Genomic DNA, 121,896 nt, shown 5'->3' on the forward strand with positions numbered 1-121,896 from the left:
TGTGCCAACAACATGTCGCGTTTTATCTGCCTGGCGCTCTGCTCGTTGTTGTGAGCGTTGCTCCTCTGCCCCCCACTGATGCTGGGGGGCGACTGCCTCCAACAGGCCAGAAGCGCCTTCACGAGCCTCCTCCACAGAGGTCGATCTTGACACCGCTGGTACCGGTCATTGTCGAGTCCACTCAGCTTCACATCATCGTTTACCACCGGAGTCCATCTCTTCTCGAGGCCATGCCATGCCTGTTTAGCCCTCTCTATCTGGCCAAACAGAATCAGCATGGACATATGCTGGCTGGGCATACGGGCTACATAACATACTCAAGCAGGTGCTTAGCTTTGGTGGGGCTGATGAGTAGGCGTCATCTCTTAGTAGCACATCTCCATGTTCAGCAACAGCCTCTCCAACTACTGTTCAGGGTGAGAATCATTTGCCAGATCATCAGCATACATAACGTGGTTAACCAATAGGGAGCCATCCCCTTGACCGCACACAGGCATCAATCAGCATCCCAATGTATCTGTACATGGAAAGCTTGTCGAACTACGTGATTGAAAAATGTGTTAAATAATGTAAGAGCCAGAGGACAACACACAGACACATTTATATGTATGCTATCTCACTCAAAAACCTAAAAAAAGCCTCTAATATAGACGTAGAGAATCGTTCCAAATGAATCAACTTCTTAGATAAAATCTTGACGTAACTGCAGGAATTCATATTCTTTGGGTCTTTCGGTAAAGCCACGTAGATAGATAAAATAATCAAAATAAGAACAATATCACGACGTTTCGATCGCAACACAAGCAATCGTCTTCAGGTGAAAAAAGAGAGATCAGTCGAATATTATTTTATCCATATTGGATTTTTAATATGTATTGATCATGAATTTAAAAATAATCCATTGTGCGTTATAATTACTGTATTTGGTTTTATGAACAAATATTTGGTTACTCAGGTACTGGAAGTTTCTAGACGATGTTTGAGGACTTCCAGAGTTTATTATTTCTACCCTTGTTTAACTAGGAACGCCTCACTGAGTCGTATTTATATATTTTTGTACAGAGTGTACTGCTAAGTTTTTGTAATCGAGATCAATATTTTGACGTGTGATCCCAAATTGAGTTTTGTGATGGAGATTATTCATCATAGGGATGTTTTCTGGCCACTGCCAGTTCGAGTGCATGTGGTTTGTTTCACGCTACGAGAGAAACCCAGAGGACCCAGAGCAAACTCATTTAAGAAGCGGGAGAGACCATACAAACTTCACACTTAAAAAGTGCCAGAGTCAGGATTTGAACCCACGTCCTTCTTACTGGTTGTAACTGCAGATTGGCCATGGGTTCGTAGTGCAGAAGTTGAAGTTAAAGAAGCCCTTGCAAGTAGTTCACCGGATAACCTATTGAGTCTAATGTGACATGGCACAGTCACGTCTGTTTTGATTATGATCGGATGCTTCGCTAGCTGTCCCTAAGTCCTGGGATACTCTAATTGAGTTTTTTTTTCTTTAATCATCTGAGTCAGACATCTCAGCATACACATCACATTGATGCAGCCTCTATTAATTATCGTTCATAAAACATTTCACTCAACTAAAACAAATTGAGTGAGGATGGGTGCTACAGTGGCTAAAGCGCATTGCACTATGAGCCTGAGTGAGATTCCCGGACACGGAAAGTGACATTTTAATGGGTCCTGGGATGACCAATCGCGTTCACCAACTCGTATTCCCACCAGTGTGGTGATCAGAATCAGAATATATATTTATAACTGAAGGAATCCGATGAGCTATAAAGCAATTTTCTTCTCATAGATGTCCCGTTAGGGGCACGGGGTAATACAGTAACGTTGCATCAACAAACAGTTCGAAACCACAATAGGAGTGCAAAATATAGGAAATGTAAACAAAGAATTTAAAAGTAAGGCCATTAACCCCAGTACAGACACAGTGTAGGCAAGCCTTCATCCAGCGGTGGATTGAAGGACTGTAAATCTAATTGACAACCCCAAATATGCAATGCGCTCCACTTCTACAGTTGCCTTCAAGTGTTTTGTATATATTCCCCCCCAATTAATACATTATAATAGTTTCTAAAGTTAAAATAGTCCTTGGACATGGAATGTCTAGTTTATATTTTTTGAAGGTTTAAAATAGACAGAAATATGCATTTAACCTTTTATAAGAGTGGTGACATTGGAATGTTTTGTTGATTAAATTCCCCCGTCCTGCCCAATGACAATGAGGCATTACAACAATAAATGTCCACGTAATTAAAAAGAAAATAAAGGCCCCACGAACATCCCAAAAGTAGACCACTATGAATTGGTAGAGGTAAAGGTGCAGCCCTGCATTTGCTTGCTCATTCCACTGCTGGTGGAAGGGCCTCCACTAGCTACCTGCCAAATCAACTAACTGTGGTGGACACGTTTATGCTGCTCGGTGGGCAAAAGTGGTGGGATTTAGAACAATTGTTTCACAGCCAAGCCTAGAGGTCGAATCGAACCAGTGACCTTGGATTTGCAAGTCCATCGTGGTAACCATCACACCCCAATATCACCCTTCTACGGTATACAGTGTTTGCATAATTGCCTACATTTGAAAATTACGGACTAAAGTGTAAAATCTTAATAAAGTGTCCCATACAGGTATCATTCATTATTAAACAGTTTGAATTACGTGTTTGAGAACGTTGGCAGTATATTCCTTCTATACTCTTTGGTTCTTTCGGTAAAGTCACGGAGGTATAAAATAAATAAATCACTATTTTATTAGCTATAAAATAAATCACTATTTTATTTTATTTTATACCTACGTGACTTTACCGAAAGAACCAAAGAGTATGGATTCCTGCAATCACGAAAGCTTCAAATCAAGATTATTCCTTCTATAGTTGAGGTTTTTTTTTTTTTTACGAAAGAGTTTGAGTGCTCTTCAACAGCGGAAGACCAAAGCATTTGAAACAACGACATCAGAGACGTTGGTGAATACTTGGGAGCCACTCACATCTCCATATGATGTGAAAAAGGCGACCAAATTTCTGAGGATCAACTCCATCTGCTCTTGCCATCAGCCTTGCCCGCTTACTCATAGCCACACCCACCCCAACTCACAGGCAGGGCTTCCTCCTACTGGGCCCGCTGTCCGCGTACCCCCACCCACTTCCCAGGTAACCCTACCCATTGCATAGGTAGCCCCGCCCACTGCAGAGGTAGCCCCGCCCATTGCATAGGTAGCCCCGCCCACTACTCATGTAGCCCCGCCCATTGCAGAGGTAGCCCCGCCCACTACTCATGTAGCCCCGCCCATTGCATAGGTAGCCCCGCCCACTGCAGAGGTAGCCCCGCCCACTACTCATGTAGCCCCGCCCATTGCAGAGGTAACCCCACCCATTGCGTAGGTAGCCCCGCCCACTGCAGAGGTAGCCCCGCCCACTACTCATGTAGCCCCGCCCACTACTCGTGTAGCCCCGCCCATTGCAGAGGTAGCCCCGCCCACTACTCCAAAGTTATTTACAGCGACATTGGAATGCATTAAACAAAAATTGGTTTGGAGAAATAATGGCACGAATATTGACTGTGAAAGGAAACGGAGCGACGCGAAAGCTGGTGTGCAGGTAACCGGGTGGGTTGTCGCATCGCAAGGTCCATGAGGGATGGCGATGATATGGGGAGGCCTTCATCCAGCAGTAGATTGACCATGGATGATGGTGGTGGTGGTGATGATGATGTAAATCTGTTCTCCTTATTTGCCTCTTCCATCTCTTTGCCACAAGGCAAGACGGATGTTAACGGCATACATATGAGAAGACAAGACTCACCTTTAACACTGCAGACATAGCCATGCGTAGTAAATATTTTGACCCAATTACTATATCGTTATTCTCCAATTTTAAATAGGTTAATTAAATTTCCATGCAAACCTGGCCAGCAGTGCTGTTGCTAATAGAGTGGAAAATAGGGGGCTTAGTTGTGGATTTATCTTGTCCCTCTAGATAATGGTTTGCGGTTTCAAATGTAATTGGAATTTATACTTCATTTTTACAGGAGTCGCTACTCTTCACATGTTTGTTTATGAATTAGGATTAAATGCATTCATGTAATAATCTTCATGTATTTACAGAAACAAATATTTTACCCGCAGTAGAATTCCTTTCGCGAATAATGCATGAAGCCACATGTCAAATAGACGTTGTCGAGACGGCTCATGGTAAATGGATATGGACAACATACCGTATGTGCCGGTGTGCCCGCGCCTTATTCCCAGCATGCCGTTGGATTGTAACAACAACACGCGCTCAGTGGCCTACTGATTTAGAATTCCTTATATTATTTATTATTCTACACACATGACGCTAGCGTAGCAGAAAATGTTTCAATTTAAAATGGGAGATGTTTTATATATATCAGATGTAAACAATTGTATGACAAAAAAATAATGACTGTGCTGTTAGTAACAAATACAATACACACGTACGATACATGGAGAGTGGAAACGTAGTATGTATCCTGTTTTAGTACTTTATGTGCTAACTTTTACTTAATATGTAAAGGTGCAGTTATCCAATGACTTTACTCTAGTTGCTCGCTCCACAGCTGTCAGTAGGACCTCAACGAGAGGGAGCTCTACATAGAGGGTATTTGGCCTACTACTCCATGCCGCTCAGACATCTGGTAAAAAATAAATAGCGCGCACACTTTACTCCCAGCGCACAGGCAACCTGCCAATAGACTGTGGTGGAACCCATTTACACTGCGGGGCGGGTGCGTGGATGTGTGGGCGAGATTGAATAGACTTGCACCGCTGGCGACGCGGCCCGACACCAACTTTGCGAACACACGGTGACTGCTGCTCCTGAGAGAAACCAAGGGCCACAGACCTGGACACGGCGCGTATGGTTCTTTATCGCTGGTTCTGATTGGCTACGTTATTCTCCCCCCTTCTCCCAATCTACGTACCCCCCTTAAATTTCCTCCGATTCGCGCACCTTCGATTTGCACGGTTGGCTACGTACGGTGCGACAGAAGTTATCCCTAGCGGGGAAGTCCAGCGAGCCCGGATGCCAACGATAGATCCATAATTTAGAAATCTACTTTATAATTATTGGTTCTTGAATGACAGTACAATTCTTTATATATCTATTTTAAAAATGCCATCATTATTTCAACTGCCTCGCAGCGCTATCAAACTCGCCACATCTGAATTGCAAGTTCGGTGTGCTCAGCGTTCTACCACTGCAATAGCCCGTCCTGTATTTCACAGTTCGCGTTATTGAATTGCAATATTAAATGTCACGAGAGATAATAACCCACACAACACGTGAACTTGCCACATACTGTAAATCCGAGTTAATGGGAAAATAATAGACTCTGTTCAGACAAAAAAAAACATTTACAATTTAATATTTTGGGATATGACAGGATGGTACTGGAGTATAAATGTAGTGTGGATTCACCAAACACATTCCTACGGAGGGAGTTGGTAGGAACGTTGGGTTAATCGGTCAATGGCCAGGGTCAACGGCGGCGTAGTGTATTCCGCAAATATAGCCGACTGTGAGGGCGGGCACAAGCAGGACGTGAGTAGGTTAAACGTTGAGTTTTTTAAGGGCACCCCGGGGGGACCAGCCCCTCCCCACCCAGCCCCACCCCTCCCACCCCCCACCCAGCCCCACCCCTCCCACCCCCCATCCAGCCCCTCCCCACCCTCCCCACCCAGCCCCTCCTCACCCTCCCCACCTAGCCCCTCCCCACCCTCCCCTCTCCATCCAGCCCCACCCCTCCCATTTTTGGATGCACGATGGAAGGACGGACACAACAATCCCCTGTGGGCTGGTGTCACCAGGAGGTTCCTAACAGTATGACCATGTCTGAACTAAAACATGGGTGTTCAGATTTTCCACGGCGCCCAAGAGGTACTGAATCTGCAACACTAACAATAGTTTATGCTTTCAGGGGTAAGCTTCAATTAACTTAATTAGTTCATTTAAAATTGTATTACTTACCCATAACTGTGCAGATGGATTAATTAAAGGAGATTAATCTGCATACGTCTCATGAATAATGCAAAGGAGATACGTGGCTTATTTGGAAACAAACATGAGGATAAATAATTGTAATTACGTCAATTTAAGTGTTGTCGGTCAAGGGGAAAGACCTGGCCACATGCTTGAGTAGAATATGTGGGTGACATTAACAGTACATTCTCATATGGGATGTATCTATCATCCTTTAGAACATTATAGGGGTCTTTTCCCCTTAAGTTAATTGACGCTTTATACTGTGCATTGATGCATTAATTTGTTTGCCATCCTTGTCAGTTTGAGACTGTTTTGCATATTCAACAGTTATTATAATATTCCGTGCTATTGATAGAAAAAAAGTATAAAAACAGTAACTTTACATTTTAAATCATCGTTTTAATAATATTTATTTTTAAATCGTATCTCAATTTACGTTTCACAACTCCTTTGCCAATCCACTGCTCGATGAAGGTCTGCACCCTATGCGATGTCATCCGTGGAAGGTTGTTAGACGAAACTGGGGGCGGCAGGTTTGGCTCCATCTGACATTCATTCATCACTGATATTATCCGTGGATGGGAATGAACTCTGATCGCCAGGTTCCAAGCTCAATTCAGCTACGCTCTCAACGATCTCCCTAATAAGAGCAATAATGAAATTCTGTAGTCTTAAATGTGTTACATTAGCACACTAAATCTACAAGTACCGTGAGTAAAATACGCAGCAGGGACGATTGAAATACATGAAAACTACGTGATATTTCTTTATTTTTCCCATCCAGCAAAGGCAGTGTGGTAGTTAATTGAAAGCACTGATGCTAATCAAATTAAGAGCACAATAGCTATCAGATGGTAACCTTAACCTCTGGCTAAAGAAGGCAGTTACACCTCTAACCTATGGAAATTACATCCATGGAGCCAGTGGCCTATGCGATGCCGTAGCGTGGTTACTACCGCAGTTCCATTAAAACGTCTGCTATTATACATTACCTTCAGTTCAGTTCGGTTCAGTGTCAAAAGCTCAGCTTTTGCTCCTTTTCCTCCTGATGACGATCGCTTGTGTTGCGTCCGAAACGTAGTTTTTTAAAATTATTTTTGAACCTATCTACGTGACTTTACCGAAAGACCCAAAGAGTATGAATTCGTGCAGTCACGAAAGCTTCAAGTCAAGGTTTGAACCACAACACTCGTTTGAAACTGAGGTCATTGTCCTGCCAGGTGACATTATTTATTGCTGTCATTTCAGACGTTTCCCTCCCGCCACTTGTTTGGCCTGCCCTCTCGATGTGTGTGCGTGCCAAGGCACACCGGCAGGTTTCAAGACAATGCACCACAGCGCCTCGCTGCAATGTGTCACTGACGGCATTATTATTCATTAACGACGAGCAGAAAATGCGCCGTCGATTAATAGAGACGGCCCCAGGGTTACGGGGCAATGCCGTTTGTAGATTAAAAAAAAAAACCTTTGAAACTGCGCCGTTCTCAATCACGCGTTGATCGATTTAAAATGTGACCTTCATAATGAACGTGCGCATGTGCAAGTTCTGCTGGTACATCATGTTTGCAAACGAAACACGCAGGTGTGCAAAAAAGCACTTAGGGGCCGTCCATAAATGACGTCACGCGATTTTGGACGATTTTTGACCCCCCCCCCCCCTGTCGTCACACGGCGTCACAAAAAGTCAGACCCCCCCCCCTCAAATATGACGTCACAAAGCTCTGCCTCCCCCCCCCCCAAAAATAAAACATGCTTAAAATCGCTTTAAACTATTGTCATTGTAGCGCGTATTTAATGTGGCGCTGCACTCTGATGTTGTAGGAGAAAACATTTATTAAAAAGTCTATTTAATTAAGTAGAACGTGTTGTCTATATTTATTTAAAGTTGCGCATTTTGATGTGACGTCACATTTCTCACCCCCCCCCCCCCCTCGTCACACATCGTCACAAATGTCTGACCCCCCACCCCCCCTAGGTGCGTGACGTCATTTATGGACGGCCCCTTAGCCTTTGTGCTTTTTGTAACAACAACAAAACTCAATCTGCATATCCTGAAAAAGTGCATTGTGGAGTTTTTCGTCTTCGACCACCATCAACAGATATTCTGTGCAAATGCGACGGACTGAAAGGCAGAGTGGGGATACAGAGACAGACAACCGTAGACCGGTTCTCTCCTTCTTAGTAATCATCAGCACGGTGCAGTCCACAATGCTCACTGCTCTAAAGGCCACCTCTCGGAGTGCCCACTGAGACGCTATGGGGCGCATCAGCTTAGATCAGGGGTCGGCAACCTACGGCTCCGGAGCCGCATGCGGCTCTTTACGGGCTGCTTCTTGACGATGAGTACGTATGTACTTCAGATGCATTGCGGCCCTTGAAATACTGAATTTTGTACCGAATTGGAAAGAAATGGCTCTTCTTGTTATTTTGGTTGCCGACCCCTGGCTTAGATGATGTGCCAATGAAAATAGCATCTCCAAACGACGACACAAAGCCAGCAACATGATAGAAAGATAGTGCACGTCGCAAAATCAGAAGTTTCAACAAACACGCATAAGAGTCATACTGTTAGTTCTTTCGGTAAAGTCACGTAGGTAAAAATGAAATTAAAATTAATAAAAATAAAACAATAAGATCACGACGTTTCGGAGGCAACACAAGTCTCCGTCATCAGATTTGCTGCATCAAGTGTACACTTGATGCAGCAAATCTGGCTGTGACGGTCCCACCTGATGACGGAGACTTGTGTTGCCTCCGAAACGTCGTGATTTTATTGTTTTATTTTTATTAGTTTTAATTTCAATTTTTACCTACGTGACTTTACCGAAATAACTAAGAGTATGAATCCTTGCAGTCACGAAAGCTTCAAATATAGCACGCATAAGAGTGTTGTATAAAAAGCCCTCTATGCATTGCGCCAAAACTTATCGGCATCTCCCGAGCAAACTGTTTTTCATTCGCTCGTTTCTCAATCCGCTTGTCCTGTGAGGTCGAAATACACAAGCGCAGCAGTGAGACAGAGAGCAGAGGTCGCAACCAGGTACCCGATACCCGTACTCTACCCGATACCCGGGTAACCGTACCCGGCCGGGTACGGGTACCCGTTTGCGACCCTGGTGCGGCCGGGTACGGGTACGGGTAGGCCGTGAGTCACTGGTGAGTCACCGTCACTCATTTCCAAACGTCTTGTCTCTTCTCACAATTCAAGTTCCTAGAATCAACCCACCCGCGCCTGCAACGTGGCTTCATCCCAGAGGTCGCAATCAGGTACCCGATACCCGTACCCTACCCGTACCCGACCGGGTACGAGTAGGGTACGGGTACGGCCGGGTACGGGTACCCGTTTGCGACCCTGGTACGGCCAGGTACGGGTACGGGTAAGGACTCAAAACACGTTTGCGACCTCTGACAGAGAGACACAACGGGGTCCCACGTGCAGCTGTACAGACACACGGTAATCTGCGCGTGTCTGCTTCGCAAGCAAATGTCTCCTCTGGACGCAACGATGAGTTGTCGCTCAGTCCTTAGAAGGCGACTCTTGCCCGAGACGGGCATTTACACGGAGAAGCAGGAACACCGCTGCATGCAACAGAGTAAATAGGTCTCTTGGAGAAAAGCAATTTGCTGTAAAGAGTGTCTTGGGCCCTCGCAGTGTATTAATGCAATATTAAGTCATAAATCAGCTGCCTGGTTGCGGCATCCATCTATGGTGCTCCATGAGCTGGCTTAAAATATGCAGCTTCTTCTTCTACTGCCACCCGGCACTTTCCCTCTTAGGCCACCCGCACCACCAAACGCTCACAACAGAAAAAAAATATCAGTTAAACGGGGCTGCCCAAATTCCCAAGGCCTGCATGTTTCTCAGCCCGGCGGGTCCCTCTGCATACTGATGAGGCATCATAAAACCACCCAGCTCGCCTGCCTTTGCGTTGCCAGAGCTCCTGTAAAGAGCGTGCCGGCCGTATGCTGTATTTACACTGAGCCTGCCTGGAAGGTTCCACAAACTAAAAATACAACAACAAAACCCCCCGTTTCATTATTGTCGCTGTTTGCGAGGGTGATTGTGTGCGTGATATGTGTTGTCCACAAGCGACTATAATTGTGGCGTGGCGCGAGCGCATTGATTGTCCCTGATGTGATAGCTCCATCCCATGCTGCGACGCGTGTGCGTCTTATTATTTCGTTATTTAGAAAAGAAATAGACGGTCACGTGGAAACCTACAGAAGAATAACACCCCCACTCTACTTCATAAACCGATGCAATTAAAATTTCATGCAGACATTTTCAAAGAGATCCGTGCATTGCTTCAAGACCAGTTAGTGCATCACGTCACTCCGTGATTGTGAGTCGCATTGCTGCTGCTGCTGCTGTGTATCACGTGGGTCTGATGCTGTTACTTTGCACCATGCTGGGCATGGTGACATATATACAGAATTTCAGACAAGGGCTGGTTTAAAGGTGATTATCAAGTCCAGGCAGCTCCCCTCTTTTACACTCGGTGGAGTTGCAAATTAATTGATATGCCACGCGGATCACTTCCTGAAGTTCAGACATTAAGAGGTGCACGGGAAAATCTGGGCAGGCACCTTTATAAAATAAGATTGATTTCTCATGTGAAAGGGTAAGTCACGGAACATGGTTAGACATTTTTTTTAAGTGTGAGATGAAATGGTAAAGAGAGGATTCATTTTGAGTGTATGGCTCGAGAATTTTCCATCGCTCAAATATTATTATGAATACCAGGATGAGTGACTTCAACTTCATGGAGGAGATTGGCCAACGGATGTAAGTACTGTACATCCTATGTTTTGCCCCATGTTGGTTACGATTTACGTGGTAAAATGTGAAAAACGTTTACAAATGGACTAAGTGCTTCTAAAAATGTAACAAGGCGGTGGCAATTTGAGGGGCGTTGAGGAAAAAAAACCGATTCGGTTTTGGTTTCCGAAGGAAAGTGTCAAGAGCAAAACAATTCGAGCTGACGTGGAATACATTTTTTATTTCACATGTAAAAATCTGGGCGTTTGGTAATGGTGAATAAATGGAGATGCAATTTTATCCATCGCAAATGCTATAGCGATGACATGTACTGCCGCATATAATGAAGCCACGTCCAAATTGAATTCTGTAAAAAAAAAAATGTGTTTAGAAAAAGTGAGCACTCTGCAATTACTTTGTCAAATCTTGTTTAGAGTCTTCAATCAACTCATCATTGCTTCTTTTTAGCACCGGGTAATAACCTACAGAGTTGTGGGACCCAATCATATGGCTATTTTGGACGTCATTATGCCAATTATTGCCAGAATGCCTCCCGTTTCACTGGCCAACAGTGAGAATCATCGTGAGGTATGATGAACAGACAGTCACCATGACTGATGTGACTTCGGGAGGCAGTCATCCAGCAGTGGATTGACAAAATAGTGCACATTATTGGTATGAATTGCATTATACCGAAAGGGACAAGAAGCCTTAGTCTGTCAGAGATGTGACGAGCGATTTTAGGCATTGCTGTTATTCTGGAATGCTGTCTTGGCCACCTTGAACATTGACTTTGATCCGCCGCTGCCACTGATCAGTGTGTGCAAGTGTGGGGCGCAATGGTGACACACTGTGGTAACACTTTGATAATAAAAAAAATCCCCATTATTATTCTGCAAGTCAACAAGAGAAAAATAAATTAAGTGTTTATTACTGAATGAAGAAATTGTAGATGTGAGTTGAAGCACAGTAGAGGCCGATTACTGTGAGATGAACGTTGGGTTTCAAATATAAATAAAATGCAAGCGCTGGGTAGACATGCTTTACATTGTTATGTTTTTCGTGTTGTTGGTGTTTTTTTATTTGATTAAAATAGAAAATGAAAATGATAATAATGTAGATTCAGAGGCAGAGACGGTACCGTGGGTAACATGAAAACACAGATAATGCAGAGTTTAGGACAGATAGTCTGGTAGACATAGTTATTGGAATGATACAATTACATTTGGAAAAGTATTACAGCAATTGAATGTCAGTGAAGGAGAAGACAGTTCAGATTTAATTTGTTTTTGAAGTGTGTGATATATTTCTAGCTTATACCCACACTGCAGGCTACCACATTTGTAATGACGAAGAAATTGACATTCCATTCGAAACGGGTGAGTTTTAATTTAAATTAATGAGCAAATCATGCCAATTAAAACACCCATAGTGTGCCTTTAGAAATAATGAACGCTTTCCTCCTGCTTGCAATTATGTCATGTGCCCTAAAACAGAGGAATTCCGTTGGTAATGATCTATTTGTCAAGTGAGACTGACAATCGGCGTGTGAACAAGTCCGTCACAAGTGGCATGGTGCCCTTAGGTCACAAACTCATGGAAACACTGACAATACCGCAGCGCTGCTGGCTTAAATGTGCTGTATTGCCAAGCCAGGTATGGCCAGACTTATTAAAGGAGCGTATCAGAAAGTACGGTTGGAATAAACATCCCACGCTATTTGCAAGCAAAATAACCTGAACATATAGTAATGCAGTGTAGTCTAAAAAAAGACGGTGTGTGTGACATTCCCGATGATGTGCTGGGCTTTTGCATCAGATGTCATGTAAGATTTAATACCAGATTTGTAATGCTTCTACAAACCCAGCCAGGGAGCCACCTCGATCATGGAGCCTCCAATATTATATCCTGTCGATCCCGTTTTATTCAGCCTATAATTTAACACAGCCACCAGAACAACACTGTAAATAAGATGTTGCATCTGGAAAAATGGATGCGTGGAAGGTACGTTGAAATAAAATGTAGAACACGAAAGCAATATTATACATACTCTAGTGCAGGAACGTTTCTTTTGCGGATACGCAACATATTCGCAATAAATACAGCAATGTCAAAATATGCATGACTACTTGAAAAAACATCGCCGTGTGTTTTTTTTGCACAACGTATTAAATGGTTTTGTTTGAACACGCATCACAGTGTTATAAATACAGAATGCAAATTCGTTTGTAGAACAGGTTGGTAATATTTTCAGAATGTCTGTGTGCCCCAGGGATTTCCAAGACACAATCTACTTGCAGAATCAATAGTGTATCTTAATGTATAAACATCAACCTACCGCAAAATACAGCCAGGCTGTGATTTTATAGAGGAGTATTTGCTGTATTTCCCACTGCACCGTTCCCTACATCTAAAATAATTGCGTTCAGTAAAAGAGTATCACGACGTGCAAAAATCTAAATATTGCATGGAATACATTGTCAAAACTGTTATATAAACTTCAAATGGCTTTGCCCTTCTCTCACTAATATTAGCAATTCACATGCCTCCCCCTCAAGCTAGTCCGGCTGTGTTTTTTTTTGGTGGAATTGCACATTCTAACCAAAGTATTCAAACATGTTTGAGACGAGGTAAAACGTAAATTACCATTTACAAAAACAGTTCCTGCACTGAAAAAACAATGTATCCACACTACCACTGAATAATAATAAGTGTTCAGGAGATGGAGCGAGAATGTACAAACATATTTATTTCGAATAAATGTAAATTGAAATGCAAAAATAAGAGCATTGCTTCTGCTCCGTTTAAGCCATTAAAGCGTACACAAGCACCATGTTTTCTTAAACAGCTCAATTTTAAATAATAAAACAGCATATAATTAAATGCAACTGCACGATATGGCAAATGTGAAAGTTTGTACAATTGTTTCTTGTTTTTAGTGAGTTAACATGAAAATAGGAAAATTACAAATTTCACTTGCATAAAAGCGGAAACGAACAGACAATGTTGCACAACACATTATTTGTAAAATGACCCTGGTGATGTAATATTAAACAATTAGGTCCATAGTTAAGATTTTACAAATTTTCGAGAAAATCCAATTAGATGAGGCCAGAGGGAATGCCAGAGAGGGCACTTTAAGTGCGAGCTGATTTGAGGCTTTCGTGACTGCAGGAATCCATACTCAGTTGGTTCGTTCGCTAAAGTTGCCTGACGACGACCGCTTGTGTTGCGATCGAAACTTCGTGATTCGTTTCATTTTATTTCTAACTGCGTGACTTTACCGAAAGAACCAAAGAGTAAGTGCACGCTGCTTATTCAGAGGCTGGAGAATGAACTCTGAAAGGTCAACAGTTATGCTTGCTGGCACCTGACTTTGCAGCAGACATTGGTCTTAACTACATAAAAAAAAGTTACTTATACACGAACATTATTATTGTCTAGGAACTACCCATGAATATTTTTAGGATGAACGTTCCATACTACTTTTACTTGAACATATCTTTTTTTTTTATAAACATGTTCACACTGTCATTGTCTGCATTACGACATTGCCAGACTCGTGCTATTTCACTGAGTATTATTGTAGGGAGTTCAACTGAGTCGCAGACGTATTCTTGGAGGCAACACATTTATTTAACACCAACACACGGGGTAAATGGCCCTTAACAGAATAACAACCTATGGTGGTGACCACCAGGCTAACTACACTAATTACAATGTAACTGGTGTAGTTAACCGGGTGGTGACCACCAGGCTAACTACACTAGTTACAACGTAACTGGTGTAGTTAACCGGGTGGTGACCACCAGGCTAACTACACTAGTTACAACGTAACTGCTACTTCGGACCGGAACCACAGCTCAGGTCCAGGCCCACGTGTTGGAGACTCGGAGAACATAGATGAAGGTTTCTTCAGGATGAACAACAACGCAGGCCCCTCTAGGGGACCCGGCTAATATTCTCTGCGGCTTGGCTGGATCTGCCCTTGGCCACGCCCATCTTCCAGAATCCTCGAGCAGGATCTGGACCCCAACCACGTGACCACCCCTAGCCCCCACTTGGGGCCCCTTTGTAGACTTAACCGATCACGTGTCCTCTCGGGTCAACCAGAGTGCCATGGTCTTTAGTAACCTCGTTCCTACGGCCGGCACTCCCACACCGTGTCCTGTAGGGCTGGCACTGCACGCCAAGCGCGGTGCCACCCAGAGCTGACCGAGCCCCTCTAGGGCTGCACCCACACCACGTGGTGTCCGCGATGTCGCGACACCGCACGCCGTGCCCCTGTAGGGCCGGCACTGCTCAGTGACATCCCACGATGTCACTTCATTATTATGATGCTTCTTTACCAAGAAAAGCGTCAATGAGTCTCAAGACTCTTTTTTAGGAGGGTCTTGCCACGTTGTCATCATAGTGGGCGATGTTGCCATTTGTAACTTTTCAGCTTTTGTGATGATTGGCTAATATCAGTTACATTGTTTTTTGTTGCTATGGCAGGACATCTGAGAGCCTGGAGGAAGCCCATGCAGAAGAGGGCGAGAAAACGTCCAGACTCCAGACAGAAAGGCCGTCAAGTTGGGAACCAAACTTCGATTCTTTTTGTTGTGAGGCACAATTGCCACTGATGTTGTCACCTTGCGGCCCTCGTGGGAAAATCTTCCAGATGATCTGTAACGCAGGTGCCAGACTCCTCGGCCACACCTGTAAATGAGACCGCTTTACTCCAAACACTCGAATCCCTGCCACTGGCTACTCGTGTAATCCTGGACCACTCAAGATCCTCCGTGGAATTACTATTTGTCTACCTCTCTCCTCTCATCTCACTCTCGTCTCACTCTCTTACCCTACACGCACTCTCTCACTCCTGCAACCAAGGCATCCTATCAAAGACCCCCCCCCCCCCCGTCCGTTAGAACGAGTTTCGTTCGTAAGTCGGGGAACTTCCTGGATCCTAATTAAGTAGAGCGATTGACAATCACAGCAGCAGGCTCATGTTCCCCTTCATTGGCCATACCAAAAAAAACGAATCAAGCCGCATGCACGAGTATCTCTCTCTCTGCTCTATTAAGTTAAAGCGCGATGTTGTAATCGCTTCACAGCAGGTGATAGGGGGCCTGGCCCTGAAGCAGGAAAAACTTGCTCAATAACTCACACGTGTTTATCCGGGACTAATGCATGGGCCATGTTGAGCTCCGTCGATGTGCAAGCCGCCTTTGTAACATTGCACTTGTACGAATGTAAAACGTTAAATAATATGCAGTTAAGAATACAGTTTTAAAAATTTGCAAGTATTGCTGTGTTTTTTTTTTATCTCCTTTTGCACTGGTCGGGCGTAGAGCTCCAATGGCCACCCAATATCCGGCTGCCACTGTTTGCGAATCAAAATAAGCAAAGTGGCTGTTTGTCTGCTATTAAACACTGCGCATTATGCAGCAAACTGTTTACTTAAAAAAAACCACACACATAAAATAAGGAGGATGTGGTAAAAAAATATAGCCGTGCAAAAAAATTGATGTATATTGATACATATGTACCGCCCAAGTCGACTGACATGCAATTGCTATTTGAGTTTGGTGTTGTTGTCCTTCCCCTGGCACCTCCAATTAGCGCGGTTGGCTACGTAACGTGCGAAATAAGTTCAACACACATACATACATACAAAATATGCTTTGGAAGTAGATATACAAAATTTGACACGTTGGCTTTCGCGACCAATAATATTGATCGTAAAGTTGTTTTGGGGTTAGATCGCGTAAGTATAGATGTGTCGCCAACCCGCCACCACAGCCAATTAGTAAGGTGTGCGATGTCAACAAAACGTGCCAATTAGGCCGAATTGTTTGGCAAAATCGCCCGATGATGCTGGATGTAATTACCAGCGAAACGTCACAGTATTCAAATGGTAAATGTTGTGAGTTTACTCTCCAACACACCAGCGGGCTGAATTAGTAACTCAATGGCACGTTTGGCTTCCGTGATAAACCTTACTAATTGGCTATGTCGGGTGGTGGCTGGTTACCAACACATTTATAGTCACGTGATCTAACCCAACCACCCACCCCTTTTTATGAAGATATTTAAAAAATGCCAAAACCGTATAATTCACCAAAAAAAAAATATCCCAATTGAACACGATTGCCTCCAAACGAACGCTGCGAGGGTTTTGCAGAGCAGAACGAGCTGCAGTTTAAAGAGGACCACCACGTTTTGCGTGCCAGCAGGTGCGGTCAAGCGACAGAATAAACGTCCGTGCATTCACATCGTGAGTGACAAGAGCGAGATTTCCAAAGTAAACTGATCTTTAAACGACGGCAAAACCCTGCACGGCTGAAGTGGTGATATTGAAATGTCAAACAGTGTGTGGTTTACAATAATCCATTCACAGTACTACCGCACTGAACCAGGCTACAGTCTACATTATACACTGCCAGTACGCTCACCGAGGTTAAGAACTAGACTACAGTCCACATTATAGACTGCCAGTACACTCACCCAGCTTAATAACCAGGCTACAGTCTACATTATAGACTGCCAGTATGCTCACCGAGGTTAATAACCAGGCTACAGTCTACATTATAGACTGTCAGTACACTCACCCAGTTTAATAACCATTGCTACAGTCTACATTATAGACTACCAGTACACTCACTAGCCTTAATAACCAGGCTACAGTCTACATTAGTGTTTTTTTGTTATTTTTTTTGTTATTTTTATTCACTTTATTTTTTGTCACTATTTTTCTAACTACGTGACTTTACCGAAAGAACCAAATAATAGTACTACCGTACCCGATTCTGCCATTGAAACACGCTTAGTGTAGAGTGTCTGTCAAGTGTTAAATCATAATTATTATTCTCAATTATTTAAGCACATCTGCGAATGTGTCACATTTTTGCCCGGTGCAACGGTTGTGCGTCGTTGTGGCACCGTTTGCCAATTCACACGTCACAGCCGTTTCAACACTCCCTCGACAATTGCTCTTTCACACATAATGCGATCCTTAACATCGCCATTAACCCAGAATTTATTGTAAATCAATTGCTAACCCTCCCTCCCCCCTTCGGACTAAAAACAAAAAGTAACCCTGCTTCTAACGAAACAGACCCAGAAGTGAAAATCTACACAATAAAATGGGAAATGTCTCCTAAAATACAAGCGGTCGATTGCAATTACAGTCCAATCTTTCCTTTCCCGCAGCCTCATTTGTTTTCATTATAGCGCCACCTGGCGAGGCACCTCTCTTGACAATACGACACCACGTGTAATAATATTAATATAATTTCAGTTTTAAAGAGGGCAGTGCATGCTAATTGCATCTCGCAACGTCGTACAATGACGCTGTGCTCATAATCACATTAACGGCCAAATCCTACTCGTCGAAAAATAGAAAGTCAGTTAGACCCTCGGGAAATAAAAACGAATACGCCAATAAATGGCATACAAACAAAAAGGCATTAAGCAACAACAACAAAAACGTCATCACACGAGAGGTATAGAACATTACGTATGGAATTATCTGGGATAAAAAGCTCTATCCTTGAAAACATATCTGCATAATGATGAAGCTTAAGGTAAAGTAATAGGATAAGTGTGTGTCTTGAGAGTTGACAAGGGCAGTGTCTGCGTTACAGACTGTGCACTTTGATGAAATGGGCAAACTCATCACCATGACTATGGCTTAAGGCTGACACTTGTCCAGATTTTGCCTCACCATATTTCGGGGTTTCACCTGGACAGTCTGGAAATTGGCATCCACGTAGCGGGTGGCATGATATCGATTTTGTACCGAGATCTGGTGCCAGTTTTGTATTGAACTTTATTACCGGAGAGGATACTGCACAGTTTTGATAGACCTACACTGATTGATCAATGTGTCTTGGTTTTCTCTACAGTGGGATAGGTGGCAACTCTACTCGAGCCAAGGCCACAACTTTGCGAATAAATATTAGTTGCCACCTAGTAACCATTACCGTATTGATGTGTTTTTTTTGTATCGGTACAGTAATGGAGTAAGGTCAAACAAACCCCACAAACTAGCATTGCACGAGAAGTCATCATCCAACAGTGGCTTGGCAATGGGTTGCAATTAAATGTATTTTACAGAATATGTCGATTTATTCCTTAACCAAATATCAAGAATTTAAGTCAATTTACTGCATAAACATGAAATTGTGCTCGGATGTTTTCTCAGCAAAAAAAAAAATCCAACTCTCTTGAGAAGCATCACAGTACAGGACAACTTATAAATGCTAAGCATCAAACAGTATTCAAAAGGCAAATCGGAAGGCTGGTTTGATCCAGCTGAGCCCACTGGGGGTGCGAGACTCCAGTCACAATAAAACTTGCACGGGGCCAGCAATCGATACCTTTTCAGATTACAAGTGTGGCGTAGATACCGATCGCTCTGCAACAGGAAGCGCTGCCTTTGCGCATCGCGCCCATCAAATACAAAGCAAGGAGCAATTCCAAATTGTGGAAAATTCACAAGCGGGGCACAAGCATGTGTTTTTGTTAAAATACCCTAATTGAGTTTGTGCAATTATAGTGATGAACTGCATGGCAGGGGTTTCTTTTTGCATTATTTACAGGTACATATTCGCATTTCCGACTTGCTGGGGACTGAGGTATACGTGGATATGTGAGAAGGTTTGATATGTGAACATCCGTAGAAGATTGCAATTTGTCCATGTGCAGTCTTGCACTTGGTGTGGGTGGTTAACGTGGTGAGGTTGCATACGCGACGTTGAGTGGTACATAATAAAGCACCATTTAGTGACAGATGTACGTAACTGGAATTATTATCCCAAATATGTTGCTCTGGCAAATAATAGTCATGCAAAGAAGCAAGATGTTGTTGGATACAAATAATTTTTCAGTTTCTTTAGACGATCTAAGTGCAACTATCATATAATTTATCTTATCCACCTTTCTATTACCCATACTGACAAATTAATCTGCAGAAAATCCCATTATCCATGCGACTAGTTTTACATTATCTGAAAAAAACCGAGATCAAATACGCCCGCTGAGGAACCCTTCTGTGAGCAGTCGGGTGAGCTGGAAATTTCAGATCTGATTATAATGTACCTTTGAGTTTTTTTCCCACGCTTATTTGTGGGTAAGGAGTTGTGTGGAAGCGGTCTCCCTGGGAGTGCCACATTTATCCCATTATCTGTAACTTTGAGCGGATAGAGGGGAGTAACCCGGAGGTAGGGGGGACATTTTGTACTGTTATTTTTATTTATCCACACTTCTTGACACGGATATAAATAATGAGATGCATGGATATATGCGAAAAAAATTGGATCTGCCCCTAGTGTTGCCTCCATTAGTTGCAGGATAAAAGGGATTTCCATTGCTGGCATAGAAGATGGTTCCTATCAATCTTATCACATTTCACAGGGCTCAGTGGCTGGGGCATTTTGCTCTCAGAATGGTGCCAATGTAGATCTATTTTATAACCCTCCATAAAGCATGCTATTAGTGATTTTTACAAGAGAAATACAGATTCTTATTCTGAGTGAACGAGCCTGCTGAAATGTAGGATATCATTAAGATCAGGTGGAACATGGGCAAAGCGACGTGAAGGGTTTTTTTTTCTATCCCGAGTCTACTAAAGCTCATTATTTAATGTAAGTTCTGCCGGGATTAAATATAATAATTTGTAAATAATGTGGTTATTTTAATGCTGAGAATACATTAGGAATTAAGAAATACGGTATATCACCGTTATACAAAATAGCTATTTTAATGTCACACACGGGTTGCCATCGATGACAACGTTTTCCAAAAGCGAGCCGCGATCCGATCTTTAGATCTAAACCTTCACGTTGGTGGCAAGCGCCACTCCACCCACCCTCCCTTAACGGATGTGGCCACGTGTAATGAAGGTAAACTTGATTTTTCGTACGCTTCACAGACGCAGTGTGACCATGATTTTTCCACGAGGTAGGGGCAGCCAATGATATTCTTGCATACTCTTAGGTTTTTTCGGTAAAGTCACGTAGGTAAAAAAAAGAATAATAATAAAAAATAATAATAAATGAAAATAACTAAATTAAATCACGACGTTTCGGAAGCACCACAAGCCTCCGTCATCAGGTGTAACTGCTCCAGTAAAATTCTTGCACCTGAAAAAAAAATGTGGCTCAAATGTGCGCCTTTACATCTGATCAAGTTAAGTGCTGTGGTTATGATAGGCTGTATCCATGAGCATTATTTTAATTCGACAGAAAATGACACTAACTAGACCCCATGAGAATAATTCTGACATTACCTCGCATTCTCTGGTGCACTATGGAAATTAAACTCGGCTGGACCTCCCGCACGGCACAGAACCGCGTGGGTACGTGTCGCTGGCAGCACAGGTCACGCCTTCAAACCCGAGGCTGTGCTTGGCACACTGCGCTACGAACCCACAAACTTGAGTTCGACTCCAGGTGACTCACATAGGGAGAGGTTCAAGGTCACCCCCCCCCCCCTCTTTGCAAATCCTCACTGACCAGCGTGGTCAAATATGGTCAAGCAACCCCATTGACTGCCGTGGCATGGGAAAGTCTTCATCCAGCAGCGGAGTGATAATGCGCTGCCAGTTAAGGACTGCAGTGTAGAGTAATGACGACATTTTGCCAACACTAGCCTGAAGATACAAACGCTGTGGTGGGTGTTTGATGAATCTGCTTCCACGCTGCAAAATGCGTGCAATGGTTAGAGTTTCAGGTTCGTTTTGAATTTGCGCTGACATCGTACGAATATTACATTCTTAATTGCCTACGGCCATATTGTATTTTAAAGAATGCAGTGGTCATATTGTATCTGATATACATATGGTGCGCTTGAAAGCTGAGGTTTTTTTTTCTTCTCATATAAACACAAAGTGTACACTGTAGTGTATGCTATAATAAAAGGTAAAAGCGCGGCCCTGCAATTGCTTGCTCTCTCCGCTGTTGGCAGGAGGGCCTCCACTAGAGGGAGCTCAAGAAAGCCCCTCCAGAGATGAATTAACCGTACACTCCCACACCGGTCTCGGGAGATGTCGGGAGAGGTGGGAGCCCCCAATACTTTACCGCACCACACGCTCGCTGCCCATCGACTGACCCGTGGTTCAAGTTCAAGTTCATTTATTAGCTATAGCCCTGTGAGCCATTCGGCTCTTGAATCGGGTGCAACCGCAAAAAACAAACAAACAAAAAAATCTTAAAGTGAATATGTGACTAAGTGCAAACAGAAAATCCAAGAAAAGACGGCAAAATATTGCAGAAAAAAACACCGTACACCAACGCTGTGTGCAAAAATCCCAGTGGTGCAACCAATCACGTTGCCGGGTGAACAGAGACGTGGGAGGAGTCTAAGGCACGTGCACGATTGCGTCAGGTGCCGTGCCGGGAGGTCGAAACGGTGACCTCTGTGAGGACATTAAACACGGCGCCGCCACATGTACCACGATACTGTAGTTAATATAATTTCCCTTCAGCAGAGATGTGTGCATGCTGGCATTGCAGCATGCGGATATTAAATTTGTTATAAGGTAGTTATCGCGGAAATTATGGAGCGATTATAAAATTCAAGCAAGAAAAGTGACGAAATATAACGAGGATTTTGCACCTCGGCAGCTTTTATCTTTCCAATAAATATATCGATATGATATAATTTGCATTCATTGTGACACGGAATGCTGCATGCAAGGTGACTTAAAATTCCTTCTTGAAGCGTCAGTCACGCTTGAAAAATCACCCTTGAGAAGTTTGAAAAGCCTCAAGATTCTCTCCACATTGTCTCAATGCAAACTTTAATCCTATGATTTCCTCTCTAACGCCATGACAAACCCAGCTGGGCTATTTGAAATCCCAAAAATTAATCCGTAAAAACAAAGTTTTTCACTATAAATCCTTTATATGCGTGGCATCGGTTTTATTTTATTATTAATTTCAGTTTTTCTTGAGTAAGAGTTTAATTTTTATCACATTGGTATTTTAAATTAAATATGAAAAAAAAATTTTCCTAAAAAGTGAAACATTTTGGAAAAAATTTTCACGAAAATAAATTGTCACGCACAACGAGTCTGTGTGCAAAATGGCAGCTCGATTGGATCACGGGAAGTGGGTTAAAAAACGACCGAAAGATTTGCACGGTCGTAAGCGCGCAAGCAAGCAAGCGCACAAGTGAACTTAATATAAAGGATTTAAAAATGCCATGCATGGCTTATCACTGCAAGCTCCCTCCTTCTGTGGTGGAGCACCAACAAAAATAAACACTCGCCCACATCCCACATATCCTGAGGGTATCGGACACAGGCTACCACGGGCAGAGTTCATAAGACCCTGGGGTGGCTTCTCTCCCTTTGTGTATTCATTAAGAAGAAGCCTCGTGTAGGGTTGTGACATCACTTGAATAGCAAATATCCTAATTCCTATTCGTGCATCATACAGATATAGGCTTGAGTGTACTGGAAAGTCTTCACGTCAACTTTTACGAACACTGCTGCTGCTGCTGCTCCGCCTGCTGTTGTCGCTGATTGACAAGAGAGTGACAACAAGAAAAACATTTATTGCAATTTACAAATGACAGTCTTTAAATACAGCTTCGTTATTTGTTTAAAAACTAGCTATAAACTGCGATTTAAAGCTTTCGTGACTGCACGGATTCACATTCTTGGCTCTATCGGTAAAGTCACGTAGAAATGAACATTTTTTTAAGAACGCCACTTTTTTCAAAATTTCTTGCTGTGGCTTTTACACCTGCTGATGATTGCTTGTATTGCAATCGAAACGTCGTGATAATTTTATTGTTTTATTTTTATTATTTTCCTTCTACGTGACTTTACCGAAAGAACCAAGAATATAACTAGAAACAATTTTTTTAATTTTACCAGGTTAGGCCCAAGGGAGCAATATAGCTCTTTTTCAGAAGTGACCTGGCCACAAATGATAGCTCAACGAAGTGACGTATGATGTAGAAATGTGTAGCAGCCAAATACAGTACTCTAAACGCGTGATGTTGATTCTAAATATTAAGGGAAAAACCGCAGGACTTGGAGAAAAATTCACGCAACCAAAGGGAAAACATGCAAACTCCAAATATACAGCAGGCGTCAGGGTCGGGATCGAACCCACAACCTCCTGTATACCAGGCGAGGTCATCAACATCTCTGGTAATTATTGGAGGTGACAATATGCTGCTTCCCCAGGTGTTTTTTCTCTCTCTCTGATGGGTGACGGTGGCATGGCAACAGAGTTGTGGACGGTCAAGACGGCGACAGCGGGTATAGCCGTCAACGGCTACGCACAGCGGTCATCCAAGACACGTGGCGTCTAATGACCGGGATAAGTTGAGCGGCTGCGCGGGTGTGTGACTAAAAAACGGGGATCGAAAATTGTCGCCTCTTGGCCCCTTACTGTGCATCACCCTCAAGGCAGCGAACGCAGCAGCGTTGGGGGCGGAGGTGGGTGGGGCGCTACCCCCGTGGTGCTTTTCACTCACGAAGTATTTCTGTCACGGCCGTGGGTCTGTCGCACGGTGTGTCAAGATCGTGTAGGGAAGGGGGCAAGCGCAGCCTCCGGCTGAGTGGCTGCGAGAGTTCACGGCCACCGCTGTCACTAAACGCATTGCAGCCTCCCCCACAAGAAACAAAGTAGCGAGAGGCGGCCCTTCTACAAGCCGGCCCTTATGCAAAAAAAACTAAAAATACAACATGGAATGTACATCAAACATCCTCGTGAATGAATTACAGACATCCGTAGCTTTGCTCATGGCGGTCGTACAATAGTTGTGTTTCATGCATGCGGCGTTCTTGTTGTTGTTGTATTCGACATATGCAATGAGTCATCTTAATAAATTAAAATTTTACACGGGACATCTCAATTAGCTGTGGTGTTATGGTCACCGCGCGTTTGACTTGCAAACGCCGTTTTGATCTCCCGGCGCGGCACAATTATTAACTCCTCCCCCACCTCCCCCCCCCCCTGTCTCTGTCTACCCAACAACACACAGTGGGTCTCAACCACATCGAGTCGGCAGGTCGCGTCTGGTGGGGTAAAGTGTAGGCACACTCCAGCCGCTTCCAAGACGTGCTGACCAGCGTGGAAGAGTAGGCCAAAATACCCCGAGAGAAGGGCTCTCGAGGGCTCCCTCTTGTGAAGGCCCTGGTACCAGCAGTGGCACGAGCAAATCATTGCCGGGAGGCACCTATACCTGAATAAACATCCGACAATACTGTATAATGCACTGCACTTTAAACAAGGTATTCGTGCTAGGATAAGCGGTAATAAAGTTTCCTGACACAATGATCATGATGATGGCGGTGGCTTCCTCGGAGGGAATATCCAGAAGTGGAACTATAATACTGATTTTATATAATGGTGACATTGATCTTCTGAAAAGTGGAATTTGGATGAGTGCTCTGATTCTATTCGAAAATACTAACGCCTGTAGCCAACGTTGGTCTTCACTTATTTTACTTCCAAAAGCATAAAAAGACACTACGAATCAGCAACAAAGACAATACACGCACGCGGGTCCGTATTCCAAAAGACAGCGTCCACAAAACTGGTTGCATCTGATATCAATGGTGCTGTTGTAAAGGCATGAGCAGAATAATTCATGATGCGCTCGTATCGCCGAACTATAAACCGTTTCGAGCTGCGCGTTATTCCGTTTTATATATCACAGTGCAGTTCCATATATTTAGCAGTTAGAGTTGTGGGCACGCTGAGGTCACAGTTCATAAATGTGCTGAAGCATTCACACGCGTGTGTGTGTCTGTGTGTCTGCAACACAATGACACAGATCCCCCATATAGCCCACATAACTGTTGGGGGAAGTGCTATTATGGTGCAACTACCAAAGGAAACAATGACACGTGGCGAGGGCTATGTGGCCAACACCTTTGTCTCCGAATGGGCGATGTTTACACATCGCACCGGGGACTCATTTGAGCCGCTGGCACGGGCTCTCTTATCAATAACCACTGGTGTCATAGCTGGGGCTGAGAATAGAACGCAGCTCCCCAAGACCATTGCACACTCTGCTCGTTGTGCCACTGCCCTTCCTTACGATGCCATGCACATCGCGTGAAATCCCGTGTGTTGAGACAACAGGCCGCTGTGGAAAATAGAATCAGTAATGCAAATGTTGAGATTGTAATCAAATATGGGCACTTATATATGACTAGCCTTTTGCCCGTCCAAGGACGGGAGTATTGCAGTAAATCTGCAACTTTCAAGCGAAAAGCAGACCATGAAGTGATATTCATAGCATCAATGCGTGTGCAGTTTGTAAGGGCGCGGTGATGCAGACTTATTTCATTTTAAGGCTATAATCCCTTGTTCATCGTGACGTCCTTTTTACTTTGATGTCTCAACAGCGTGACGGAGATCGCGTGACGTGAGGGTTCTGCCTTTGTAGTGAGGGTTGTGAGTTGACGCCGAGGAGGGGGGAGGAGGCGCCTCGCCCCCCCCCATGTGGAGTGACGTCACCTTATAATGAATATTAATGAGGGGGGCTGTTCGATGTGGAGTGACGTCACCTGCTCATGATTATTAATGAGGGGGAGGGGGGGTTGGAGGACATAACCTGTTCATGATTACTCTTTGGGTCTTTCGGTAAAGTCACGTAGATAGAAAAATAATTGTAAAAAATCACGACGTTTCGATCGCAACACAAGCAATCATCTTCAGGTGAAAAAATACAGCAGGCGGACTGCTGAGGCAGGAATAAATATTATTGTTAAATATTATTTAAAATGACAGCATTTAAAAAATATTGCAATCACTTTCAGTATCGCATAGAATGCAATGCACTAACTACAACGCCAAAGACAAAGATCCCCGTATAGTCTTAACAGATTGTTAGGGACAAGTACTGTTAGCGAGCACCTATGAAGGCCACCACAGCACACGAGGGGGTGGGTGGCTAGCCACCACGCCCGACCGCCTTTGTCTCCCCAGTGGTGATGTTTACACATCGCACCAGGTACAGTACTTATTTGCGGCTGAGTCAACCGAGGGGAGGCCCAAGACCGGTTCAGATAATCGCCACTGGTGTTGGCCGTGAGCGTGAATCGTAGCGCAGCGTAGCGCTCTCCGCTGCACTACCGCCCCCCACTAACTACGATGCCACACACACGTACACACACTCCGCATGCGAGTACATTCAATGTGCACGTAGCGCCTGATTTGGCGCTCACTTGGGACACTGCTAAGTGTGCCGCTGTTGGCTTTCTTCCCAACACACGCACTACACTCGAGACAAACCATGGCCTAATTTGTTGACAAGTCGTATAAAGCAGCCAACAGACGAGATGCCATGCCAATGGTTGCACCCGTTATGTATATCGTCCAATTGTCCAATTCGTCATTTCGGCGACCCAGGCCACTCTTGCAAACGAGACTGTCCTGGCCTCTTGAATTGTCACGTGGTTTAACAACATTAATTTAAACTTAACCAGAGCACTGGATCTACTGACCCCTGCTCATCATCACGCATCGACGATCATCGGTCATCGTCAGTCCACTGCTGCATGCGAGTCCTCACCATGCCACCACCATATCTCACGGCCCTGCGATGTGAAACTCAACCGCACTGACTTCATCGCTCCATCTGCTGGGCAGGCATTCTGTTGAATGAGTTCTATCCCTTGGCTGCCACTCGACCTTCGGGCAATCATTCCATCGAGTGACATCTCCTGCCCAAGCCCACTCGCTTTCCTTAACATCGTTCATAATGCCAACAAGCTTGGCCTCTCTATATGCTGCGAGGAAGGGCCTTTCCCAGAAATGTGACCTATTATGAACATTTTCTATTTAAAGCAATGTTATTGACAAATGTGTTGAGTTTTTTGTTTGTTATTTATACTTTGTGCCGCCACTGCCAACGCAGTATCACCAAAAGCGATATTGGCTGCTGTAAGTTCTCTAATCCAAGCGTTCCCCTTGCTGTCTCTCAATATAATTGCAATAATGCATCTCTCCATGCTTATTTGTGTACTTTTCAGTGTTTAATGGCCATGTTTCTGAACCACATGTCATAGCAGGTAGTCCGCAGTGATTGAACAAACTCTATGGTCAACTGCAATTTGACCGAACTCGTGAAATTACGAAAAGTGTATCACTTTTGTAAATGAATAGTTATTGAATTACAATATTACATAGCTCTCGTAGTGATGAAGGATAAATATAGTGAACAGTAAATTACAGTAACTATTATACAGTTGATTTCTAAATGTAGGTATAATGATAAGTATGTTGCAAATATAGAGGGAGTCTACCTGCAGAGATGATGCGATTGCAATCAGACCGCGTGTCGGAGCTCGACAGATTACTCCATTTCAAGACTTCGGATGCCTTTTATCCAACGGCGAACAGATCACGGCTATCACGGCTGATGATGACAGCATCGTCAGTTTGTTGTTGTTGATATCCTTTGTTAATGCACTGCGGAATAAAAGGCCATCCCTGCCATGCCTGTCGTGGAGATTGTTTGACCATCGTTCACCAGACTCGTCAGTGTGGGTTGGTGATGATGGGGGTGGGGGGGGGGGCCGGGCCAGGTTCAGATATCGCTTGCAGTGGAGGCCACGGAATATATTGGTGGGGACATGGGAAGCTTAACGAGAACGGGGGGGGGGAGGAGGGGGAGAAGAGGAGAAGGCAGTGGGAGAAAGATCGCGAGGTGAGTATATGCGGATTATAATCTTGACTTTTCTCATCTCGTCAAGGAGCATAAACAATCAGGCGAATCATCCTCTCAGCAGCGGCTTTTGGCTGGCCCTCGAACAAAGGCGGTCACCGCATCGCGCACTTTCAGATGCGCTTCTGCGGCCGTCTGGAACGCTCTTCCCTCCGATATTAGGAAGCCACTGTGAGCCATGCACTTTTACATAATCTAGATTGAAAACTCATTACTTTAGAACAGGTTTTTGTGTTTAGTTTTATTGTCCTTCCCCCGCACCTCCCATGAGCACCGGTTGGCTACGTACGGTGCGAAAGAAGTTCAACGTACACATATTTAGCGCGCAGGAATGTATTGTTCATGTTTGTTTTTGCCAATTTCTATTTTCATGAAGGGGGCCCAGCCCGCTCGTCCTGAATGATAAGTCGCCACTGATGACTTGTCACTGGTGTTTTCCCTGGGCAGGAATCAAACTCTCAGCTCCCGTATTCATAGTGCAGTGTGCGCGAACCACTAGTCCAATGCTCTCCCCTCTGTATGGTGCTGTTCCAACAAACTTCAGGGATGGCTTTTCCATTGCTGGCAGTGGCTCCTTGGGGCCTAGACTGACACAAATAATATTCAACATTTTTGTAATTCCAGCCATATTAGAATAAAGACTGCCGCACAGCATGCTTCGGTGATCTTTTGCATCACAAAATACAGAGACATTAATGTCGAGAGCCAGTTGGGAACCTCATTTCTAAAAACAAACCTATTTTCAGTAATGATTCAACTTGAAATGGTGCAGTAGTTTGTTGTATGGTCTTACAACAAGAAATATGTTATAAAGTGAAACTTTGTAAAAAAAAAAAAATATGCAGGAAGCTCCACAAATGGTTTATGTTAGAGAGGGGAAAAAAAGCGTGGTCATGAATTTAAAGCGCCAGATTTAGCATTCCTCCGCCCCCCCCCCCCCCCCCATTTTCAGGCTCCGCTATTGACCTAAATGAAGCTAAACTGGCATTTAAATTGATTTAAAAAATACTACCTTTGACATGACGAATTTTATCCGGACGTAACGGCGGTGACGAGGAAATTGGATGAGAAAAGTTTTGCAATCTCCATTGCCACGGTGCGCCATGACTCCCCGCACGGAGCTCTCTGGTTCTGCCTCTCTCTCTCAGGACGAGGCCACGGCCACTGCAATCTACGGGGTGGCGCTCTGAGTTGCCAAGCCACCTCCGAGGAACTTTCTATCGCCGGGATGAAATCTAAATGAAAATATTTCAGCACTAAGCTCGGGGCCATTTCAAAGTTTCAAGCCATTTATAAAATCACGCGAACTTGGCCACGTCGCAAATGCAACGTTCAATTTACTTTAGCCCAGATTATATAGCCGATAAATAAGGCTTCTCTTTTTTGTGAAATAGGAAAAGTGCTAACTGATTCCATATCAAAATGTCAGAATCTTGTTGAGCAAAAGGGCTTTAGAACGAATATTTTATTGGCAGAACAGCTATCTAAACTAGCTATTTCAGTGTTTTAATGACAAATGTAAAGTTTAAAATAAAACAACATAGTTTACAAAATGTGAAAAACTAATTAGCATAGAAAGCACACCTATCATGAGCACTAATTGTATTAAATATTGTCATTAATTTGTTGTGACTCACTTTCAACATATTATACTACACGCTAAATCAAATCCATAAATCAGCATAAACTAAAACTACAAACATATTCTCTTTTTCAGAAGCAATCTGGCCACAAATGATAGCTCAACAAAGTGTCTTATTCATATGGAAATTTATATCAGCCAACTGTTCTAAACGCACGTTGATTCTAAATGCGGAGGGAAAAACCGGAGGACCCGGAGAAAAATCAACACGACCACGGGAGAAGATGCAAACTTGCACACATAGAGCAGGTGTCAGGGTCGGGATCAAACCCACGAACTCCTGTATGCTAGGCGAGGGAAATAACATCTCATCACCGTGGCGAGATGGTGAGAAAACCCACGTAAAGAAAATAGTGCAGGCCAGAAAGCCATACGTTTCAAACGGCACACATAAACGTGCACACACAGCACTCCGCTTTTGTGCTGTGTACAACAACCATCAACAGCTCCTCAAGAACTGCATTGTGGCTCTTGTGTCTTAGGTCACCATCAAATACGTTTGAGGAAATGTGACTGACAGACAGTGGTAGGACAGAAATAATACTATAGACAGGTTTTATCCATAACATAACCATGTTATGGTCACCAGTGCTCATTGATGCAAAGTCTGCAGCCGCCTTGGTGATAACTGTGAGTGTGATGCTCTTAATATTACTTCGCGTCATCTGCTTCACAATGGAAGCTACTGTGTAGATCTGTTGATATAATTGGCGAGAGGAGGTCGTTGTGTGTCAGTATCTGGTTCCAAATTCGCCACGTTCGAAATTTACCTGAAAATTACTCAAATTCGGACTACACACTCACAGCAGCAATCATCGGCCCTACAAATGCGGCTATCCTCATGTCTAGAGTTCTCACCTGGCTAACCAAACTAAACTTGAAACATATCTGATGGTGGCCCAGAAACAAAATGATCATCAACAAAAATCTAAGCGTTATTTTTTTCTGCCCATGTCTGTACGTTGTTTGATTCACACTTAACGTCTCAAATTGTGGTCTCAATAACCTGAGAGTACATTTTGAATGGAGGGCAATCTCTTTTTTAAGGATTCACGTACAATAATGTGTGTTGAGCGAGTGACAAACCCGAGCCAAACGTTCTTGTTGTAAAATTATGGTGAAAGGTGAAAGTGCAGCCCTGAAACTGTGCGGCCATCTGGAGAAGAAAACCAGCATTCTGGAACTGACCAAAACTCGGCTCGCACGACACTTGCAATCACGCATAACGATCACTTCAAATATCCTCGGAGCAGTTCCGTTAATAGTAATGCTCCCCCCCCCCCTTGCCCCTCCCCCCTTTCTTACCTATATCACCTCTTGCCACGGCAGCGCTCTCTCCCACTCCACTTCAGCAATCTTTTTCTTGCTGTGGTTTTCCAACCTGATGATGATTGCTCGTGTTGCAATCGAAACGTCGTGATTTATTTTATTTTATTTCTAACTACGTGACTTTACCGAAAGAACCAGAGAGTAACTGTAATGCTGTATTAACATTTGCTTGGAATGTATACTGGAAAGTAGAACAATCTACAGAACCAACCATTGGCAGGGAATGTATGAAGGACAGTTATTCTGAGAAATAGGAAATACGAATAATAACAATCATCATGTTTCCTTCTACAATCATGCCTGCTTATTGTTTTGTACAAAATTACCATTTGTCACCCAGCTGAATGGCGAATGCTTCAGGTAATGGCTTCTGTAAATGCATTGCTTGAAGGGCTATTACTCCTTGTAAGTCGGGCACAGTAGTGTACACAAGTGATCCCGAGATTTGAAGGCGACGGTCGGTGGAGCATATTCATTTGTGACACTGACACAACCGTTTAGCTGCAACGTGACAGTACACCATGTGGGTTCGTAAACGCATCTGTGCAGACCTGAAAGCATTGTTTGTTTTAACAGGTACTCCGGGCTCCTTTGACGTGCATAGCCGTACTCGTAAATCAACAAACACCTTAAGGCAGAACTCTTTTGAAAACAAAAACATTATTGAGATTCAGTGCTGGTTTTCTGGACAGTTACCAATAAATACGTCACCTGGGGAGATCAGTGCCTCGGACACCGGAGTCACCCGGTGAACCTCGGGGTAACACTGGATCCTATAGTCAGCTACTAAAAGCACAACTTTAAATACCAAAGCCAAGGTCAACACACAAAATAACAGTCTGCGAAAGCTCGCAAATTCAAAGTGGGGAGCACCATCCTTTCACTCTACGCACCACCGCCTTGGCACTGTGCTTCTCCATGGCTGAATGTGCATGCTCTACCTGGGCACGCTCAACCCACAGTCAACGTGTCAACACCGCCCTAAATGACGCGTGCAGAATCGTAACAGGGTGCCTGAGAGCCACCCCTGTTCCCTGCCTATTTGGCACTCTCTGGCATAGCGCCCCCTACCATCAGCAGGAGTGTAGCAGGAGACCACGGCCGGCAAGTCCGAGAGTGCCACGTCCGTCACGTGGCCATCAGCAAGCACCACCGTCGTATCTCACCGAGAAACAGCTTCTTGTGTTCCATTGTGCCACTAACCACATCGCCGGGATCTGTTAGAACATCCCTCTGGCAAACATAATGGGGAAAATGAAGTTACAAAACTGCTGAATGGAGCCTGCAAGGAATCATCCCCATTGAAGAGGTCACATGGTGGAGCCTCAACAGACTGAGAGTGGGTTTCGGCAAATGCAACTCTATAATTAAATCACGGGGCTTCTGCTAAACTGAACAATGTGCTTGTCAGGAGAAGCACACCATGGATAATCACCTGAGATGCCCTGCAGCACCTCAATGCACTCCCCAGGATTTGGCAATTCCAACTCCAGAAGCGGTGGTCCGTGCAGAATATTGGGAAAAGATGATATAGGTTTGACAGGAGACTCAACGGAAGATAAGAAGACCTCCTCCATACCAGGTGAGGGAGATAACATCTCGCCACCGTAGCGACCCTTAGACAACACAAGTTTGTCACAGTTCGTCACAAAGGATACCCCACAATTCTCAAAGTTATATGCAACCTGGCAGGTAGCCACCAACGTAAGCTGTGAGAGCGTTTGAATGAAATCACAGGATACATCTGATACTGTTTAGCCATTCCCTTTAAAATTTTGAACACATTATTTGGTGATGCTGTTGCGTTGGCAATGGTGCAAAAGCACAAATAATAATATTTTTTTTTTGTTAAATAGCGTCGTTCATGCACAATTGCCTCTCATATGTTGCCCCTTGCAAAACACCTGGCACACCCACACTAAGGCCAACTCCACTAAAGGCCTTAGTAGAACAGTGCGTTCCATCGAGTGGGGAAGATGCACCCACCCGCTGTCCAACATTGCATTGTGGGCCGCATGAGCAGCTTCATAGTGGACCAAGTGCCCAGTGCAGGGAGTGAGGTTCGCAGTGAGGGCGGAGAGATAGGCCGGAGGCAAGTTTGTTAAAAATGTTGTATACCATCAGTGCAACAAAACTTTCGTCAATAACACTGTGGCCTTAAAATGAAGAAAAAAAACGCATAATCGGCAATGTTTATGGCAATGGCCGTTTCTCATAGAAGAACAATTTCCCTGAAACGATTTGACTGACTGTAGCAGGAATCCAGCTCATACATGCTTCGGGCTATTAAAAAAAGCGTAATAAATATTGAAGGAGTTTTGTTTATTTCATCGACGTTATAAATGTGGCCAGCCACGCATCGATAAAAATACGCGGACGGATTTTGATTTCAGTAGCTTCCAGCTCAGGATGGAAGCTTTGTAAAAGTCTTCAATGTGGTGGACAGTGGGTTATATGCTGAAGACAAGCGACACATGCAACCAGCGGTAGCAGTGTTTCACCTTTATGCATCTCCCCTCTGTATTTACACAAAAGAGCTCTCTAATTTAATCTCACTTCTTTGCTGGCCTCCCTAATTAAATTGTGGAAATGTATGACGACGCCACCAGAGGTTACCTTATTCATCACTTTGCCATTTCATACAAATGTGAAAAATAATGCACTTTGGTTTTGTATGTTACTTGGTGGCCAATGAACATACGTGAAAGTCATAGATCATCCTAAAGCTGCTAACCACAAATGTCCAATTGAATTTTCATTCATTCAATGTATTTGTTGAGTAAAAACTCGCCCCTCACTGAAAAGGGAATTTTTATACTTTACAGAATAAATGACACGAAGGCAACGCTACCTATAGAATCAAGGCAGATAAACAAATAGAGAAATAACGGGAATTACGCAAGAAAATCTAAAGAGTAAAAAAATTGTCTTGCAGAGTTTCCTGAACTGTTTGGTGCTCGGAGCCAATCTGAGGGCCGTTGTAAGAGAGTTCCACACTCGCGAAGGCGCCTACCTCCTACCGCCCAGTGCAGAATGACAAATTCTAGGTCAAGCTAGCAGGGCCTGGCCTACGGAGCACAATGCATTGATCTACCAGACGTTTGGGGCGGAGATGGGGGATGCGACGGGACTGTAAGTACTGAGGACCAAGGCCGTTGTGAGCCTTCTAAATGTTGTCTACATATGTCTTAGATCGTAACTGGGGCAGCAGGGTGACTTGGCAGTATAATACTTATGCCTGATGGCAAGAAGGCGCTGATTGAGATGCCAGACTTGGATGCTTTTCAGTGTAGGGTTTGTATGTTCTCTCATAGTTCTGCACGGATTCCCTCCGTCTTTTCCTGGTGTATCCCCCTTCCTCCCCCAACCCACCCACCCACCCCCATAGATGAAATCGACATACAATGTCAATCTCAAATTATCACAATAAAAAAAAATACCAGACAAATTACTTCCATAGCAATCAACGCCCTCTACTGGCAGACGAATTCTCACGGACAACTGCCACTGGGCACGCTCTGGGCTCCACCTCGCTGCAAGCATCGCCCCCTACTGGCTTATTGACGTCCCTCACCCAGCCAGGTGTTGGGTCACCTTTTGCCACACAGGGACAGCTTCCAAGAGGGGATATGCTCTCTGAGACGTTCCTTTACGGAACAGAGTGCAATATAAATGCACGTGCATTCATTCTAAAGCAAAATTTTGTTTTTCAGTTTCAGTTTAATTTATTAGGTATAACCCTGTGAGCCATTCGGCTCTTGAATCGGGTGCAACCGCAACAAACAAAAAACATAAACACATGAACAAGAAAACATCTTAAAGTGACTATGTGACTATGTGCAAACAGAAACTCCAAGAAAAGACAGCAAAATATTGCAGAAAAGGCACCGTACACCAACTCTGTGTGCAAAAATCCCAGTGGGATGCAAGTTAAACAACAACAACGACAAGACAACTTAGATTAAGACCACCAGTCTAACTCCGTACTACAACAAACAAACAAAAAATAATAGCTGTTTTGTCGAAATGTGTCTTATGTTGTACTACACAATATACATAACAATATGAATGTTCAGCCCTATGGCAATCTACTGCTGGATGAAGGCCTCACCACACCATATTGTTCACGAAGGTTTTTGACCATACTTCACCACGCTGGTCATTGCGGGTTGCTGATTGCGGGGGCCCAGGACCAGTTCAGATTTGGCTTGCCACCACTGTTAGCCATGGCTCGGAATCTAACTCCGCTCGCCAGGTTTAGAGTGCAGGATGCCGCATTACTTCTGTGTACACGTGAAGTGTAATATATGAGCACAGCAGAGTGCAATGGGGGGGTGGGGGGGTGTAATGAATATTCAAATATATAATGGACACGTGCTGGAATATTTTTGATAAGGGTCTAATTTGTAAGTATTCGGCATAAAGGCTACAGGAGCCCACTTGAAATCATCACAATCACCCGGGGAAAACATAGAGTGTCTATTACAATGTCATTTTAAAAAATACATAAATGCTATACGTACAGTGTATATTTGTATTGCGAATGGTTAAAAGGTCATATATTTAGTTTTTTTGTAATCCCTTTCTTTAAAATATTAAACAGTCATGGCATTTAAAAGAACAAAATAATAACGAAGAAACTATTTAAGGGGAGAATAAATGTTGTTGCATTTATCGCAAGTGAAAATTCCCTAGAAAATCAATAAAAACAGAAACATAACTTTTATGCATGCAGCGCACTACATGGCATCATAGTTACAGACAACATCATCATTTGCGACCATTGCATTGCACGGTGTGTTCATGTTATGTTGCAAGACTACTTAAAATATCTCTTTAACGCAGTAGTGTTTCCATCGTCATTATCTCTGTTGTATAAAATGTGATATAGTACTAAGGCAGGGCAGAAGATTTGAATGCTGCTTTGTCCGTGACGTCTCATTGCCAGTTCATTAGCTTGTTATAGTAAAGGACTTAAGTCACTGAAAATCCAATTGTTGTGACTCGGACGCTCTCAAGCGACATTACGTATGGATTACTTCTAACAGACCGCAGTGCATATTGCAGTACACAACTCAAAGTCAAAGAATGTGCGTTCGCATATTACAATGTTGCTATTCACTGAGATCGTTTAATTTCAATAATGGATCTAAAATTCCTCAAATATGTTCCATAAAATATCAGCGTTACGTAAATATGATTGCCGGCCACGAGGGTTCAAATGTGTGGTGCCTTGATTGGCAGTCACAGTTCCTCAAAGGACAATTTCCTGCCATGCAATGGTTGGAGAACGATCGGCACCCACTGAGCTGAAAGGTAAAAGTTAAATAGAAGTTCACCCTCTTCAATGGAGTGTATGCCCCCACATCCCATCACTGATGCACATGCTGTTTCGTTCAAAAAATGACTGCTGTGCATGCATTCAATTACCTGCAGGGCAATCGACATTTGCCAGGGGATTAGACTATCACTAGTCCCCACTAAAAGCCAGCAGAAGAGGCTAAGTTGGACGAAGCATACCATTCAGAGATCGCTAAGGAAAGAATGGTGAGTAAAGCCTCACCAATTAATGGTGCAGCATCCCCAATACATGATGGATGGCCATTTTTTAAAATATAAAACGTTATTTTTTTAAGCAAATGTATTTTGATTGTGCTGTTGGTGTCATGCGATAAGATGGAGTAGCTCTGCAGAAATCTCAGAGAGCATTGCGACGCCGTAGGTAGCAACGCTCTCCCACCTACGCTGCATATGAGAAAGCGGTTTGTAACATCACAGTCCAACCAATATGTGTATGTATGGATGTTGAACTGCTTTCCCACCGTACGTAGCCAACCGTGCTAATCAGAGTTGCGGGGGAAAGACAACAAACTAAAGAAAATAGACTATTTAATTCTCAGTGGTGGACTTGAGCCTGATTAAATACAGAAACACATTTCATGCGAGGGGTATTTTGCACAATCATTGGTGGCTGGACTGAAGCCATCAACTTCCTCCACTTGACAGCCCAGTTATTCACAGGCGGCTGCCTGGATTAGAACCCAGGTCTCAGCAGTCCCAGGTCAGTGTTGTTAACCTCTGAGCTTACCGGCCACCTCCCGTCAAATTTACCTTTTTAATAAATTGTGGGCTGGATTAAACGTCAACTTAAACGTGCCATAACGTCCCAAGACATCTTCTTGGTTCTTTCGGTAAAGTCACGTAGAAGGGAAGTAATAAAATAAAACAAATAAAACATTATTTTATTATTTCCCTTCTACGTGACTTTACCGAAAGAACCAAGAAAATGAATCCCTGCAGTCACGAACGCTTTAAATCGAAAGTCCCAAGACATGTAAACCCTCGGAGAACGTCGAACGAGGCCCCGCTTGTTCAAAGGCATGACATGTGACATGTTGGCAAGCCAGTCTATTTCGGGACCCCCTTCAGCAAGTTTGTTAATTAAATGTATTCGGTTACTAAAAATGTGCCCCATATACACATTATCGTTCCGTACCACCAACACTAACAAGTACACGACTAGACATCTCTCTTAGTCACTACCGACAAAGGGAAGAAAGTTGGCATGACCAATGAATCTATTCCTGCACATACGGTAGTTGTATGTGTTTCATAAACCGCCATGATCTACTAGAACGTGAGTCAAATTCATTTTGCTTATTTACCAGAAGTGTAACAATGTAGTGCACAATGTCGATTCCGAATCTCGCAGCGCATACATAGTTAATCATTCCTATTTTTGTGAGCTCATATGTAGGCTACGACAGCAGTGTACATGTGGTGTATATATGACAGCGGTATAGAAGTGTCAATGGGTAAACACCTAATTTAGTGGGTCGGCAGCTCTCGTATGGTGGGGTAAAGTGTGGGTGCTCCAACCTCTTCCAACACGTCTTGCCAGCATGGAGTAGTAGGCCAAGGTACCCTCTATGAGGGGCTCTCCAGAGCTCCCTCGAGTGGAAATCCTTCTGCTAGCAGTGGCACCAGCAAGCAATTGCAGGGCTGCACCTTTATCTTACATTGTATGTAACTGGTTCACGTGAATTCTTCAGCCACTCGTGGGTATTATATTGATCACAGTGTAAGAATAATACTAATATCATGGATTATTGAATTGGATCGCGACCCTGAATCACAATTCATTTAATCACGAGGCGCGTAATTATGACGCAGACAGGCGTATAACAATGCCTCACGTCATGTATTATGACAAGCGTGCAAACACAGAACAATGCAATGGCATTCTCCCTTTGTATAAATGATTTATTTTTATTTTATTTAATTGGCATAATTTACAAAAGGAAATGACACAGAAAATGAAATAGACTGCGTCAACAATGCGTGAAGAATTGGAAGCATCCTCAAAAGGTATTCAAATGAGCCCGGGTCGTTCATTGTCTAAAAAAAAACCCCAGATATCTAAAAAGTGAAAGTCAATATTAATAGCCGATGCACCTATCAATAAAATCCTGGGAAGAAACACGTTCAGCATGGTGTTTCAATGACTTATTGAGCATCAGAGGATTGAGTCAAATGAAAATTGACAATAATTTTTTTTGTGGGTAGAGCCATAATTTAAAAAATGTGTGCTTTCTATTTTCGCTGATCGAAGAATTTGAAACAAGGGGGGGGGGTCCAATGAGCGCGTATTTATGAACAAAAATCAATGATGTTTGACAAGAGCGAGGCGTGCATTTGTGCGAGCAGGAGATTGTATCTGAAGCGAATTAAACACTTATACGACATGATTGCATGATCAATCCGCGGTGGAACGAGCAACTTGCAATCGGAAGCTTGCAAGTTCAACTCTTGGTTGGGGATTAACTCAGCCTATCATCTCTCTGGGGTTGGTAAAATGAGTACAATTTTGTGGGGAAGTCAATAATGGTTGTATGTATTCTTGGTTCTTTCGGTAAAGTCACGTAGAAGAGAAATAATAAAAGAATAAAAATAAAACATATTATTATATTATTTTATTATGTTTTATTTTTATTATTTTATTATTTCCCTTCTACGTGACTTTACCGAAAGAACCAAGAAGATGAATCCCTGCAGTCACGAAAGCTTTAAATCGAAATTGTTTTAGAACTTCCAAAAACAAAGGTCATGCAAGGTGAGCTCCATGGCTTAGGAAACGATCTTTCAACAAGCCAGAAGAAGTATGCTTTCCATGTTCTCATTAAGAAATATGAAGTGAAAAGATATTTAATTGGTTGTGGAATATGACACGCATACCTCTTTTGCTTGAGCAGTTGTTAAAAGGATTCCTACCAATTTGTCTCTGAAAAAATGTGGCCCCATGTACAACCTGCCAATTTGTGTCAAGTTGACATTGCTTAATGCAATTCACCTTTCTAATGATCCGCTAATTTAAAAATGAATCGAGACATTATTTCAAGTATATTTTTTACAAATGAATAACCGTTCACATGTTCCTATGACACCTTAGTTTTATTAAGATAAAAGCAGCGCAACAGAAAGCATGTTCCACGCAAAACAACAGTGAAGCGGTGGCACACCAGAGTAGCTTCTGGAGTTACGAACCCAGCAATCTGATTCTATCCTCTTGGTTCTTTTGGTAAAGTCACGTCGAAGGGAAGTAATAAATAATAAAAATAAAACATAATAAAATAATATAATATTTTATCATGTTTTATTTTTATTATTGTATTACCAAGAAGATGAATCCCTGCAGTCACGAAAACGTTAAATCGAAATTTAATCTGATTCTAGATTTGAAGCTTTCGTGACTGCAAGGATTCATATTCTTGGGTTTTTTCGGTAAAGTCACGTAGGTAAAAAATAAAAATTAATAAAAGTAAAATAAAATAAAAATCACGACGTTTCGGAAGCAACACAAGCTTCCATCTTCAGGTGGAACCGTCACAGCACGCTCGCTGTATCAAGTAATCTGAGTTTAGAGCTGCCAGACAAGGTGAACATGATTCCCAAGCGATATCTGGACCTGCGCTTAACGGTGTGGTGAGGTGGCGTCAAATAACCCTCACGATCAACACGGCCTGGTAAGGTCTTTAATCTGGCAGTGGTCTGATAAAAGTCCGGTTATTTATTTTGTATTATTATTAACATAGCAGATAAATAAATGCTGGACACCAAAATACCAACGGGCATTCTCCATCATACTCGACCGTGAATCTTCAGTAGGTAGACATTCAATGTGGCTACTCCTCACTTGTCCTGAACCAAGGGTTTAATAAGCACCAAGATCCACCACCATACCTCGGCTGCTGTTTTCTGGGCCAGGATAACGCAACTTCTGCAGACTGTGAATAGTGAGCCTGCAGATTAGTGAGCTTGCAGAACACCCAGTAGGTCGCTTCAGTGAGACACAGCCAGAAGCTGATCTCAACATTGTCTACGGACGGGGGCTATCCGATAAATCGTGGCCTACAATTATAATAAAACACTTTCAATGTATTTTTCCTACAACATCAATAAAGTGATATCATCCATATCCCAATCCCCCCCCCAATCCTCTCTCTTCTCCCCACCCCATCATGGATACATCACTGGGGAAAGTCACTGGTGGCATGATGTTTACAAGAAGAATACGCAAAGCTTAAGGCCCCAAATAGCTCAGGTTCCTTGTATTCTAGGCAAACAATAGGCCTGCACCAAATAACATCGAGTATTCACGTCTTCTTTCACTACACAACCCATCTTCTCCGTGTCTCATCTCACTATATCTCTGTGCTGTCTGCATCACTCATCTCGCATCTGCTCATCTCTGTCTGTCGTCTGCATCTCGTGCATCCCACGACATCTCTATACTTTCGACACCTTTCATCTCTACATCTCCATCTCTAATTCACATCTCACTTCAACTACGTCTCTGTGGTCTACATCGCTCCCGTAATATCTATAAATTTAGATTGAAAACTCATTTCTTTAGAACTATTTTGTGTGTTTAGTGTTGTTGTCCTCCCCCCACACCCTCCATTAGCACGGTTGGCTACGTATGGTACGAAAGAAGTTCAACATACACATTGCCCATAGACTAACACTACCCATAGACTCAACACTACACCTCCAATTAGCACGTCTGGCTACGTATGGCACGAAAGAAGTTCAACATACATGCATATTGGCCACGCACTTTCTGTTTTTGGTCATCTCACCGGGAGTTTCCAAACTGAAAAGGGGCCAAGGGCCCACAAATTATGATTTTTGCTTAGAGTCTCTCCAGTGGCTCAGCACCGCCACTGGGCACACGATGGGGTTCGTGTAACGTGGATGCTGACTCGAATGGGGCAGGGTCCAGGGTCAATGCAGCGGTGCCCTCCATCTCTCCGTGAGTTGCGTGTCCACTCCACCGCTGGGCAAACATTCACCCGCAAATTGACGCTCCGGGTAGCCCTCTTCACCTCGGCGTCGAGGATGAACGCAGCCTTTGAGTGTTTGCCTGCGTGCAACGTGCGCGTATTTTTGTTGCTTGTATCCAACGCAAGTTTTCGACAAAGGGCAGGCGTGGGTCCCCTGTTTATCTGGTGCAGGGACGTGGGCACGCGAATGAAGAAAACTTGCTCGCAAGGTCACAGGTGCGAATAGGAATATCTCAGGCGAAGGAGGTGGAATTAAGATGCTAGAACCGGTGAAGGGCAGAAGGGGTGAAGGGAGACCGAGGGTGAGATGAAAGGATGCAGTGGAATTAGAAAGAAGGGCAGTGCATGTGAAAACATCTGAAGAGGGCATATCAATGATGTGGTGCACACACACTTTGTTAATTATGCATGCTGGCATACTTTAATAGAGTTCGTAATTTCCCTACTGATACTATGTCTTGTTTAAATATCACAAACGGACGCGTGGTTCATCTAGTATATTACATTTTTTGACAAGACAGAAAGTTGAATTGAAAAATGTCAAAGTAGCTTTATGTCTGCGTAATTTGTTAAGAAAATTCTCTCGCATGTAAATTTCAGGATGCCTTCTTTTCACCTGCTGTCGGAACTTTGCTGAATTGAGAGTTGAGCCTCCCAAGCATCAGGGCCCAGGGCTGCAGACCCCTAGACAACATCAAACATTGCTCCGCGGTTGGGCAGGGCAGCGGAGAGCAAGGATCACTTACAGACAGCAGGGTCCCGCTCATGTCGTTGTTAAGAGGTCAGGAGTCCGACCTAGAGTTCAAAGGCGGCAGCAGCAAGCACAAAACGTGCATCGCAACCCAAACCGGTTGTTCTTTTTTTCACAATTCGGTTTGGAACATCTTGAACCCAACATGTTTCGAAGGTGGTGGAACTTTGCCACGCTGGCTTTGCCGGGTCGTGCGTCTGGTCACCCCTTAACGCGAACTGCGATCACCCCGTCTCACCGTCTCACCTCCTACGACGGTTCAGATCGGAATCGGAATATTACAGTGGAGGAATACGATTAGCTATGAAGCTCGTTTTACACTTCCCGGGACACCCTCCCACACCACTAGAGCTACAACACTTCGCCTGCGATATCCCATACATTACATACAGTGAGGGAAAAAAGTATGTGATCCCCTGCTGATTTTGTACGTTTGCCCACTGACAAAGAAATTATCAGTCTATAATTTTAATGGTAGGTTTATTTGAACAGTGAGAGACAAATAACAACAAAAAACTCCAGAAAAACGCATGTCAAAAATGTTATACATTGATTTGTATTTTAATGAGGGAAATAAGTATTTGACCCCTCTGCAAAACATGACTTAGTACTTAGTGGCAAAACCCTTGTTGGCAATCACAGAGGTCAGACGTTTTTTGTAGTTGGCCACCAGGTTTGCACACATCTCAGGAGAGATTTTGTCCCACTCCTATTTGCAGATCTTCTCCAAGTCATTAAGGTTTCGAGGCTTACGTTTGGCAACTCGAACCTTCAGCTCCCTCCACAGATTTTCTATGGGATTAAGGTCTGGAGACTGGCTAGGCCACTCGAGGACCTTAATGTGTTTTTTTCTTGAGCCACTCCTTTGTTGCCTTGGCCGTGTGTTTTGGCTCATTGTCATGCAGTTCCCCAAACCACGCCGTTCATCAGCGGCGAGTCACACCGATCAACACTCCTGAATGCAACTTTCTTCCGACATGCACATCTGACAAGGGCCCAAGATTATCTTAAAATATTTAACCGTTGCAATTAAATAATAGGTTAATTTACCATAAGAGGTTATTGGGTTACATCCCGACAGAGCAAATTAGTAAGGGTTGTCACATTAACAAAACATGTCAATTAGTTCCGAGTTCAGCACACCAGCGTGTTGGAGAGTAAACCCACAACATTTATAATTGAACGACACATTTATAGTTATTCAATCGAACCCAAAAACCTCTATGATGGATAATATTGGTCGTGATAGCCTACTGTACGTGTTAGATTGGTTAATTTACAATACCAATTTTTTAAAATACTAAATAGCCAGAAGTAAAGGAAGATAGCTACAAAATATAAAAATCTTCCTTTCCTGGTCTTGGCAGTAAAAAAAAAATGTTATACATTTTAATTAATCTGATACTTTGTGTACAGGTTCACTGAAGCACCAACTAGATTACTAAACCTACCCAATACCGCGTGTTGTCCGGCATGACCAATGACATTTCAATCCTGAAGAAGGTCTCGGCACGTGGAGCTAAATTTCAGACATCATGCCGGAGAACTCGCAGTGCTCTACAATGACGACGAAACAATAACACCACCACCACCACTCTCACCACTCGCCTGGTCGTGTCACACAACATCTCTGTCCAGGTGCGGTAACCTCGTTCTTGTGCTGATGGGTATGTTGGTGGTTGTCTTTGGCAAGAGAACGCGCAAGCTCCCTTGAAGTTTTGCGGGATGTCTCTGCGTATATTTTGTGGCAGAACTTTCACCAGAACAGGAAGCCCAGGGGATTGGTGTCGGTTTTTGGTGTTTTCATGATGATGAGCATCGCTGTTTGATTGTTCATTCTCGTGGTGAATCCACCCTGTCACGTGTTTTCATCGTCGTCACCTTAAACTAAAATTAAAAACGAAGCCATTTTCTATTTTACCAGGCAAGGCCCCACTGAGCTATGTAGCTCTTTTTCAGAAGCGACCTGGCCACAGATGATAGCCCAATGAAGTGGCTCATCATGTGGAAATATATAGCAGCCAGAATACTCTAAACGCGTGACGTTGCTTCTAAATGGGGAGACAAAGACCGGAGGACCAAAATAAAAATCCACACGACCACGTGGAGAGAAAGAGAGAGACACGCAAACTCCAAACACACAACAGGTGTCAGGATCGGGATCGAATCCACGACCTCCTGTATGCCAGGCGAGGTAGTTAACATCTCTCCACCGCAGTGCCGTCGACGCAACTAATACCGTCGTTCTGGCAAAATGGACGCTGTTAACTTGAATCCAGATACGATGAGTGGAGCGAAATTCCAAAAAAGGACCCTTTCAAGGGCCAAAAACTAATCGGATGAGGTGTTCGAGTGGACCAGCTAAACATCGAAGGACTCGCAAGGCCTAAATGTGACAGGCATTTAGCTCCTAGAACATCTTGCCATTCGCAATAACGGCAACGCTTAATGCTTCTCCGATCGGTGAATTCTCTGCAACAACGCTCTCATTTTTCTATAGACATTGTCTGTGAGAGTGTCCGTTTTATTTGCAATTTAATTGCAAACGTAATTATCAATGTCGGTGGCAAAGCTGTTCTCCTTCAAAGTAAACGCTGAGCCCGTGAAATTGGACTGCAGCATATTTGCATATGCGCAAGATGTGTGTGTAATGGTGTGTTTCTGTTTGAAATAGAGAAGCTATAGTGGACGTAGAAAAGTGAACTCATTTTTTTAACGGTTTCCTTAAACATAACACTTGCCATTTGACTAATGCAAATTCATAATTCAATCGAAAGTTTTGGCGTGATGGAAAGTGGTACTTAGTGAAAGCAATGTTTGAGCAATTAGGTTAATAATTAGAAAGACATGTTTGACATATGAATCATGAGAAAATACTGCATTCAGCCCAAACTGACTGTGAATATCAACACACTGGGTCGTCTGTCGCCGAGGGAAATATGATGGAATAGTGATATGCTTGTTAATGCAATCTATTTTCTCATTCTTGTAACATGCGAAAGAGAGTAAGAGAGAGAGAGAGACGGTAATTTACAGCGTGAGAGAGAAAAAGAGAGGGTCAGGGAGGGAGAGGGTTCGTTTTGAAGGAGGAAAACAAACATTGAAATATAACGAGCAATAATAATAATACCTGTAAAATATTCTATTGTGTAGTCGAATATATTTTTGTTGCTACTTTTGTCATTTTATTAAAGAATACAATAACACTGCTTGGAAAATATATATGATAATAAAGATATTCACTCATGATTCTTCTTATTATTTCACTCAGGAGACTACGTTCAGTTCCAGCATCAGATCACTGAGCCAGTTGTAGATGTGGCACTCATTCTTTTAAGCACCACCGGATGGGCACGGTTGGATACGTACGGTGCGAAAGAAATTCAGCATACTTACGCGTGTAAGCGTTGCATTGACAATGATGTCTCGTGGCAGCAATTCACACAACTGTCCACTCATATTCTTGGTTCTTTCGGTAAAGTCACGTAGAAGGGAAATAATCAAAAAATAAAAGTAAAAGATTATCAAATGAAATTCTCACGACGTTTCGGCCACAACGCAAGCAGCCGTCCTCAGGTGAAGAAACAGCTGTCGGAAAGACAGCGTCTTAAGCTCTGTTTCTTCACCTGAGGACGGCTGCTTGCGTTGTGGCCGAAACGTCGTGAGAATTTCATTTTATTATCTTAAATTTTTATTATTTTATTATTTCCCTTCTACGTGACTTTACCGAAAGAACCAAGAATATGAATCCCTGCAGTCACGAAAGCTTTAAATTGAAAAAAAAAATTGCGTCCACTAAACCGCAAATTGTTCGATGATTACAAATTCCCACTTGTTCTGAACACTTGGTGTAACTGTTGTGAAACGAGCAAAGCGCACAGAGGCAACCAGCCCGTGACCAACACAAACACGTCGGCGCATCGAGTTGCTCAACGTAAGGGGAAAACGTGACCCTCTCTTAACTATGTTTTTCTTGGCAAGCTGTAATTATTGAAGGCTCAGCAAATCGTGTTTACCTATACAGTGTAAATGACCGCAATGACATGGGCCACCACACCCTCTCAGCACTCGCTGGCACGATGGCTACGCCCTCGGCGCCACCCACTTAAGGCAAGCCTGCGATCGTGGCATCATTAGTGGTCGAATGGGCATGTTTTGGTCTGAAACAAGCCGGACGTAAATTGCTAAAAAAAAATGTTAAAATGAATCCTGATTTTTTTTTTTGTAAACAAAAACAGCCCCCATTATTATGCCAAATTATGGAGGAACGAGTGGCAACATAGCTACATGAATGGGGCCTTTCATCTGATGGGACAACGCCAAGAGCACAATTGTAACGAAACATTGGAACAAGGCACGGTAGTAAAGCAAATTAATGTATTCGTAGATGAGAAGTAACCACGCAAATGCGGCTCACAAGCTTAGGTAACTGATCTTTCAGAGGACTGATGTAACACAGACTGCCCGCAAACCATATTCCACTGTAGTTGATAAAATACACGGGAAGATACCTCCATCAAAGCGAGAGACACACTGCCACTCCACACACAATACAAAACGGCGAACAGTTCCACGTACGGCAATTATTCCTTTTACCGCCATGAAATTATTGATCTCATCAGCTTGAATTCACTCATCCTTCCATAACTGTATTGTTGTATTGTCAGGAGGCCCCTTTTCTTCGGTCCCTCGTGTGCCCTTTGAAACATGTGAATTACTTTATTGGATATTAAAAGCGTTCCCTGGCCACTGCCGCCCGATACCTAATTTAAATAAACATATAGCTTAGTTCCGATTGCTCACATTAGCCTCAGAATATATTGAGAGCTTGGGTTCGCCAGGGGAAATACTCGGGCGCAGAATTGTAAAGCAGTACAAAGGGAATTCATTACAGGAGGCTTATTAAATTTAATTTCATATTGCTTATGCTTTACACGGAAAATGCAGTCTCTAAGTACGTTCCCTTTTGTATAACCCAAATGATTTCGCGTAGATACGGGTACGAAATAATAACAATGACATGAGCGTGTCATCATTAGCCACGATTTATCCACTGCTGGGTGAATGCCTCTCAAAGTCGTTGCCAACCTCTTTCGCTGGTCGTGCAATGTAAAACAATCCATCTCAGCCCCCTTACGCACGAGCCGACTTCACCGCTCCGTCTCTGCGGTGAACGTTCCCCCTTGGGCACATTCCGACCTTTGACCCGCGCCTCCTGAACCGAGTGCCGCAAATGCACGCGAGGGATTTGCCCATTTGCGCGAAGGTTCGATGACCGCGGCATCGTGAAGATTCAAACGTCAAGCATTGACTGTGGACGTGAGGTGACTGTTCCACTAGAGAGGCGAGGAATAATAGGTGACGCAGTTGAGGTGACATTTTCTGTCGCCAGGTGACATTCGCACACAGGGATGCTCTGACACCCAGCGGCTTGGGCAATACAAATATTATCACGTTACCCTGACCCTCACTCTACCCCCCTCACCCTGACACCAGCCTTGTCCGAGTGCATGACGGAAGCCACGTAAATATACAGACGTCTTTGCGGTGTTTTAAAAAAATACTGCGTAGTCGCGTGCGGTGTCTCTGTGCTTATTTTGTTCGGGAGACTGCATTGGCAGCGGTGCGTCAATAAAACTGCCGTTAAAACGGGAAAATATGAACACTGGGCAGGCAACATTTTGGACAATGGACCTTTGTCACAGCACATGATGAAATAGGAGCATTGTCTGTAAAGTCGCCTGTGAAATATTTTGTTCCTTTCAGGGCAGTATTATTGACAAAGGTGTTGAGATTTGTAGACGCTATATTTAGGTCATTTATTCTGCATGCAGATGCTTTGAACAATAAGTTGATACCCCAGTGGGCTTTGCCTGGTAGGATGGGGATGGTTTCGTGTTGTCTCTGTGTACGTGTTTTGGGTGATTTGTTAACCTTTCTTATACTTTGCACTCCTATCGTGTTGTTGCGTACCGTTTGTTGTGATCACGTCCTTACCCGCCCCGACTGGACATCTGTGAAAACGAGCTTCATAACTCACAGGATTCCTCCTGCAGAATAAACAAATATTCTGATCAAATTGAAAATGTTTCGTGATCACGACAGTGAGCGATGCCATTTGAATAACACCGTCGTTTAGCGGTTTGACATTGGCAGTTCGAATCATTTTAAAGCAGAATGTTATTATGGTCAGTAGTCCATTCTCTCCATGTTCAACTCTACATTTGATTGGGGAATAGTGTTGTGATTTTTGTTATATAGGTCACAAATTTGTCACAATGATCATGATTTTATGTACAATTTATTCAACCAACATTTAATGCGACTAAGATTGAATGTGATCAGAAGGGGAATTGCAAACACATCACATTTCTATCATATATATTTTAAAAGCATAACAACATTATCTTGTCAGATTTACAATATTGCTGAATGCATGTAATGCATTTCGCGGTTGCATTTATTGACCCTTTTGAAGTACGCAAACGGATGATACGCCGAGTGTAATAAACAACATTCTATTGAGAGTGGTGATAAAGGATCTTCTTGCATTCTGATGAGTGGAAATGCGCCCTCGAAGAAAATTTGGCTTTCGAAAGACCCCCTAAGCGAATTGTGCCATCTGTAGATGTTTTATTGCAATTGCTCTTTTAGTTTCACACCACGGAAAGCAATTTTTGAAAACACGTTCAATGCAACCAATGCAAAGTAACGTCAGCTACAATATATGCATTAATGCAAAAATCAATTGCATTCGTTAAAATCACTAATGCAAAATGTGAAACTACCTTATCTGTGCATTAGCTGCCCGTTGAAATTACCCCCTTGGCAAAGATGAAAAGAGGCATTTCTTCATTTTTCAGTCTCCGTTGCCTTTGTGCTGCTGTGCGTGTCGCCGTGCGTGCAACTGTGTCTGGTTGTGTCTCATGCATCTGTCTTTGTCTCTGTATGTCAAACTTGACAGCAATTTTTTAGTTATGATCCAAGACCACAATCTCTCGGCTGAGATTACTTTTTCAGGTGAAAGGTTAAGAGGTCACGGTTACAATGTTTCCAAAAGCCTTCACATTCGCAGACTTTATAAGGTTCAGAGAGCAGCATTCACAAAATATGCCTCTAGCGACACAAAGTGCCCAGTTTTTTGTGACACGGACCATGTGAAAGCCTAGAGATTCCATTTGGAATGTTTGTAAACGCAGCAACTCAGAAATACTTTTGTAGCTTTCAGAAAAAAAAACTGCACTTGTATATTTTATGGGTCGCTAGCTTAGATACATGTCAAACACAGCTCTGCTCCTGCTTTGTCATTGCACGTATGTCACGTGACTGTGCAATGTGCGATTACGTTTCTAAAACGTATCACAGTACCCAATACAATTTGTACGCAATGAAAGAACCAAACATATTTTTGATTTGAAGCTTTCCTGACTGCAGGGATTCATATTCTTGGTTCTTTCGGTAAAGTCACGTGATTTTACCGAAAGAACCAAGAATACAAAAAATATCTTAAATTAGATATTTTTTACGCGACATTTAAGGCTACTGTGTGATCGCCTCGGCTCGTGACCATGTCAAAGGGCTGAGCAAGCATGACCTAAACGTAGAGTCCAATGTCTTATCCACCACCTGAAGCCAAAGCTCGTTTTTAGCATGTCCGATGATGAATTCGATTTTGCGCTTAATTTAATTTCAAAAATAATCATTCACGGTTGTAGCGTCTAAACGCCGAAGGGCTGATGTTGCAGTGTGATGGTTTACCGCACTGCAACCCGCAGATCGCCACTTCGATCTCCCGGGATTGGAAGTTGAAACAATGGGGGCAAGTTTCTTCAATGCCCCCACTTGCGTCCACCCAACCGTACAAATGGGCACGCCGCAGTTCTGTGATCAGTCGCTTACGTGTGGTGGGGTGAAGAGTGGGGACTCCCGGAGATGTTGCTCGACGTTTTGGTAACACCCCATCCCCTGGTCCCCGCTGTTGTGGCACCGGCATCGCACTTCCAAGGCATCTGGCCAACTTGGAAGAGTAGGCCAACATACCCTACGGAGGAACCTCTCCGCTAGCAGTGCAAGCAATTGCAGGGGCTGCATTTTTTATTTTTACCTTGACCTAAATGTTCGCAGGATATACGACATACCTAATTATACACAAGCAGGGCAGATTGAGCAGCGGTGCACAAGCCATCTCAAGCGGCGACGTAGCGACTTGTGCCGTCACGTTGGGGTGATCGCCCGAGGCGACGACATGTCGAATGTGTGCGAGCAGAGGAACCACAGGAGGGTGACCATTGGTGGTGGAAGGGCAAAGAAGCGGGAAGGTTTTCATCGGGAAAGTAACTTCACGAACAGCAGAGGCGACAAAGAACGGGTCTCACGGTTAGACAATGGAGAAGCATAAAGAGGTACAGAGAGAAAGAGAGGGTAGACATCTCCTGGCCGCTCAGGACCTCAAGGGGTGCAAACGTCTTTGTTTGCCCTGCGTGCCATTGTTGTTAAGACCAGCCTAAGATAGCACACACAGCAATTACCTCCTGGTCTGTCATTTAGATATCATTTGTAAAAAAAAAATTGCATACATTTAAGGAGTTACAAAGGAGAATAGTGGCACGTGACATTTTTTTCTGCAACTTTTCATAATGTTTGGCTATGGTAAATGTTACAGAATAATCAGTGTGCCGTTAAAATAATGAATCAGAATCTGAAAGGGTTTTATTCGCCATGAAAGTTCGCACCGACAAGGAATTTACTTTGGCAGGAAGGTGCATACATTCAACATATATGAATCTTAAATCTTAAATAAGTGGTGTACAAGTCTAACTATACTAAAGGTACAAAGTCTAACTAATACTAAGGAGCTGAAGTATATAAAAATTGAATAAAATAAAAACCAAAAACATACAATAGCTATAATATACAATATAAAATTACAAAAATACAAATAGGGTAACATAGTGCAAATATGGTAGGGTGTCATTGTGCAGATATTGTGTTAAAGTCAGTGAGAGCGTTAAAGTCAGTTTGAGTGTTCAAGTCAGTTTGAGTGTTAAAGTCAGTTTGAGCGTTAAAGTCAGTTTGAGTGTTAAAGTCAGTTTGAGTGTTAAAGTCAGTTTGAGCGTTAAAGTCAGTTTGAGTGTTTAAGTCAGTTTGAGCGTTAAAGTCAGTTTGAGTGTTAAAGTCAGTTTGAGTGTTAAAGTCAGTTTGAGTGTTAAAGTCAGTTTGAGCCCCTGGCCTTGTTGAAGAGACCAGCAGCGGATGGGAAGAAACTGTGTTTGTGGCGTGAGGTTTTGGTCCTGATGGACCACAACCTTCTGCTGGAGGGGAGTAGCTGGAACAGAGAGTGTCCAGGGTGGAAGGAGTCGGCCACAATCTTCCTCGCTCGCCTCAGGGTCCTCGAGGTGTACAGGTCCTCGAATGTAGGCAGATTGCAGCCAGTCACCTTCTCAGCAGTGCGGATGATACGCTGCAGTCTGCTCTTGTCCTTGGCAGTGGTAGCAGCGTACCGGATGGTGATGGAGGAGGTGAGGATGGACTCAATGAAGAACAACCATGCATCCGCAACTACACATGACTCCTGTAACGTGTTCCAAATTGTTCACGTGCGTGAAGTAAATATTTGCAAGCGTCGTGCTGTCCCCCGCCCCCCGTTACAGGCGGACGAGTCCATGCTAACGCAGATGAATAGACACTTTGCAAATTTAGTGCGCTACTTTATGCAACTAATGTTGGCAAAGTGTTGAAAAGTAGAGCACTATATTTCTCGTTTTATTACAGATAGTAACTCGACGTATATCAAAAAGTGTTGCCAATGGAATTGGCCCCTCTTTTCTGTGCACATTTGCACATTATATCCCCAAATAATAAAGCCTGAAATGCATCATGTCTTTGCTGGAATGACAAAATGTCTCGCGTTAAACAAGTCGGGGTACAGCCCACAGATGACTTGTAAGATATTCACGAGTGCTTTAACAATATTCTCTAGTATAGTTTTTTTTCGACAAGGAAATGACTTCAGTATTTATGATTACGTATAAACATCCGTTGCGATGTAGAGCATTTTCGCGCTGAGCCACATATACAGAACTAGAAAAATTATGTAAATGCGTTCTTGAAAATAGTCGTTTGTGTTTTTATATTATTGGTTCTTTCGGTAAAGTCACGTAGAAGGGAAATAATAAAATAATAAGAATTAAAAATTAGATTTTTTATTTTATTATTTCCCTTCTACGTTACTTTATCGAAAGAACCAAAAATATTAATCCCTGCAGTCATGAAAGCTTTAAATCGAAATGTTTGTATTTTGTTTAAATTATGTAAACGTTCACATCACTGTAAGCCACAGAAATAAGAATCAACAAGGTAACTATTGTAGTAATTAAAAAGGGCTGCCTAGGCACTCCTCATTTAGGATTTTAAATACTTTGAGAAGGCCCCGCTTGTTACTAAGCTAGTTTAGATTTAGATTTTTCTCGCTATGTGTTCTACGAGTAGAAGATGTAACAGTAAAGTAGATGAAATGTACTCCTGAAACTAGAGGAGTGAAAAGTTGAGGATGTTGGCCTAAGTATGCATGTTGATTAAGGTAAAGATGCGGCCTGTACATGGGTGCCGCAGTGTCGAGATGTTAACTACCTCGCCTGGTACACAGGAGGTCGTGGGTTCGATCTCAACCCTTGACGCCTGCTGTACATTTGGAGTTTGTGTGTCTCTCACTCTCTCCCCTTGGTCGCGTGGACTTTTCTCCAGGTCCTCCGGTTTTTCTCTCCACATTCAGAAACATGCGTTTAGAGTATTTGGCTGCTCGACATTTCTGCGTGATAAGCCACTTCGTTGAGCTATCCATCGGTGGCCAGGTCGTTTCTGAAAAATAACTTCATAGCTCAGTGGGCCTTACCTGGTAAAATAAAAAAAATAGTTTAGTTTTCACTTGCTTGTTAAAGTCACTGCTGACAGAAAGCTCCCCACTAGAGGGAGCTCTAGAAAACCACTCTAGAGGGTATTTTGGTCTCCTCTTCAATGTTGGCCAGACTTGTTTGAAGAGGTAGGAGTGCCCACACTTTACCCCGCCGCATACGACTTGCCGATGACCTATCTATGATGCACCCATTTATGCTGCCGGTTTAATTGGCACGCCGGGGCTAAGAGAACCAGCAACCCTCTGGGTTGTGAGCCCAGTGAGCTCACCATCACACCACGGCAGCATTCCCACATCTCAGTGGAATAACTTAGGAACGGACTTTATTACTTTCCAAAGAGGTGAGTGATGCCACTAAAAGCATTGGCAGTGATGCACAGGCACGAATAACAAACAAACGCAACACATTCTTCAATAGCACTGTGGCCTTAAAATAAAAAAAAGTCTAGAATCAGAGACGTTTCGGTAAATTGACCGAAACGTGTCCGATTCTAGCACATAGAGATGCCAGAGAGTCAGAGTGACTATCTCTGTGAAGAGGCGCCATTGTCCAAAATGTAACCCACTGTTGTTTGTACGCACATAAAGCTAGCTCAATTAATGTAGCAACAAGCACGGTATCTGGGCATATATGTGTGGGGGAGCATTTTGGTCTGGGAATAAAATCATAATTTGGGTTCTCATAATATTTCAAATAAAGATAAAATGCCTGCTGTACTGTACTTCAGTTCTCATTGCAACCCCAGCGGTCCTCACAAAGTTTAAAGAGTGCATCCCCTACCTAATATTGACCATTGGTCTTTTGCAATCACCACTTATGGGGTGGCAACGTTTTTATTTTTTAGAAATCGCACGTGAGAAAATTCGCTGCTGCCAATGCTCGACTACAAGTGAGCCAACCCAGTTGAATGCGATCTGCATTGTTAAAACTATTCCTCGTAACAAATATGACCGTGGGAGAGATACACTTGGCGAAAGGCTTTGACGAAACATCTTGTGTGGACCGGTGTGAGAAATTCAACGATTGGGTCTGACGAAATGTGGGCGAGCAGAGAGGGCTCCCAGCACATTCAAATCACCAACAGAAAAAATCACCACCGTGCGATGCTCATGCAAACGAGGCTACAGTGGATAAGCCGGATAAGCCACTGCCTGCCAGCAGCTGTCACGACGGCCCTACACGCTCTGAGCTTGACAGATTTCAGTGAAAAGCGCATTAATAACGTTAACTATACATTGATGGCACGGGGAACTAGTACACGTTAATGTCGTGACAAAAGATGAACCAAAGTGAAACATTTTTACACGACGATAATCTTTTGGGATTGTACCCTATTATTACGAGTCAAATTCTTGCATGAAGACGTATATCGGCAATGGTTTATTATCTTCGTATTCTAATCGACGTTAGGTATTTCATTCGGTAATAATGTTAGTGTCTAGTTAGCTAAGGAGCATACTGTATGCATTTTACGATTCTATATGTCATACGTGCGAGCTTACGGGTTTCAATCATAATAAAAGCACTTCGAGAAATTGCTTCCATTGTTCCCGCAATAATTTATGGCCAATTTTGCCCACCCCTCACCCCCCTTTCTCATTACACTTTGGTTGAAACGAAACCGAAATAATTAATCTTGGCAGCTGTCACGCAGACGCACTGGTTTCTCCGCGAACGGGTCTCAACAAAGCAGCGCTTGATGTACCACTATTGACACAAGTCTTAACGTATACACGTGGCTTGGGAAATTCAGATATTTCAGATTTTTCTTTATACAGTACAGCACAGGTATGTGTTTGTGTATATCGAAAATAACAAAACCAATTGAAAGAAAAACAACTCGGCAATAATATTTAAACTAAACTTTTTATTTTATTTTACCAGGCTAAGGCTCACTGAGCGATACGGCTCTTTTTCAGAAGCGACGTGGCCACAAATTGATAGCCCAATGAAAAGTGGCTTATCACGTAGACATTTATAGCAGCCAAATACTCGTAATAACATTATTACATACTTGTTATTACGCTTGTCTTAGAATCACAAAGCGTTGGTCACCGTTTCTCGAAGTATCAACTAAACTATAAAACTGCCAACTATGTCCTTTCGTTTACCTTGTAATAAAGACATCGGTGAGCTCTGCAGCTCTTTATTTCACAAGTGCCCTGGCTAGCACTAATGCCAGCTCCACGTGGCAGCGATATCAAGCGGCAGCCTAACGCCCCACACGCGCCTTTACTAAACGTGGAAGAAGGGGAACACCACCTCCACACCTCTCCCCAATCCGCCTTTCGGGCACCTGTAGTCCCCACTTTTCCTGTCTATAAACATTTTTTACAAATCTCTCTGGCGTGAGCAAGTGGCCAAGAGCGTCCGTCAGCGTGGGCGTGTTCCCAGCCGTCGTCATCCTCCTCCGCCTCTCGGCCCCTCGTCACTTGGGTGGCTTTCCGTGAGCCCTGCAGCTGGGCAGGGCTCTCAATCTCTCATCTCTCGTGTGCGTGGGTGGGGGTTGCGACAGACAGACACCAGGAAAGTTGATTCTTTAAACTTCGCAGGTAAGGCGGCTGTTGCTGTTGTTGTTTTGAAAATATTAAAAGCCGACAGATTTGTTTACAATCTTTATTTTGTCAAGTGTCGTCAAATACAACTTTTTGTTAAGTTTATCGGACAGCGCGTCATTGGCGATGTTGTGATTGTGAGTGCGACGCGAATGGGGTGGTGGGCGAGTGTCACGTTGCACGACGCACGGATGAGTGTGGTGACACCCGTGGCGTCTCACCTGTACAGTGGGTTTGTGTGTGTGTGTATATATTCTGTACATCGGGCAACATTGCTATGTAAAAGTAAATTCTGATTTAACGACCGCTTCAACATTCGTGAAACAAATCGTCGATGGTAAGTTGTTTATGTAACCGTGCTATTTTATGGGCAGGGTTGGAGAGAAAACCATTCTAATGGTGCGGCTATCAACTTTGTGCCACTGCAATTTCTTACAGTTGGAAAATGCTTTCATTATTATTATTATAATTTTACACGCTTTTATTTAACTCACTGTTGTTGTTGTATCCTCAAATCTTGTAACTAAATTTTTACCCACTTCACAAAGTGCCATCGACTGCAAACTTGGTATACTTATGTCATTCCGATGACAAGACTATATTCTATCATAAATAAAATCTAAATCATATATTTTAAAACATTATTTTTCACGCTTTTGATAAACTCACTGTCTGTTGTCGTATCCTCAACTCTGTTGTATCATCAAATCTTGTAACTAAATTTTAACCCACTTCTCAATGTACTATCGACTGCAAACTTGGTATACGTATGTCACACTGATGACAATATTATATTCTATCATTAAAAGTAAAATATATATTATTTTAAACCATCTTTTTTATATGTTATGTTTCGGCTTGGGTCTAATTGTCCACGCTCAACTCACGTTGGCTGTCATTGGCCACGGCCCCTTACGTTGTGGCAAGCCTCGGGGCCACTAACCTGGAGTCGTGGAGTTCTGCCATTACTCGTACGGTAGATTTCATTAAAGCGTGTTAAAAAAATTATTTTAAAATATTTATCTCCTGTTCAATTTTGTAAAGCAATTTTGCAGGACTTTCTGTTTGCGTGCTGCTCATTCTGCTGTACCGCCCCTGTTCTTGTTGAGCCCTGCCAGTGGAACTTAGCAGCGGCATAACGACCCTGCTGACACAGCACAGACAGTTTCGTGGTGACATTCTCGACGGCTTCAAGGTGTCGTGCCTGGACCGATCGATGCTATTGTTTCTCGCGAGGCTGTGCGATTTAATTACCGTACGTCGAGATGCAACGACGGTCTTGAAAAGGTGGTGGTTTCACATCCGCGCTGCGACAACTTGTAGTCGTTCGACTTGCACAGGCAGTCTAAATAGGGACTTTTATTTTTTATTTATTTTACCAAAACTACTTTTATAAAAGGCACCAAGGGACGGTTTGTCTCGCGTTTCACAGCCACCCCTCCTCCTCCTGCGCTTGAGCAATGGTTGTGGTGAACGCGATCGGCATTGTGTCGGAGATAAACGATGCGTTTTGCCAATGTACAGCTGTGTGACACTAAAACATTGGACTCTTTAAACGCCATCGTATCCAGAGGGCTGTGAGAACAGACATTCCTTTTTCAATTCTGGTTTTTCAGGTTAATTTACGAGCTCGCTAAATGTCAACAATGTGGCTATAGATAGTCTGCCTCTTCTGCCACTTGAGCTACTTTCTGAACAAAAATGTGTCAATGCAATTCTAAGTCTCGTTTAAGCAATATACATAGGCAACTAGAATATTTTAGCTTTCGCTTTGTAACAACGCAATGTCATCATCAGGTATGGTCAATCAACGTCTGGATCATCATCACTTTGGAATCATCATCAGGCATGGTTAATCAACGTCTGGACCATCATCATCATCACTTTGGAATCATCATCAGGCATGGTTAATCAACGTCTGGATCATCACTATGTAATCATCAAGTATGGTCAGTCAACTTCTGGATCATCATCATCATCACTATGTAATCATCAAGTATGGTCAGTCAACTTCTGGATCATCATCATCACTATGTAATCATCAAGTATGGTCAGTCAACTTCTGGATCATCATCATCACTATGTAATCATCAAGTATGGTCAGTCAACTTCTGGATCATCATCATCATCACTATGTAATCATCAAGTATGGTCAGTCAACTTCTGGATCATCATCATCATCACTATGTAATCATCAAGTATGGTCAGTCAACTTCTGGATCGAGGTCTTCACAAGCCACCACCCACGTCTCACAACCCTGTGATGTCAACAATCCACCCAGCAGCCTCACGCGAGCCGACTTCATCTCCCCATACATTTGGTCGACATCCTTCTGGGACGCTTCATCGTTATCACGGACCCATCGACCATCATCATCACCATCATCCCTTCCAGCTGGCCAAGCCCACTTCTATATTCTTAGGTTTTTTCGGTAAAGTCACGTAGGTAAAACATTAAAATTAAGAAAAGTAAAATAAAATAAAAATCACGACGTTTCGGAGGCAACACAAGCTTCCGTCTTCAGGTGGAACCGTCACAGCCACGACAGCTGTATCAAGTAAATGAGAGATTGCAGGAGCTACCACTCCGTTTATATAATGGTTGGAGAGGGGGGGGGAGGGCCAAGTACAGCACACTTTTTATTCATATAAATCTAGAATCAAGCCCACTTCTCTTCAACAGTTTGAATTGTGTGTCTTAGCCTATGTATGTCCTCCAACCCATTTTACTCTGATTTCTGTATCTCTATGCGATTCCAAGCGTGCATCTATCCACGCTTCTCCACGTTTCTTTTCAGACTTTATCTCTCTGCGTTGTTAATGACCGCGGTGTCTCTGAATCTTGTCATAGCAAGCACTACATACGGATTAAAAACATTCTTCTTTAGACACATTGCCACAGTTCGTTCCATAACCATGTATCGTTTTCCAATACCTCTCCACCTTGGTCTCTTTATTCTTTCATTTTGATTCCCGGTTCACCTTCAATTGCTCACCTAGGTGCCGATATTCTGCTGTTTTCCAGTTCACTCCCTCTAACAGACCTCCAAGAATTATAGCGTCCATTGGGAATGAACTGCAAATGATAAATAACTCAAGAAGATTATGGTTCAGAAAAAATAGGAGCAAAATAAATGTGACTTTGTCTTTATATACGCTGAATAATGTCTGCTTAGAATGATTAACTACATACAAAAAAAGGTGTTACAACAGGACAATCTATAGCATTGTCAGCTGCATTACTTTCTCAGTCATGCTGAGCATGATATGTAGTTAAACGTTTTTGCATGTATGGCAGTACTGTTCTTTATTAAAATTGTTGCTAATTTATGTTTGAGCAAAATAGTTGTTTTACTTATGAACATACAGGAGTACCAAAATGTAGAAAAACACGAATGTTATTCATTTTATAATTTTTTATAAAAAAACATATTTTCACTTACAGAAAATAAAAAATAAAGTTTGGCCACATAGAAAAATAGATCGCGTTGGAAGTTTCCAGCAACAAACAGCATAATGACGCATGCTTACGCCAACATGAATGTAACTCAATTGTTGTTTGACTTTATGATACGGACACAGCATTCGTATTTATTGCGACTCTCTTTGTTTTCTTCTAGGTTCACTCAGGCTGTCTGCGTGAAATGGACGACGTGTATTCTGGGCAACTAGCTTCCAAGAAGCGATGGCAGCACGTAGCTGGAACTCCCTCCCTCACTGGGGAGATGTCCACTCCGAGGCCCCGTTGAAGGAGAGTCTCCGGACGGTGTCTCTCCACCCGACAGGCGACCCAGCTGGCAGCTCCGAGGGGGCGACTGCGATGTGAGTGCCCAGCGCCACACGGACGAGCCGAGACGCAGTTCCGCAGCGTTACCAGTCCCGAGGAGGACCACGGCTGACTTGATGCACGCGACAGGACTGATGGGACCAGCACCAAGACTGCACCACGTGGCGGCCAGCAGCAGGTTGGAGAACGAGAGCGACCATCTGCCGACGTTAGGAAATCCCGGCAAACGCTTTGAAATACCCGACCGGCGTTACTTTAGCCTGGACAGAACTAAGCACCGCTTGAAAGGGCACGACCTCCTCCCTGTCAAAAACCCCGGTGGAGCGGGACACCACGAGCCTGCTGGCTCTCAGGAAGCTCTCAATTCACGACGACGAGGGCCAGAGATCTCCCAGCCACGGACGCCGCTCGTCCAACGACAGAGTGGAGCGGGCCGACGGAAGGGGACGCGGCAGAGAATCTCCAAATGGTTATTTACCCGGTATGAGAGAGAGAACAAACGCGCAACAATTGTAAGGGCATTACATTTGGTTCGTACTTGTAGTGGTATTTGTATTTTAAACAATGTATGCGTAAGTTATGATGATGGTTGCTTCAAAACGTTAACATCAGTTGAGTGTTGGGAGAAAAAAAATTGCAGACCATCTCATAGGTGATCGTTATGGAAGAATATCTTTTGTAGTGGTTTCAATGAAAATGTTCAATGAAAGATTGGATGGACAGATCTATATCGGATGAAAGCTCCAGTCACTGGGAGAGCATGGTGCTTGCATTTGTATTATTTTAGCAATGTGGAGATTGTCCCTAATATTTGATCTACATCATCAATACAAAAACATATTTACAAGTTACAATCTTCTTCTTTCATTTGGATTCATAGCAGCAGATTAAAGATGTAATTTTAGATGTTGTTATCCACTCAATTGTCTGTTCAGAGGCGGAGTGGATCTCGTCCATTCCTCCTTTAAAGGAGTCAAGACAACAGTCGTTTACACAATCAGCCGTTTGCACAATCAGCCGTTTACACAATCAGCCGTTTACACAATCAGCCGTTGACACAATCAGCCGTTTACACAAACAGCAGTTGACACAATCAGCCATTGACACAACCAGCCCTTGACACAATCAGCCGTTTACACAAACAGCAGTTGACACAATCAGCCCTTGACACAATCAGCCGTTTACACAATCAGCCGTTGACACAATCAGCCGTTTACACAATCAGCCGTTTACACAATCAGCCGTTTACACAAACAGCCGTTTACACAAACAGCCATTTACACAATCAGCCGTTTACACAAACAGCCGTTTACACAATCAGCCGTGTACACAATCAGCTGTTGACACAATAAGCCGTTTACACAATCAGCCGTTTACACAATCAGCCGTGTACACAATCAGCTGTTAACACAATAAGCCGTTTACACAATCAGCAGTTTACACAATCAGCCGTTTACACAATCAGCTGTTTACACAATCAGCCGATTACGATATGGCGGTCGATCGTTTGGGATTGGTGGCCGCACTGCTCGCAGGCCGCCGAATCTTCGATGCGCCATTTTGTGCATCAGGTGGCCGCATCGGCCATACCTGGTTACAATGATTAGCCATTATTATAACTCGTAGGCCTTCATCATTCCACTGCTAGATAGATCTAGTTCAGACATCACTCGCCACTGTGAAGATATCCATGGCCAGGAACCCAGCTCAGGTCGCCAGGCTCAAAGATGCAGTGCAGTGCGGTAACCACTGCGCTCTAACCAGAGTATAAGAACAACATCATTTACATCACGACATACAGAGTATTAAGGCTTTTCAAGATTCCCTTTAGGCTAAGTAGAGTTTCTTAGGTATTGTTCTCCATATTTGTGAAAAATAAGAATAGGTTTCATCTTTTCTGGCAATGCAACAGGTGTAAAATGTTCAAACACTAAATTGTTACCACAAGCACCACGTGGTGTGGTTAATGCAGTCACTTTATTCCTTGCAAAATGTTTTTATTTGGTGCTTGAGCATCTTAACACCTCCTGTTTAATTGCCAAAAATGGTAAAACCTATTATTTTTCATATACAATGTTTATATTGATACACTTGATTACATTTACAGGGATTACATTTTAATAAGTTCCATTTACCATCCTCAGATATTGTACGTTTCGATGTTTTTTTTTTATATTACCCAAATTCGCCTTATGCACTGTGTGATTTCACACACACGGAGTGTAGTGTGCATGACATGCATCGGGATACATTGATGCCAAGAGGTCATCACGGCCGAGGTCATTCGTGTGACTGGATATTGGCCCCTCTTCCTTCGGCTAGATCCCATCATCGTTGTTCAAAGTTCCACATCTGCATTTAGATCTCCCCTTGGTCTCCAGCCCCTGGGTGACACGCCAATGCCTCTCTGTGTCACCTGCCCTCCTCCACCCTGTTCGCAAGTCTCATTCATCACAAAGCCCTTTTTACCAGAGTACATCGACTACACGTGACCACATTCAATTCTCAAATTGCAAAAGCTGCTCACTTTATTTTGCCATGAAACTCGTCATCCCCCGTGTGTGCACACCTGTATTTAAAGGCCAGTTCGTTTAGTTTCTAGCTTATCTGTTCAAAGAGTAACAACGGACATAATTTACTCTTCCAAAGTGGTTGATGCGGTCTGCAGAAAAAACCCCTACCCTGCTAATATTGCGTTGCAGCCGCTTCATAGCGACTTCTTGTGGTAATGAACAGATGGTAGTGGTGGGAGTGGGAGCACATTCACAGCTGAGAAATGACGTACAAAGAAAGAACGTGTCAACTGTTATTTGGCAGTCATGTCAAATGGCAAACGCAACGATTTGACTTAATTGTCTTACTTGCATGTCTGACTCACGTGCGCACACCATTTTTAAATACTGTAAAATACGAATGTCAAAACATGGTAAGAATGCTGTGTGTGAATATTATTACATCGCAGAGCCGTGAAAGATTTGGATGGCTTCAGAAGGCGCCCATCCAGCAGTGTGTTGACTAAGAGCTGCAATTCCATGATTATTTAGTATTCATAACCGTACTAAAGTCTCCCTTCGTGTTGGCTTGCCAAGGGATGACCACACCCCGTCACTTGTAAACCTTGTATATGGGTTGGGTTTATAGGCAAACACGTACAGTACAACACGAATGAAATGCTCAAGGAACAACGTGCCAACATCGAAACGGCAGTCACTTAAACGTTGAGCACGTTTATAATTAAGCAGTGTTTCTTTCTTGGCAATGACAGCGAAAGTAAATATGAAATTTGTCCTAACCCGAGCACAAATGATAATTGTTCAAAACGGAATGACGCAATGAAGGGGAAGAATACACAGGATTCTTACTGATAATTATCTCTGCAACATCATTAATTCTGGAACTGCCGTGTAAACAAACACATGACACATTAACCTTAATCACACAATTAAGATTAATTATAACAGTTACAATTGTAGGAGAAATATGTCCAGCCATAATCTAAAATTATAATGACGTACCCCATTAAAAATAATCACGTATTAAGGGTGGTTAATCGGTGTATGCAAATCAGCTAATGTCCTAAAACACATGTTGGGCAATCCGTGAACCTTCATCATGGCAAACAAACAAGTAAAAATTCCCGACGACTGCTGTCGTAACCTAACCCGTTGACATCTTTCCAGCCGGTTTATTTTGCCAGAGTGCTTGTCCGAGCCCACCCGCTCCTGCCTGGCACACCCGTGATGTCAGAAGAGCTGCCAAATCTGAGTGCACATGCATTATGAATTTGTTCGAGGACTGGGTTGAGGGCCTTCCACCCATCCATCCCTGTCAGCCCACGAGCCCCCCCCCCGCCCCCCACTGAACGAGTACTAAGCCTGTGCACACGCACGAGGAGCCAACGACGGACGCACGTGCGTTGTACAGTAATCCGATTGTCATCTCATCCTGCACGGTCGCATCGACCAATCAAATGCGGGCCCGGACTCTGCCACCAATGGCTTGCACGAAGCTGAGACACTGACATTATTAATCGGAAACCCTTCAGCGCATTAAAAAAAAAATTATTCGGGTAAAATGGATCATTGTATTCGACTGCATGGACCAATGAAACGCAGGCGACTCTTTCAGGAACGTTACAGAGTTTTAGCATGAGCTGAGAGATTCACAATGTCGCATGTAGCCAACTCTTGCAGAGTTTTTTTTGTGGCATTAAGTTAAATAAATGATTGATTTGCAAAGATAAAATACCACTAATATTTAATTTAATTAATCCCTTTTGATTTTTCGTGCATTCTGGTTCCATAATTCAACATCATCACCATGAGATGTGGTCAAGCCACCACTGGATAAGCCTCCACGATCTATCGCGAGACTGCGATGTAAACAATGCATCCAGTGCGCCCGTACCAGCTGATTGGATCGCGTGTTGCCATCATTATATCGGACACGAATGACGAATTGGCTCGTAAACGACTGGTTACGTAAACTATATATTTTCGCTCGAATTAAATGTGTTCACTGGCCTTTTATTAAAATAAAAACGCAAAACGAGGGGACATTTGAGACTACTGTAGAGTCTTGAGTTCTTACCTTGTTAAACGAAATGAATTTGAAATTATTCCTGTCAATTGATAGTGACTGCTTTAACTTGACATTAAAACGATAGCCTGGTGTGTGTATAATGTCTTAGCAAATAGAAAAAAAATACACGGCGCTTAAACGTAATTAGATTCATGGCAAATCACTCCATTCCGTTTTTTCATTTCGTATCGTAATCAAATGACACGGTAAAGTGGCGTATCATCCCGATGAAGAGGCTGACACACGCCTGCTCCATGTCCCTGTCCTCTGCCTGGCTGTCTGCCCCGGTCTCGCAAACAGTTACTCAGCACTTTTGGAAAGACAATGCAATTCTAGCGTTTTGATATCCATCGATGACATACATCGTCATCATCACCGTCAGCCATGATCAATCTATTTCTGGATGAAGGGTTCCCTACACCGTCACCATCTCTTGTGCCCTCGTGATGCAGCAATCCATGGAGCTCCTGCACACGAACCGATTTCATCACTCCATCTCCTTGAAGGTCACACTGGAGGACGTGTGCCGTTATTATTCTTGAGCATCACCCCTTCGCATGGCATCCCCTCTGATGGCCTCGTTTGCCCATGCCCACTGTTCTTAATAGTTTGGATGGCACCATTTAATATATACTTTAACACAAAAAATTAGGCTAATTTTTTAACACGAAAAATAAAGCTTAGATGTTAAACGAGATGCTTCTGTGGTGTATTGACCAGCACACTGGACTGAATCCCCAGAGATCATCGGTTCGAACCCGTGGCACGACAGTCGCAACAACGGGGCACGTTTCTGAAATCTCCGTGCCTGTCCACGCAACAGTATGAATGGGTAACACCACAGTTCTTTGATCGACAGCTCGTGTGTGCAGTGGGATGAAGTGTGGGTGTACGCCCACTTCTTCCAAGATATCTGTCCAGCTTGAGAGAATAGGTGGGAATACCCTCTAGATGGGCTTTAGAGATCCCACGAGTGTGGGCCCTTGTCCCAACATTGGCATGAGCAAGCACTTGCAAGGCTGCGTCAATTTCTTTCAAACAGGCAAACTGCAGACACAGCTGAGCAGTGGGTCTCTCTTCCACAGTTTTCCGTGGAAGTGTAATTCTTTATTTTCTTTCCTTGATAAGAAGTTGACGGAGGGGTGTTTTTCACCATAAGCTAGGTCAGGGAATAAAATACAAAATATTTGTCTTGCTATCTTGACACTTCCTGTGCGGCAGCAGCACAATTATCTACAAGGACACTCACCGGCTCTTATATAATGATAGTCAAAAGGAAATACACACAGATATACGGGTTGTAGTGGTTTCTGCAGACACACACGAAGGCATGCAAATGGCGCCGTGTGACTTCAGTGATATTGCGCTACTGACAACTGCTAAGCATTACGACGACTCAGTGATATTAACAAAACTCAACACATTAATCAATAACACAGTGGCCTTAAGAATGTAAATATTGTAATAGGTGACGTTTGGGCAAGTAGACCCTCATTCAAGGCCCACTTTGCCAAAACGAACAATTAAGCTCATTACACGGTGTCATTTTGACGATCTCCTCCTTACACCTCGGCAGTGAGACCACGGTAAGAATAACTAATCTTTGGCTCACAGTAAATAACTACAGATTGGCCCAGTGATTCACATCAATCACAGCGACGCTTAAAACGGTGCCATCCCGTCTTATGACAGCAATTGGCGTTGCAATGCCGAAATCCTGCATCTGGCCAAGCAGTAAATAGGCAATGAATAATGCATGGGACGCGCCAGTGACGCAGGTTAAAGAGCGATGCGTTTGCCCGTGATTAATGAGCGGGCGTGTGGAGCGTACACTCATTTCACTTAAGAGTGCCCGAGGGCCACACACTGCAACGCTTTGAATACAAAACATTTTGCTCATCCACCGCAGGTGTGCCGAGCAGGCTGCATTGCTCTAAGACGTTAAAAAGGCGGCCGAGGGTTATAGGTGAAGCAGGCCTGCGATGGGTCGCCCGTGCCACCGCTGCCACCGGAAGGTGCCCTTGATAGCCCCTCCAGAGGGAGATGGTAAAACAGGACGATCTGCAGGGTGAGTTGGCCTACTCGTCCACGCTGGAACGTCTTGGAAGAGGTCGGATAACTCATTTACACGGTCGGGTGGACAGAGGTGAGGGTTTACACCATTGGAACCTCCTTTGCCAGTAGCAAAATATGATAATTAGTTTTTTTACCCTTTTATCTGGCAACAAAACTGACACCTTTTTTTACAAGGAGTCATGTTTGCATTGACCACAATACCTGCAGTCGGAATGCAAACAAAAAACACAACTCTGATAATGTATGCACTGTCCTTGAAATTGATTGGTCCACACCCGAGACAGCTTTCCTTAGAGCCTAGTCTCACATGGTGTTGGACCAGATGACGCCAAAAGGCGCCTTTTGGCGTCATAATTATCAGAGGTGAGGGTATTTCGGAAATGTGCCCCACAATTTCAACTTGCTACATGGGAGGAGATCGAACCGAGATGACCCTCTGGGTTAAGAGTCCATTGCACGGACCATGGTTGCTGTCACAGCCCCATCCCCGAAAACACTAAAACCAATTTCACCTTAATGAACACGGTAAAGCGCCACTTAGAGTGGGCACGTTGATCCTCGTGATGACTGTTTTACCCACGTGCAGACGTCACTGCCAGGCCAGCGTCCCATTCGCGTGATCCACAGATCATTGAAAAGCCCACCAAGTCAGATGATTCTATTACGGCAGTAACATGTCAAGGAAGACCACATTATATAACATTTGCTGGATGAGGCCTGATTAAATTTTGCTTATGGTACAAGTACAGTACAACGCTTCTTATTCATGACCCTATTATCCCCGACTCGAATGATCTGCTGGAGCTGTAATGTCAGCACAACTGCAGCTATCCACGGCCTAATTCTTCCTATTAGCTTACCTGTCCTGCACTGTGGAACGGCTTGCCTATTATATACAAGTTGGCGAGATGCTATCTGCCTCGCCTGGTATGCAGGAGATCGTAGGTTCAATCCCGACCCTGACGCTTGTATATTTGGAGTTTGCATGTTCTCCCCGTGGTCGCGTGGATTTTTCTTCTGATCGTCCGGATTTTCCTCCACATTTAGAATCAACGTGTGTTCAGAGTATTTGGCTACTATACATTTCCACGTGATAAGCCACTTCGTTGAGCTATCATCTGTGGCCAGGTTGCTTCTGAAAAACAAGTTAATACCTCGGTGGACTTTGCCTGGTAGGATGGGGATGGTTTATTTTTATTTTCTATGTGTTGGGGTGATTTGTTTAGCTGTCCTGTATTTTGCACTCCTATTGTGTTTTTGTAACTGTTGTGACGTTCTTTCCCGCCCCGACTGGACATGCGTGAAAAAGAGCTTTAGAGCTCATGGGATTCCTCCTGCAGTATAAATAAATATTCTGATTCTGATATTTTTAAGAAATATACTATACGGAGAGCTACTGTACCAACATGTTTACCATGCAGAGGAATACCGTCCCAAAATAAGATTAAATAACAATGAGACATTTTCATTGATCTTCACATGTTGCATCTCAGGATCGCGAGAGACGGTGACGGCTTGGGAAAGATTTTCATCCAGCTGTGGATTGACCGTGGCTAATTGCGATGAAATCTTCGCAAGGATCATCTTTTGATGCCCTCCAATTAGGAGCGTGCCGAGACTCCAACAACTGTGCACTGCATTCTCACCAAATGAGGCCGATCGGATGTCTCCCCTCCAGTGACTATTTGAGTAATTTAAGACAGAGGTTTGTACACACACAGAGCGCCTCCCTAATGCAGCACCGCCGGCACGCGGTTTATCAGACTGGCTTTAGGCTCGCACGAGCTGGGAATGGAACATTGTTGGTTTGAATGCGGCACCTACAGTAACTAACCCCACTGTGCGCTCTGCCGACAAAATTGCACCCTGCCAGCGCTTCACAGCGAATCTGCACGAGGAACTGTGCAAGGCACTCGACAGTCTACGGAGTGAAACTCCCGAATGTCGCTGCCTAGGTGGGCAGCCCTGAATGAGGGCTCAAGATGTAGGGGGAAGTGCGCACGCGGTATACATATTGGACGGTGAAAATATTTTCGGAGAAAACATGTATTATGCACACCGCTTTATTTTATGGGTAATCCTAAACCGCATCTGCACAAACCATGTCAGTGGTGTAAATTAAATAACAAATCAACTCCCCGGTATGCGGTGACTCTGGTCACTCAGAACAGAACCCTGGAATATCACGACTCATTGCCCGATTCACAAAATACGGAGGAGGCATCGCAGCTACAGACTCCACTGCTGTTGACGAAAGTATCTGGCTCAACCACCTCATTATAACATTCTAGTTGTGTCTCTACATCAGCATTAGCCGTACGAAGAAGCAGACAATGTTTTTTTTTCATCATACACCCACCATCTGTGGATGTCTCAAGTGATTATATGGCAAGCGTTCAAGTAAGTTTGACATCGAGCAGCTGGGACTTCTGCAACAGCAGGCCAATGTATCTTACTTTGAAGACTGTTTGGCTTCCACTTGGCTATTTGTAGTATCGTCAGCCGTGGTCTGTCTTCTGCTGGATGAAGGCCTTCCTGCATAGTCCTCTCTCACGGTCCTGCAATGCCACAATCCATCTCACACCTGCGTATGAGCTCTCGCCCTTGTCGGACCTTTGGCTGACACTCTGTAACCGGTCCCACCCATAGTGGTGTTTCCTGCCTCAACCCAATCACTGTCATTGACAGTGGATAACAATGGCGTCTCTGATTTGTGTGTACCTCGATCCATTGATCAGAATCAATATGATTAAATACATTAATAAAAGCATCATGTAACGTAAATTTCGATTTAAAGCGTTCGTGACTGCAGGGATTAATATTCTTGGTTCTTTCGGTAAAGTCACATAGAAGGGAAATAATAAAATAATAATAATAAAACATAATAAAAAACGTCGTGAGAATTAGTATTTTTTATTATTTTATTATTTCCCTTCAACATGTAGCGTCTTTAAAATTTCCAATTACCAATGCCACTATTCTTCCTATTTGCATTTTTCCTCACCCTGCATTGCTGAACAACTTCCAGTTATTTGCAATTTTTTGCAGACTTGTGGAGTAAACTCAGAGACAACTGCGGATAATGGGATCTGTGATGTGTGTCCCCCCACATTCCAGCGGATTAGAGGATTCCTGCAGGACAACCACACTCATGGTTCCTAGGGGGTGACACCTCTGTGTGGCGGTGCATCATCTCCTGGGACAAATTATGCGTGGTGTAATAATAATTATTTCATCTTATATAGCGTCATTCATGCTAATAGCAGCCCATATCGCCGTACGTTAATTATATGCAAGGACCAAATTCCATAGAAGTCTGCTACCAAGCCAATGAAAACCCTACTACAAAGCAAAATCGTCCCGTAATGCTGTAGATTAATTACGTAGATAAGGACCAAATCCCATATACAGCCACTATCGAGCAAATTGAAACCCTACTACCGAGTTCAAATTCAAAATTAATAAACAAATGAAGAAGTGGTGTGTGCACACCGCTGGTGGCGAATCACCACGTGTGCGCGTGATGTGGATGTGTGAAGCCGACAGGAACACGGCCTCTCCTGTCCAGTGGAGAAAGACGCAGCACAGTGGCAGCTCCCTGTTGGAGTCCCGGAGTTGTGCGCCGCGGGTCGCCAAGGGCGATTGGGGCCACCCCTCGACCCGGCTTGCGAGGGGGAACAGCGATGGCAAGCAGCCCATGGGCAGCCCCACGAGCAGCGGGCTGCATGTGGACAAGTCTGCGTGGGGAAGAGAGTGAGCGGTTTGCAATCACCTGCACAGCCCATCCTGCACAATGCTCGTAACCACATTGCTAATGCGTGCTTGACATAGTGGGGTTTTTCCAATAATATCATTTAAATTGCAATTATGTTGTGGTACAATGATATGTAATTATGTCACTTACCTTTAAAAGAGGGCAGCTCTAACGATTAGGCATTGGTTGTTAGATTAGACATAGGGGGTGAGATTTTATCCCCCTCGCCTGGTTTACAAGAGGTCGGGGGTTCGATCCCGACCCTGATGCCTGTATATTTATAGTTTACGTGCTCTCTCTCTCTCTGTGGTCACGTGGATTTATCTCCTCTTAACTGTCTTCTACAGCACAATGTAGACCGTTTACATTTTCTCTTAAGAGGAGACTGGGTGGCTTAGCAGTCGGAGCGCTAAGCTGGCGCTGCTGAGTTCCAGAATTCGTCAATAACGCCGTGGCCTTGGCAAAGAAGAACAATCTATATTAGTCGATATTTTTGGGCTATGTCCCTTACTTCCCAGCACATAGAGAGGCCAGAGACTACAGTCTTCTCTTTTTTACGGCAGTGCTACTGACGAATGTGTCGGGTTTTTATTATTAAATGTGCCTGTGCACCACTGCCAATACGGCGTCACCTAATAATGCAATTAAACCAGGCACTCAAGTGTGGCCACTTGGATCGTCTCAATCCGGTCACCAATGACAACACAAAAAAACGTGATTAAATTCCGTTTCGCACTTGATTTGGCAAATTTCCAGTTCCGCAGGTAAAAAAAAACCCCCATCAGTTTGACATTAGATGGACGGATGGGAGAGGGTTGCCCTCTAGTGTGCTAAGAGGTCACTTGAAGGAATCTCAACGGTAGTTCTGTAATATCTGTTTCGTGGCTATAATGGGGTGATGCAATGTACTGTTTCATGAGCGACCCAAATAGATCATTCGTCTCGCGACACTGATAGCACAATCGGAATGAACTTGGGGTGGAGGGGAGGGGCGATGGGGAAATATAAAATGATAAATAAGTACCGCTGACACTCGAGAGAGGATCACGGTCGAGACAGACTCAGTTTTCACTTTGCTGTCCGCACAACAGAACATGTCCTCGACTGAGCAATGCATGAAGCCACAATGCTAAATGACGACACTCGCACAAAAGCACATTATGTTTTTAACAAAATATAGATGGACATTACAGTATTCATAATAAGTTATATTAATAAAAAAATAGCGTGTAATGACTTCGCATGTGTTTAGATGTTGCTCATGTGCGCAAGCATTGTCTTCGCGGGTTGGCGAAAGCTCCGCATTTCCTCGTGTTATTTACAGATTGTGTTTCACGGTGCAGTAACGTGCCGTGCGTCGGAAGTCTAATTGAGTGGACGCTCCGTTTGTGCAGGAGCCTGGACGTCCACCAGCAGAGCGGCTGGGAAGCAGAAGTGGAACGCCTTTGGGAAGGATTTGATATCCCAGTGCTGCCACGTGGCCAACACCTGCTCATCAACATTTGCAGCACCTGGGGAGACCGCCACTACGTCGGCCTGAATGGCGTTGAGGTAGGGCCCACCGAACGCATCGGCAAAAGGTTTCACCGGAGCGGCACGTGACGCCGGGGTCTTGCGTGCGGTCATGGCCGACGGCCTCGAACTGCCACAGACGCGCGTCGGTTCTCCGCTGCCGCCCCCCTCCGTGTGGACCACTCTGCATCCCAGTTTAACACGCCGGCGACAGCCACAAGTCTGCCTGTCGCCTGATGATGCAGGTTGTGATTACTGGCGAAACGTCGTACTCGGATTGTAAACGTTGTGGATGTGCTCTCCAACACACCGGTGTGCTGAAGTAGTAACCAATTGGCGCGTTGTTTAAGTGACAAAGCTTACTGGCTGTTAAATTTCGATTTAAAGCTTTCGTGACTGCAGGGATTCATCTTCTTGGTTCTTTCGGTAAAGTCATGTGGAAGGGAAATAATAAAATAATAATAAAACATAATAAAATACAATTCTCACGACGTTTCGGCCACAACGCAAGCAGCCGTTCTCAGGTGAAGAACAGGTCTGTACGAAAAGACAGTGTCTGAATGAGCACGCCGAAACGTAGTGAGAATTGTATTTTATTATGTTTAATTTTTATTATTTTATTATTTCCCTTCTAAGGAACTTACTGGCTGTGTCGGGTGAATAATATTGGTCGTGAAAGCCTACGTGTTAAACATCGCTCGAACGTCCGGCAGGTCTTCGCGGACACGGGCGAGCCGGTGCAGATCGCCGATGTGGTGGCCGACCCGGCCGACATCAATGTCCTGCCGGAGTACGGGCGGGACCCGCGCGTCGCCGCCAACCTGGTGGACGGCGTCTACCGCACGCAGGACGACGGCCACCTGTGGCTGGCGCCGTTCACGCCGGGAGCGGCGCACCTGGTGCACCTCGCCTTCGCCGAGCCGTGCCACGTCGCCATGATCCGCGTGTGGAACTACAACAAGTCGCGCATCCACGCGTGCCGCGGGGCGCGCCACCTCGACATCTCCCTGGACGGGGTCCTCGTCTTCAGCGGGGAGATTGCCAAGGCTTCCGGCACGCTCCGCGGGGGTAAGCCGGGGCCAGGGTACGGATGCTTGCCCGGTTATGCCCTTGGGTGAGGACGGCTTGATCGTGGCGATTTGTAAATGAAAGGTTTTCTTTTCATGTAAATAGAGATTGCGTGCGTGTAAACGCGTTGTTAACCCGCCACCGCCCGATGCGGCCAATCGCTGAGGTTTGTCACGTAAACAAGACGTGCCAATTAGCTGCTGCTTCAGCACGCCAGTGTGCTGGAGAGTGAACCCGCAGCATTTACATAGCAGCATCACCGCATACTTACAGACTGATGTGAAGCGATATTATTATCACCCCATCTCGATCATCACCCAAAGAGACTGTGCTTCTATGTACAGAATTCAAGATGTGGTTACATTTAAATATTTCAAAACTATGTAAGTTATTGTGCGCTTAATGCCATTGTTGCATCTTTATTGTACAATACAATATTTCACCCATCCTTTGTGTATAAAGCACACTGCGACACACAGCGTTTTTTGCAAAGTAGAATCCAAAATGATCGTCACGGTTCGACTCATCGTTCATCGAGTGAAGCCGATCATTAGAATATGACTGATATAACCAGTATAACTCGCACGTACCTTGGGACTCATCCTCGCCGAGTCCACTCCGCGTGCAAAATACTTTTGCAATTTAAAGTGTTCTTCTGGCGACGCCGCGCTGGATGTACGGCCCCCTCTCTTTCAGGCGCGGAGCAGTTCGGAGACACAATTCTCTTCACCACCGACGACTCAATCCTCGAGGCCATGGCTCAGCACGACCAGACGTTTCAGGAGGAGTGGAAGGAGGAAGAGAGCAGAGAGGAGCTCCCCAACCGGCCGCGAACGAGCGACAGAGACGCTGACGAGAGGCCAATCACCTGCGCCGCCTTGCCCAGCTGCGAGCAGCAGAAGGTACCGCAGTGGGCACAACCCGCCAGATACATTGGGTCCAGACCAGCGGTTGCCAACCTGTGGTACGCGCACCCCTGGGATATATGCACGGTATCTCTCGGGAGAACGTGAGGTGGAACGGTGGTGGTCACGTGGGGTCACCCAAGCAGTGCTGCTTGACGTGTACGCACTCGCAATTTTAAAGCCATATGCCTGTGTGTTATATGTTCAAAGTATGCTATATGTTAGATGTATGTTCCACAATACAGGTTTATTTTAGGTTGGATCGCGTGAATACAAATGTGTCGTTAAAACCACCACCACCCAACACAGCCAATTAGTGTGGTTTGTCACGTAAACAGAACGTGCAAATTCGTCACTAGCACAGCAACACCGGTGTGTTGGAGTGAAAATCCACAACATTTATAATCTGAGTAACGACATTTCGCCAGTAATTACAACCGGCATTATCAGGCAGCAGCCAGATTTGTGATGTGTGTTAGATGTGTGTTAGATTTATGTTAAATGTATGTTAGATGAAATTGGGTGAAGATGCGCAATTGAATGCCTCAGTCATTACACGCGGTCTGCTTGTGCCCTCTCTCATGTATAACGTTTATTTAACTTTTCTTTTCCAAATATGACAAATAAGTTAATCACATTCATCATAAATCTTTTTCGCTTCCTGTAAACCTCAGCACTCCTCCCCTCGGCTTCATGAGGACGGCGATCCAAATTAAACTGTACAGCGGTGATTTTTTAAGTGTTATTAAAATGTAAATACTTAATCAATTGTTATGAATTCATTCAGTGTTAACGCAAATGGCCTACGCGTGAATGTAATTAAACAGTTATTTAATCATTGACCTCGTGTATGATGATGATGATGATGATAGGCGGACAGTTGCTGGGGCTGATAAGCAGGCATACATGACGAGACAATTGGTCGTGAGCCACTGCATAGACACTGAGGTTGCATACTCTTAGTTCTTTCGGTAAAGTCACGTAGGTAAAAAATGAAATTAATAAAAATAAAACAATAAAAATCACGACGTTTCGGAGGCAACACAAGTCTCCGTCATCAGGTGGGGCCGTCACAGCCAGATTTGCTGCATCAAGTGAGGCAAGGATTCAAGATGTAATCCCTTAAATGTAAGTTGAGGGGGGAGGAGAGGGGGGGGAGCTCATCAGAATGTGGTAGCCAATGAATTTCATTTTTTACCTACGTGACTTTACCGAAAGAACTAAGAGTATGAATCCTTGCAGTCACGAAAGCTTCAAATCTAGAACTGAGGTTGCAGTCCTGGTTGTGCCCCTGTCTGGTGTGAATGATGTCCAGTTCACGTTGGCAAGATGTGAACTCCCTCGCCTCGTATGCAGGAGGGTCAGAGGTTCAATCCCGACACTGACGCCTGCTGTATATTTGGAGTCTGCGTGTCTCTCGCGCGGATTTTTCTCCTGGGTCCTCCGGTTTTTTCCCTCCGCATTGAGAATCAACATCACACATTCAGAGTATTTGGCTGCTATGAATTATGCACGTGATAAGCCACTTTAGTTGAGCTATCATTTGTGGCCAGGTCGCTTCTGAAAAAAGAGCTTACATAGCTCAGTGGGCCTTACGTGGAAAAAAGAAAAATCGTCGATAGTATTGTTTTCACTTCAAATAATTCACTGATATTTTCGGATGCATGTCACGTCTCTTGGAGGCAGTCTGGGTAATCTGCGGTTGACCTTTTTTGTAACTAAACAGCACGACGGAGTGCATTCGTTTAAGTGAAAGGTTATTGCATGGAGCAATGCACATTGCATATTTAAGGGAGCAGCCAAAATGTTTCAAAAAGGGTTTAAAAAACCTCCCAGCACAAACTCACACCTTTAATTTGAGATTCTACAAGGTGATAACACGCATGTATTTGTTCTGTAATCGAGTGAAATATAAATAGTTGTGATGAGAGGTGCATGCTGTGACTCTTCACACTTTTTTCAGAGTTTGGATTTTGCTGAAGAAACGGAGGGAGAACTTAATGCATGTTCAGGAGCAGATGGAAAGTATACGGGGACATGTGAGTAGGAAGCATTCACTCAGCAGTTACATTTTCAAAAGTAGCATAATAAAAAAGCTTGGTTATATTAAAATTGCTGTCTAAACAGATAAGTTTGAAATATAGTTTGGTAATATTTGCTGACAGGGTTTATTGAATTTTTTCCAAAATTCTTCCCATGCAGTTAAATCAATGGGAAATAATTATACAAAGATACGTACAATGATGCACACATGACCACAACAAGTACAAAATGGACCGATTGAATGCAGTCTCGCATTTAGTTTTGTCTGATGGAAAGGACAAATAACAAAACAAAAAACTTCGTGGGAAATTTATTCTATTCAATTTAGTTTCTCTGTAATTAGAGCAAAAACCATTATAATTCATCAGCGCACAATTATGTGTGACTCCGAAGTGATTTAGGTTTTTGGAAAATGTTAACAATGTGCCACCAACCATTAGGCGGGGGACAGGGGGTAGGGGGGAGAGGGAGGGTTGGGGGGAGGGGGGGACAGGGGGTAGGGGGGAGAGGGAGGGTTGGGGGGAGGGGGGGACAGGGGGTAGGGGGGAGAGGGAGGGTTGGGGGGAGGGGGGGACAGGGGGTAGGGGGGAGAGGGAGGGTTGGGGGGAGGGGGGGACAGGGGGTAGGGGGGAGAGGGAGGGTTGGGGGGAGGGGGGGACAGGGGGTAGGGGGGAGAGGGAGGGTTGGGGGGAGGGGCGGACAGGGGGTAGGGGGGAGAGGGAGGGTTGGGGGGGACGGAGTTGGGGGTGGGGACGGGGGGGGGGCGGGGAGTGGGGGGTGAGGTAGGTGGGAGGGTTTGGGGGGGACGAGTGAGTGGGACGATGGGGTGGAGGGGTGGGGGTAGAGTGGGGGGGAGGGGAGGAGAGGGGGGGAGTCGGAGGGTGGAGTAGGGGTAAGGGGACAGGGGAACCCGGGGGGGGGGGGGCGGGAGTGGGAGGGGGGGGTGCACTCGACAGCGGTGACATGGGGTGCTCCTCCGGCCCGGCGATCTCTGTGCGCTGGGCTAGGCCTGCAGCTGAACGTGACTCACACGTGGGGAGATGAGCTGCAGTTGGGGCTCACGGGCTCGAGGTGGTGGGCGCCAGCGGCGACGCGCTGCCCGTCTCGGCGGGCATGCTCAGCGCGCCCTCGGCCTCCGCGCCTGGCAGCCCGGCTAGCGCCGCGGAGGCCCGGCATGAATCGCCCTCCTCCGGCCTCGACAGGTACGTATGTACGTAAGTTGTACGTATGTTGAACTTCTTTCGCACCGTATCTAGCCAAACTTGCTAATCAGAGGTGCGGGGGAAGGACAACAAACTAAATACACAATATCAATTCGAAAGAAATTCGTTTGTCGATCTAGGTGATTTAAAAGTGCACAGCTCCAGTGGCTTCCTAATATCGGAAGAGCGTTCCAGACGGCCTCAGAAGGACATCTGAAAGTGCGCGACGCGGTGACCGTCTTTGTTCGATGACCAGCCAAAAATCCACCGCTGCTGAGAGGATGACCGGAGTCCACCCTGGTGGTTTGTGCTGCTTGACGACGCCTCCTACTCCATCGACAGGCGTCACAAGCCACCACCTCGAAGCCCCGATACGTCGCGGCGCTCTGGAGCCGCGCGATCCGTCTCCCGTCCCCCTTTCTCGTCGTCGTCCCCGTTATCGTCGCACGCCGCCCAGAGCGTCACCTTCTCTTGGAAGTCGATGAGCAAGTGGCTGCCGAAATGCGAGGCTCCCTTTGACGAGTCGTCACGTCGCCGTCGAGGCAGAGTATGCACCGAGCTTCATGCTGCCGTGGAAATCTCTCAAGGCCACAACTGAACACGTTGCGTGGCACCTCAACGGTGTCAAAAATAATGGTAACACTTATATGGGACTATCGTTTTTGACGGAAAAGGAACGGATAATACACTGTGACGTCAAACAGTCTCCACTTGTTCGCCATCGTTGTCAACGCGTGGCCTGGAATCTTCTCCAGGTGGTCTCCATAGCCCGGAGGCGCATTTCCTTGTGATATTGTTGCAAATTCTCGGAAGTGTTAACATTTTTTTGAAGCACCCTGTATTTTGATGACAATACTGGCGAGCTGCTTGATGCCATATTGTTGGTCTATAATGGCAGCACTGTCTTTCCAATCGCCCCATATTTATCCATAATAGCCTTTTGCGTAAGGAGACGTAATGGTCTGGACAAATTTGTATCATTAAGAACCCTCCACCACCCCACACAACCAACAAAATTACATTGTTACGTTTACACGCGTATAACGCATATAACGCGTGTATAATTATTGTTTAGGCTCAGCGGTATATCGAAGAACAATTCTCACAACATAAGGGAGCAATGAGATGAGAAGTTTTATTTTAAACTGTGCCAAGCATCATCAGGACAAGATCCAGAGTCAGAATAAAGATCCATGAAGTCTGAATAACTATGTCATCTCACCCAGCATTTAGAGTTTTTGTCTGCTCTCAGTTTCCACGTGATAAGCCACTTCGTGGAGCTATCATTTGTGGCCAGATCGTTTCTAACAAAAGAGCTACATAGATCAGTGGGCCTTACATGGTTTAAATAACAAAAAAATTATATTTTAGTTTATCTTAAATCGGTGCCTAGACCTCATTACATGGCCTGACCCAAAATCAATGATGGATTAATATATTCTCTGCGAAAACCCTACATTAAGTTTGCATGTATTTCAACACCTGTTATTCACCAGTATTTGACCTACTAGCGACGGGAGGGAATGGATGATGACACGTGGTTTATTGTGGATAATAGGAGGAGCACAGCACGCAATGACAGCTGCTGTGAACGGTGTCTCTACAGATTCACTTTACATACAGGACGGTTAAGCCATATTTCTCCACTTCGCACTTGCAACCTGCAGAATGAAAATATTAAAGTAAAATTACGTCGATAAGTGAACCTTAGGGGGAACACTTTACCTCTGCAATGGGGCCTTTCTGATACCTCTCTCCAATATCGTGGAGAGGGCAGAATGTTCACGATTTTAAAGTGACAACCAGCACAACATGGGGTGGGGGGTGGGGGATAAAATTTATTTTAAAATCTAAAAAATATAGCGTATCTTTGTTGTGAAAGACTCGTTTATTCAAGCAACAATCTAAAAACGCGTTTTCAAATCGTGCATGCATCCATGTAATCTGTATTGGGCTGAGGTTGGGAGCGGTTAAAATGTGACGTTCGTAGTTTAACACGAAGGCTTACGCGACCAATATAATCCATAAAAGGTTGTTTGGGTTCGATGGTGTACATATAAATGTGTCATTAAACCCGCCACCACCCAACACAGCCATTTCCTAAGGTTTTGTCACGTAAACAAAACATGCCAATTCGTTACTAGCACAGCACACCGATGCGTTGGAGAGTAAACACACAACATTTACAATTAGAGTACCATGACATTTCGCCGGTAATTACAACAACCAGCATCATCAGGCGACAGCCAGAGTTGTGGAGAAATCCTGCTGTTTTTGGTCTTTGTAGCTTTCTCAGGCAGGAGGTGGGGGAGTTTACGTTTCCTGAAGAGCCACGCTTAAAATGTGTGCACGCACAGTCTTTCAATGCCACCAACACACTCATATTTTGGACGGCGAGAAGACATGAGCTGCGCACGACCTGAATGCGCATCTTGTGCGGTGCCAGATGTAGGAGATGAAACACAAACAAGGAGATGCGAGCAGTGTTAAGTGGCTCGGCGTTTACGTTGAGTCCTCGGTGAGTTGTGGGATTTTTAGGCTTTTGAATACCCGAGTGTAAATTTACATTCAAACAAATATATCTCCAAATGAGATGTGTGTTTAAACATCTCCAAATGAGATGTGTGTTTAAACGTTTGCGTGACCAAAGCACATCACATGTACAAGCACGTCTCATTTTGCATTGAGTATTTTGTGAAAGTTGGTTAGAGGGCGTAGGAGGCATTTTATAGCATGACCATCCCCACATTGCCTCCCACTTCTCGTAGGCCCGAGGAAGATGACACATTAATAACGCACACGAGAGGGAGAGAGATGTTTTTTTAAGGCCCGGGGCCGGCCCAGGACACACTGGCAGGGCTATGTCACTCGGCTGGACTGGGAACGCCTGGAAATTATCCAGGAAGAGCTAGAGTCTGTGTACAGTGTAGTGTATAGTAGTGTAGTGTATAGTGTAGTGTATAGTAGTGTATAGTAGTGTATAGTGTAGTGTATAGTCGTGTAGTGTATAGTGTAGTGTATAGTGTATAGTTTAGTGTAGTGTTTAGTAGTGTAGTGTGTAGTGTAAAGTAGTGTAGTGTGTAGTGTAGTGTATAGTGTAGTGTATAGTAGTGTATAGTAGTGTATAGTCGTGTATAGTAGTGAATAGTGTAGTGTATAGTCGTGTATAGTTTAGTGTATAGTATAGTGTATAGTGGCGTGTATAGTAGTCTATAGTATGGTGTAGTGTGTAGTGTAGTGTATAGTAGTGTAGTGTATAGTAGTGTCGTGTATAGTAGTGTCGTGTAAAGTAGTGTAGTGTATAGTGTAGTGTAAAGTAGTGTATAGTGTTATATGGAAAGGGAGGTGTGGACCGCCCTACTCAACACGCTGCTGCCGACGTGACCCTCACCAGGGCAAGCGGACTGAGAAAGGAACAAATGAACGAAGGATTTTTTTTACAAAAATGTGCCGCAATATTTTGTCCATAATGATATTCGAATAATTGTACACATTAGCAGATATTTCTCCACGGAGGCAATGTTCGCCCAGTGAATCCTCATCTGCACATTGCCGAGTACACTGCGTCGACATCCATCATGCAAACGAAAATCATTCTGCCTCGTAAATGTCTTCTTGCCGCCTTTTTAGATTTCGATGTAATTTATTTCAGCAGGAAGGGCCCAATGAGCTGCTCGGGTCTATTTCACGGGCGTCCTGCTACGGTACAGATGTTGTACAATACAGACTGTGGTTACAAGCATGGCTGCATAGGTTACGATACAAACGACGCGTATATCGGTACCTGTGCTTCACACATTACGGAAATAGGGAACCGGTGGGCTATTTAAGTGTGAACCGCACAGACTCGGGATTACGCCTCCCTGACCACTGTCTGTTACAGGTACATCTATGGTTTCTCACGGCCGGTTTCCCTCCCCTCCCTGTGCTTTCCGCTCAGACTCTTGGACGGCGAGAATGTGACCATGTGCGCAGAGCACATGTGCATCCTGCCTTTCACACCGGGACGAAGTCACCTCCTGGTCATCACCCTGGCACGGGCGCACACCATCTCCGGGCTCAGGTTCTGGAATTACAACCGCTCGCCGGAGGATACGAGCAAAGGGGTGAGTTATTCGCGACATGTTCAGCGGCCGGTTTTTTTGTTGTTGATATAACAACAACAACAAATATTTTTGGGGCGTCACAAAAAGTTTTCCCTGTCTCGGCGTTCTTGCCGACCTGTACAAATTTCTTAACGGCGATTGTTTTTTGTTGTTCTTTGCTCGCGCACAAAGTTTGCGGTTAAAATATTTCACCCCTATCGCGCGCGCTCGCCAATGTTTATAGATGTTTATCGTTTTCAGAGTGTGATTTATGGAGCACGACATGCACCTCTGATATTAATATTTTTAAAAACGTAAAAAAAATGGCGCTATAATTTTCGTGGATGTTATAAAAGCGTTGTATTACAAATTGGATTTTTTTTTGTAAACACAATAAAAAGGGATGTCCCGTGTTATCAAGCAGTGCATATTATATATTGCCTTTTTATAAAAAAAAAATGTTACCGTGTTTATATTCTACAATATACCTTGTGAGCAGCGCTGTTGTGCGTTTGCTAAATACAAGTAAGCCTTGGGAATGCTCCCCAAGGCTTGTGTGTTGTGTAAACTCAAAAAATGCAAGAGATAAATTAACAAAGTATTATCAGCTGCTACATCCATGACTTAGAAGAATGTCGTTAATGGTAAAGTAGTGCTGTAGTGTAGAGATAGTTACAGTCTTACCATTTACTGTACCGTGCGAATAGTTACTCCTTGTCACTGTTATTCGTACTACTACTACTAATATTCTATTAGAAGGTTATGTAATGCTTTCATGATGTTACTGTTTCTATTATATAGCAATTATATTCACTGGCTTTATAAATGTTGCCCCCGTCATAGGAAGGTGGAATTTCCACCACTGGCTCTCGGGGCTGTAAACAGGAGACTGAGCATCACCTCCGTGCTCATTTGAGCAGAAAATCACTCTGTTTTTTTCATTTATATACAGAAGTTAAAACGCAGAGATACCAACTTACTAAGAATGTTCCACCTTGGATTGTAACTGCGGCTGCAGAGTCGACGAGATGGCTCAAGATCACAAAACATCATGGTCACAGGCATGAAAGGTTGTGATTATTTGCCCAATCCTGATTGTTTTCTTAACTGTGGAGCATTCTAGAAGGCCATGCTATACAAATATACGAGGGTTAATACTGGTAGGAACCACCTGGTTCCACCAGCCCACAAGGGATTATTGTGTCCGACCGTCGTGCATCCAAAAATGGGAGGGATGGGGCTGGGTGAAGAGGGGAGGGTGGGGAGGGGCTGGGTGGGGAGGGGCTGGGTGGGGAGGGTGGGGCTGGGTGGGGGGTGGGAGGGGTGGAGCTGGGTGGGGCTGGGTGGGGCTGGGTGGGGAGGGGCTGGTCACCCCGTGGTTCCCTTATAAAACTCGACGTTTAACCTACTTACGCCGGCTTGTGCCCGCCCTCACAGTCGGCCATATTTGCGGAATACACCACGCCGCCGTTGACCCTGGCCATTGACCGAGCAACCCGACGTTCCTACCAGCTCCCTCCGCAGGAATGTGTTTAATCACGATTACAAAACTCTTTTCAATTGGGCCGCATAGTGTCATAAGGTGACATGCTTATTACATGGAGACTTCATCCTGATGGTTCTGGCTCTGTGTTCTCCATTCCCGTATTTCATTCAGCTCGCATCCTGTACGCGTCTCGCTCCCACGTCGATATATCAAATCGAGATGATGCTGGTGCTGCTGCAGCAACATAAATCACAGTGTGTGTCCATCACCACACGGCTATTTCCATGACCAGAGCGTCATCGTTGACAATAAAAAAAAAATACCGAACCAGGTTACTAGTTGTCAACCGAGAAAAGGCCAAGAGCATGTGCAATTGATACCTGCCACTGGTATTGTACAGGATGCTTCAGAACAATGTGAACACTTCTGAGAATTTGCAACAATATCACAAGAAATATGCTGCCTCTGGGCTCTGGAGATCACCTGGGCAATATTCCAGGCACGTGTTGACAATGATGGCAAACAAGTGGAGACTCTTTGACTTTTTGAAGCTATTAACATACATTTTTTTATCTCGTTACAGTGTATTCTTTGGGTTTTTCGGTAAAGTCACGTACATAGGTTCAAAGATAATAACTAAATAACCTATCTCCGTGACTTTACTGAAAGAGCCAAAGAATATGAATTCCTGCAGTCACGAAAGCTTTAAGTCAAGATGTTACATTAAAAACGATAGTCCCATATAAGTGTTAAAAAAATTTTGAAGCACCCGGTTCATGGCCAGAAATGTAATCCAGATCTATGGGATCCTGCCGCAGCTTTGCTAACTTCCACAGCAGCACCCCTCCTGTGAAGGGCTCCACGTAGCCACTGCAGAAACGCATGGCGATATTCACAGGCGTCAAATTGTGCACATTTGCTGCCACGCATCCCCACTGCACTGGAAGCCGGGACACAGCACTTGACCTTGGAGAAAACTGCCGGGTGTAGGCCTTTCTCTCGAGGTAGTGCCGTAACGTGTGTTCGGGTTCAGCTCTTTAGCAACTGCCACTGCAGGACTGATTAGGTCCTGAAGAAGGTTCCAGCGGATGGAGTGAAACGTCAGACATCCTGAACGAACAACCATGCGATGACAATGCGGAAATCGCGCCGGAGGCTTTTTGACAAGCACCGACGACTTTGTGCGACCATAAAAAAAAGCAGAAATCCACTTCATACCTTCATAACCCGGACAGCGCTTTGAAATTCAAGCGGACGCATCTCACCGTGAGTCGAAGTCAAGTTGCATTTTCTGACACCTGTTCTTGCTACGTCCATCCATCCCACCCCCCAGGTCCGCACAGTCCACGTGGCGCTGGACGGGCGTGTGCTGTCTCCACCAGAGGGCATTCTCCTGAGAAAGGGGCCAGGAAATTGCCACTTTGACTTTGCTCAGGAGATTATATTCCGAGAGTTTGCTCCAGGGAGCGCACAGGCCAGAGCACAGCAGACCTCCTGCAGGTACCTTTGACCTTATGAAACTAAAAAGATTCAACTTTTGCCTCGTGAAATGCCATTGCTATGTGCGTGTGTCTTTGCCTGGTTGTGTTGTGCATTTGAATCTCGTAGAGTTGCCTAACAGCGTTTTGAAGGCAATTATATCAGTTTCTCTTATAAAACGGCATATTGTCTTAAGGTCAGAAACATTATCGACATTTTAGTAAAGGCCTCGGGAAGTGTTGAAAAAGAAATCCCCAAGTTGAGGTTTAAGATGTATTTTAAATGTTACATTCAGTGAAATGCTCTCAACCAATTTCACTAAATTACAGTCATACCATGTACCGTATATTTATACTGCATGCAAGCTGTTTGCATGTCAATTGCATAAACGATTTAAAGATACACTCTGTACATACATACACACATCATACATGTGCAATACATGCAAGCAGCATGCAGCAAAATAATGTTGTGGATTTACTCTCCAACACACCGGTGAGCTGAAGTAGTATCTAATTGGCGTTTTGTTTAAGTGACAAATCCCTTTCTAATTTGCTGTGTTGGGTAATGGAGGGTTACGACACATATACTTACACGATCTAACCCAAAAACCTTTATTATGAATAATATCGGTCGCGAGAGCCTGCGTGTTAAACGAGCAAAACGATGCCTGACACCGATGCATGATCGCACGTGTCCAGTGTTCACACTGCGCACCAGAGCCGTCTCGAACGCGCAGCGTGGCGATTGTGCGTGCGAGCTGCTCGTCGATGATGACCTTTCGATGACCGTCGACGATGACCTTTCTCTCCTTCTTCAAGAACTGAACTGAACTGAACGACCTGGAAACGACAGCGGCGTGCGGCGCAGACGCTGAACCTCCTTGCGCGTCGGTTGGCAAACGCCTCTGACCGATTAACTCGCGTTCAGCTTCTTTGTGTTTTGTTTTTACATTTCATTCAGGCAAATTCCCAAGACGATCGAGCAGCCAAGCATGGCCTACGAGGCACCCGCGATGCCTTGCGGATGTATCCTCGTTTTAAGTTGTCAAAAATGACGCGTGCTCTACACCAGCGTTCGTCACTCATTTTCACAGGTGGGGGGGGGGGGGGGGGAGTGAGGGGGGGGGCTCTTTCGTCGAGAAGACATCATCAGTGTGAGGGCCGCCACATCATTTGAAACCATCGGGGGGGGGGGTGGGGGGGGTTGCCAGCAGCACGACGGCGACGATGATGATGGGAGGTGCTGTCACCACTCTGTGTGGACTGTCGGGGGGCCGCACTAAAGGCCACCAGGGGCCGCCAGTGGCCCACGTGGCCTTGAAGTGAAGACCGCCGCCCTATGCGCACAATTACACTTAAACGTGCGTGGTGCTTCCTCGGGATTTCTGTTACGACTGCAATTGTGTTACCTTGCTGTTGTTGGTGAAAGTAAAAAAAACAATGTGTAATTTCCTTGACCGTTGACGCGCGTCTGCATTAGTTATCTTCCAGCTTCAGCTGTTGACGAGCTGGGGCGACCCGTACTACATCGGGCTCAACGGCCTGGAGATTTACGACGCCGAGGGACAGCTCATTCCCCTCACGGAGAACCGTATCCTCGCCGCCTCTGCGACAGCTACAGTTCGATCTTGAAGCGTTCATATTGGGAGAAACAAGTAAACCCGTAAAAACAAAGTTTTTCACTATAAATCCTTTATATGCGTGGCATCGGGGCGGCTAGAGTCCTCTCGTCCTCTGGCAGCATTAAACAATTGGTAATTAATTATTTAAAAAAATTTCCCTAAACAGTGTAAAATTTAGGAAAAATTTTTTCACGAAAATGCATTGTCACGCACAACGAGTCTGTGTGCAAAATGTCAGCTAGATTGGATCACGGGAAGTGGGTTAAAAAACGACCTAAAGATTTGCATGGTCCTAAGCAAGCAAGCGAACTTAATATAAAGGATTTAAAAACGCAAAAAAACACACAACTCTCGACTTTAAAATACAGGGTGGGGGGGGGGGGCGCATCGTACAATTCGTAAAGCAAATGCGGGATTTGTTGTCTAGTTTGTCAAGTCGGTGGGGAGGGTTCAAGTCTCACAATTTCCTTAATGCGCTGCAGTATTCACAAGAGATAAACACGCTGGGCACTCCATTCACGTTGATGCGTTATGTAACTGTTAGAGTTTTGAGTGTTCGTGCCCTCGTTCGTCTGCGCTTCCTCCCACATGCAACACTCATTCATGGAATTGACCAAATATACAAAGCATCATTAGCCTCTTGGACTTATTACTCGATACAATTTGTGTTGTTATCATTTGATCATGTTGCAGCTAAATGTAGACAGTGCGGAGCCGGCTATCTATGCTTGAAAATGAGAAAGTTCCTCGGTTCATCGGACGCGACTCCTCAATCGATGGAATGTGCGTACGTGCGTTGAACTTCTTTCGCACCGTACGTAGCCAACCGTGCTCATCTGAGGTGCGGCGGAAGGGCAACAAACTAAACACGACACGCAGTCCTAAAGAACAAGAGTTTTCAATCCAGATGATGTAAAAGTGCATAGCTCCCAGTGGACTTCCTGACATCGGAAAGGCGGAGGGGTTCCACAGACGGCCGCAGAAGCGCGTCTGACAGCGCCACACGATGATGCGGTGACCACCGTCTTCGTTCGACGGCGAGCATGAGCCACAATTGAGCCTCCACGTTTGCTTAACCCCTTCCCCCCGCTCCCCGCTCCGCTCACGCTGAACGGCGGCCTTGACACCTCCCCCCCTCGATCAGACATGACGGCTTTCCCGGACAGCGTCAACGTGCTGGAAGGCGTGTGCGGCGACGTGCGCACTCCGGACAAGCTGATCGACGGCGTCAACGATACCCACAACGGTCGGCACATGTGGCTGGCTCCCATCCTGCCCGGAGTGGTAAATATGAGGAACGTCGGCAAACAGATTTTTTTTTTTTTACACCAAAGGTAGGCAAGCAGCCAGGCTTGCTAAATCGATTCAGCATTGGCACCAAAAGCCTGTCTGCCTCTGCCTGTCTGTATGTTGCGTAAGTTCTGAAATGATAAATAATATTTTTTTGAAACGTAACTAATCGCATTTCAAAACAACTTCAACATTTTCGTAATTAGAATATTTGCAGTCCTTTTTCTGCTCACTGCTGGAGCAAGGTTCCCTCCCCGTGCCGCGTCAGACAAGGCAGTTGTTTGACCATACCTCACCTTGCTCGTCAATGTCAGTCGGTGAAGTGAGGTTCAGAGCCCATTCGAATGTCAGTCTCCATTGATGTTATTCACGTCTGAGAATTTAACTCGGATAGCTGGGTTCTTAGTGCAGTGCGCTAACCATTGTGCAACTGGGAATGATCTGAAATTAAGTTGTTAAAACTGGATATGACAGTTGTTATATCTCGCGGATGCAGCGCTCATTTTACACGTAATAATTAACACCATGTAATTGACTGCTAGCACGATGAGCGTCTGTAACGGTAATTAAAAAAAAACTTTATTATATGAATGTGGTGTTCAGCCACGATACGGCCATGCTGGCAAGATGTTAACTACCTCGCCTGGTAAATAGGAGGTCGTGGGTTCGATCCCGACCCTGACGCCTGGAGTTTGCATGTCTTTCTCCCCGTGGTCGCATGGATTTTTCTCTGGGTCATCCAGTTTTTCCCCTCTACATTGTGAATCAACATGCCTTTAGATTTGGCTGCTGCTATTAATGTCCACATGAGCCACTTCGTTGAGCTATCATTTGTGGCCGGGATGCTTCTAAAAAAGAGCGATATGGCTCAGTGGGGCCTTACCTGGACTAATAAAAATAGAATATAGTTTTAATATTTTAGTTTACACTTCAAGGAACGTTGACCAAAGCCCTGTGAATCTAAGGCTGTCAACACGACCTTCGACCTGAACCTCAACCAGTGCCTTGAAGGGAGAGGAGGCAGCCGCATCTCCGCTCGTGAAGATGCTCCCAAGTCAAAGGTGACAGGTGCCATCGCCTGCCGCCCTCGTTTGGAGTTTCTCAAAGGAAAAACGTTCTGCCCGAGTGTCCCCCATCTGGAAATGCGCTGGGCACATCACCGGGGTGGGGGGGGGGCACACGTCAATACCACAGACTGCAGCACTTTGCATTTGTCTGCCGTTGCCCCCAGCTGAACACAAATGTGGAGCCGTAGTCCACACCGCTTGCTGAATGCTGGACAATCAACTGAATGCTGTTAGGCATTTTATGAGTCGGGTTGCCACCTGGGACAACGAGGGGCTGGCTGCTGCCCCGGGTTTTTTTTTTCCACGATCGTTCTCCTGTTGAGGCCGCTGTCCTGGGAAGTCAGCAAGTGTTCCCGGGACATTGGAAGTCTCTGGTTTGTTTGTGTCAGTTGTATAATCATCTCCCGTTGTGAGATATTCTTCCCGGTGATATGTTCTGGTTCTTTGTAACTCAGGGGTGGCAACCTTAATTATCAGTGACACCCGAAAGCTACCCCCAGCTTAAAAGCAGCCCGCAGTTATACAATATCCCTCTGCGCACACCTTAAGCGTGACAAATGTGTCGTCAACACGGCCTGGCAGGCCCTGTGGCAGGCCAGAACGCCTGCGATGGATCTCTGCCGTGTGAGGTCCCCACCAGCGGCGCTCTGATTCCCAGCTGTGTTGACCCAGCACTTAGCAAGGACACGTCCGTTGTGCGCCGCGGTGCGCTTGCCAACGAGGCTTAGCCACAGCAGCCCCCTCGTCGTGTCGCCTCGTGTCTCGGAGGGGAGTGATGGTCTCAACTACTCTGTGTGTGGATGCTCAACTTCTTTCGTACCGTACATAGCCAACCGTGCTAATCAGCGGGGAAAGCAAAACAAGATAAAGAAATTAGTTTTTGAACTACATGACTTAGAAGTGCACAGCTCCGGTGAATTCCTAATATCAGAAGAGCGTTCCAGACAGCCGCAGAAGCGCATCTGAAAGCGCCGTGCAATGCGGTGACCGTCTTTGTTCGATGGCCAGCCAAAAGGCGCTGCTGCTGCAAGGATGACCGGATGTCGCGTGGTGATGATTTGTGCTCCTTGATGAGATCAGCGAGGTATTGTGGTTCATTTGACAAGCAGTTGGTGTATGATGAACGCCACCTTACAATGTATTCATTCAGCAACCATAACTACTGTCGCCGATTGGCGTAAGAGCAAGTGCAATCAGCTCGCCATCCAAGGGTGGCTGCAAAGCCTGGGACTCACAACAGACCACCTGACATTTGTTTACCAGGTAAGGCCGCACTGAGCTACGTAGCCCTTTTTCAGAAGCGACCTGGCTATCACAAATGATAGCTCAACGAAGTGGAATATCGCGTGCAAATTTATCACAGCCAAATACTCCAAACGCACATTTCTACGTGTGGAGGGAAAAACCAGAGGACACGGAGAAAATCCAAACTCCAAATATACAGCAGGCGTCAGGGTCGGGATCGAACCCACGAACTCCGGCATACCAGGCGAGGGAGTTAACATCTCGCCACCGTGGTGCCCAAATCAATTGGTGACGCTTGTACATAGGCCCCCGGCTCGCCAGATGGCCTCAGGCCAGGCCCAATGGCCGTGGTGTGTGACCCGGCCGCGGGCGACCCTGGCGCGCCAAGTCGGCGGCTCCGCGTTGGTGTACGCGCCAGGCCTGGCATGGCCACGGAGCTTCCACACAAACACTCCCCCCCCCCCCCCCTGATGGGTGAGGGCCGCCCTCCCCTTATGGCCACAGAGGGCGACTGAACTCGACGGTGTGGAGCCGTGCTCTTCACTAATTTTCAAGGGGGGTGATCACTTTTGCCAATGAGACATCAGCAGTGTGAGGAGGGGCCACCACACATTTGAAACCATTGGGGGTTTGACAGCAGCACCATGATGATGGGTGGGGGGTGTTGTCACTCTGTGTGTATTGCCGGGGAGGATGCACTTGAGGGGCTGCACTAAAGGCCACCAGGGGCCGCCAGTGGCCCCGCCGGGCCTTGCAATGAAGAACGCTGCCATGGAGGGATTGGTGGTGTGATTGACATATCGTCCTTTGGAAGCGAACACAAGAAGGCGCACTGTGTATTGTTATTAATATTATACGGGAGAATCTCTACTTGACGAGAAGTTTGTGGAGATTCTAGATTTGAAGCTTTCGTGACTGCAAGGATCCATACTCTTAGTTTTTTCGGTAAAGTCACGTAGGTGAAAAAATTACATTAATTTTATTCTTTTATTTTTATTAATTTTAATTTCATTTTTTTACCTACGTGACTTTAACGAAACAACTAAGAGTTTGTGGAGATGCTAAGACGATGCTCGTGTGTTTCCGCTCTTTTCTTTCACAGTTCTCCGCGACGCTTGCTCGCGGATAACAAACCCGTTACTTGGACAATACGGCAGCGGCATTGTGTTCATGTTGTCCTTGTTGTTTGTTCCGTGAGGTGAATCGGGTCTACATCATTTTCGACCACCCGACATCCGTGTCCATGGTGAAACTGTGGAACTACAGCAAGACGCCGTCGAGGGGTGTCAAGGAGTTTGGGGTACGTTTCAATAAATCTGTTACGAGCGAGTGTATCCGTAGACCGATCTTGTGTCTGGTTCACAGGCCACGTCGTACCTATTTGTAACTAGACGTTGAATATACAATACGTGTTTTCCCCTCATAATTCTGCTGTTAACGTTGACTCGCATCAGAAGTACAAATATTAACTCGTTTCATTCTTCAAATTATTGTCGGTGTGATTTCATGAAAAATGTATATGATGATGTTATTTTGCGTATGCAGTACAATGTTGCATATTCGACCGTCATATATCAGCCCTGACCAATTAACCGCTCATGCCTAGTCCAGAATTTGTGCAAAAATCCGACCTTTTCACGCTCGGCAATATGTTGTTAAAAATATCACGTACCATCCTCTCACTTCTCAAGCACAGCAAAGTATTTCCCTACGTTTAAAGTAGCTTGCGCTTGACTTTTGTCCAGCGGCCTGCTCGTGCGTGGCACGTACCTAACTTTTCTTCAGACGTTCATGTTACGTTTCGTTGTTTGGGTGTAATTTTCCGCGGTCCATAACGTTATGTCAAGCCTCGCTGGTAGCTATAAAGGACCGCAGTCCCTGGGGTTCGGGGCCACTTCCTGGAGTCGTTCAGTAAAGCACTCGTTCATGTTGAAGCTTCTCTGCCTCTGGTCTGATTAAGGAGTCCGGGGTTGCTCTGGAGGGCCAAGACACAGCAGTTCACATATCCGACCTTTCCGCGCATCAACCTCAGTCGCAGGAGACGAGTCAGATGTGCAACACCATGCCGTGGCATCGCAGCGAGGTTCAAACCCTCGTCCCGAGGGCTCACACCGGTTTCCCCAACCGTGCCGCCCCCTTCGCCAGGTCCTCGTCGACGACCTGCTGGTGTACAACGGGACTTTGGAGCAAATCTCGGGGGTGTCACGGAGGGGGTCGCCTTACAGGGGGTCCCCGCGTTCGTCGCGCTCGCCCGTGCCATGCCACACCATCCTCTTCACCGACGAGCCGAGTCTGGTGACGAGGGAGCGCCGCGCGGTGCCCGAGTGAGCACCACCCCCACCCCCCACCCCATCTGCCCTCACCCCACCTGCCCTCACCACCGGACATCACGCTCCACGCCCTTCACCTCACCAAGACGGATGGGAGAGCCGCTCGAATTCATGCAAACCTAACCCCATGACCTTTCAAGTCTCGCAATCAATCGTGACAGAGACCAGTAAACGATGATGATGATTATTATATAATGCCCCTTGTTTATCAGTGAAATCCTCACTGAGTCTGAATACTATTTTTTTAGGAAGGTGCTGCATTGGGATGTTTGACCAATTCCATTAATGTGTGTTTGGCGTTTCGCAGATATGTTTTCTCTCTGTGGCATTTCTCAGCTTTTTGTGTTTTGTGTTATCCTTCCCCCGCACCTTCGATCGAGTTTGTTTGGCTACGTACGGTCCGGATAAAAAGTTCAACACACATACTTTATAAGTTACGCTGCACCGTTCATCAGATCATCACCGTACTAACTGTATAATCATTCACTGCTTGAGCTAACGGTCATGCAATTGGGCTTAGCGTTCACAGTGAATTTCAAACCGACACACTTGGCCGGCACCATACCTTGAACATGTCTCCAACATCCGAACAACTGCAAAGACATATTCCACACGTGTCTCTATAAATACTCTTATCTGCATAGGTGTTCTTGAAAGGATTTGATGACCGATTCGTGTTTTCTCTTCAACAGGCCGCAGGCTTTAAATGAGATGCACATGATATAGTAAGTAACCCAAATAGGCTTGTAATATATTCTCCAGAAAGCTTAATCCCAGCCTATGCTTGTACCTGGGAGTGAATAAGGTTTTATAAATCTGGTTCCACACACACCTAAATTGGATTTATCGACTCACACCCAACTTTTTCATTAAAATAGAAGTTTAAAAAGTGCCTTATAATCTGCATAATGCGGTATTTTATTGTGTAAGGTTGTAAAGTGTAAAAAAAGCATACAAATGGAATAGATTATACAAGTTTGTTTAAACACAAATCATAACTTTGCTTCACATCCTTGCAGTGCAGAAGAAGATGATGATGATGATGATGACATTCAGCTGTTCGACAGTGGCCGGGTGTTGCGACAGAGAGCAAAGCCTGTTGACCAAGGTATTGCGTATTTTCTCACCCTATTATTATTATTATTTCGCAACTTCTTAAGATTAAGTTTAATGAAGAAACTGGGTGGCTTTGGAGACCAGAGGTCCACACGAGTATACTAAGCCAGCACCTTTGAACCCTGGCTCACCCCCCCCCCCCCCCCCGGGGTTATTTTCTCAGTGTAAGAAGTGTGTTCATTGGGGTCTCGGGGGGCCGATTCGGTGACGAGAGCACGTGAAATCTGGGGCTAAAGGGGTGCATTAGTTGTCAGCGGCCGTGAGGCTCCCAACAAATCGCATCGTGGATTTAACAAACCCACACGCACTGACCTCCACGCTCACCGAGAAAGTGCCATCTCGTTAATGTCAAAAGAGCCTGGAAGCTATTTTTAAAGGGAGCCCTACATTTGTTTCTTCTGGTCTTACGATATTGTACAATTTGCTTTGATGGCATATAAATGCAGCTGCAACTCAAAATGTGTTTTAATATATTTTTTAAGAACACAGTGTACCGTAGCAGAATTGTACCATGTCACTGCTACGAGTAATGGTGTTTATTTATTTGTCAAATTTTTTTTTCGTACTTTGGCCTACTCTCCCACGCTGGCCAAACATCCACCGTTTTGTAATTGCTTAACCGGTGCAATTATTTTTCTCTGTTTCGGCTTTTCTCCATTCGGTGACCCGGGTGACCCTTGCCAATGAGACGTCCATCCTTGTCCCTTAACTGCTCAGCTGGTTAAACAAAAAGACAGTTATTTTATCTGCCACGGTGGGAGGTTTTTTTGTTGTTACACGACTTGCAATCCAGAACCTAAAAGTAAGTTCGTTACAAACACAACAACAACCACTCTTTCTAACAATGTATTTCTGACTTTCTTTTGCAGCTCTTCGCCCCATGACCTGCATAACAGTTCGAGGTCAAAGTGGAAAAATATAAAAGTCGCACTTAAAAGCCTGAGCGATGGCTCATGGAAAAGGAAAATTGTTCGCGTTTCTTGCCCAGCACGTCACCGTTGATCCAGCAGTGTTTCCCGTTTCAGTATAGAATCCGATTAAATATGCATATAATGTTGCAGAAACTGACAAAAGTAAAATACGGTGTGATATATATAATTTTAACTGCAACATCTTGACGTCGTACAAAGTGTCTGCAACATACACACACAAGTGTCCTTAAATAGTAAAGAAACTTTTTTTTTTTACATTTTAAATACATATGTGAGCCTGCACTCCATGCGTTACAAGTTGAAACGGTTGCGTCTAAGTGACGCCTTGTGTGAGGGCCGGCGTTGGGACTTCATCATCACTACACCACGGCCGAATTTTGGACATCATCTTTCTTACAGATTCATGCACCGTTTTCGGCAGTTCGTTGGCAAAGTAGAGCTCGCCAAAAGAGTCTGTACCACTGCATAACACACGTTTACCGTGTGTTATGCAGTGAGTTGCCGTGATGTTCTGCTGCACGCGCCTACATTTTATTCCTGGAGAAGCTCCAGGCGCGTGCAGCAAAACGTCGGACATCGTGCAGAAGGACACGCGGTATGACCCGAAAATAGATTGTAGAGTTACATGGCATGACCGTGAAAACCTACGCAGGGGCGCTGTTGTTCAAATTATAATTCACAATTGCTGCAGTCGTGGTTAAATTACAGTCGTTAACTTTTACATTTTAGTGTTATAACAACGGTTCATTATTACAGGAATAGTTATCGTAACTATAATTCATCCTAATTGTAAAACATAAATTAAACATGTACATGGCCGCCCTTCTTGTCAGTCCACTGTGCAGTAGTTGCACAATACCTCACCACGCTGGTCATCGTTGGTTGGTCGGGGTGAGCAGCATAGATGTGGGAGCATAGAATCACAGTACAATAGATGTTGCTGCACCGCTCTCGTATGGCCACAACGTAGTACAACCCTGGCCCCACCGCCTTTGACAATCTGTGTGCATGGTGGTCGCCCATCCAAGCACTATCCAGGCTCAAAATCGGCTAAGCGTCGGATATCTGATGAAATCGGGTACATTCTGGGTGAGATGGGCATATGAAATCTAAAATAACTGCAGGTGTTTAAATATAGAGCGTAAAACTCAGTGATAGAATTGAGAACAGTTTTGTAATCTTGATTAATTAACCCTCATGTATCTGTATAGCATGGCCTTCTAGAACGTTTCACAGTTACAGGACAATCAGTATTGGAAACATAATAGCAACCTTTCATTACTATGGCCATGATGTTTGTGTGATCTTTATCCTTTTAGTCTACTCTGGCAGCTGTAGTTACAATCCAATGTGAAAAATCTTAGTTGGTTGGTATCGCTGCGTTTTAACTTCTGTATATAAATGTCAAAAACCAGAGAGTGATTTATTTGATCAAATGAGCACTGAGGTGATGCTCACTCCTGTTTACAGCCCTGAGAGCCAGTGGTGGAAATTCCACATTCCTATGGCGGGGGTGACAACTCTATAAATCCAGTCAATATAATAACGATACAGTAGAAACAGTACCATAATGAAAGCATAACATATCTTTCTAATAGCATAATAATTCGTACAAATAACAGTTACAAGGAGTAACAAATATCTGAAACAAAATGTCACATTCGTTGCTATGCAGTAATTTGGTGCTATATATCGCTAATACAGTTGTATTGGCCATGTGCTTTGTTGACTCCCAAGTGGCTGAGGGTCACCCGAGTGGGAGCAGTGAGCACCCAGAGTCCCGTGGGGGGTACCGTCACCAACCCGCACTGACCACGCTGGCGAGGTATGGTCGCGTACCTCTCCCCCACTCGTAGTGCAGCAGCAACAACAACAAAGACACGGATATTAATTCGCACGCAACTGGGATTGTATCAAGCAATCGTGGCTAGGTTTACGTTGAACTTCTTTCACATCGTACGTGGCCAACCGTGCTAATTGGAGGTGCGTGGGAAGGACAACAAACTAAACACAAAAAGTTTAACACGTAGGAGGCTTTCGCGACCAATATTATTCATAATCAACGTTTTTGGGTTTAGATCGCGTTATTTATAAATATATCGTAACCCTCCACCACCCGACACGGCCAATCAGTAAAAAAGTGTCACGTTGACAAAAGACAAATAGTTCACTGCTTTAGCCCACCGGTGTGTTGAAGCGTGGCGAATTGCCCGATGATGCCCGATGATGCTGGATGCAATTACCAGCGAAACGTCGTACTCAAATTGTAAATGTTGTGGTTTCACGTTTCAACACACCGGTGGGCTAAAGCAGTGAACTATTTGTCTTTTGTCAACGTGACACTTTTTTACTGATTGGCCGTGTCGGGTGGTGGAGGGTTACGACACATTTATAAATAACGCGATCTAACACAAAAACGTTGATTATAAATAAACACAAAAAACAAAGATAGGTGTAAGAGTAACTGACATCAAGGATCGCTGGGTAAGGAGTGGAGGGTTGCCTCCGCCGCTTGACGATTGGCACACGCGATGCGTGGTGCACTACCTCGGGATGCGATCTTCGAACTGGGGGACAAAAACGTAGAGAAATAAATTGCGAGTCCTTGTGGAATCGGTGAGGCGAGGAGGAAAAGGCGGAGAACGCCACGCTTCCGCATAGTGGCACCTGTTTTTAGCGTAGAGGAGATGAACGACGGTTGAAAGTACAGCAGGGAAAAAAGGGAGTGTGATGAGTAGAGATTCACATATTGGTAACCCTTAGGGCAACGGTCCCCAACCTTTTTGTCACCTGGGACCGGTTTCGTGGAAGACAATTTTTTTCACGGACCGGGGGGGGGGGGGGTGGAGGTTCATCATTGGGTCTTTCCCTCTTTTCAAAGAAGCTCTCCAGCAACGTTTGTTTTTGACTCATCGTGGCTAGGGGTTAGAGCTTGTGGGCTTACCAACACTGTGACTGAGGCAAGTGCGCAGTGCGGGAAAGAGGCACGGACAGAAGTGGTAAATAATATAATAATGGACGGGCCACGCGCGGACTCACCGCTCTCACCTCCTGCTGCTGTGCGGCCCGGCTCCTAACGGGCCACAGACTGGTACTGGTCCACGGCCCGGGGGTTGGGGACCCCTGGTTTAGGGGATAGAAAGGTGGCATTGTAGCACGTGGCAAGAGATAACGCGTTGACAGAAATTATTAGGATTTTTTGGAGATCTTTATTACAAAAACAATTCTCGTTTCCCAGGAATGATAAGATAATTCAGATGAAAAGGAAGACGTTCCAACAAATGTCGCACTTGAATGATGAAAACGCTGCTCTTCACAGAATGAAAAAAGGGAAACTTCTGGGGCCAGTGTGGTATAATTGGACATCATCAAAGCACCATGACCAGTTGTTAACACTAAAGCAACAGACCTATTTATCGAAATGTCTCTAGAGAAAATAAATACCTCAATCATGCAATAATGCATCTGTTGTTTATCAAAAAATGATAACTGATCCATTAGCCTCTTATCACATATATTAATTGTTCATGATCATCATTGGGAACAGAATACAGTGAAAACCCCAATCTAACTTGGCTCAGATGCAGATTTACCACGGGACAAGTCCCGTACTCCCGAAACACAACAAAGTTAACCTCACGTGAAGTTCACATCGCTTGGTTTTACATCGCTGAGGAGAGGGGTACAGTCCCGAGGTATTACATTTTACCTTGACCTTGCAAAGGTATCCGCCCTGGTATGTGGGAGCAGGTAGACAGTGTTGGAGCTGCTTGGGGCGAGGGGCCTCCCCCAACCTTCTCTGCGACGCCTCTCTCGTTGGTGGCGCGCTCCAGTAGCAACAAACCGACTGCTTCGACGAAGCTTGAATGTTTTTCAAATGTACGGCTGTGCGTTTACAAAGGACTGCGCCTCTTGGCGAAAACGCTTCTCTTGCGTCATTCTTTTTACAACTCTGTTCGTTGCGAGTTGGTTACGCGGTGGCGCTGTTGGCACTTGAAGCGGCGCTACACCGGAAAGACGTTTTGTGCAGCTCACACATCTTCACCTTCACGACGTGGGTAGCCAGCCCATGACGTGCGCGTTGGTCCCGGGGGCTCTTACGGTATTAGGAAAACGCAGGCCCACCATCCGCAGGCCGCGCTGGAATTGGGGAATGTTTTTCTACCGTTAGCCACATGCACGCACACTCTCAATCAGATTCTTCAACAGACCAATGGATATAAAAGAGCAACGGTGTCTACTTTTTTGTAGACTATGAAGAGGCATCTGGGTGGAAATTGATGCAGTCATCCAAGGTTTTAAACCACAACCTAATTACAAATATTTAGAAGTATAACAGAATGAAAACGAGGTAGAACTACACTAAAATTGTACGTACAAAGTGAGGCGACGTGGCGCTCCTTCGCCAAAATTATTCACAGCGTCTTTAGAAGATGTTTCGTGAAAGCTGGTTTAGAGAAACAATGGCATGGATTTAAAAGGATAAGGTATTTTCAGATAGGCTGACAAAATAACTTTTTGTTGGCCAGTATCAAGATGATGAAAAAAGAACAGGCAAAAATACAGAAGATTAAGGTGCTCAAACACCAAATAGACACCTATTACAAGGCATCGAGTCTGCATTCACCACAACGTTCTTGTGGTAAAGCATGCAAACGCACGTGCTTTGATTATAACGTATGCATTGAAACAGATTCGCCTACACCAGATAGCCTGTTTTATGGCCTTGTCTCACCACCGGTGTTAGACCAGAGAACGTCAAAAGGCGAACAGCACACAAAGGGCAATGCAAATATGAAAGCATTAATAGCTAGAGGTTGAGCTGTAGGTCCCATATTTTTTGCCCACTATCAAGATGATGAAAAAATAATAGGCTTTTACCCTTTCAAGAAAGAATAGATGTAGCAGCTGCTCAACCCCAGCAATTAATGCTTTGATATTTGCGTTGCATTTTGGGAGACCTTCATTGAGCAGTGGATCGTGGCTACTGGTGATGTGGCCTTGTCACCGCGACTACTTCTAATGAGGGGCGTTCTCCTGGCCTCACTTGGCGTTTCAGCCATACTGTGAAAGGTGCCTTGTAAGTGCACATTATTAATTGTACTGTCACTTACTGCACGCAACGTCAGTGTAGCTTTTCCATATGTAATAGATTTTGATCATTTCTATGAATGTTTTTTTTTTAACTAAGGCCTTGCTTTGTGAGACCCTGGATACATGCATCAGTATTCACTAACTCAAAAGCCTTCTCATAGTCTCGGCATAGCGGTTTTTGATATTTGTCTTATCAAGAGTCTGATCGTGTGTCTGGTCAGCGGTAGAAACGCGTTTCTAAATCCAAATTGGTGAGCATCTCTATCTTGTCCATTGAGCCATTGCATACGATCTTCTTGAAAAATTATGAACATGTCATATATATGGGTCTGTACATATTTTGTATGTTTTGCTTCTCTTTGTAGAGAAGAATGACTAACACATCATTCCATCCATAATACAGATACATTTTTTTGGGTTAGACTGCGTAAATATGAATGTGTCGTTTAACCCGCCACCACCCGACACAGCCAAATCTGGATGTCGCCTGATGTTCGTTGTAATTACTGGCGAAACGTCGTACTCGCATTGTAAATGTTGTGGATGTACTCTCCAACACACCGGTGTGCTGTACTAGTAACGAATTGGCACGTTCTGTTTCCGTGACAAACCTTACTAATTGGCTGTGTCGGGTTTAATGACACATTCATATTTACGTGATTAAACAAACAAAAAACTTGTATGGATTATATTGGTCGCGAAAGTCTACGTGTTAAACATCATTCCATGATTGAAGCATTTCATTTCTGTGTTAACATTTTAGAAACAGGTCTGATAATTTTGCTCAAATGCCTATCTTATAAATTTTGATTTAAAGCTTTCGTGACTGCAGGGATTCATCTTCTTGGTTCTTTCGGTAAAGTTACGTAGAAGGGAAGTAATAAAATAATAAAAATAAAAAATAATAAAATAATTTTATTATGTTTTATTTTTAATAATAATAAAAATAAAAAATAATTTTATTATGTTTTATTTTTATTATTTTATTACTTCCCTTCTACGTGACTTTACCGAAAGAACCAAGAAGAAGTTGCCTATCTTATAGTCTCGACATGCAATGGAAATGCATGTCCTGAATTTTTAATGTTTGCCTGCATGCTCCGTGTATTATATTTCCTTACAAGAAAATCACCTCAAATGCACCCAAGCTAAGCTGGGTTTAGCCTTGTTAGTACGCGGATGAGTGACCAACGGGGCTTACCAGGTGTCTTAGGCAAGGGGCTGCGTGGTGTTGAGGCGACGCAAGTGCAGAATGCCACCACCTCTCTTGTCGGTCTGAACAGTTTTCTTTGGTATTCATATTCTTAGGTTTTTTCGGTAAAGTCACGTAGGTAAAAAACATTAAAAAGTAAAATAAAATAAAAATCACGACGTTTCGGAGGCAACACAAGCTTCCGTCTTCAGGTGGTACCGTCACAGCCACGACAGCTGTATCAAGTAAATGAGAGATTGCAGAAGCCACCACTCCGTTTATATAATGGTTGGAGGAGGTGGTGGAGCTTCAAATCTAGAATTAGTTTTCTTTGGGTTCAACTGATTTCCTCCTTCATACCGGTCAAACATCCGAACGCAAAGAATATGCTGCAAAATGTCTTGTGGCTCGGTAGGCCTTGCTTGGGTAAATACACGGAATTATTTTATCGTTATATATTTAGTTATTATCCTGTAGCTCTTAATTATCATTGTAAAAAAAGCCATAAAGGGATTTCCTGTTCAAACGAGAAGAGGTAGCACTCATCTGTTTACAGCCCTGAGCCAGTGGTGGAAATTCCTCATTCCTATGGCAAGGTCGATTCTAACCAAAGGACAACTAGCATGGGATTTCTGTATATATATATTTTTCGTTTTAATACAGATTGGTTCATCTCTCTGCAAGCATGTCCTGTATATTAATTGCAAGATACAAATGACAAGGGGCCTGATTTTAAAATGACAAAACAAACCACCGAGACGGCAGTTTGTGGGATCCAGTGGGAGAAGTGTGAACGATGGGGGGGGGGGGTAAAGGTTTCTTCTCGGGACTATTCACAGCTGTCGAGATTCTTATCAGCAGCAGAGGAAGGCACAAAAGAAGCAGATTCTGCATTGTGACTCCTCATTTGTGCTTCAAGATGGGTCGGCAAAGCATTACAACAGCAGCAGCAAAGGCCTACTGCTATTATGAATTACATTTTCAATGGACATCATTTTATTTGTACTCTACTTATTCTCTGTCTGAACGGAAATAAATCCACGTTTGTTCTCTCACTAGTAATTAAATTTAAAACAATATTGTAATGTCTTAAGTGGAAAATGTAATTTGCAATGCAGTATTCGCCAAGAAATATGGTCATGAATGTCACGTTTAAAAATGAATGTTACTTGTATTAAAAGTGTTCAAAATGTTTCAACGACTAGATGCTGAAAATTAAAACACTTGAATAAAGGAATACTCGAAGTTCAGTGTTTATACTGAGTAAGTACGTGGTAAATGCTGTGTTGGTTATCATTGCAGTGCAGTACAACATCACATACACAACTCGCCGGGGACTGAGGTATTGGCGGATCATGTGAAGAGATCGGATGTGTGAATTTCTGAAGGAAATTGCATTTGAATCGTGCACAGTTACGTTACTGGCCCAAACTAAAGTGCAAACTTTAGTTTAAACGGGGGAAAGTGCTCCCACTGTGCCCCCCCCCCTCCCACCCAGAAGGCAGTGCTCGCGAGATTGAGGATCGGTCACCGTGTGTGAAAATGTCGGATATGTGAACATTGAAAGTGGTTACACGATTGCACAAACATCACACTGGGTGTGGCCGGTTAACTGGGTCAAGGCCTGTACCTGATGGTCAGATAAGGGACGTTATGGTGTATGCCAATCATCTCACGTGGTTCAGGCTTCACAGCTACGTATGTACAACAACAACCTGCCATTGGCCACTAAGTGGCGGTGACGTCACCACGGCGCTTGTGCCAGGCTAGGTGCACGTCAAGGCCAAGTGAAGTGTCGAACGGCCGCTGGCAGGAGGTCACGTGGCAGACCCAGCAGGTGCCATGGGTTGACTGAGATGCCTGGCCGATGCACCACCTGTGCCCTCTAAGTGTGTATACACGACGCACAAAAAATATATGCATGACGATAAGTAAAAGTAATAAAAGGGATTTTAACTCTGGACTGGCTTCACGAGGTAAATTGTTTTCCTAAACGCCTATCGGCTAAAATGTCAAGATCTCTCTAATCTGTAATTAATTTAAAGTGTAATTCATTGCATGAGTTGACTGAAACAGCAGTGTCACACAGATATACATGTTGTACCAACCGTGTTTCCAAATTAAAATAAAATAGCAATTACATGAAACAATATTGCACGAGAAAAAATTTGGTTATTTTTTTATGGACACGTTTACACATTCACGCAACAGTTGAGACCGTGGCGTTAAACTCAATTTAACAAACTACCGCTTGTAGCTGGCGCTGCGAGTGACAGCGAGCCAATAGAGATTTTACACAAGAAACGGGTAATGCGGCTTGCAGACATTGCACTTTAAAGTTTTTGGTGACAATAAATGATAATAGGCTTAACTCAAGCAATTGCTCCCGGTACCAAAAACCCTGCATATTTGTAAATCTCCGGCCAGACAGGATTAGGTTCATTACGTCTAGCCGGGCCGCTTAAAACGTCTGGATTTGAAAATGGTCAAACGCATGGACCCCAATAATATCTTGGACCATTTATGCCTTCAGAAAGTCATTATCCTAAGGAAGCTTGCTGTCATTTCCTTCAGCCCGTGCTCTTGTGAAAATCCTTTTTGTACAAAACTTCACGATTAATTTCAGGACCCCCCTCTAACCACCCCCCCCTCTTTAATTAAATATCGCTGTTAGTTAAAGATTTAACTATATAGAGTATTTTATTAGCACGACACTTTAGGGTGTATGTAATTTCCAATCCGTAAACTGTGTAATCGTACACATGAAGAAAAACCTGTAAGCGTTTTTGTTTCCTTAAATTTCTCTAAGGTTCATAAAATACTATTTTCCGTAAATGAATAGCTTTAAAGATCACGAGTATTTAACATTGGGTGCCAGTAGCGGCCATGTATATTACTATGGTCGAGAGAAACATCAATAAAGATAGGTTTTTCCCTATTTGCATAAACATTAATAATTCTAGTCTGAACCACAGCAGTGTAAATGCTAAATAAATAATCGTGTCATTTAAATGTATACCTTGCGTAAAATTGCAATAATTCATCGTTCATATAATTTGATTAACTTCAGCATTTTGCAGAGTATGAACATTTTATATTAAATGCTTCATGTAATACAAAGTACACAGTGAGGAGAATAATAATCATAATAAATAATTTAAGCGCGTGTTTTAGCATTCAACTGACGATCATTGTTATGCGTAAAGTACTGGGGGTCACGGAGTGCGTTTAAATCTCTGGGTGTGTGCCTCTGCTCCACTTGTACTGGTCGTGTTGGCACGTGAGCAGCATTACCACAGACCTGGCTTTCCTATGGATGCCACATGACAATTCTTTTCAGCAAATCCCAGACTAATGTGACTCTCATGAACTTGGAGTGAAAGGGGCAATTGGTACTAAATGGTACAAACGCTCTCATGCCAGGAATGTTTTAATTCAACTAAGGCACCTAATTGCCAAATTGATGAAAATGTAACAACGAAAATCCCTCCAATTAGCTGCAGTGTGGGAAATTTGTAAATTGAATGGATTTTGTTATTAAGTGAGGTTTTTTTTTAATTAGCTCATTTAAAATTGATACTTGGAGCATGTTGCATTATTACCCATTACATTACAACCAGCACTAATTTGTATCAATAACACCAACAAGCCTAAATACATGCCAACAAAACCCCCAAAAAACTCTATTATGGATGATATTGGTCGTGAAAGCGTGTGTTCAACTGAGTATAAGGAGGTACTCTGTGATGTGTGGAGATGAAGCCCGACAATGAATTTCTTCTTGACCCAAAATTAATGAAGGCTGATTTTCTGGATCGTTCTACTCTTGTGTAATTACGATTCATAGTTCACAAGTCTGCATCAGACAAATGAGATATGTGTAATACAAGGCTTTAGATTTACCGATGAGGTTTATCGCAATTTGTATAAAAATCAGATTAGGGATAATCAAGATTTAATCTGCACGTCAGCAATATTAGTGGTCGGAATTAATTCATATTACTTCGAATAACTGCTCAGTTCTGTTCTGCTTGGAATCTCCTGAAGGTTCCACGCTTAATTCTGAAGTATTAACATTGCATACGATGATGAAATATTAGCATTGCACAAAATTTATTTTAATTTGGTGCAAGTTTAATATTTCCTACATCGTATGTTCTCTCTCTTGCATCATTACACAGTAATATGTACCGTCTCCTGCAACGGTATCAATCATTTAAACAGGAGTGTTCTGTTTTGCAAAGGCATTACGCAGGAATGCACATATGTATGGAGATACAATATGAATTTCATAACAGGGTTATCATTTGTACCACGGAGTTATTCAACTGAACGCCAGCAGAAAGTGCAAGGGAACTACAATATAGCATCAACAAGTCAACAACTTATGATTATCAGGGCTAGACTCAGTCAGCCGGGTGGTTCGATAGTAACGTTTGTGCGTTACAGCAAGAAGGGCTTGGATTCTATCCCCCACTTGTGCGCCTTCGACGTGGAGTTTGTAGGTTCTCCCCCTCTTCTGCACGGGTATCCTCTCTGTTCTCCGGTTTCCTACCATATCTGAAAGAAAAACGAGCAAAGATACATTGCACGTGGAATTGGCCAAACCTCCCAATGTTCAAAAGTTACCATAAAATCACTCAACTGGGATTATACACACAGCAGCAGCAGCCCCATTGTGAAGTATTGTCAGGACTCTGCTCAAAAAGTCTTACTCGTTGAAGCTTTCCTGGGTAAACAAGCGTAATAACAATAAGTAGTTGTTAGAGTATGTGGCTGCTATACATGTCCACGTGATAAGAAGCCACATTGCTGAGCTATCGTTTGTGATTGCCAGATCGCTTCTGAAAAAGAGCTACATAGCTCAGTGGGCCTTACCTGGTAAAATAAAAAATAGTTGATAGTTATTTTATTTTTTATAATACACTGGTATCTTGTAAGTTGCTTGAAAATAACCATGATACCACTGACAATTGAGACACCTCCAACACTCCTAAAACATTCTGCAAGTCAAAGTGTAAGTGTTATTATCACGTGTATTTAAAAGTTGAGAAAAACTCACCATGCCGTGTTTATTACGTCCAATTATGTTCAAATTGCACATTCGGAATAAAACACAACGCGCGTGCCGGGTAAACGCTTGCAGCCGCCGAGCCATTGGCAAGCAGGGTCGGTGCGGGCTTCATTTCACCGCAGCCGCCACGCCATCGAAGTCGTGCGCACGGGGATAATGAGCGGTCCACACACGCGCTCTCTGCTCTCTCTGCTCCTGCTGCTGCTGCTGCGCTCGTGAAACACCCTGCGACGTCAACGATGGCAAAACGTAAACCGTTACGCGTCGGTTGTCCTCGTCCAAATGACTAATTTTGACGATCGCAGACCATATGAATTGCGGCAAATAAATGCATTTACCACATGACTACAGTTTCCCATGTCCCATTCAAAACAAAACTAGATATATTTTTTTAAAAATGCACAGCATTGGGCATCTATCTGGTGACTTAAAAATGAATAAATAAACCCAATAAAGCTTACACGAACTCGACATTTACAGTGCCCTATTTTGCTACGCATCACACAAAACCAACCTGCGTGTTGATTTTAGCAAACCTTAACGCTCTCGTCTAGTTTTAACAAGTATCTCAGAACAAAGCTTACTAGAGTCGTACAATCGGCATTATAAAGAACCTCAGAGTTCAGCGCTGACCCCCACTTGAATTATCACCGGACTGGCTTTTCACCAAGTCATCCGTTATGAAAGCATTGCAATGATATGTCGGGATTTCGCCAGGTGAATGAAACGAGGCAAAGACACGCGCGAGGGCTTGGTGGGATACGAGTCTCATCAACCTCACCCTGCACGTGTCCACCGGGGAACTGGCACCACACACCGAGTGTCACGTTTAGCCCAAACTACCCACACATTACTCGGTTGGAATTGTACACAGCAGCAGCAGCAACAATCATCGCCCGTAGCGGCAGACTCAAGCCCCGCGTTGTCATCCTGGTCTCTTTAGTTCTCTCCGGGTTAAACAGCTGTTCACGACGATCTCGACTGCGATTGTTTTGAACATTTTTGTTGTTCTGTATTGTTTAATATAAATATTTGTTTTTATTTTCCCAAACACGATATTCACGTAAGTAACATTCAAACGTGCAGTTTAAATTGCCATCTATAGCCATAATATAGGTTTTTGGATTAGATCGCGTAAATTTGTGTCGTTAAAACCCGCCACCACCCAACACAGCCAACTAGTAAGGGTTGTCACGTGTACAGAACGTGCCGATTCGTCACTAGTATAGCACACCGGTGTGTTGGAGAGCAAAGCCACAACATTTACAATCTGAGTACGTTGATATTGGTCGCGAAAGCCTACCTGTTAAACTGCCATCTCTATGTTTTATTGAAATACCGGATCATGATAGCTTTTTGAACACCCCGTATATTATCTGATGTCCAAACTGGTTTGACTGCTACGGGCACAGTTTTCAGTCGACATGTGCAAGGTGGCCCAGGCCCTGGCCCTACCAGTGCGTGGACACGTGTCTGGATGGGGGGTCGGGGGGCCTGAAATCCTTCGGAAGCCTCTTCCTGAAATGTTGGTAAATAATTGACTACGTGCGTGCTCCCCGTCTCCTAAGGTAGAGACACTGTAAACAACTGGGACAATTAAAGGCGCAATAAAACAACTGGCAAAGAAACAAGTCTGGAATGCCGTTTTTGTTCCTCTGCCCCCCCGTCCCCCCCTGCTTTGATGCCCTGCGTTATAAACGGGGAATTGGCATTCGGAAAATCTCTCCAGCTTCGAGCCGTGTTGTATTTGTAGCAATAATATCAGAGCCAATAACAAATACGTGCTACACTCCCGGTACAAAGCGAATGCCAAATTCTTCAGGACTTAAAAGGTCACGACCCCCGCCCCCCGCCCGCCTCCCGTTCTTCACCGGACATGATGGATTCTCCTTTAACTCGCCATGTAACTATTTGTCTCTGACGAATGTGTCTGGTTCCCAGCTGCGAGCAGACATGTAAATCACTCCGGTCTGACAGGACTTCGTGGGCGATAGCATCTTCTGGGTCCGGGCCGGGATGCGCCTCAGACGGAATTCTCTCACAACACAAAAGGAATTGCCCCAGTAAAGTGATTTTTGGGTTTTGCGCCCGCGAGCCCGAAAGGGCATTTCCAATTGCAGCGATTCAGCAGCAGAGCATCGGCGGGCAACTGCCGCTAAGTATCACCGCATTTGACCCTGTGCGAGATGCTTCAGTGCAATTGACGAATGGATAATCGGGAGCATTAGCACTCTCTTTCCATCGCAGTCGAGTTATCAGAGGGGGGGAAAAAAAGAGAGTCAGACCAGCCAGATGAAATAAACTTGACTGCCCTTAAGTTAAGGTATCATCTGCACCGTAATATTGTTCAGACTGTAAAGTTTGAATGTTGTACATGCTGGCTCGGGTTTTCAAAAGACAAATCCCAATGTAATTTACCGAGGATCATATTGTGCATATGCCTTCTTGAAATGCTATTGCACTAAAATTACTTCTTTAAATGCTATTATGCTCACAACTATATTACAGCAGTTTGCTTGTTTGAATTTCATAATTCACATGATACGTCGTCTTTTCTCAATCAGTTGTCAGTAAAGCATTGGCAATGTGATGAGACAAGCATCAAAATCCCAACTTTAAATACAACCATCACTGTTAAACAACAACACCAACAAAACATACGACTCACCAACAGCGTGGCCAATGTAATAACTCATAATTGCCCAATTCACCGGCCCGTCAATTTAGAATTCAGAGCTTGCACTCTGAATTTAATAGTTTTTGCGACTTTAAATCACTTCTCGAAAAATGATCCAGCACTGACAGGGGGTGACGCTGTGGATTTGCTCCTTGTCGGAGCTCAACCCACAGCATTGTCTGAGCGATGCCTAATCCTCCATTGTCGGCCACTTGGAAGCGACTGCCAGGGAATTAACCTCTCCTTCGGCCCCGTTGAGACAGATATCTGAGAAACAAATGTGGAGGCGGGCACGCGCTCAGAATCCACGCTCAAGACACCAGTGGAGCAGAGGTCAAGATAGCGGGGGGGTGGCAAAGAGGCATTTTCTCCCCCCAAGGATATAAAGTCGTGGGCGCGGAGTGGCAAGCTGCTCACTTTCACAAAGCTGGTGGGCGAGGGAGCAGCAGCAGTAGCAGCCACTGTGTTACGCGGGTCGGTGGGGGGGCCCTCTGGTGAATTGGCTGCGTGGTGTCTGGCACCGCGATGGCGACGCAAGCCGGAGGAGCGAGCAGGACCTCCCTTCTGCTCTTGGCCCTGGCATTCGTGCCACGTCAAGGTTCCGGGGCCACCCTGCCTCCTCCCGATAAGCCACGCTACCACGCCGGGGTGTGCCCCAACGACCTCAACCCTAACCTGTGGGTGGACGCCCAGAGCACCTGCGAAAAGGAGTGTGGCGGTGACCAGGTATTTGCAGACGTCTCACCGTGCTTCCCGGCAATTACGTTGAAGGCGTGCTTGACACCACGCAGCAAAATGTTTGCATTGGCATTTCTTAACTTAACTCCTTAAAAAAAGTTTTTTTTTTAAACAACGGTTTTATTAACAACTTCGTTTAACTCACGGTCGAGAAGTACGTCAATGGCGCCTGAGACACGCGGTGCCTGATGTTTGTGCGAGCCGATTCCACAGTTTAGGGACCGCAGCGTTTTTGAGCTACACAAAAATATAGAATTCATAAGCCGTCCATAATTTTTTTTTTAATTCCTTGAAAGGAGGCAATTAATTGATGATTTGATGCCGATTTTCATACAGGCATGCATTGTCACCGGATCTGAATACGTGTGCAGAATTTGGAATTGATTGGACAGGAAGTAAACCAAATTCCGATTACAAGATTTGACCACGACAAAGACAAGTGAAGTTAAATAAAACCGTTGAACAAATAATAATAACTTGTGTGCATCTACATTAAAGGGTTTTTTCTCTTCTTTCCCCGAGCTAACAGGTCATGAATAATCCATGTGATTCGTATATTTTTTTGTACCATAATTAGAAAAGTTAATTACACGAGTGTTTGAATAAAGTTAAATTGGGATGCTTTTACCATGTCATACGGATGTGCAACCCAGCCGTGCAATAACAACCTTCATCTGTCACCATATAAACCAATGGTTCTTCACCTGGGGTGCACGCACCCTCTGAGGGTGGAAGATGCCCTTTCTGTGGGTGTGAGACATGGCCAGATTTGTTTAGAAGCTAAATCATCGAAACACAAATTAAGCATGGAGCAAGTAAGCACAACTACTTTGTGTCATCAAACCTCTGTATTTATTAACATGATAAATTGTCTAAAAATTTAGAACCAAAGGGGTGCAAGACCGCAGTAAAAGGCCAAGAACCACTGATCTAAACGCACCGCAGCATATACCATCGTTTCAAAATGTCCATCGTGTATTTCAATTCCTGTCAATTTTTGTTTCCACTTGGAGGACTGCACCGCCTTCGAGAAGTGCTGCCTCAACGTGTGCGGCTCCAAGAGCTGCGTGGCCGCCCGCTTCGCCGACACCAAGAAGCGCACGGCCGGCTCGTCGGGCGGCCGCGACGCCGTCGGGGCCAAGGCCGCCAGCTGCGCCGGCTTCCCGTGCCAGCAGCAGGGCGCCAAGTGCGAGCTGTGGGACGGCAAGCCGGCCTGCCGCTGCCGCGACCGCTGCGAGAAGGAGCCCAACTTCACCTGCGCCTCCGACGGCCTCATCTACTACAACCGCTGCTACATGGACGCCGAGGCGTGCGTCAAGGGCGTCGCGCTGGGGGTGGTCACCTGCAAGTACCACGTGGCGCCGCCGCATCCCAGCGAGCCGCCGTCCGAGACCACCGCGCCGCCCACCGTGCGCTACCCGCCGCTCGCGCCGCCCGGCGACGCCGTGCCGCCGGCCCTGCTGTCGAACCCCTACCCGCAGGAGGTCGCCCTGGGCGGCACCGTCAGCTTCCGGTGCGACGTCGGCGGGCGGCCGCAGCCCGACGTCACCTGGGAGAAGCGGAGCGACGGGCGCGACAACCTCATTATGCGCCCCGACCAGATGTACGGGAACGTGGTGGTGACCAACATCGGGCAGCTGGTCATCTACAGCGCCGAGGAGCACGACGCCGGCATCTACACGTGCACGGCGAGCAACGCGGCGGGCCTCCTGCGCGCCAACTTCCCCTTGTCGGTCGTGACGCACGATCGGCCCAGGCAGCCGCCCCCCGGGGGAGCCGTCGCGGAGTTCCCGGCGAGCGAATGCCACGAGCCGCCCGACACGACGCACTGCGGGTCGGCCCGCACCAAGTGGTACTACGACAGCGGCCTGAACGCGTGCGACACGTTCGTGTACGGCGGCTGCGACAACAACAGGAATCGTTTCGACACCTACGAAGGCTGCAAACGGTGGTGCCAGAACCAGTCGGTCAACATCTGCCACTTGCCGCCCGTGCAGGGCCCGTGCCGGGACTGGGAGCGCCACTGGGCCTACAACCCCCTCATCAAGCAGTGCCAGTTGCTCGTCTACGGTGGCTGCGAGGGAAACGAAAACAACTTCGAGAGCCGGGAGGCCTGCGAAGACAACTGCCCCTTCCCGACCAAGGCGGCGCTGTGCAAGAGCTGCAAGCCGAGGCAGAAGATCGTGCCCAGCTTCTGCAAGAGCGACTTCGCCATCGTGGGCAGAATGACCGAGCTGGTCGAGGAGCCGGACTCGGGCTACGCCCGATTCACCGTGGACGAGGTGCTCAAGGACGACAAAATGGGCCTGAAGCTCTTCAACACCAAGCACATGGAGGTGACCCTGGCCAACGTGGACTGGAGCTGCCCGTGCCCCAACATGACGGCGTCCGACGGCGCCCTGCTCGTCATGGGCGAGGTGCAAGACGGCATGGCCGTGCTGCACCCCCACAGCTTCGTGAGGACGGCGAGCGACAGGCGCGTCCGCAAGGTGTTCGAGACCATCGAGAAGAAGACGTGCGACCTGATGAGGCGGTTCCATGACTAAGAGACGCACGCGCGTCATATCTCGCCTGGCTTTTATGCGCAACGCCTGATAAATCGCTTCCGTAATGGCTTTAGGTGTCCGAGCGGAGATGCTCTTAGCGATGCATATAAAGTATACGTAAACTAAATAGACGAACGATTTTTGTCGTGTTGCTTTGCCTGGTGAAAGTTACAAATTCATGTGGCATGACAGCCGTTTGATTGAATTGCCACAACAGTCCACCGTGGCATTTCTTTTTCATTAACAACTGCCAGCAAACACGTAATTTATTGATAGTGTTTGCAACGTAAAATGTGCAACGCTTGCACCGGAGGTTTTTTTGTGTGTGCGTGTCGGTGTTAGCGCTGCGTAACCGATGTGCACGCATTGTGTTGTTGTCGCTTTGTTCCGTCGGTGTGCGCACGTCTGTCCGTGCAGTGCACGACATGCCGATCGCAGCCCTGGTACAGGAAAGCAATCTTTTATATGGGGATGATTAAAGACGCCGCATCTGGTATTGATTCACAATAAGTGCATTGAAAAAAATGGCAAAATATTAGCAAGTGCAGCTAGCCCGTATTTGTATATTGGTATAGCAAATAAAAGCTTTGATGTTCAACGCACTGCATTCGCTTGATTGCTGTAGTATTGCGGGAACGTGTGTGTTTATGTACGTTGAACTTCTTTCACACCGTACGTAGCCAACCGTGCAAATTGGAGGTGCGGAACAACTCGTCGGGATGCACTCAACTTTCAAAAGTGCTTCATGGACACATCTGGCCCACCAAAAAATGCCAGCTGTTAGTTTACTAAAAAAAAAATGCTACATCTTCCCAAATTGAGAATATAACTGCATTAAAATACAATAAAAGGCCTGGACAATTGCTCTAAGAAAAAAAAAGAACCTGTACTATATTTTAGCAATTGCTAAAAAATTATCATGGCAATTTTTTTGTCATGGCTACTGCTACGCATGAGATTGCAGGTGCCTTGACATCCACATTACACCACGGTCTGGACTTTGTAATTCGCCGTAAAGGTGACGCCTCGTTACAGCAATTGAGTTATCGTAGTGGTCCAAGGTGTGTTCACCATCAAGGCGTGTTCACCATCAAGGTGTGTTCACCATCAAGGTGTGTTCACCATCAAGGTGTGTTCACCATCAAGGTGTTCACCATCAAGGTGTATTCACCATCAAGGTGTGTTCACCATCAAGGTGTGTTCACCATCAAGGGGTGCTCACCATCAAGGTGTGTTCACCACCAAGGTGTGCTCACCATCAAGGTGTGTTCACCACCAAGGCGTGTTCACCATCAAGGTGTGTTCACCATCAAGGTGTGTTCACCACCAAGGTGTGCTCACCATCAAGGTGTGTTCACCACCAAGGCGTGTTCACCATCAAGGTGTGTTCACCATCAAGGTGTGTTCACCATCAAGGCGTGATCACCTTCAAGGTGTGTTCACCATCAAGGTGTGCTCACCATCAAGGTGTGCTCACCATCAAGGCGTGTTCACCATCAAGGTGTGTTCACCATCAAGGTGTGTTCACCATCAAGGTGTGCTCACCATCAAGGCGTGTTCACCATCAAGGTGTGTTCACCATCAAGGTGTGCTCACCATCAAGGCGTGCTCACCATCAAGGCGTGTTCACCATCAAGGTGTGTTCACCATCAAGGCGTGTTCACCTTCAAGGTGTGTTCACCATCAAGGTGTGTTCACCATCAAGGCGTGTTCACCTTCAAGGTGTGTTCACCATCAAGGTGTGCTCACCATCAAGGTGTGTTCACCATCAAGGTGTGCTCACCATCAAGGCGTGTTCACCATCAAGGTGTGCTCACCATCAAGGCGTGCTCACCATCAAGGCGTGCTCACCATCAAGGCGTGTTCACCATCAAGGTGTGTTCACCATCAAGGTGTGCTCACCATCAAGGCGTGCTCACCATCAAGGCGTGCTCACCATCAAGGCGTGTTCACCATCAAGGTGTGCTCACCATCAAGGTGTGCTCACCATCAAGGTGTGCTCACCATCAAGGTGTGCTCACCATCAAGGTGTGTTCACCATCAAGGTGTGTTCACCATCAAGGTGTGTTCACCATCAAGGCGTGTTCACCTTCAAGGTGTGTTCACCATCAAGGTGTGCTCACCATCAAGGTGTGCTCACCATCAAGGCGTGTTCACCATCAAGGTGTGTTCACCATCAAGGCGTGTTCACCATCAAGGCGTGTTCACCATCAAGGTGTGTTCACCATCAAGGTGTGCTCACCATCAAGGCGTGTTCACCATCAAGGTGTGTTCACCATCAAGGTGTGTTCACCATCAAGGTGTGCTCACCATCAAGGCGTGTTCACCATCAAGGTGTGTTCACCATCAAGGCGTGTTCACCATCAAGGTGTGTTCACTATCAAGGTGTGCTCACCATCAAGGTGTGCTCACCATCAAGGTGTGTTCACCATCAAGGTGTGTTCACTATCAAGGTGTGTTCACCATCAAGGTGTGTTCACCATCAAGGCGTGTTCACCATCAAGGCGTGCTCACCATCAAGGTGTGCTCACCATCAAGGTGTGCTCACCATCAAGGTGTGCTCACCATCAAGGTGTGTTCACCATCAAGGTGTGTTCACCATCAAGGTGTGCTCACCATCAAGGCTGACCATCTGAGTCGCATTTGGAAAAATAACTTCGGCCTCAATGCAGAAGCTAGTGCCGCAAGCTAAGGACACACACACACGCGCCAATCATAACCGAACCGTCACACCGCACAGCGTTCGTTCCTCGCCCTCGTAGCGGGAGCACCAGCAGCAACAATTTCTCAAGCTGTGGTCCTGGTGATATATGAAGATATTTTCAGCTAATGAATGCGTTTTTACACGTTGGAGAAAACTCACACGTGCCACGGGGCGACGATCTGTCCCATGGAGAGGGAGCAGGTGAAATCCGCGGTGTTCGGCAGTACTGCCTTCTCCTGGCGTCCCACCGTATGGAGCGAAGACGCCCACGAGGGAAGGGAGTTTCACAACATCTGTGGGATCCGCAAACCCTCGCTGTATTACAGGCGTGCGCCACCGCCACCCACATAAGCAGCTAACACACGATGTTTTTTTATGTATGTAGAAAAAATAAAAAAATAAAATCATACTGGCATACCTCAGTCACCTTAATCTTGTCACTAAATAATTCAGCAGACAATACATCCCCTTCACCTATTTATTTTTACAACCATAACGCAAACCTTAAAAATAAAAATTCGTTATATATCTCATCATCTACACGGCCTTCTGGGGCGGGATGCATAATATCAGCAGCATTGGTTCTTTGTGTTGAACGTGATCTACCCAACAACGACACTGACCGATGATCTCGTGCCAATCACATTCGTACTTGATGTATGCCAGCTTATGTATAAAAAGATAGCCGAGCAGTTTGATCCACTACATCTTAGAATCGTAAATATATTATTCTCTACGGTATTTGCCCAGGGCTTATCTCACAAATTCATCAGGCGGACGGTCACACTTTCCACAAATTTGACACGTGAGTATCTTAAGTGTCTCTAAAATTATTGGATGCCCGAGTTTAATCAAAGTCAAGATTTCATCCAGAGATTTAAAAATATATTTGACATTTAATCATCAGAATGTCAGCCTCAATATGATTAGGTCAGCTAGGTCAAACCTCAAGGTCAGACTAACAGCTGACCATATAAATCCTCGGAAGAGTCAGCACATATTGATGGGTATATAGGAAAATACATTTGCACTGAAAAGCACCGGTCACGATACACGGTAAAATGCCCGTCGTGAAAAATAATGCCCTATGAACCTCGTGACATGGCTTTGATTCCTCACCATGGCTCAAATGATTGGAGAGTAACATCCGAACCAGGCCTGACCCCCCATCGTCGGCTATCCGCACTGAGCAGTGTGGTGAAGCGGTCAAATAACCTCACTCACCAATTGCCTGTGGATGCCCTCTTCGGGCAGCAGGCTGCTAAACAATGAACTTTCTCCAGGCGTTTTACTGCATGAAGCATCAACATTTGCCCCTTCATTTGATCTTTGTGGTTTTAACAACGGTGGCAATTCCTCAACCCTCCTTTTCTGAAGGGGGCTGATAAAGTTGTAGTTCAGTTGCATTGCAATTATTATTCGTAAGTTTTCTTTTTGGGTTAGATCGCATCGATATAAATGTATCGTTAGCCCACCACCACCCGACACAGCCGATTAGTGCCAAATAGTGAATAGTAACCAATTGGCACGTTCCGAACCTTATTTGGCATTTTTTGTTTACGTGGCAAACCTGAGATACTAGTAACGAATTGCCACGTATTGTTTACGTGACAATCCTTACTAGTGGGTAAACGAACTCCCCCAAAAAAAACCTTTATCACGAATAATATCAGTCGCGAAAGCCGTTTCTCCGACTGCGTGTTCAACTTGCAAGTTGATTGGCCGTGTCGGGTGGTGGAGGGTTACGACACATTTATAAATAACGCGATCTAAACCCAAAACGTTGATTATTGCAAGTGGCAGTTGGCATTTAGGTGCTCGTGCTCTGGCCAATGGGCAGGCTGCAGTGCTTGAGGGGCCACTGCCGATAAAAATTGAATCGTTGCAAGGCCAACGAGCACCCTCTTGTGGGCAGCTGCGGTGGCTCAAGTTAGTTTCGTCACCATGGCCAAGGCAAAATGTACAGTACAGGGATCTGCACATTCTACTGATTGCTGCACTCCAACGCAATATACACACACATGTATATCGATCAACACTCGTTGCACAATCGTTTTAAACAACAATTTTAGAAGGAGAAACGTGAGGTGGCTGGGTGGCTCAGAGATCTGAGCGCTGAGCTGGTAACTACTGAGGGTCTGGGTTAGAATCCAGGCAGCTGGCCTCTGGTTAAAGCTGGTCCAGTGAGCTGATCGTCTCTGCCCTGTCACCAACCAATGAATGGGCGCGCGCAAAAAAAAACCCATCGCTTAAAATATCGCTTCTGCACTTAATTTGGCTAAATTGCAACTCTGAAAATTTTAACGTTTCATCTTTTTGGTTCTTTCGGTAAAGTCACGTAGAATGGAAATAATAAAGTAACAAAATAAAACATAACAAAATAATTATTTTATTATTTCCATTCTACGTGACTTTACCGAAAGAACCAATAAGATGAATCCCTGCAGTCACGAAAGCTTTAAATCAAAATGTAAACGTTTGTTTCGTCTGCCGTGTGAAAAAAAAAGCATCGCTTTCATGCGCAGCAGCTGAGAAGTGCTGCCCTCTACTGAGTGTGGACAGAGGTCACCCGGACGGACGGCAGAGGTCGCTTCTGGGATGTCCGCTTCTGTGCGCCGTGTTCTCTAAACAGCCAACGGATTCAAAACTCAACTCCCGTGCGGTGATTGCTGATCGCAGCAGGATATCGCTACATTTTTGGGGGGTAAAAATCCGGTGATAGGCAGCAATAACCATTGAGGCGTGTGTGCTGACTGGCTTGTGTTTAAGTTTGCAGAGCCACGGAACAGCGCTGTCGGAAGCAGGTCACGCATTCACATTGAGCACCGCCAATAATATAAACTGATTTTAAATGGTAGATTTGAAGCTTTCGTGACTGCAAGGATTCATACTCTTAGGTTCTTTCGGTAAAGTCACGTAGGTAAAAAAAATACAAGCCTGTGTTTCTTCCGAAACATCGTGATTTAATTTAGTTATTTTCATTTATTATTATTTTATTATTATTATTTTTACCTACGTGACTTTACCGAAAGAACCTAAGAGTATGCTTTTTAATGGTTCAAACGCAATACTGTATCACTGTTGATGAATTCTATAGGTAACTTTATCATTAAAGCCATATCATCACTACGTATACGGCAATTTTTTAATAAATTTCGCTCGTTTTAACGTGGATTTAGCTTTGCAATATTTACATCACGTATATTTATTTAAAAAATTGAACTAAAATAACCAACAGGGAATAACTAACAGGGGCTTTAAGCATTGGGAATATATGGTGGTAAAACAATCAAGGGAAGGAATTAAATTGACACGTGGGGGGGGGGGGGGCATAATCATACCAGCTGTGTACCCCCATCAAATGTAACCTGTCCCTGGGTAAACATATACCGCATACGTAGTGTACGCATCCACAGTGTTTATACTAAATGTACTCGGTGTATACACGTGGCTTGGAATGGCATGCATGACACGATGCCACAGACTCCCTCGGTGACCTAAACCACTTATAAGCAGCCTGTGCAGGAGGGGGACATTTGCCTGACATCACCCGATAAGTTCACAGACGCTGACTCCCATCAGCTGCCGTTCTTCAGTCGCCACTCCCAAGCGCACCAGCAGCTCAAGTTAGGCACAATGCCGCATGTATTAAGATACACGCTGTACGGATAAAAACGTGGGTGCAAAGTACCTATACCCGTGTCTGAAAAAGGGCTCCACTGAACTCGGAGAAGTGAAGGAACGCAGGGATTTGCCACTCACCTTGGACATTCCCTGCCCACCCTGCAGATTCCAGAACAATCTGAAATGCACCGCGAAAAGGAGACTTACCCAGAGAGCATTGCGACTGAGACGCAAGCAAATGACAACGACACTCAGCACGTCACGCCACGCACACCTCCACATGAGCCATCACGCTGTGTGCACAAGAAGATGCAACTTATGGGAAAAAATTGGAATCATGAATGCTTTCAAAATGTTATTGGTTCTTTCGGTAAAGTCACGTAGAAGGGAAATAATAAAAAGAAAACATAATAAAATAAAATATAAAAATAAATTATATATTGGTATTATTAAAATGCTATATATTTACAGTCACGTATGACAACCATAATTATTTCAACTTCAATCAAGTAAGCATGCATCGTCTAAGGCCAGCATCGTATTGTTTATATTTTGGAGAGCAACCATTAAAATCTATGTCAGTACTGTACTAGCTGTGAATGTCCTGCAGGGTACAGCAACTTGAGTATATAGCTACTAAATACACAACATTAGAAGTTGCCTTTCATAAGATAGTCCAAACATTAATCTTCACGACTATTATTATCGCCAATACAGTATACATATATACAAAACATTAAACTGTATGTGCGTATGGTGCAAAATACATTGTAAAATATATATAAATAAAAAAATTCCTGTTCAAGTGGGCATTGAGTTTATCGCCCTGAACTGGTTGTGGAAATTTCTCATTCATATGGTGGAGGTGAGTCTATTCATAGGACACGCACAAGTTGACTTTCCCTCCAACGAAGTGCTAGTGTCCTGTACTTAGTGTTACAAACCCCGGAGGGATGGCGTGCTGAGTCAAACCCCAACCAGGGATTGAACTCATGCCCTTTAGATTGCGAGCCACCAGGCCAGCTTGTATTTGAAGTCCATACGCCAACACAATTGCATCGTATGTAAACCTGTTTGATGTTTCCATATGTGTACGAGTATCCTATTACAAATACAACTCAGATATGCATTGACCGTTGTGATTATATACGTATGTGTGCAACCTTCTTATATGACAAATACCTTGTTGGAAAATGTGTTTCATCGAGCATATAGCTACAAGATACGCAAGGCGTGGAGAATGACATGTTTGATGGGAGACTTGTTGAGAACATAAATTTACAATACGAATATCATGAAATATTCTCTCTTTGGTTCTTTCGGTAAAGTCACGTAAAAAGAAAATAAATTAAATAATAGAGTACGACGTTTCGATTGCAACCCAAGCAACCGTCATCAGGTCGAACTCAATTTGAGAGAGACAAGACACGGAGACACACAGACAGAGACACAAGCAGAGAGAGACAACACACAACACACAGAGAGAGAGACACACAACGCAGACACACACAGAGAGAGAGACAACACAGAGGAACACAGACAGACACACACGCAGAGAGAGGCAACACAGACACACAGAGAGAGACACACACAACATAGACACACAGAGACCCAATGCCTCTGTGTCGAGGTCTTAAATAGAGAGGGGGGGCAGAGAGAGAGAGAGCTGGGTCTGCTGGGGCAGCTGCTGGAGCAGATGAATTAGCATGTCAATGAATCCACCCCGAAGCGACGGAGGGAAGGAAGATCGAATGGCCCTATGAGAGCCTGGTAAATTTTAGAGAGAGAAATAGTTTGAGAAAACAAAATTTAGCAAATCTTTTGGAAATGTAATGTAATGCAACACAGAGAGTGGGCTCTCTCTGCCTCCCCCTTTCTCTATTTAAGGCCTCGACACAGGCATTGGGTCTCTGTGTGTCTATGTTGTGTGTCTCTCTCTGTGTGTCTCTCTCTGCTTGTGTGTCTGTCTGTGTGTCTCTGTTGTGTCTCTCTTTGTGTGTCTATGTTGTCTCTCTCTGCTTATGTGTCTGTCTGTGTGTCTATGTTGTGTCTCTGTGTGTCTCTGTGTTGTCTCTCTCTGCTTGTGTGTCTGTCAGTGTGTCTATGTTGTGTGTCTCTCTGTGTCTGTGGTCTCTCTGCTTGTGGCTGTGTGTCTGTGTGTCTATGTTGTGTCTCTGTGTGTCTCTGTGTTGTCTCTCTCTGCTTATGTGTCTGTCAGTGTGTCTATATTGTGTGTCTCTCTCTGTGTGTCTCTCTCTGCTTGTGTGTCTGTCTGTGTGTCTCTGTTGTGTCTCTCTCTGTGTGCCTATGTTGTCTCTCTCTGCTTGTGTGTCTGTCTGTGTATCTATGTTGTGTGTCTCTCTGTGTCTGTGGTCTCTCTGCTTGTGGCTGTGTGTCTGTGTGTCTATGGTGTATATCTCTGTGTGTCTCTGTGTTGTCTCTCTCTGCTTATGTGTCTGTCTGTGTGCCTCTGTGTCTGTGTTTTGTCTCTCTCTCAAATTTAGTTCGACCTGATGACGACTGCTTGTGTTGCAATCGAAACGTCGTACTCTATTATTTAATTTATTTTCTTTCTACGGGACTTTACCGAAAGAACCAGAGAGTAATTCCTGCAGTCACGAAAGCTTCTCATCACTAAAATATACCCAAAATCCACTTACATGAAAAATAAGTTACTCACGCATCCTAAGCAAATAACAAGTCTTCACGTAATCGTAATATACTCTGAACAGCCCATTCTCCTAAGATTTGGACCACGCAACATATCACTAAGTTTGGATAACAACTCTGCAACCTCCCACTGCTATACATGACCAAAACAGAGGGTTTTATTCATTCCGACTGCATAATGTCCTCTCCCTGCTCTCTGGCTTCAATGGGGCTGCAGGCATTTCAAGTTAAGCCGAAGCCACTCATATTTGCGAGGCCTGTGGGTCACACGGGTGTCGTATCAGAGCGCCGCGTTGAACGTGAGTAAGTCCTGCGCGTCCTCGCATGACACGGCGCGCTCGCGGTGAAACGTGACCCACAGGTCGCGCCTAGCGTTGGGCCAGGCGAGGTGACGCATGAACGACTCTTGCGCACGTGCGCGCGCGCGCACTGCGAGACTCTCATACGACATCCGTGTACAGATGGAGCGATTCTCAGGCGTCAAAACAACGGGGTCACTGTTTGCTCTTCAAACAGTTGCACTGTTTGCAAAAGCGCATATACAGTGAGCAAGCTAGAAAAAGGTTAGACCGCAAGTAGTTGAGAGATCTTCTTGGTTCTTTCGGTAAAGTCACGTAGAAGGGAAGTAATAAAATAATACAAATAAAAGATAATAAAATAAAATATTATGTTTTATTTTTATTATTTTATTACTTCCCTTCTACGTGACTTTACCGAAAGAACCAAGAAGATGGATCCCTGCAGTCACGAAAGCTTTAAATCGAAATTTAGTTGAGAGATATTATGAGAGCAGTAAAACTACCGAACAAACAGTACTCGTGGCTGTGATATTAGCAATGCACAGCAGCAAAGTGTATTCAGGTATTCCCCAACCCTGTCTCATCTGTACCGACTCACACTGTCTCATTTCGCATTGCCCGTCTCATTTGCATTGTCAGCTTCATTTTTACTTTCCATTTTTGCAGTCCGTCACGTGTCCACTCTCATCTGTGCATCCTTGTTTGCACGTGCCACACGTTGCGACCTATTTGTGTGGTCTGCCACGACGCAGTCTCGTTCGAATCCGCACAGCCCCGAGCTCGTGTCAACTCCTCGCCTCTCTCTCTCTCCCCCTTCTCGTGCCTATTGTCTCACGCCTATTGTCTCACGCCCATTGTCTCACGCCTATTGTCTCACGCCTATTGTCTCACGCCTATTGTCTCACGCCTATTGTCTCACGCTCATTGTCTGTCACATTTGCTTTGTTCGCGGCCCACGATTGTCACGCTGCACTGGCGGATCGAGTGTACGCCGTGGAATTACAAGATCCGCGTTCTCGTCACCATAATCAAACTCTCTGCCCGAACTCATCGCTGCATCTTGCGAAACGTCTCCAACCGCAGGTGTCTCACCCCGGCTGCTGCTGCTGCTGCTGAAGAATCCCCCATTCTAGATTTGAAGCTTTCGTGACTGCAAGGATTCATACTCTTTGGTTTTCGGTAAAGTCACGTAGGTACTACAGTGACTTTGGCCGTAACGGTTCCACCTGGAGACGGCAGCTTGTGTTGCCTCCGAAACGTCGTGATTTAATTTAGTTGTTTTCATTTATTTATTTTACCTACGTGAATTTACCGAAAAAAACAAAGAGTATGAACCCCCCATCCATTCATTCATCCATTCATTCACCCATTCATCCCATCTCGTCTCTTGAAACTGAATCCCTCGATTTGCCTCTCCACATTGTTCACCTCCAAATTGTAGATGATCCAAAAAAAGCCGCAGCCACACTCGTCACCTGCACCTGCAAACGAGACGACATCACCCCGACACTGCGACCCCTCTCCACTGGCTCCCAATCCTTCACGGACTTGCTCCGACATTCCTTGTCCCCTCTCACCCCACTCGACTCTCCTCCACGAACGATCTACTCTACAAGCCACGGCGCGTTTTTGCCCCCAGTCGAGCTTCCCCCAGTGGGTTGGTCGCTCAGTCTCTTCTGCTGCTCCTAATGTCTGGAACCTCTAT

At 44.7% G+C, this 121,896-nt stretch overlaps 2 protein-coding genes across 5 annotated transcripts; both read left to right on the forward strand.

The window, feature by feature from the left end:
- The first annotated feature begins 51,742 nt into the window (after positions 1-51,742).
- LOC133353576 (katanin-interacting protein-like) lies at positions 51,743-95,648 on the forward strand. 4 transcript variants are annotated; one of them, XM_061569924.1, is made up of 12 exons: positions 75,646-75,713; positions 76,725-76,919; positions 80,860-81,025; positions 83,824-83,990; positions 84,933-84,997; positions 85,452-85,562; positions 86,738-86,877; positions 90,394-90,495; positions 91,341-91,519; positions 92,218-92,250; positions 92,545-92,633; positions 93,511-95,648. In XM_061569924.1, the coding sequence occupies exons 2-12, from the start codon at positions 76,831-76,833 to the stop codon at positions 93,561-93,563; spliced, it is 1,194 nt and encodes a 397-aa protein (XP_061425908.1). In that variant the 5' UTR covers positions 75,646-75,713; positions 76,725-76,830; the 3' UTR covers positions 93,564-95,648. The 4 variants fall into 4 exon arrangements, 3 of the variants coding, with proteins under 3 accessions (XP_061425910.1, XP_061425909.1, XP_061425908.1); XR_009756406.1 differs by lacking the exons at positions 83,824-83,990; positions 84,933-84,997; positions 85,452-85,562; ... (4 more) ...; positions 92,545-92,633; positions 93,511-95,648 and adding exons at positions 55,861-55,988; positions 59,612-60,259; positions 69,975-70,188; ... (2 more) ...; positions 73,466-73,671; positions 82,023-82,076 and having other exon boundaries at positions 75,638-75,713; XM_061569926.1 differs by lacking the exons at positions 80,860-81,025; positions 83,824-83,990; positions 84,933-84,997; ... (5 more) ...; positions 92,545-92,633; positions 93,511-95,648 and adding exons at positions 51,743-52,041; positions 59,612-60,259; positions 69,975-70,188; ... (2 more) ...; positions 73,466-73,671; positions 77,176-77,830 and having other exon boundaries at positions 75,638-75,713.
- Positions 95,649-107,378: 11,730 nt separating this feature from the next.
- On the forward strand, positions 107,379-111,434 carry LOC133353490 (WAP, Kazal, immunoglobulin, Kunitz and NTR domain-containing protein 2-like). The gene is made up of 2 exons (XM_061569776.1): positions 107,379-108,336; positions 109,362-111,434. The coding sequence occupies exons 1-2, from the start codon at positions 108,136-108,138 to the stop codon at positions 110,892-110,894; spliced, it is 1,734 nt and encodes a 577-aa protein (XP_061425760.1). The 5' UTR covers positions 107,379-108,135; the 3' UTR covers positions 110,895-111,434.
- Positions 111,435-121,896: the final 10,462 nt, after the last annotated feature.

Source organism: Lethenteron reissneri, chromosome 44 (assembly GCF_015708825.2).
Source record: "Lethenteron reissneri isolate LAM-NWPU_2019-01 chromosome 44, ASM1570882v1, whole genome shotgun sequence".
Taxonomy (NCBI): Eukaryota; Metazoa; Chordata; class Hyperoartia; order Petromyzontiformes; family Petromyzontidae; genus Lethenteron; species Lethenteron reissneri.

Bases quoted from the DNA above. Each gene is read 5' to 3' on its own strand.
- LOC133353576 (XM_061569924.1), top strand. From the start codon at position 76,831: ATGCTCAGCGCGCCCTCGGCCTCCGCGCCTGGCAGCCCGGCTAGCGCC. The intron at 83,991-84,932 runs GTACCTTTGACC...CATTTCATTCAG, and splicing joins GCACAGCAGACCTCCTGCAG to GCAAATTCCCAAGACGATCG. The intron at 84,998-85,451 runs GTATCCTCGTTT...CGTCTGCATTAG, and splicing joins ACCCGCGATGCCTTGCGGAT to TTATCTTCCAGCTTCAGCTG.
- LOC133353490 (XM_061569776.1), top strand. From the start codon at position 108,136: ATGGCGACGCAAGCCGGAGGAGCGAGCAGGACCTCCCTTCTGCTCTTG. The intron at 108,337-109,361 runs GTATTTGCAGAC...TTCCACTTGGAG, and splicing joins AGGAGTGTGGCGGTGACCAG to GACTGCACCGCCTTCGAGAA.